Genomic DNA, 144179 nt, shown 5'->3' on the forward strand with positions numbered 1-144179 from the left:
GGAAACCTCTTCTTTACAGAAGAACTGTATCCAATAAATGTAAAAGAAATGACAAAATTAAGAACTCTCCTTATTATAAATATCAATAATAATAAATGGCAGAAAGATGATGAATGACTGCTGCCATTTCCTCAAAGTTTGTAGGTAAACAGGATATTCACGTAAGTCTCAAAATTATCACCCTATTAATTATAAAAGGGAAAAAGTACCTCTCCAATGGGGAAATCTGAAGATACCACTTTAACCAGAGATGGGAACACACCGACAATGTATCAATATGTCAATCCTGATGTGATACAATGGGAAACATTACCCATGTAGCCAAGCTTGTCAAGAATTTTAAATCTGAGGGGTGCATGGGTGGCTCAGTCGTCAAGCGTCTGCCTTCCGCTCAGGTCATGATCCCAGGGTCCTGGGATCGAGTCCCGTATCAGGCTCCCTGCTCGGCGGGAAGCCTGCTTCTCCCTCTCCCACTCCCCCTGCTTGTGTTCCTGCTCTCGCTATCTCTCTCTCTCTCTCTGTCAAATAAATAAATAAAATCTTAAAAAAAAAAAAGGAATTTTAAATCTGAATCTAATAATGAGAAAATAGACAAATCCAGATTGTGAGGCAAACTATTAACAATTGCCATGGAGTCTTCAAAAATGTTACTGTCATGTAACATCAAAAAAGAAAAGAAAGCCGAGAAATTGTCTGTTTGAAGGAAGTCAAGAGACATGACCACAAAATGTAATGCTTGATCTTTGATTAGATCCTAAGAGTTAAAAAAATATTATTGATGAGCTACTGGGAAAATTTTATTACTTCATTTTTATTAGGAAAGCTTACTACCTATTATTACTGCATCATGTTAAATTTCTTGAGCAAAATATGTGTATACACACACACATACACACACACACAAGTATAGTGATTATACAGGAAAATGTCCTAGATCTTAGGAATTACACGCTAACATATTAAAAGGTAAAGTGCCATGATCTGTGCAACTTACTGTGAAATGGTTCAGAATTTTTTTAAAAGTATATTCTAAATGCAGGGGCGCCTGGGTGGCTCATCGTTAAGCGTCTGCCTTTGGCTCAGGTCATGATCTCAGGGTCCTGGGATCGAGCCCCACGTCAGGCTCCCTGCTCAGCGGGAAGCCTGCTTCTCCCTCTCCCACTCCCCCCGTTTGTGTTCCCTTTCTTGCTGTGTGTGTCTCTCTCTGTCAAATAAATAAAAATCTTAAAAAAAAAGTATATTCTAAATGCAAAATGGTATCCTGGATTGGATCCTGTAATAGTAAAATGACATCAGTGCAAAAACTGGTGAAATCCAAATAAAGCCTATAATTTAGTTAATAGTAAAATACCAACGTTAACTGTTTAGTTCTGACAACTGAACCAAGGCTATATAAAATGTCTGTTAACATGAGGGGGAACTGTGAAGGGTATACAAGAACTATTGTACACAATAGATGCAACTTCTATATAAATCTAGAAGTACTCCAAAATAAAAAGTTTATTTAAAAAAAATGTGTAGAGAGAGAGAAAGCAAAGGTGGCAAAATGTTAGCAATTGGTAAATCTAGGTGATAGGTATATGGATGCTTATTGGCCAATTCTTTTAACTTTTCTGTAGGTTTAAAATTTGTCAAAATAAAATGTTAAAGCTACAGAAGGTTAAAAGTAAATGGATAAAGATATTCCACATGAATACTAACCAAAAGAAAACTGATATTATATTAATATCATAGCCTTTAGGCAAAAAAAATTTCTAAAAATAGAGGAACACTTCCCAACTAGAAAAAGTTCAATTTACCAGGAAGATAAGAGAATTTAAATTTATATGCACCGAATAAAACAGCATCAAAATATATACAACAAAACGCTGTCTGAACTATAAGAAGAAATAGGTAAATCCATGATCTTGGGAGATTTTAGTACACCTCTCAAAAACAAAGCAAGAAAACAAAACAGTAGCATACAGATATGAACAGTTCAATCTACAACTATGACCTAAAGGACATATACAGAACATTATGATTGCAGAATAAACATTCTTTTCAGATTCACACAGAACACAGAACATGTATAAAAACAGTTAGCTAAAGAAAAAAAAAAGATCTGACAGTATATGCTAATTAAATTGAATTTAAATTAAAAAAATTTTTTAAAGATGTCAGTTAAAAAAAACATATATAAAAACTGATTCATACTAACTGGGACACAAGCATGTCTTTATGGGAGGAGGCACAAGTAGGTTTCTGAGGTGCTGGTGTTGTACTGTTCTTTGACTGAATGGTGATTACATAGGTTTTGCTCTGTTGATAAATTGTTTTGTTGCTGTATTTTTGTTAATTTAATTGTTTATATTTTTTATATTTTGAGTGTATATTATATATTTCTTGTTACTCACTTTTTGTGTGTGTGCATATCTCACAACTTAAGAAGAATTAAAATCCTTTAGGAAGATACCAATCTCCTATCAATACAGTAAGTCCAATGCAGCTTGTTTTTCCTAAAGCAATTCAATTAACTGCTGTTTCTTCAGTTGAGCACCAGATGAAGCAATGGGCTTATGCTTACAGGCTTCCTTGTACAAAACTTACGTATCTTTAAACACAAGAAGTATATTCAGCCCAGCCAGATGCTCATTCTAAGACACCAAGGAATTGAACCTGCAAGAACAAAGGATCTATGAATCCCAACTCACATTAAATCTAAGGCAGCATAGCTTCATCAGCTCATCTAATAAAATAGGTAATCATCCACAATACTAAAATTATTTTCCATCCTTCTTGTTTGCTTTCTGTTTTTGTTTTTTGCCACACACATATAGGTTAATCTACCTAAGTTAAACATAAGTGAGTTTGTATTTAGGCACCAGGAAAGATTACTTGATTTAGGGAATAACTAAGGCTATACAGATTGAGGGAGCAGCAAAAGAATCTAGAGGGCAAGCAACAAAACAGTGGCCCCATAGAAACCAACACAAAGGACATGATTATAGCCTATAATAATCTCAAGCCAATACATCCTGGATTTATTATTATTATTACCATTAATATTATTAATCAGTAACACCTACTGAAGGCTTACCATGTGCCAGGTACTATGTTATATATATGGTTTGCCTAGAATGTTTCACCTAAACATCTCATGCTAAGTCTAGAAAGTAGATAGATACATTATTACTTCCATTTTACAGACGAAGAAACTGAGGCTGAGTAATTGGCCAAAATCACCCAAGTAGCAAATGGAAGAAGTGGAAATCTAACCTAGCTAGTCTGACTTCAGAGCATGTAACTTTACCTGCTATGCTATGCTGCCAGCCCTTACCAGATAAAGGATGACTTGCACTTGACCTCTAAGGGATCTTTCAGTTCTAACATGAAATGACTTACTTCAGTCAATCTATGATAAAGCATTCAGTGTGGCCCAGTAATGTCAAACTGTTGCAAAATAAAGAAACTCAGTATCGGGGCGCCTGGGTGGCTCAGTCCTTAGGCATCTGACTTCGGCTCAGGTCATGATCCCAGGTTCCTGGGATCGAGACCCACTTAGGGCTCCCTGCTCAGCAGGAAGCCTGCTTCTCCCTCTCCCGCTCCCCCGGCTTGTGTTCCTGCTCTCGCTATCTCTCTGTCAAATGAAAAAATAAAATCTTTAAAAAAAAAAAAAAAGCAGCAGCAGCTCAGTATAATCTCTTGACTTAACCTGAAAAGTAGAACTCAGGTTCCTTACAGTCATCAGAATTGGTCTTTGCCCATACTGTCTTTTTTTTTTTTTTTTAAGATTAATTTGCTTGAGAGAGAGTGCGCGTGCATGTGAGTGGGGGAGGGATAGAGGGAGAGAATCTCAAGCAGACTCCCCGGTGAGCACAGGCGGCAATGCAGTCTCGATCTCACTACCCTGAGATCATGACCTGAGCCAAAATCAAGAGTCAGATGCTTAAGCGACTGAGCCACCCAGTCTTTGCCCATATTGAACCCCTAAAGAAATGAAAATATTTTTCTCTAGTGTCAGTCAATGCCTAATATTCTTCCACATATGAAGCAGAATAGCACAGATAACATCAAAAGACATTCCACAGGAGTAAAACAATAAATCTGCAATACAGTAGACATGATCTTTAAACACAACTGGACTTCAGACAAATCTAACAAATGGCAGATTTCTGGGGGGGAAAATCCTCTCCTATACCTCAAAAGGAAACATACTGACATTTTTGTGTTAATCTGAAAGACTAGAAGCTTCTGGGAAATAGCAATAGTTTGTTGTTTTTTTTTTTGAAGTTATTTTTTTCAAGATGTTATTTATTTATTTGACACAGAGAGAGAGAAAGAGAGAGAGAGAGAAACACAAGTAGGGGGAGTGGGAGAGGGAGAAGCAGGCTTCCCGCGGAGCAGGGAGCCCGATGCAGGGCTCGATCCCAGGACCCTGGGATCATGACCTGAGCCGAAGGCAGACGCTTAACGACTGAGCCACCCAGGTGCCCCGTGTTTTTTTTTTTTTTAAGATTTTTTTTATAGCAAGTTTGTTAGAAAGAAAAAAAAAGTGTGGTACAAACTACTTCTCTCAGAGGTCCCAAGAAAGAAAAAAAAAATTTACTAGGTTCAGGAATCCAAGATGACTTGGTGTAACTATGATTACAGAATTTGATGGTTAGAAATGAAGTCTACTAAGGTCCAGCCTAAGGTCCTTATACCCAATCTGTAGACACAGAATAGTCACATCCCCAGAAACCAGGATATATCTCCAATCTGCATGAGTTTAATGAACCAGATAGATAATTGTATCACCAATATCTGCCCCTAGCCCATTTTCAGTGAGATGAATTTTCTTGCTCATGAGGTCCACGTGGAAAACAGCATGCTCAGAAATGGGGGTCTTCCCAGTGTGCTCTTTTCCCAGGACAGGAACTCGCCGAGGCCCCAACAGTGGATCATCAAATCTCATCAGCTTCACTTTAGAAAGGTCTATAGCAAAAAAGATGATCAATATGAGCATTTAATTAGAGTCACTGCCTCAAACCCATGCCTGAGCCTGACAATTCAAACTTTAAACACACTGGTTGTTTATCTAAAAGATATTTTCATGAAATTATTAAATAAGACTCAATCTCAGAAAGCAGAGCTAAATCTAACAAATCCTCCTGTTAGCTTCTACCCAGATCAAAGATTCAGAGGCAGAGATTCTATGTAACACCTCACCTTGAATTATAAACCACAAGGAAGGATTGAGTATATTTTTGAGCATTATCCTATATGGTTTCTCAAATCACTTTTTATATGCTTCAATTAACCAATTTTCAAAACATCTGTAAGTCTAAAACTTCTTTCTCTTTCTTGTCTTGGTTCCTGGGATACATTAGAACTGCGAGAGTTGTAGCTTTTTTCAAAAGATACTTCTAGAGAAAGAATTACTGCTCTAAGAAACAGCATTCCAGTTCCTTGGTTTGCTCCAAGGATGAAACGTGTTTGTATTACCAAGCTGATGAGAGACAAGGAGAGACAGAAAAGGACAGGGGAAAGGGCACAGCTTTCTGAGTTTTGAGCTTCTGGATGCACTCCAACCCTGCCCTGCTTGAGATTTTCCTGATCTGCTCTTGTGCGAGCTGATAAGATGGCTCCTGGCAAAGAAAGCACTTGGCCCTTGAACAAATTTATGATCCAACAATCCTGCCAACAACTGAGCCTGAAAAAAAATTTATTTATTTCAGCAATTCTGAGGCATCCCAACATCAAATGCTTTTATTTTATATGGTAGAAAAACAACATAAGTGACTACAAATGCTGATTCTGGGTTTATATCTCACTCTACGTGTAGCATGGTTAGTTATACTTAACTCAATCCGCAGAAATAGAAGGTATTTTCTGAATTAGTTTGCACCCCTTTCTAAAGCAGATTGCTAGGTGGTCCATGAGCTACGCTCCCTCATGCTGCCTTGAGAGTATGAAGCTTAGCATGGGAGGGATAAGAGATAAAAGCAGACATTAACGCAGCTGGTGGCTATGCCAGGAGTACAAGTTATCCAGGCATTATATTCTCTTTGGGAAACAAAGACTGAAAGACTGTACGTTTAGTGTAGGGATATTGAAGCTTACAGAATAATTACCCAAGACTACCATGAAGGAAAACCTGGCCGGAGAGTCTTATTTGGGGGAAAAAATATAATTTATTTTAACAGCTATTACATTTCAACATGCACGCTGGTGATACTAAATATTTTGCTATGGAAGCAGTGTGAAGTTCTGCCAGTAGATTTTATGCGTGAGGCCTTTACTGCAGATCTGTACCCCCCACTCCCACCCCCGCTCTCCTCTATCCTTCTCTCTCTCTCTCCCCCTTCCTCTCTAAAACAGAACTCCCTCATCATTCCCAGCAATTCTGAATCAAATTATTCAAAGAAGCCTTAATACTCAATCAGGCATCTAAATGACAAAACATATTTGATGTTTCACCATGTTGCTCATTACTGCCAATAATTCTTGGAGCTTTCTTAGTGGTTTTACTCTCTTTTCTTATTGCAGACCTCTCTTATCATTGAAAATGCAGAAATTTAAGTCTGCAACTACACAAGAATTAAGGCACTTAGAGAAAAGATGAGACTAACTGACAGTCCCTAGGGATTGATAATGTGAAATGCAGCCTTTCAACCCCATGTTATCAGTTCATACGCGGCATGGGCTAGGAGTGATTTAAAGTCATTATCATCAAATAGTTGCTCAGTGGCCTTTGTGGAGAGAAATGATGGTTACACTCCAGTTCCTCCTGGACCTAGATCATAATCACCCTCAATGCAATTGGCACTAATTGGACGACTTACTGGCTATTGCAGCAAACAGACTGAGAAATATGTTACTGAATTTCACTCCCTTCCCATCTCATACACTCAATATACTTAGCCCCCTTATATATCGAAGCATCCGGAGGGCTTTTGGAGAAGTCTCAAGGTTAGAGCTCTTCTGCAGATACTTGAAGGAGTATCAATTTCAAATTCCACCCTAACATTTCTATCCATTTTCGAAAATTCACAGCAGCTACGAACATCAAACTTAAGTACTTTATAATATTATTCACAGCTAGTATGACAAAGAATGTAAGAATTATACCGTAGGCTTAGTGAGAAAAGACGAGATACAGAAAACACATTTCAGTACAATTCTGAAGAACCTCGTCAGTCCTGTATCTGAGCATATTTAAAAGGGAGGCAGTTGTAACATTACAAAATACAATTTCCAATATAGGAAAACATATTACATGCTACAACTTCATCATAATCCTACCCAGTGGGTCCACAGAACTATCTATTTTTTTTTAAAGATTTTATTTATTTATTTGAGAGAGAGAATGAGAGATAGAGAGCACGAGAGGGATGAGGGTCAGAGGGAGAAGCAGACTCCCCGCTGAGCAGGGAGCCCGATGTGGGACTCAATCCCGGGACTCCAGGATCATGACCTGAGCCGAAGGCAGTCGCTTAACCAACTGAGCCACCCAGGCGCCCAGAACTATCTATTTTCTTTAAAAGCCACCACAATGTTCTTCAAAGGTAAGAGTTCTTCCTATTACAAAATCTTCTCATGACCGAGTATATGCAATACAGAAAAACCAAATGGAAGGCCACAAGATGGCTTCCTTGTACGTTCATATTTCAAAGTTTTCAAATTCTGCTTTCTGTGGCCTGAAAGTTCTAAGGATGGCACTACCCGGTTTACCAAGAGAACATGATATATGTCTATAACAACATGGATGAACCTTGACATTTTGCTAAGCAATATAAGCCACTTATTCACTGTTTCATGATTCCACTTATACAAGGTATCTAGAATAGTCGAATACAAAGAGACAGAAAGTAGAACAGTGGTTACCAGGGACTAGAGGGAGGGACAATGGGGAGGTGTTATTAAATGGGCACAGGGTTTCAGCATGGGATGATGAAAAAGTTCTGGAGGTGAATAATGTGATGGTTGCACAACAACGTAAACGTACTTGATACCACTGAACTGTACACTTAAGAAGGACTAAAATGGTTAATTTCATGTTATATGTATTTTACAATTTAAAAAAATGTTTACAAATGAAAAATCCCTAGCCCTAATATGCTGCTTCTACACAGCAAAACATGAGAGCATCCCTCCCGCTGGCATGCCCTTCCCCCTTCCCCCTCCCAGGTATAACTTCCAAGGTCGCATCCAAACAGTTATTTTCTCTGTGATTCATTCCTGATCACCATAGCGGGAAATAATCTCACCTTCTTCTGTGTTATCAACTTTATCTATATCTCCCTTACTGTACACAGCAGCTCCTCCTTAGATTGTGATCATGTACTTGAATAGCTCAGGGCCCTACTCCTTCACTAAATGCAGCCTCCTAATGAACAGTACTTTGTGGCGTCCCTGAAGCCTTAGTACATAGACAGGAGTCTCTACAATTATACTACATATGCTATATTGAGAGTCTCTCAAGAAATGTCCACAGAAGATGCATGAATGACCTCAAGAGAACAAAAAAATACCTGTAGAATGAATTCCAAAGGACTATTTTAAGTCTTCTATGTTAATGTAATATTGCTGACCTGAATATAGTTCCATAAATTAGGTCACTGTCTTGGATTTCTAAATCTTTTCAGAAAATTTCTATACTGATAGAATGTGACCCAATCAACTCTTGATTGCCATCAAGAAAAGAGAGAGAATGCAAAACAGGGAATCTCAAGATTAATTTGTCTTTATAATTTGGAAGAAAAATAATAAAGAGATACACTAACTCCCTTCACACCCCCATCAACCTCAGACCTGGCTGAGTGATTAAAAAAAAAGAAGCTATAAATTATTATATTAAATCTAATCATGGAAGATCTAGACTAAATCTTGATAAGAAATTAAGATTATTTACATATTTTAGCTGGAAGCACATTGTTTAGAAGAAAGAACACAAGCTTTGGAGTCAAAAAGACCTGAATTTGAATTCCAGCTCCAGGATACCTGAATGAAATCTCCCTAGTCATTTAGCCTTTCTGAGCTCCATGTCATCATCTGTAAAAGGGAATGAAAATACCCTCTCCATTTTTAGGAAGTTAAAGGATCAAATGGCTAATAAATGACAGACACTCAACAAGTTTTACTGTTTCTCTTTTCCTTCCCCAGGAACACACCTAGTAGGAAGGTTAGTTTAAAATATTAAGTACATGTGTGCCTTCAATCTAAAAACCTCTAAGAGATAGAAATTGCTTGTTACAATTTGAAAGCTAGATGGAGACTTAGAAAAATATCTAATCCACTATCCTCATTTTACTGAGAGATCAGTTTAGAGTTTAAGTGACATGGCTAAGTCACCAAGCTACACAGCCACAATGTCCCAAAGAGAAAACAGGTTTCCTGATTCGGAGTCTAATACTCTTTGCACAACATGACACTGCTGTCCCTAAGCAGGCCAGTTACTCTTCTTTCTCCCCTCTGCTTAGAACTCATCCTATCCAACCAACTACTGCCAAATGTGCATTTCAGGGAAACCACCTACCTTTGATTCCTCGGTCCATTTTCATTAAACGCCTGATTACAGAATCACGGTTATCTCCTTGCCTGATTTCAATTTTGGTTGAGAAGTGGCCGTTGGATGGCTGGGGATTCACTAGGGAAACTGCCACACCAGGCTAGGAAAATAAAGAGAAAATGACTGTTATATGAAATTAAACTTGAATACTGCTGAGGAAGAGAAAATCTCTGCTCAATTTTTAATGCCCAATGAAAAATTTAATTCTGGTATTCTAAAATCAAGACCAAGGGATACTCAAATATAAAAGAAAAAATGTACAAAAGCTCATGCTTACAACCAAATGCCTAGATAAAAATGACTCTGAGTACATATATCAATACTGATGATGGATAATAACAGTAATTATATTTTCTCTTCTTCAACTCCCATCATTTATTGAATTTCCAGTGTGTACCAGGCACTGTACTAAGCAATTTATAGACATTATTCCTATATCCTGAAAGGTAGGTCTTTAAAACCCCTTTTCATAGATGAGAAGCTGAGAACCAGAAACATTAAAAAAAGTACTTCAAGGTCACATAGCCAATAAGAGGCAGAGCCAGAATTAAACTCAGTCATATACTATACTATGTCCTACATTGTATAAGCTATATAGTCAAAGACCCTGCTCATTATTAAGTGGAAAAAGTCAACTAAGTCTTATAAAAGACTTAAAGACATAGTAGCTTAATAGAACGTTTTAAAGTAGCTTGAAAGGAACTTATCAGTGGGGCACCTCGGTGGCTCACTTGGTTAAGCACCCACTCTTGATTTCGGCTCAGACTGTGATCTCGGGGTCGTGGGATGGAGACACTGGTCAGGCTCTGTGCTCAGCGGGGAGTCCGCTTCTCTCTCTCTCCCTCTGTCCCTATCCCATTTGTACACGCATGTGTGTGCGTACTCTCTCTGTCTCTAAAATAAACAAATCTTAAAAAGAAAAGAAACATTTGTATAGGGAGCTCTATTTCATGTATCTACCATGAGCTGAAGGCCTGCACTTTAAAAAGCCACCGTATTTTAATGTAATGAGAGTATTCATAATACGATGATAAATTCAGCAGATATTCATGACCATGATTACCTCATTCTTTCAAAATAAGCCTTTCCTCTTTGTTGCATTTTCAATTAAATGTGGTAAAAGTAATAGGATACTTATATATAAGTCCTCCGCTTCTCAAGAAAAGTAGGGCATTTTATGGGTTCTCACAATTGCACTCCACTGGGCAATGGATTTTTTTGAGACTAAATAAAGACAATCTCCCAAAACTCCAAAATCTGCTTTTCTTCACCAATACTGGCCAAAAAATAAGGGGGGAAAAAAAAGCAATTCTAGTATAGTGTAAGATGATTCATCAATCTGGTTTATGCCAGAAGTCAAAAAGTCTTGAATAACATTATCAAACCAAGACTCATCTAAAGTATGAAAGCTCCTCTTCACTGTTTCAGAAAAACATTACATTTCAATTTCCAGTCTATCTTTTAATAAAAGTCGGGTTTTGACACAAAAATAAACTCAAAACGGATTATGAACCTAAATGTGAGACCTGAAACTATAAAAATCCTTGAAGAGAGCAGAGCAGTAATTTCTATGACATCAGCTGTAACAATATTTTTCTAGATATGTCTCCTGAGGCAAGCGAAACAAAAGCGAAAATAAGCTACTGGGACTACACCAAAATAAAAAGCTTCTGTACAGCAAAGGAAACAACCAACAAAACTAAAAGACAACCTACTGACTGTCATTTGCAAATGACATATTTGATAAAGAGTTAGTACCCAAAATATATAAAGAACTAATACAACTCAATACCAATAATAACCACAATTAGAAACACAAATAATCCAATTAAAAATGGGCAGAAGACATGAATACATATGTTTCCAGAGAAAACATCCACATGGCCAACAGATACGTGAAAAGATGCTCATCACTCATCATCAGGGAAATGCAAATCAAAACCACAAAAAGATACTACCTCACACCTGTCAGAATGGCTAAAATCAACAACACAAGAAACAACAAGTATTGGTGAGGATGTGGAGAAAAAGGAACCCTTGTGCACTGTTGGTGGGAATGCAAACTGTTGCAGCGATTCTAGAAAACAGTACAGAAGTTCCTCAAAAAGTTTAAAATCAAACTAACATATGACGCAGTGATTCCACTATTGGGTATTTACCCAAAGGAAATGAAAACACTAATTCCAAAGGATATATACACTCCTATGTTCATTGCAGCATTATTTACAACAGCCAAATTATGGAAGCAGCCCGTGTCCATCAACCGATGAATGGATAAAGAGGATGTGTTATATACAGAATGGAATATTACTCAGCCATAAAAAAGACTGTCATCTTGTTATTTCCAACAACATGGATGGATCTAGAGAGTATAATATTAAGTGAAATACGTCAGAGAAAGACAAATATCGTATGATTTCACTCGTGTGGAATTTAAGAAACAAATGAACCAAGAAAAAAGAGACAAACCAAAAAAACAAACTTTTAACTATAGAGAACTAACTGATGATTGCCGGAGGGGAGATGGTGAGGGGACGGGCAGAAGAGGTAAAAGGTCGTAAGAGTACATTTATCATGATGAGCCCTGAGTAATGTATAGCATTGCTGAATCACTATATTGGATATCTGAAACTAATACAACGCTATATGCTAACTATACTGGAATTAAAATTTTTTTAAAAAATTCAGGTTTTAAAAAATCATATTTTGATTTTAAACCCATAATAACATCCGATGCCACCCACAAGAGCAAAGGAAAGTGAGCACAGTGCCAACCAGGGAATTAGAAGAGCTCAAACCCAGCTTCATTCTAACAAACCATGTGATCTAGACCAAAGCAATCACTTCGTGTCTCTGCACCTCACTTTCTTCCATCTTTAAATGATGGGCTTGGATGTAATATCTAAGGTCTCTTCTAGCTCTAAAATGCAATGATTCAGTGAGATTCTTTCAACTTACTTCTGTTCTAAAAACATTAAGTGGTTTCCCAGGACAGCAGTCTTCCCTGACTTTATCTTCTGCTTCGGAGGCAAACTTGACTTCTATGTGTTCTAGCTAAATAGGAGGGAAAATGAAAGTCATTAGTATCACTTACTATGATTGAAATTTATCATCACCTCATTTCCCCAAAGAGCAAAAACTAGGTTCTCCACTTAACATGAAATGATCTGTGCATTCTTCAGAAAACCAGCCAAGCACAGGACAGGACTGAGAGAGCACTCTGAAACTCAGCATCAAATGCTCCCATGGCATAACGTTGTTTGAAGAGCAAGAGACTAAATCATTTACATGTCCATCAAAAACAAAAACTCTTTAATTAAAAGTTTTAAGAAAACAGTGCGCAATTTTATTTTCCATACAAACATTAAATGAAATCTATAATCAATTATTTAACATTGTCTCATAGTATTATTATTTACATAGTCATGTTCACCACTTTCTATAATGAAATCTGGCATCTATCAGCTGTATAAGAGAAAATGAGATCAGCTAAAAGGCTTCCGCTTGAATAAATAAAAGTTCAGAAATTTAGCATTTGAGAATAAAAGACTTCCGCTTAATTTTATTTTTTTTATAAAAGACTTTCACTTAAATAAATGAAAAAACTCAGAAATGTAGCATATTGTATGTGCCTAAATATAAGATGACCCTCAATATAAGGGTCCCCATTGTCCCAGTGAAAAAATTCGAAAATTTTTTGGACCTCCAGGAATACGTATGAACATTTAGAAATATAAACAAAATAAATATCTACCAATATTTAGTAGTTTATTTAACTCATTTATAATTATATGACATAAAATGCTTATTTAGAAATAACTTTCTTCCACTAATTACCGTGTTTCATGGAACAATTTTTTTTTTTAAAGATTTTATTTGTTTATTTGAGAGACAGCACACAAGCAGGGGTGGGGGCAGAGGGAGAGGGAGAAGCAGGTTCCCCGCTGAGCAGGGAGCCTGATGCGGGACTCGATCCCAAGACCCTAGGATCATGACCCGAGCCGAAGGCAGACACTTAATCACTAAGCCACCCAAGCACCCCTTTCATGGAACAATTTCATTCAAAATCTAAACCTGCATTTTTTAAGTGAAGTGTCTTCACTATAACAAGAACCACTTTTTTGAGTCCTCTAACAGTTTCCTAGAGCAAATTATCTTTCCTTCTGCCTAAGTTATCTGAGAGACAGCATTTTTTAGAATCTATATAGTGACTGGGGCAGAAAAATGGAATGGGGAGAAATTCCCCAGAAAAGTCAAAGCTATCGGTAATGTTTTAGTTCTTGAGTTGAGTAGTAGATTCATGGGTGTTCATTCATTACTAACTTTAAAACAAAACAAAACAGGGTCAGGCATGGATCTATGATAATACCTCATGAACAAAGGATTCTAATTAAGTCAATTCTGTAAATCTGAGGTATAAACGAGAAGGGGGAAATAAAAGAAGCAATTCTTCCATAATATGAGAGATTTTATGTATAAAATAACCGATAAATGGAATAAGATCACACTATTTTTTTCTTCCTGAAACTTCTATACCCACCCAATCTCTTTCCCTCCAAAAATATTTTTGACAAGCATATTTGGCAAAGATACTAAACATAGAAGATGTTCACAAAAAGCTTTATTATAAAACAAAAGAACTGGATTATATTTACTATAGTTAACTAAATCCTTGGCCCATCTTACCTCAAGGGAATTGGTCAGGTAGACTATATTCTCCATCAGGACTGCCTGTTCATCAAATTCTAACTGTAAATCCAGAACACGAGGTCCCATCTTCTCCAGATTTTCCTAATAGCCAAAACAGTTTTGAAAAATAAAAATCATATTAAGGATATGTTGAAAAGAAAGCACTTCCTCCAAAGCAATCATTCTTCTCTCAACTGATAAAATCTTCAAATTTGAACAGCTAAAGGAAAGGGCTTGGACTCATGGTTTCCCTTATCTATGTTTGCTTGTTAATGAAATTATTGGCTCAGAATATTTATCACTTGAAGTATGATAAGATGAAGGCAACACTGAAAAGACCAGAAGGACAAGGTTTTCATTTATAAAAGAAATATGATTTTATCATTGTTTATTTAGAATGAATTAATATGCAAACCCAAAGAATTCACTTTGACAAGGAATCAAATGTGCGGAAATAATCTCTTTAGGTAACCAAAAAGAAAAAAAATTTTTTTTAATTTTCTAAGATAACACATCTTTAAAGCTAGTTCAGAGAAGAGTGAATTAATAATAAACACAAAATTTCTACAAATCAAAAAAAAACTTTTAAGTCATATGGGTACTGAAATAATCCTGTGCCATATGAAAAACAATTTATTCTTAATTTTCTTGAACATGAAACAAAGTATTTGCCAAACAAGATGTGACCTTCGAGATCCAAGTTCATATGCACGGTATAGCTAACTGCCTAGAATGCACTGCACTTACGTGAAAGTTACCTGACATGATTCCTAATATTCACTCTTCTCATTTACTGTCCAAGTTGTTTCTTTTCCTCTGAAAAAGTACTAGAAGCCATTTTCCTATTCTCAGATTTACAAAACACTTTGCAAAGTTTCAAACTACTAATATGCCTAGCACATCCCCAATATTACTGAAAAAAATATATTACTACTGAACCAGACTAACACTGGTTTTCTAAAAGCCAACTCAATTTTTTTTTTTAAGATTTTATTTATTAACTTGACAGAGAGAGCACAAGTAGGCAGAACAGCAGGCAGAGGGAGAGGGAGCAGCAGGCTCCCCGCTGAGCCAGGAGCCCGACATGGGGCTCGATCCCAGGACCCTTGGATCATGACCTGAGCTGAAAGCAGTCGCTTAACCAACTGAGCCACCCAGGCGCCCCTAAAAGCCAACTCTTGAATCTAGTACCATTTAACTACAGAACTTTTCAAATCAGTTTCACTGGAATCTGTAAAGTACATCATCAAACTTAATTGCCTTTGCAATCAACAATGAAATATTCTGGGACAGCTGGATGGCTCAGTGGGTTAAACATCTGCCAGCTCAGCTCAGGTCATGATCTCAGGGTCCTGGGATCAAGTCCTGCATTGGGCTCCTTGCTCAGCAGGGAGCCTGCTTCTCCCTCTCCCACTCCCCCTGCTCATGCTCTTGCGTGCGTGCTTTCTCTCTCCCTGACAAATAAATAAATAAAATCTTGAAAAAAAAACCCACAATAAGATATTCTGTTGAATCCACAAATTGACAATGAATCTGGCATTCTGACCAATGGCACTAGCTAAAGTAGGGAACCAATGAATTACGAGCATATCAGCAGATATATTATAACTTGATTGGTGTAAGTCAATCCAAGATTCTAAATTATTTCTGAAACTTCAAAGACCATAAGTCTCAGAGAGTTGATTCTAGTCTAGGAGAGCAAAAAGGTTTTCCTAAGAATATAATCTACTCCATACAGGACAAGCTAAAAGTTTTGGTCACCAGCAGGCATCTATAGCTTAAAAGATTCAAGAATGAATCTAAACTACAAGAATAACCACTATGTTCCTAGCAGCCTGAAAGACCCACTAATTTACATTTTAAAAAAACATTCACTGAGCCTACTTTTTGAGAGAAAGTATTAAAGTGTGTTAAATATATTATTTCATTTACTCCTCACAGCACTCCTAAAATGTAGGTTCTATTAATTTCCTCATTTTATAGATGAAAAACCATGTGACCCAGAGAATTTAAGTGATTTGTCAAAGGTCTAAAAACTAAGAAGTGACAGACAAAAAGGATTTGGACCAAGATCTGTCTGACCCCCAGAGCCTGAGATCTTAAGCAACACACAGCCTTCTTTCTGTTTCTCTAAGAAATCAAATAAACCTGTTATTTCTGTGAAGAAAGCTGAGTCTAATGCAATGATTCTCAATGGGAGAGGTAGGGGGTGGGAGCAGATTATGTCCCCAGAGACACTTAGCAATGACTAGAGAATTTTTGGCTGTCACAACTTGAGGGGGTAAGGAGGACGTTCTACTGGCATCTAGTGGGTAGAAGACAAAGACACTGCTAAACATCCTATAATGCACAGGGCAGCCTCCCACCAGAGAACTATCCGCCTACAATATCAATAGAACCACTGTTGAGAAACTCTGGTCTTACGATAAACAATGTTTATCCTGTTAAGCTAAACCTATACAAATGTAGTATCTTTGTTCCAGTAACAGGATCTAATAAAGACACCCTAATGTAAGCCAAAAGAACACGCCTCCCTGCTGAACAGAAAAGGAGGTAGAACATGAAGAGAATCTTTTAGTGAGCAATCCCAAATCAGTTTTTCTTCCATAATGCATATTTCTAAATACTCAGCAATTTTACAGATAAGCCCCCAAAATGATCACTCATTTCTCACAACTACTGATCAAAAAGTACTATTTTTAGCAGATTTCCTGGAAGAGACTATACCCAAAGTTTTCCCCTTCCTTCCACTATCCTATTACTCACAGAGTCCTAGCTACATGAAGTCCACAGCTTACCTTAATCATTGCAACAAACGGCATCACTTTCTTCATGTATTTCTTCAACTCTGGCAAATTGCCCAGTTCACTAGCAATGACTTTGTTATCGGGCAATTTTCCACTGTTGGCCTAAAAAAAACATTGGGGAAGAATGTGGAGAAAAATATTTTAAAGATAACACATAATAATAGATGTGCCTGTACGTAGGAAGTTAGCCAGACACAGAATGGGTGGCCTTGACCAGTCTGCTGGAAAACAGCAGAAAAGGGAGCAACCCCACACATCCTGGGGAAGAGAAAGGTGAACATGTAATATAGAAGGGAGTCTCCCATTCCCTCTAAAGTTAAAAGATACATGTTTTTTAGGGTAAAGGAGAAAACAGGTGCATCCTGCTGAATATTTAATTTTTCCTTACACTAAGAACACCTCCAGGATTGTAACATTAGATCTTACTGGGTGAGAAAACAAAAACAGTCTTATAAAGATCTTGTTTGTCTCCAAACTTGTAAAAACACTTCACTAGTCATATCAAAATGAAAACTGCACTATTATACAAGATTTATAGAATATCTGCTTTTGAATACTCTTCCTTATAAACTGTTAACCACAAATGTGGGGAAAAAAAAGTCTCTGGCTATCCACCTGCTAAAAATAGTATCATTTCTATCTAGCCACAAATAAATGCCTGTATCATGTATCAATATGCACAAAGTCCCAAATGTGCTGCCTGAATTTAAATTCATTTCTGCAAACACAACTGTCCCCTTCTACAGAGTGAGAAATGAAGCAAGTGGCTGTTTCAGAATTTTGGGTGACTTATTTTCTCCTTACTGTAAAAGCATGGCATCAGAGCCAAAGGTTGGGAATGAATCTAAATGAAAAGTAGTGTATAGTTAAGACTTCCAATAATACATTTACTTTTAATTCTAACCTTTACTGAAGTACTGGGGGAAAATATTTCCTCCACTCATCAATGTGCTGCTTTGAAATACATATGAAAGAGAAAAGAGGGCAGGAAACACTGCTTTTCCTTATACCACCAAAAAGGTGCCACATACAACATAAGAATATCTTCCTTGATCATAAACTAACATTCTTTCAGTTCTTTTGGATGAAAACAAACAAAAATTTAAAAGAAAGCTTATCATTCCAAATAATGCCAGAAGATGATGTTGCTTTGAAACCATATATCTAGCCAACAATTACTAAATAAAACTGTAACTTCTAAAAGAATAGTAGTTTTTAATAAAAGATGCATTTTTAAATATCTGGGACATTACATTCTATATTTAGTTCTGACCACTTCTTTGAAAATGCTGTTATGAATATGTAACCCACTAAGGCCTGGTATCATTTTTCTACCTACCAAAGTGGCTTTTACTTTTTTACTTGCCATATGTCAAAATCTGCAAGCAATTCTAAAGACTAAATCCTATTTCTTTTTTTTTTAAGATTTTATTTATTTATTTATTTGAGAGAGAGAGAGAGAAAGAGCATGAGAAGGGGGAGCTGCAGAGGGAGAGGGAGGGAGAAGCAGGCTCCCACTGAGCAAGAAGCCTGATCCGGGGCTTGATCCCAGGACCCTGGGATCATGACCTGAGTTGAAGGCAGACACTTAAGCGACTGAGCACCCAGGTGCCCCTAAATTCTATTTCTATTATACACAATCAAATGAAGTAGCTTTCCATAAAAATAAGCTCACGAGGAATACAAAAACAATCTCTTTCCATCAAATTTCCAAATGTAAAAGTTTTTCTGAGTTTTTTTTAATTAACTATGAAAATTTCTGAAACAAAATCTCAATTAAGTTCTCAAAAATCAAAGCTAAGGATTTTCCTTCAGTTATCACTTTATGCTTTGCCCATAATCACTGTATTTTCTCTCTCTCCTTCTCTTCTTTCAGTGTACCTTAACAACTTGTGTCTATGGATACCTCTTCTTATAACATGAGCAAAAATTCCACAACATATACTTTGTTTCCATATTTTGAATGTGAAATAAAAAAGGTAGATGGACTTTTTTCTTCAGGAAAACTTAGAACTATGCTTAAATATTGAGTTTCCTTTAAACACAACAATCATATTTAACAGCTATTTACCTGACAGAGCCAAAAACATTGAGTTCTCCATTTCTATGAGGTAATTATTAAATTGACCATTTTGTTTTAAATCACTCAAAAGCCAAGCTTCAAATTTTTTGAAACATAATGAGGTGAAGGCTTCATGAATCCCAGTGTTCAAGTCAGAACAAACCCAAATGGCGAACTCGGTCCTTTTGCTTCACAATTTTAACCACATATGAGAAAGTCCCACACCTTTTAATTACATATGACTAGATCCACTATATTTTTGTATGAAACTTTCAGAAATTATCAAAAAGATGGCAACTTTTCCCTCAGCAAACACTTAAGAGCCAGTACGGCTAACAAAAAACACTCCATGCGTAAGGGTAGTTACACGAAGTTGCCTGTCTTCCTTCTTTCAGACACTGCCAACATCCTACAACAACAACAGCACAGGCAGGACACAACAACGCCGGGGGAACGTCTGCTGAGAGCATCACCTCGAAGTGATTATGCAGCAATGAAAGGGTGGTATGTTGCCAAGAAGGATAGTTCTTCGCCACGTAGATGGTGCAATGTGAAGGTTTCTGAGGTGGCTGCTTGTCAGTCTTCTACAGGGCAAAAGAAAGGGAAGAAACATTTGATCATTCTTGTATACACCAAAAATGAAAGATCCCTCTCCCGGTATATACCACTATTGCCTTTAACATTAAGAAGCATACACATCCTCCAAAACTGCATTAGCAGTAAAGAGAGCCGGACACATTTGAATGGTAGTGGTCTTAATTTTCATTACTAGTTAAATGTTACCTGACGAATCACTTTAAAACAACAACCTTAAAAAAAAAAAAAAAAAGCCTTCACCTTCCCCTTAGCTGGCATCATATAGTTCTTGAGTCGCAATCTAAGGTCATGTGCTACTTCCATGAGATACTGTGAGGAACGTATCAAGGCTTCATCCACGGGACCTGCCAGAGGCCATGAAGCACTCATAATGGAGTCAGGCTTTAAGGAGGAAAAAAAAAGTTCAGTGGGATTAAAGCCACACAACTATTTTATGGTTCTTGATTACAGTTCCATACCAAGGCTACCATCTGTAATTGCGCGCTCGGAGTTCAAACCCGACTACCCATAACACACTTCCACAATCCCTGATCTAATGTTCCCTAGAATTCAAGCTGTGAAGTCTGACTCTACATTCTTAATTAGCATCCATTTGTACAAGTGTATTAATACCCACACACATATGCTCACTTTCAAAGAAAATTATGTAATGCTAATTTGCCTAAATTTAATCATTATTACATAAATTATATACACTCTCAGTTTTTATCCTATTTATACATACAATATTGAAAGTATAGCTATTTGGCATATGCATCACGAGCACATTTTTACACTGTTCATGCATTAAAAAATACAAAAAAGCCTGACTAATAAAGATGAAAAGAAATTATTAAACCAGCCAATCTGTTTATCTGCAAGCCTAGGAGAAATAATTGCATTTATTCTCACAGTAAGGAGGCTAATACAATATCCCTGAATATGCAGCCCTACATATGCCAGAAATTTTATATAAAACAAAAATATTTATGCAAATATACACTTCCATCTTTGTTTATAAGCTGCTCATAACAGTCGTTTATATCATTCTCAATATTTTCACCTTTTTAACAGTTGGAAAAACAGTATTAGTTATACATGTATTCAAATTAAATGTATTTTTTAAATATATTCAAATGTATTTTAACATTTCCTAACAAGAATTAGGAGCTAAACAAAATGCAGTCACATGTTTTTAAAATACATCCACTGTGTGTATATAAAATAAAGGCACACACATGATGTATCTGTCTAAAGAGGAGGTAGCTTCAGTTTAACCTGTTGTAATAATTACGAGATGATGAATCCAACATTATTCCTAAAATATTTTTTTCAGTCTTTTCCTCTTAAGTAACATCATTACTGTATTTATTTAATAAGGCCAAATCAAAACAGCCCACAGCATCTTAACCACATACAGGTACCTTTCCCAACAGTGTCCAGATGTGCTCACACAAATGTGGACAGAACGGAGCCAAGAGAAGTGTCTGAACTTCAATAAAGCGGAACACAAGGTCTCTGTGCATCCCTTCTATGGCCAATTCACGGTATTTATCTTTCGCAGCCTGTAAGATGTGAAATTATTTGCCATTTTTCTCCCCGTACTTCTTTAAAATAAAATTAAAAGAAAAATATCCAGTGCCTCTACTTTAATGCATTTTTAAGCTTTTAGTCTTTCAAAATTCCATAATGAATTCTCATAAAGGTTTACTTCATTTTTTTTTTTAAGTAATCTCTACACCCAACGTGGGGCTCGAACCCACAACCTCGAGATCAAGTGTCAAAAGCTCTACCGACTGAGCCAGCCAGGTGCCCCGGTTTTACATTTTTAACAACTTGCAATTAAATGTTCATCAATCCTTGTCAAAGGATATTATGGCTTTATATTAATGATTCTCAAGAAAAATTTTTTAAAAAGACATTTTGTAACAGACATAGAAGTTGCGCGGGTATTAAGGGCTGATGATACTCGGAACAGCCTGTAAGAAAGATATTAAGTATCAAAAAGGCTATAAATAGGACACATTGCTATGTTCAGCACTTATCCTTATTTAACCACATCTATGAAAACCAAGTTACATAAATCCCAATGTGATATTTTACAAAACTGATTGAGGAAACCTACATTTTTACTTTAAGCCCTTGAACTGCCAAACTTGAGGAAACACTGACACCTTGTGGAAAACATCAGAAAATGCTTGATTTCAAACTAAGGGCAATTAGTTATAATTTTGCTTTTGTTTTATCAATTTAAAAATGTTCTCCTGGGGGCACCTGGGTGGCTCAGTCCGTTAAGTGTCTACCTTCGGCTCAGGTCATCATGATCCAGGGATCCTTGGATCGAGCCCCATGTCTGGCTCCCTGCTCAGGCGGGGAGCCTGCTTCTCCCTCCCCCTCTCCCTGTCAAATGAATGGATAAAATCTTTGAAAAATAAAAAATAAAAAAATAAAAATGAAAATGCTCTCCTGGAGGGGTGCCTGGGTGGCTCAGTTGGTTGGGCGATTGCCTTCGGCTCAGGTCACGATCCCGGAGTCCTGGGATCAAGCCCCGCATTGGGCTCCCTGCTCTGCAGGAAGCCTGCTTCTCCCTCTGACCCACTCCCCTCTCATGCTATTTCTCTCTCTCTCTCGTTCTCTGATAAATAAACAAAATCTTTAAAAAAAAAAAAAAAGAAAAAGAAAATGCTCTCCTGGAAAATGTGGCTGATTTGTAGATTTAACCTCTTTTATTAACTCATAGCTCAACTAGAAACAGAAATACTTATATTAAATAAACACAACAGAGGGATCAAAGATAATTATTTAAAACCACAATTCACTGAAAATTTAAAAATTGCTTGGCAATATTTTCAGTCTCCACTTTAGATGAGTTACTACATTATAGTAGGAGGGAAAAAGGGTGAAATACATCATATCCACACTAACACATTTTATAACTACTAAAAGAATAGCCTACCTGAAACTCAAAAAACCCTGTTTTCAAAGCTTCTTTAAACATCATCTTTTCATAATTTTGATCTGTTTTTATAATTCCTGCATTCATCTCACTATAGAATAGGGAAAAAAAGATGACTGAGTTTAAATGCAAGTACACAAAGATATAAAAAACTGCCCCATAAACTAGTGAACAGTAAAAGAGGAACAATGCCTGAAACATTTAAGACCACTCAACCACAAAACCACTTAACTGCAACACAGTTAACGATGTCCTTGTCTAAAAATTTCTGGATGGAAACTTTATTAGGAAGCCCAAAATGCTAGCTTAACAAAGGTGGTCAGGTTTACCTGCTGCATTTTAAACAAGTGACATTGGATATTCAAAAAAATTTTCTCATGCTACCAAAGGCCTTTCATAATTTAGCCTAATCTAGCCCCAATGTGTCTATCTCCTACTCTACCCTCCATATACTGTACCTCAAATAAATATCACTCTTTCCATGGCTTTCTCCTCTCCCTGTAAAAATCCATTTATTTTTCAAGAAACCCAGAATGCACATGCCATCTCCTATGAATTCCCTCTATCCCTATAACTATACTTGTAATGGGTTCAATGAGTGTTTTCTTCTCCTGCTAAACTAGAGTAAAGGATCAAGTCCCATTCACCTTTGTAACTATCAGTTCTTAAGGTGGTTCCTGATACAAAGATGATAATAAATGTTTTTTAAAAGAAAAAATGGACATTTCTCTTTTTCTTCTAATCTACTTTTCATTTAACCATGCTGCCCTTCTCTAATGCAAGACAGGATGGTTAAATGGTTATGAGAAAGAAGCAAATTCATAACCTCCAACTGAAATCACTAGCTTTGAAGCATTTAATAAAATACTGAATTTTTCTAAGCTTCAATTTCTTTAACTATAAAATAGAGCAAATAATATCTTTATCATATAAGCTGTGAAGCTAAAATCAGACAATGGATGCAAAGCACTTAGCAGAGTACCTAGAATAAGTAAGCTTGCAATGAATAGTAGCCATTATTAACATCTAATTTATTTTAGGAGGGGGAAAAAAAAAAGAAAACTTAAAAATGCAGGAGGACTAGGCAACTCTAAAGTACCACAGGCTGGAGTCGACAGATCACCTGGCAAAAACTCTATCATTGAAGGTGCTGGCAGGCCCGCTTCTCAGACTGTCCCAGTTGGCCACCATTTCTTTCACCCACTCCAACCAGGTGTACAGACGGAGGATTCCTGCATCGGCCATGGCTTCCACAAAGTTAGCATCTTCAACGGTGTCACCAGCATCTGCCAGAGCCAAACGCATTCCTGGAGGAGGAGGACGACGACAATGAAGAGGAAGAAGAAATGTGGTTAGTGACTATCAACGATGGGTATACTTTGCAGTTGGGTATACTGCAAAACCTACATCGAAATTAAGAAATAGCAGATGCTTTAAATGACTGCCATGGATCAACAACAAGAATAAGAACCACCAAAAGTAGGATCCACAATGTTGTTCCAAATATGTGAATCACCGGGTATTGATTTGCATACACTTAGCATCAATATGTGTTTCTTCCCAGGCACGTTGGCTGAGTTAATGAGGTAAAGTGGTCTTGAATGAAGGAGAGGAAGAAAATGATAAACTGGAAATACAGACCCCTATCAACATCTCAGCCTAATTTAGAGGCAGCAAAATATTATATTTTAATGCATGAGAGAACACACTGGTGCCTTACATATACAAAAATACATTTAATTTCTTCTTTCTAAAAGCAGATGCTCCCAAGTTTTCTAACAAAATTTTACTTTTCAACCAAAATCTTCCATTCTAAAATATTGAAAAAAAACATTAAAAAGACCCTGATTAAATTACAAGACATCCTTCCAATGCAACACTATATTGCTGCACAAGAGTGTGGAAAACTCTTTATGTATCAATACAGAGTGATCTCAAATAGGAAGTGATAAGTGAAAAAGGAAAAGTTCAGAAGAGTATGTATTGTTTTCTACCATTTGTGCCTAAAAGGGGGGAGATGAGAACATGTAACATTAAGTTATGGATGCATTAAATATGCTTTCCAATATACAAGAAGCTCGAAACATTTCTTTTTATTTGAAATAATTTTATGCTTACGGAAAAGGTGCAGAAACAGCAAGAGAATAGACATAAACCATTTGATGGGCTTCCCTAATGTTAACAACTTACATAACCATGGTTTCAAAACCAGAAGCTAACATTAGTACAATACTACTAACTAAACTATAGACCTTATTCAAATTTCACCAGTTTTTCTTCTAATATCCTATTTCTGTTGCAGGATCCAATCCAGAAAACAACATTGCATTTAATCATTTTATCTTCTTGGTCTCCTCAAATCTGGGACAGTTCCTCAGTCTTGGTCTTTCATGACCTTGACATTTTTGATGAGTACTAGTCAGTTATTTAAGAGAATTTCTCCAAACTTGGTTTGTCTGATTTTTCTCATGATTAGACTGAGCTTATGAACCTATGGCAAGAATATCCCAAAAGTGATGCTGTGTGTCTTCTCAGGGCATCACTACCAGGGAAGTACATGATATTGATGCGACTTATTACTGGTGTTGCAAGCTTTCATCACTGAGGTAGTGTCTGTCAAGTTTTCTCGACTGTAAACTGTTTTTCTTTTTGTGATTAAAAAAATATCTTGGCAGAAATACTGAGAATATACAAACATCTTGTTTCTTCCAGAAACGTACACCCATTGATTTTGGCAACCATTGGCAGATCTTGCCTATAACAATTATTACTGTGATTTTTGCCTAATGGTGATTTCGTATTTCACTCAATCTTTATACATTTATTAATATGAATTTTTCAGAAAGAAAGAGCTGCCCCTACTCCCCCACTTACTCATTTATTCAACTATTATTTAGATCCATATGGACTCACAAATATTCAACCTATTCACTGGGTTACAATCCAACACTATCAATTTATTTCTTAAATTGTTCTAGCTTGGATAATTGAGAGCTCCTTCCAGTTGGCTCCTGTACCTTTTTTTTTTTTTTTTACTTTAATCACCCAGGGCTCATCACGATAAGCATATTCCTTAATCCACATCATCATATTTTGCCCATCTCCCCACCCCCCTCCCCGCTGGTAACCATCAGTTTGTTCTCTATCGTTAAGAGTCTCTTATGGCTTCTTTCCCTCTCTCTCTCCCTTTTTCTACCGCCCCCTCCCCTACCATATATTCATCTGTTTTGTTTCTTAAATTCCACATGAATGAAATCATATGTTATTTGTCTTTCTCTGACTTACTACACTTAGTATTATACTCTCTAGCTCCATCCATGTGGTTGCAAATGGCAAATTTCATTCCTTTTTTTTTTATTTTTTTATTGTTATGTTAATCACCATATATTACATAATTTGTTTTGGTGTAGTGTTCCATGATTCATTGTTTGTTCATAACACCCAGTGCTCCATGCAGAATGTGCCCTCCTCAATACCCATCACCAGGCTAACCCATCCCCCCACCCTCCTCCCCTCCAGAAACCTTAGTTTGTTTTTCAGAGTCCATCATCTCTCCTGGTTCGTCTCCCCCTCTGACTTCTTTTTATGGCTGAATAATATTCCAGCATGCATGAGTGTGTGTATGTGTGTATGTGTGTGTGTGTGTGTGTGTGTGTGTGTGTGTGTGTGTGTGTGTGTGTGTGTGTGTACATACCACATCTTCTTTATTCATCAGTCGATGGACACTTGAACTGTTACCATATCTTGGCTATTTTAAACAATGCTGCTATAAACATAGGGGTGCATGTATCTCTTCGAATTTAGTGTTTTTGTGTTTTTTGGGTAAAAGCCCAGTAATGTAATTACTGGATCATATGGTAGTTCAATTTTTAACTTGTTGAGAAACCTCCATAGTATTTTCCACAGTGGCTGCACCACTTTCCATTCCCACCAACAGTGCACAAGCCTTCCTTTTTCTCCACATCCTCACCAACACCTGCTGTTCCTTAGTGTTGTTGATTTTAGCCATTTCTTTGGGTAGCAGAGATATTCTAAAAATATTTGTTCTTCCAGGGCGCCTGGGTGGCTCAGTCGTTAAGCATCTGCCTTCGGCTCAGGTCATGATCCCAGGGTCCCGAGATCAAGCCCCACATCGGGTTTCCTACTCTGCGGGAAGCCTGCTTCTCCCTCTCCCACTCCCCCTGCTTGTGTTCCCTCTCTCGCTGTGTCTCTGTCAAATAAATAAAATTTAAAAAAAAATTGTTCTTCCAATCCATGAGCATGGGATATCTTTCCATTTCCTTTTGAGATCTTCAATTTCCTTCATCAGTGTTTTATAGTTTTCAGAGTACAGGTCTTCCACCTCTTTGGTTAGGTTTATTCCTAGGTTTCTTATTATTTTGGGTGCAATTGTAAATGAGATTGTTTTCTTAACTTCTCTTTCTGCTGGTTCATTACTGGTATATAGAAACACAACAGACTTCTGTAGATATATTTTATATCCTGAGACTTTACTTAATTCGTGTATCAGTTCTAGCAGTTTCTTGGTGGAGTCTTTCAGGTTTTCTATATACAGTACCATGTCATCTGTAAGTTGTCTGACTGCTGTGGATAGGACTTCCAGTACTATATTGAATAAAAGTGGTGAGAGTGGACATCCTTGTATTGATTCTGACCTTATGGGGAAAGGCTCTCGGCTTTTCACCATTAAGGATGATGTTAGCTGTGGATTTTTCATTTAAGGCCTTTATTATGTTGAGGTATGTTCCCTCTAAACCTACTTTAAGGTTTTTATCATGAATGGATGTTGTACTTTGTCAGATGCTTTTTCTGCATCTGCTGAAACAATCATATGGTTCTTATCCTTTCTCTTACTGATATGATGTATCATGTTGATTGATTTGTGAATACTGAACCACTCTTGCAACCCAGGAATAAATCCCACTTGATCGTGGTGAACGATTTTTTTTTTTAATATATTGTTGGAGTCAGTTTGCTAATATTTTGTTGAGGATTTCTGCATCTCTATTCATCAGAGATACTGGCCTTTCTTGTTCTCTTTTTTGTGGTGTCTTTATCTGGTTTTGGTATCAGGCTAATGTTGGCCTTATAGAATAAATTTGGAAGATTTTCTGCCTTTTCTGTTTTTCAGAATAGTATAGGAAGAGGGACGCCTGGGTGGCTCAGTCAGTTAAGCGGCTGCCTTCAGTTCACATCATAATCCCAAGGTCCTGGAATCCAGCCCCACACCAGGCTCCCTGCTCAGCAGGAAGCCTGCTTCTCCCTCTCCCACTCCCCCTGCTTGTGTTCCCTCTCTCACTGTCTCTCTCTCCATCAAATAAATAAATAAAATCTTTTTTTAAAAAAAATAGTATAAGAAGAATAGGTATTAACTCTTCTTTAAATGTTTGGTGGGAGGGGCGCCTGGCTGGCTCAGTCAGTGGAGCATGAGCCTCTTGATCTCAGGATTGTGAGTCTGAGCTCCACATTCAGTATAGAGATCGCTTAAAAAGAAAATCAACCAATCAATCAATCTTTGGTAGAATTCACCCATGAAGACATCTGGTCCTGGACTTATGTTTGTTGGGAGTTTTTTGATTACTGATTCAATTTCTTGGCTGGTAATCAGTCTATTCAAATTTTCTATTTCTTCCTGTTTCAGTTCTGGGAGGTTATATGTTTGTTGGAATTTATCCATTTCTTTTAGGTTGTCCAATTTGTTGGCATAGAGTTTTTCATAATATTCTAATTTTTTGTGGTGTTTGTTGTTATTTCTCCTCTCTCATTTGTGATTTTATTTATGTGGGCCTTTTCTCTTTTTTTCTTGATGAATCTGACTAGAGGTTTATCAATTTTATTGATTTTTTCAAGTAACTCACTCCTGGTTTCATTGATCTGTTCTATTGTTTTTTTAGTTTCCCTATCATTTATTTCTACTCTAATCTTTATTATTTCCTTCTTTCTACTGGTTTTAGGGTTAGTTTGTTGTTCTTTTTCTGGCTCCTTTAGGTATAAGGTCAAGTTGTTTATGTGAGATTTTTCTTGCTTCTTGAGGTAGGCCTGTATTGCTATAAATTTCCCTCTTAGAACCGCTTTTGCTTTGTCCCAAAGGTTTTGAACCATTGTTTTCATTTTCATTTGTTTCCATGTACTTTTTTATTTCTTCTTTTATTTCCTAGTTGACACACTCATTATTTAGTAGCATGTTATTTAACCTCCATGTATCTGTGGTCTTTCCAGGTTTTTTTCTTGTAATTGACTTCTAGTTTCATAGCATTATGGTCAGAAAAGATGCATGGTATGACTTCAATCTTTTTAAATTTGTTGAGGCTTTTTTTGCGGCCTAATATGTGATCTATTCTGGAGAATGTTCCACGTGTATTTGAAAAGAAAGTGTATTGTGCTGCTTTAGGACAGAATGTTCTGAATATATCTGTTAAATCCATCCATTCCAGTGTGTCATTCAAAGCCATTCTTTCCTTGATTTTCTGTTTAGATGATCTGTCCATTGATGCAAGTGGGTGTGAAAGTCCTCTACTATTATAGCATTATTATCAATTAGTTCCTTTATGTTTGTTATTAGCTGTTTTATGTATTTGGGTGCATATTTACAATTCTTACATTTTCTTGTTGGACTGTCCCCTTTATTATTATATGGTATCCTTCTTTAACTCTTGTTACAGTCTTTGTTTTAAAATCTATTTTGTCCAATATAAGAATTGCTACTCTGGCTTTCCTTTGACATCCATTTCCATGACATATGTTTCTCCATCCCCTCACTTTCAATCTGCAGGTGTCTTTAGGTCTAAAATGAGTGTCTTGTAAGAGCACCTGGCTGGCTCCGTTGGTGGAGCATGCAACTCTTGATCTCAGGGTTGTGAGTTTGAGCCCCATGCTGGGCGTCAAGATTATTTAAGAATACAAATGTTGTTACGTTTGATGGAGTCACTGAGTTTCCTAAATCTATTCTCATTTTGCATAATTCTTTTTTCCTATTTTGTTCAGTTTGATTACTTTCCATTACTCTTGTCTTCTAGGTCATTAATTCATTCTTCTGCTTCTTCTAGCCTGCTGTTCATTCCATCAAGCATCTTTCTCATTTTGTCTATTGAGCCTTTTTCTCTGTTATGTTATTCCTTATCTGTTAACGGTCTCAGGGATGTCCTCCACTCTTTTCTCAAGTCCAATGAGTATCCTTATCACTGCTTCAAATTCTGTATCAGGCATGTGACTTATATCTGTTTCACTTAGATCTCCAGCCATGGCTTTGTCCTGTTCTTTCATTCGGGACAAATTTCTCTGTCTTCTCATTCTGTCTAAATCTCTGTGCCTATTTCTGTGTGTTAAGAAAGTCAGCTACGCCTCCTGTTCTTGAGGGTGATGGCCTTATGAAGATGTTCTGGAGTGCCCTACTGTGTAGTATCCCCTGCTCCCCAGGGCCTGGTGCTCCCAGGAGTGTCTCCAGGGTGCTCCATGCGCTGTTTTGCCCTGGCCACCTTATCCGGCAGGCCAGGGGTCTGCAAAGGCTCTCTTCACTTGTTGTGGGCAGTGTTTGGTCCCTGGCCTGAAAGTGGTGGCATTTTAAATAGGTGTGCTCTGATCTGCTTGTGAAATGAGATCTGTCGCTGCCAGAACCAAGGACACATCAAACTCTTAGGTTGAGAAACACAGTGTGGGCAGGGGTTTGAGCTGGTCTTCTGGGGTAGGGAGGCTGCCAGGCTGGCTTGACTAAGGCAAGCATGACTGGGAGGAGTAGTTTTACCAGAGCATGGAGGAGTGGGGCTTGGTGTAAGCAAGTTAGGTGGCAAGTGTCAGCAATGTGCTGCTCCCCGCAGGTGGCCCTATGCATATGCTAAGGGGTGGGGAAGGGAATTGGCACCTGCCAATTCCTTTGTTCCTGGAAGGGCTTCTCTGTGAACACTGCCTCTCTGTGACATGCAACTAACCTCCCCACTGTGTGCCCCAGGCACTCTTCAGATCATTTTTCCATTCTCTATGTCTACACCATGTTTGCTAGTTTTCTCTCCAAGAGCAGCCCCAATGTCCTCTGAGCTCTCCCAGAGCGAAGCACAGTGACCTTTAAAACTCCAGGCTTTAAGCTCCATTGGTTTCAAGAACTCATGAAATTTTGGCCCTCTCACTTTCCAAGCCAATTGCTATGGGGATTTGTTTTCCCCGTGCACTTCCCTGTGTACTAGTTTGTCTCTTGCCCTTCTCTGTGACTATGCCTACCTACCCCCGCACCCCGCCATGAGTGGCCATGACCTATTTCTCTCCCAAACCACATCTCTGCACTTCCTACCTTCTTCAGTATACCCTCTCCTCTGTCTTTAGTTGTGGGGTTTGTTCTGCTAGTCTTCAGACAGATTTCTGGAGTATTTAGGATGATCTGATAATTATCTACTTGTATGCATGGGACGAGGCAAGCCTACGGTCCTCCTCCTACTCTGCCACAATCTTCTGTCTTAAATAAATCTGTGTCCTTGCAAATGTCCTCATCCTTATTGAAACATTTCCTTATTTTCTGGCACCCTAAGATGCTTCATGCTCATCTTGTATTTTTCCTACTCCAGCCCACCAATCAATCACTTCTCCCAGGCACCCGAGTTCCATTTATTGGAGAAAGGTATTTAGAAACCAAGATCTAAATGACAGGTGTGTCCCTGCTACTAGTGTGTCACTGCTCATGAGCCCTCTCAGCAGACAGGGCGAGGGAAATGTATCCACGTATACTAACCTACCATATACAGCTACGTTTTTTTTTTTTATCCTCTGAGCCATGTCAAGATTGTTGTTATCACCAACACAATAGTCATTTAATAGAAAAACTGAAAAGTCTGCAGCATTTCTTCTTGCTCCTTTCAATGAGTGTTATTCTTTTCGGTCCCCCTGCCCCCTACAATGGCCCCAGCCACAGTACTTTTTGTTATTTCTCATTACACCTTGTAACTAATTATTGTTATATAATATCTTTTTATTACTCTGTCTTTATTTTATTTTATTTTTTAGATTTTATTTATTTATCTGACAGAGAGAGCAAGAGAGCACAAGCAGGGGGAAAAGTAGAGGGAGAGGGAGAAGCAGGCTCCCCACCAAGCAGGTAGCCCGATGCGGGGCTTGAAACCCCGACCCTGGGATCATGACCTGAGCTAAAGGCAGACGCTTAACCATCTGAGCCACCCAGGTGCCCCTACATCTACGTTATTTTTACATCATTCTGTCCGTATATAAAATTAAAACCATTGGAAATTGCCAATTCCAATCCAACACCACAGGGTACATTCTAGCATTCCCCCTTTATCTTTTTTAACAGTGAGCTTTCATCCACAATAAATTTATTTTTTCAATCCCAGTACACACATAAAATTAGTTTCAGAATTGCTAACCTACACCTCATGTAAGAAATAGTTTTACTAATTACAGTATTTGTGTGCAGTTCTTTTTGGCTTACAGCGTCCAGTCAAAACACTGTTTCTCAAAGTTAGTTAGGTTAGTTCTTTCCTAATCCCTTCAGCATGGCCTCAAACTGTGCTAAGCCAAGATCAGTGGAAAGACATGCCATGAGGACCAAAGCAATGAAGGATTCCTTCAGGTCAGACAGTGCAGTTCTTCCCTGGACAAAGTAACGATGAAATCAGGACTGAGGCCAAGGAGAAAATATTTCTTGAAAAAAACGAATGGTCCCAGGTTCAAGTCACCTATATTTATATCAAGTATGAAGGAAATTGGAAAACCTTCATAGTCAACATCTCTACAAACCAACTCTTTAATCTTAGAAGTAGTAAGAAATTAGAAACAAGCCAGATAGCAATTACAGTGAGTTTCTTTTTAAAAAAGACTCTAATAATCTTAGCTTGAATTTGTTTCTAAACAGCAATTCTTACGTTGTTTATACACAAAAGAAAATGTATTTTCAAGTACTGGAAAAAGCAAAGAAAAAAGCAGTAAAACTGAAACAATAATTTTAACTTGCCTTCTATAATCTGAAAAGAATGAGACCCTATATAATAGCAATAATACTCACCATCGGCTGAAAATTTGTCAATCGCTTGGGTCAAAGTGAGGAAGTTGCCTGTGGACTTCGACATCTGAAACAGAAAGTCAATGATCAGGCATTATGAAGAATATATATAAATAAAATAAACCAAATCAGCCAAATCAAAGTAAGTTAGCCACAATCAGATAAAGACAAAAAAAAAATTAGAGGGGGAAAGCAAAAGATATCTTGCACTAATTTTACAGAGGTGGAAACTGAAATCCAGTTAATAGGGTGACTTATCTGGGTCTCTCAGCTAGGCAGGGACGGAGCTAGGACAGGGTCTCAAGTCTGATACTCAATGCACTAATCTTTCCAGTAGACCATACTGCCCCCTAGGAATCAGTTTAGACATGTATGATTCCACAATATCTCTGGAACATTACAGCTGGTCATAAAGAAGAGCTTTGGAGCAATTAGAATCATTCAGAAATGAATGGACTAGCATATGACATCAGAGTTAGGGTTTTAGGGAACTTCACTGGCTTCACAACAAGTGGTTGTTTCAAGCTGTGCTCTACCTAAGGGCACCACATTTAAGGATGCACTGTGCATGGCCTGCCAATCTTTACTATTTAAGGATTTGTTGTCTTTGGGGCGCCTGGGTGGCTCAGTTGGGTAAGGGTCTGCCTTCAGTTCAGGTCATGATCCCAGGGACCTGGGACCGAATCCCACATTGGGCTCCCTGCTCAGCAGGGAATCTGCTTCTCCTTCTCCCTCTGCCTCTCCCCCTGCATGTGCTCTCATGCTCTCTCTCGCTTGCTCTCCTGGTCTGTCTCTCAAATAAATAAATAAAATCTTTAAAAAGAAAAAAATTTGTTGTCTTTATCAGAACTTTGCTGATACCAAAGAGAGGTGATAATCCAGTCTTCTACTACATGGCAATAAAGTATCTAGTTTTTTTTTTTTTTAAGATTTTATTTATTTATTAGAGAGAATGAGATAGAGAGAGAGAATGAGGGGAGGAGGGTCAGAAGGAGAAGCAGACTCCCTGCTGAGCAGGGAGCCCGATGCGGGACTGGATCCGGGGACTCCAGGATCATGACCTGAGCCGAAGGCAGTCGCTTAACCAACTGAGCCACCCAGGCGCCCTAAAGTATCTAGTTCTAATAAAATCAGTACAATGTATAGTACGACAACGTTGAGACCAAGGAAAATGCCACGTTATAACACAATTTATATTTATATACACACATACACATATATACAAACATGAAAATGTATATATATAGTGCCACTTTGCCTTACAAAGTAAAAAATGAGTTTGATAACCAAAAGTCCTTGTTGATCTAACAAAATCCATAAAATAGCCCATGTTTCTAATCAACTGTTTTTCAGTCTAATATAGAGATTATTTTAAATGGGGGCGCCTGGGTGGCTCAGTTGTTAAGTGTCTGCCTTCAGCTCAGGTCATGATCCCAGGGTCCTGGGATCGAGCCCCACATCGGGCCCCCTGCTCAGCGGGAAGCCTGCTTCTCCCTCTCCCACTCCCCCTGCTTGTGTTCCCTCTTGCTGTGTCTCTCTCTGTCAAATAAATAAATAAAATCTTAAAAAAAAAAAAAGAGGTTATTTTAAATGAACTTTGTATTCCTTTTCAGTATTAGGGCACCAGTTAAAAATGATATTTCATTTTGCAATTCATACCATCTGCTATTTGTTTAAATCTACACCTATTTTCATTATGACAGATATTTATAGCAAAGAATACTCTTTTCCAATTAATATTCCATCAGTTGTAGCAAAATTCACTGATTGTAACAAAATCAACTGGCTACAAATATTATCACTAAGAAATAAATAACAAAGCAATTTTCAGTTTAGGTGAGGAGGGGTACCCTTTTCAAATGTGTACAAAAGCATCATCAGGTAAGCAAGGGCTTTGTCATGAGGTTTGAAGGCATTAATGAGATAAAGTCTTACATAGCCTATGAAAAATCATATATATTAATAGTTTTAACAATACCGGAAGCAGTAGTAGTATAGAGAGATATATAGTATACTGCCTGGGAAGAAGCATTAAATAACAGTTAAGAATCCTACAAATTCCAAAGTTCTATTATTTTAATTCAGTGGCTGATCACAGTATAGAACAAATCCCACCAAATTATTTTCTCAACTTAATGAGAAAGATATTCTAGGGTCACAATGCTAGGATTTTTATATTTCTTATCTCTCTCCCTCTCTCTCTCCTCCAGTCACAATCATTCTAAATATAAATGTTAAAATAGGTAAGTTTTCCCAGTCCCTCCCCTCAGTTAATACTATTTACTCCAATCACTCCCTAATTTATGCTGGTAGTCTTAAACATTTTAAATGGAAGATTAACACTGATTTTTATACTCTTTATTTCTTTAAAAAGTACAACTTCTGGGGCGCCTGGGTGGCTCAGTTGGTTAGGCGACTGCCTTCGGCTCAGGTCACAATCCTGGAGTCCCAGGATCAAGTCCCACATCGGGCTCCCTGCTCATCAGGGAGTCTGCTTCTCCCTCTGACTCTCCCCCATCTCATGCTCTCGCTCTCTCATTCTCTCTCAAATAAATAAATAAAATCTTTAAAAAAAAAAAAAGTACAACTTCCTACATCTGAAAAATTTTCTGCAGAATTTTAAACTTTCTTACCTTCTCAGAGTTGAGGAGGAGATGTCCATTTGCTCTCACAGCAGCAGGCCATTTGTCACTTTATAGATAAATGTTTAAAGACAGAAAATAAAACTTTAAGGTTCAAGTTTAAGCTTAAAAAGTTGAGGTAAATGCTGAAAGACTTGTAACAGTCTGCTAAGACAAATGTACAAATGTATTGAGTCCTGCTCAAAACAGGAAACAAATGAAAACAAGAAGTGTCCATTAGTAAAGGACTGGTTACATAAGCTATGGCACAGGCATACACTGAAATACTATGTAATAAATATGTAAAAAATACAGGCAGGGCTAGATGTGTGAATATAAATAGATCTTAGAAACATCATTATATGGGGAAAAAAAGTGTCTACAATGTGGCATCTTTGTATAATTAAAAAATAAATAAGCATGGGGTGCCTGGCTGGCTCAGTCAGAAGAGCGTGACTCTTGCTCTTGGGGTCGTGAGTTTGAGGCTCACGATGGGTGTAGAGATTACTTAAATAAATAAATAATCTGATGCTGGTTTATTCAGAAACATGTCATCCAGAAGAAATCATAAGAAAGCAGTAGCAGGGATTACCTATGGGAAGTAGAGTGATGTGGGGGCAAGGTTCCTTTTTTACTTTTTTCTTTTACGACCTGCTCGAATTTTTGAACTATGTAGGTACCACTCATTCATTCTAGCAATGAGATTATGCGAGGATAGTGGTTGGGAACAAGAGTCCTGAGCCAGACTGCATCCTTATTCTGCCATTGCTGGGTAACTCAGGGTGAATTATTTGAGCTCTCTATGCTTCAGTAAGGTTCCTTGTCTGTAAAACGAGGATATTATAGACCTTCCTCGAAAAGTTGTAATAAAAATTCAATGGGTTGTAAGTGATTAGAACAGTGCCTGGTGTTACTGATAATTATGACTTACAAGTACCTGATGTTATTACTTACCTATAATTTGTAAAATCTAATACATGTCAAAAACCTGATGCAAAGGGATGAAGACTCAACCATATTACCAACAAGTACTTCTGAGATATCCAATTTCTCCGAAAATACATTTTAAACAATAACGACAAAAGAATAGGATAACGAACCACATCAGATTTATTTTATTCCTCTACTTTGAAATCTTCCTTTTATTCTTGAGAAAGGAAATGTAATCTCATTCTAAACACAGGAAGTCACATGAGATTGTTTTGGTGATAGGAAATAAAATTTGAACAGAGGGGGGGTCTATTTCATAGTGTACTTGAGAGACTGGAAGGAAAGGCACAGAGACATATCTGGGTCAAGAGAGAAGATGATAGAAGGATTACTTTTGAGCACACAGGATTAAAAATGCTGCTTAGATTCAGACTCTAGTCAAAATACCACTACCAGGGACACCTGGGTGGCTCAGTCGATTAGGTGTCCAACTCTTGGTTTTGGCTCAGGTCATGATCTCAGGGATCTCAAAGGATCAAACGCCATGTCAGGCTCCATGCTGGATGTGGAGCCTGTTTAACATTCTTTCAGGTCCTCTCCCTCTGCCCCTCCCCTCCATGCTCTCGCTCTCAAAAAAAAAAAAAAAAAAGAAAAGAAAAGAAAGAAAAAAAAAAGAATACCGCTACCAACTAATGCTACAACCTTGGGGCTCTCAGCTCTAAAGGGGTGTTTCCTTCCAATTCTAATGTTCTAGGCTATGTCTTAAATCACCTTTATTTCTGTACCTAAGAGGTCAAAGAGTCACCAAAGAGGTCAAATAAAGTACTGAAAGGCTGTCAAGGTATGAAATGTGACGTGCTTTGGTGAGCCCAAAGTAAGTATGAGGATTTCTAGATGTAACAGATAGGAGAAGGTGTGCTTTCTGCTTCAGTATACATTTAACAGAAGAAAAAGAAGGCAACTGGCAAACCTCACTATACCCTGCACAGTAACTTCTTAAATATTTGAAGCCACAAGGCATAAATTTAGTCTACAGCCTTTTTAGCACTCACCTTTGTTCTGGCCACACAGCCACATGATTATAAAGGTAATATGAAAGATGATTTGGAACAAGATCCTTGCCAGACACTCGGAGATCCACAGGATACCAGAACTCAAATTCCTGCTTTAACTGATCTAATTTTTCCTTTGGGATCTGAGTCTTAGGAAATGGAGCCTCTCTGAAGAAAACATAATCCCAAACCTCCTTGGTCATCTGTTGCGGTCTGTATTAAAAATAAAACAAACAACAACAAAATATATAGATAATTTCTTTGAAAGAATATTTTCATCTAATCATGAAGTAGGAATCTCTCTCTTAATATAGTTACACTTACAAATGATGACAATAGACTCAGATAAGAATGAAGAATGGTAACAACAACAGAGGGACTATTTATTACTTTTTCTCAGTGTAGCAGCAAAAAAACGAAAACATTGTAACAAAATTCTGCTAAATGAATTCTTATGAAAACTAAATAATAAAAAAAAGAACTTTCAGTGTGTAAATCAAAAGATCATTTTCTCTTGCTAACAAACTATACTCCTTTGCCTCATCCATTTACCAACCTGATGCCCAGTGGAGACTCTGTCTGTCCACGCAAGTTCCCCCCCTGCAGCAGGTGTGCAACTGTGTAAAATGCCATGTAAATAGTGGAATCAGAGAGTGATTCAATCAGCCACTGCTCATCCCAGGGCAGACGAGTACCTGCAAGATAAAAAGAAAAAAATTAATGCATGAGGAACTCAAGAGACACTTCACCTAGAGAATCCATGTTTTCAAAGCATATAGCATTTACAAAGCTCCTTATTTTAAGAAGGTCTTAAATGTGCTTGAATAATTAATAAAATAAACTGGTAAATAAAAAACAAAATGGCTAAAGCACTTGAAACTTTCTATTAAAAAAAAAATCCATAAAGTTATGTGGGTCATACTTCTATGACCAGGTAGGGTATCACCTCCTAGTTCCCTTCACCCTCTAACTGAAGCCTCTCACTTCCAATTCAGAAAAATAATACAAAAGAGGGAGAAAAGGTAAAAGTGCTAATTTGCCATGTAATTGGCAAAGTCATTCAAACAGAAGAATTTGAAGTATGCATTACCTAAACCGTAAGTTCTCGAGCAAGCATGCTCTTGTAGCCAACCTAAGGTAGCTTCAAAATTCCTCCTGGTCTCCTCACAGAATCTGGAAAGAGTAAAAGATAAAGTGTCTTCCTTCATATTCAGTATCTTCCGCACTTCTCATCTCCTCTCCCTTCCCTCATCACTTTTTCCCTTCTTACGTTTCCAGTCCCTTCAAGCACTGGGATGTCTGTTTTTTCCAGTTCTCTTCTCCATAATCCAAGTACCTTGGGAGCGGAAAGATTGATTAAAAAAAAAAAAAAAGTCAAAAGGATAAGTAAAGTGACTGAAGGAAATTTCTTTCTATAAGAGATACTAACCACTGATCACACAGGGCCACGACACATTCATCTGAAGATCTGGATATAACTTGTTTCTCTGGTTCCATGTAAATAAATGCATCTCCCTAAACAAAACAAACAAAAATATACCAGATATTAAGTCAATCTCTATTCCTCAGGGATAATAAAAACAACTTAAAAAAATGTTGGGGTGCCTGGGTGGCTCAGATGGTTAGGCGTCTGCCTTCGGCTCAGGTCATGATCCCAGGGTCCCGGGATCGAGCCCCACATCGGGCTCCCTGCTCAGTGGGGGGGCCTGCTTCTCCCCATCCCTCTGCTTCTCCCCCTGCTCGTGTTCTCTCTCCCTCCGTATCTGTGTCTCAAATGAAGAAATTTAAAAAAATCTTAAAAAAAAAATGATACACCACCAATAACCCAAACCCCACATGTTCGTTATGTCTTCCCTCTTCCCAGTAGAAGTTATCTGCCTTTCTTTCTATACATTTACTTTTGAGAAGGTGAGCATCTTTGTCAACAGATCATCTTTCCTATATTAGATTATTCCTTTTCAGTAGAATGTAAATGATGTTCAATAGTTTCTAATTCTGTGGTCTGAAGGTCAGACTGCCTATGGAAGCCTTTTATCCTTGTTAGAAGAAAAATATAAAAAATTATGAAATTAAATGCATGAAACCACTGCTTTTAAAAAAAACAGATGCACAAAAATTAAACATGGAAAATACTGTTGCTAAAGATTTATAGTGTCATGAAAAATGCCCACTAGAAAACTAACCATGAATTTAATTATTTATCAACTATAAATATCTCTTAACATGTTATGGTCCCAAACGTATCAGGCTATTTTTAAAAATAAATCCAACATTATTATTCATAAAATGATTCCTTTTTCTGTGTTTTTAATGTAATTCTTCAAACTGTTAAATAGCTAGGACTTCGGTTTAAAGATGGTAAATTAAAAACAGACATTTAACTCTACTGCCTCTCAAAATTTCAACAAAATGACAACAAAGAGGCTTTTTCTTTTTTCTGACAGCATGAACTTACAGAGACAAAACAATGGAAGAAAAAAAATATCAATCAAATTTTCAAAACTAAGATACAGGATATTTAGCAGGCTGAGGAAAGCTAGCTGAATCCTAAACCAGCAGCAGAGATGAAAAGCCATCCCATTTGCATTACAGAACCTCCAAAAACTCAACAATTTGTGGTACAAGATAGTTCTGGAAACGGAGGCAATATGAGGCTGAAAGTAAGAGGACTAACTGAAGTTTTTAAAGAAGAGGTTAGAACCCCAGACACCCTAATCCCAAACTATACAGATTTGCAACTGCCCCTCCCTATGCCAGCAGAACAATGAAGCTGTATTTTTTTTGGAGAGGATGAGAGAATAACTCAACCAACAAAGTTGAGGGTATGGGTATCACAGTGGGAATAAATGAATTAACTGGAAAGTCAGCACACTGAGGATTGGTATTTCCCCCTAGCAATCTTTTCAACTCCCAGAATGCTCAGTTAGCTTAGGTCTTTTAAGCCAGAAAATGGAAGAATCTTTTGGGAGGAATCTAACAAATCCAAGAAGCTCTAACTAACATCAAGGCTAACATAGACTTCCCCAAGAGAACCCTCTTACACTGTTGGTGGGAATGCAAGTTGGTACAGCCACTTTGGAAAACACTGTGGAGGTGCCTCAAAATATTAAAAATAGAGCTACCCTATGACCCAGCAACTGCACTACTGGGTATTTACCCCAAATATACAGATGTAGTGAAAAGAAGGGGCACATGCACACCAATGTTCATAGCAGCAATATCCACAATAGCCAAACTGTGGAAAGAGCCAAGACGCCCTTCAACAGATGAATGGATAAAGAAGATGTGGTCCATATATACAATGGAATACTACTCAGCCATCAAAAAGGATGAATACCCAAATTTTACATCAACATGGATGGGACTGGAGGAGATCATGCTAAGTGAAATAAGTCAAGCAGAGAAAGTCAATTATCATATGGTTTCACTTATTTGTAGAACATAAGCAATAGCATGGAGGACATTAGAAGGAAGGGAAAAATGAAGGGGGGTAGATCGGAGGGGGAGATGAACCATGAGAGACTATTGACTCTGAGAAACAAACTGAGGGTTTTAGAGGGGAGTGGGGTGGGGGGATGGGTTAGCCCGGTGATGGGTATTAAGGAGGGCACGTATTGCATGGAGCACTGGGTATTATAAGCAACCAATGAATCATGGAACACTACATCAAAAACTAACGATGTACTGTATGGTGACTAACATAATAAAAAGAAAAAGAAACTAAAAAAAAAAAAAAAAAGACTTCCCCAACACCCAAACAGCCCTTCTATTTTTTTCCCCAAACAGCTCTTCTAGATCTCCCCCAGTGAAGCCCTACTCACATGCAAAAAGATCCTGATCACCGTTTTGTACCCACTCTTAAATATCAACAACCTTTCTCAGAGAAATTAAGAGATTAAGATTTCACACCCATGAAACAGGAATAGCATCCCATAAAAAAGGATCAATCAGATAGCAAGAATAAGCTCTTAAACTGGCCCTGAGTTGGTAATTTCAAAGGTGGATAATAGGTATATAGGAATTCGTCATACTACTCTCTCCACTTTTTATAAATCTGAAATTTTCCATACCAAGAAAAAAACTTTTCCACATGCTCACAAATAGCAGATATAAAAAACACACAGTTAACAAACAAAACCTTATAGGGAGAAAAAGTTGAGGAATTCTCCCAGAAAGAAAAAGACTTCCAGAATCAAGAGAACCAATATCTGAATAACAAGAATTCAGAAAAAGAAAATAAAGAACAGAAAGAGATAAACAATCAAAGAAAGAGTCAAGAAATTTTCCCAAAATTAAAGCAAATTAAGTCTCTAAAATGAAGGAATCCACCAAGCACCCACAAAAATTAATAAAAATTGACTACACCAAGGTAAATCATGAAATTTCAGAATACTGGGAAGAAAAAGAAGATTCTAGAAGCTTCCAGAGGAAGGGAAAAAACAGGCCATTCCCAAAAAATCAGTTATTACCAAAATGGTTTTGGACTTCTCAGCAACATTACTGAAACAGAACACCAGGGGTAATGTCCATTAAATTCAACGGCAAAATTACTTTCAATCTAGAATTCTGTCCCCAACCTATCAAGTATGAAGACAGACTAAAGATATTTCAGACATGGAAGCTCACAAAAATTTACCTTCCAGGTACCCTTTTTCAGGAAAGCCACTAGAAGCAGAGCTTCACCAAAATGAGAGAGTAAATAATAAAGCAGCAGCAATGGGATCAAGGAAACAACAGCTCCAACTCAAGAGAAACAAAGGAAATTCTTAGTAATTAATAGTGGAGAAAGATCCCAGATGACATTTGTGTACCAGGACAGTAAGCAACTAGTCCAGACTAAAACAGGACAGAAGGCTCTGGGAGAACTTTCTCCAAGAGGGAACCAATAGCATATTGATATGTGAAAGTATTAAGAGAAGAAATAAACAGGGCAGAGTTTGGAGATGGAGTACTGATATATTTTAAAGGAAGAAAAAAAAAGACAATTACTAACTCCAGGGGAAAATGAAAGCTGGAAGAAAAGTTCTCATTGTACACCTCATTCTGGATCAGTGATGCCTCAAAGATGTACATTTTTGTAGTACTGCTCTCACAAAAGTTATAATACACCTATGCTAGGAAGACAGGAAGTAGAAAAGTATACACAAATGGTGAGGTTAGAAAGAAAGACACAAGTTATAAGGAAGAGTTAAATCTTGATTTTCTACAGTAGGAAGTCAACAGCTAATGCCTAAAACTGAAAAACAAAATTCAAAAATTGTACTAGCATTTAGATTATAGATCTGTAAGAGAGATAGAGGTTAATATTAAAAGAAGCAACTGAAACAGTTAAAAGTAAGCCTGTTCAAGGAAGAGAAACTTAAGACAATGTGGAAGGATGGAGAGGAAACTGATGTTTTTTATTTTAATAAGCTTTACAGACCACTGTCTCTCTGTACTAAGGCCATATACAACTGTCAGAAATCAAAATTTAATTTAAAAACTAATTAAGCAGCTCAACAGAAAAAAAGTTTCAACAAAAATGAAGACGGGGGGGAAGAAAAACAATGAAGTAAAGAGTAAAGCACTACACAAAGAGAACTGTAACTACCAGTATCTCAAATGGCCACTGCCAGGAAGCATCATTAAAGTTCTCTGTTTGTGCTTTGCACATGCCAACTTTATAGCACTACACTCATCAACATTACAGGTGGGATGTTCAAGTAAAATGAATTGCTAAATAAGTCTCCTATTTTCTGCCACAAAATTATTTATCTTTAATTCAGCTCCGGGTTTTATTACAGAACTCGCTACTAATTAACACTGTGAAGTCTATTAACTAAAAGGTTTTCTCCCAGGGGCACCTAGGTGGCTTAGCCATTAAGCGTCTGCCTTCGGCTCAGGTCATGATCCCAGGGTCCTGGGATTGAGCCCCGTATCGGGCTCCCTGCTAGGAGAGGGGCCTGCTTCTCCCTCACCCTCTGCCCCTGCTTGTGTCCCTCTCTCACTGCGTCTCTCTCTGTCAAATAAATAAATAAAATCTTTAAAAAAAAAAAAGATACAAGAAGGTTTTCTCCTAAACCAGCCTTCAGAGGATAGCCTATCACATACAGTGTCAATCATCTTTTTCTGAATAGTCTTCTTTACATCTTGGACCTTCTGTCCCTTAAATCCATCCACCAACATTACCTAAAAGGATGGGAAGTGGGGGGAAAAAAACAGACAAAACAATTAAAATTTGCTTTGTGTTCCCTCCAAACTTTTTCCTAACTGAATTTACTACATCTGCAACCAAGATATTTTTAGTTTAAAATTTATCACATTTATAATCTTAAGTTTTTATTTTGCCATAGCTTAGACAACTAATATTTACAACACACTTGTTTTTCTTTTGGTGTAACTAGGATAGCTACCATGAACATGATTAGGAAGGAACTCTCACTTCCCACTTCTCAGATTTCCATGTGGAGAGAATTTCAATATGCTCACTCACCTCATTCCTGAAGGCTTTGGAAAAATGAACTGAGTGCATGCCGCTCATTCCCATTTAGACTTCTGTTTCCAACTCTACCTGTTGCCAGCGAGCATTTTCCTTTGCTTGGCCATGTGATAAACCTAGCCCTTACAGGAAGGCCTGTTTTACAACTCTGCCTTTTATGTAGTGAGGAAATTTAATTCTAGGGCTAAGTATTAGCTTGCCCATTGTTGTCACAGATCTAAGCCACACAATCCCTTCTAGCTGACGTTCTGATCTTCAGCTATGTGACTCCTGTTTCTCTCTGAAATAGCTTCTGTCTTAAATGGAAAAGACACAAGTTCTTTTTTGACCCTCCAAACCCTCCAACATGCCAAAATGCTTTATATCTATTTAATTCATCATTATGAAATTATACTTAGTGATCATCAAAGTACAGTGGTTAAGAGCACAAATCCTAGGGGCACCTGGGTGGCTCAGTCGGTTGAGTGTTTGATTCTTGATTTCGGCTCAGGTCCTGATCTCAGGGTTGTGAGACTGAGCCCCACGTCAGGCTCTGTGTTGCGCATGGAGCCTGCTTAAGATTCTCTCTCTCCCTCTCACTCTGCTCCTGCCCCCACCCCACTTGCACACGCCCGCACTCATTCTCTCTCAAATAAATAAATAAATAAATAAATAAGCAGGCAGGCACAAATCCTAGAGCCAAGCTGCCCAGTGTGAGTACCAGTCCTGCCACTGGCTACCTATCTGGCTGATCTTAGGTAAATTACTTAATATCTTAGTACTTCTATTTCCTCATCTATAAAATGGAATACTGCCTACTTCACAAGGTTATTTTGAGATTTAAATAAGTTAACATGTAAGTGCTATATAAGTGGTGGCTTTTATTATCACCCAAAATGTGTAAGTCACTTAAAAAAAGATACATAACCAATTGTTGATTATCTAGAAAAATGAAAGTGAAGGTAAAAATAAAGAATTCTCATTCATGGCCTTAAAAAAATCTTCATTTCAACCTCAAGTCATAGCAGCTTGGCTGGATTTTTACTTTCTCTAGCTTAAGTCTTCTTTCCATGGAAATGTAAGCCACATTAACATATGCATAACTAAGGAGAAAAGAGGTTTAAAACATGTTTTTGTGCCCACCTGACATTTAGTATGCATTAATAAGTAAACTAATGAACTGAATAAAATTGCTAATTTGAAATATGAATTCCTCAATTAAAAGAGCAAAAGAAGGAACCAGGTATTGTCCATGCAATAAATCTATGGAATTTACTGTAAAATAACATGAACTTTAAATAATCTTCTCAGTAAACTCATTTCTTAGAGATTCCTAGAGGGCACAAAAATATAAATTCTGTAAATGCTATCATTTAAAAAATAGATTAAAAAAAGAAATCTGGAAGGGTACCTGGGTGGCTCAGTCGTTACGTGTCTGCCTTTGGCCCAGGTCATGATCATGGGGTCCTGGGATGGAGCCCCAAGTTGGGCTCCCTGCTCAGAGGGGGCCTGCTTCTCCCTCTCCCTCTGCCCCTCCCCCTGCTTATGCTCTGTCTCTCCTCTCTCTCTCTCTCAATTAAATAAAGATCTTTAAAATAAATAAATAATAAAAAAAGAAATCTGGAAACAGAAGAACACAGTCTCATATTAAATCAGTATACAATTGAAACTATATTGAATTTTTCTATTTTTTTCTAAATCGCTGAAAAAATTACAGAGCAACTAAAAAATCATTACTTACACCATCATAAAACCCTTTTAGATATAACTTCTCCTTTGCTTCTGCAAGTTTTTCTCGGTCATTCTGGCTTTGAACTTTCAAATCATCACAAATGGTTACAGCAGAAAGATTTCCAAAACCTGGGATTTCAATGATTGGCACCTGCAAAGAACAGCAATGTTGGGAACTTATTCACACTGAATGAACATAAAAACAGCCCCATGGGGCATAATCCTATCGCCTTTACTGTCCAGTGAAGCCATTTCAGATTTTATATATCATTACAGAAGCACCACACATCAGGCAATCACAGTGACTAACATCCAGATGTGAATTTGTCTTCCTCTTCTCCTCCACAGGAACTATCCAAATTCTTTGCACCAACCCCCAAATTGTCCCTCCCTCACTACAGAACACACCTTCTCTAGCTCACAACCCCACACTGGCATATAACTAACTAAATAATAAATTGTGAAACTAGGAAAATGATGTAAACAAATTTATGGATGGTCTTATTTCTGGTTTATGATAAGTCTTCTAGATTCTTCATGAAAGGTATCTGCTAGTGATTAAAATATTTTTCTTCTCCAGGCATTAATATGAAAACATAACCATTCATGACTTATATGGCAAAATTTTGTCTTTAGAAGCTTGGAAACAGGCCAGCCATAGTAGCAAAATAAGCATCTATAAAATTGGTGATGCTAAGAAAGTCATTTGTTCCAGAATTACAGGTGCCGGGCGCTAAGAAAATGCTTATTGTTGGTCTTTTCTCTCACTCTTAACAGCCAGCACATACCAAATTAAAGTAAGTAAACTCTTATGCAAACTCCCTCTCATTTTTATATTCACCAATTATTTAATTTTGTTACAAGGAAAATGTTAGCTCTTTTTTTTCACTGATAAAGAGATGGGTATGAATATTCTGAGTCACCTATGTACTCACCGGCTCAAATGGCAAGACCATGTCATCTCTAATTCCATACTTTGCTCGTAAGGCCTGCAAAAATATTTTGTAAATTAACACTCATGATTAGCACTTTACCGGCATAATCACTGAGAGAACCAACACCAAAACTTTTTTAAATTCTTTGTTCTCCTCTCCAGAGATTTTTTTTTAAATTTCACTAAATATCTCAAGAAGGGACCTATGACTTTTAAAAACTCAACTGTTTAAGTTAGAGTGAATGGCTTAAATGATGAAAAATAGTATGCCAAAAGCAAAAATTCACACACACACACACACACACACACACACACACACACACACACCCCAATGAAAATGAGGTTCATATCCTAGGTTGCAATGAAAATGTGAATATCAGAAAACTTTTTTTAAAGTTTTATGAAACCCATCAAAACAGATTTAAAAAGATCCTATCAACAGATGCAAGAAAAGCATGTGACAAAAATCCAACACCCATTCATGATAAAAACTCCTAATAAACAGGAATACATGCAGGCCTTCTAAACTTGATAAAGACTATCTGCAAAAAATCTACAACTACCATCATACTTAATGATGAGAAACTCAAAGCTTTCCCATTAAGATCAGGTAGGAGGCAAGGATGTCCCCTCTTACTGCTTTTCAATATCGTTCTGAATGTCCTTGCTAAAGCAATAAGGGAAGAAAACAAAATAAGAGGTATACAGATTGGGAAGGGAGACATAAAGCTGTCTTTGTTCACAAATGGAAGGAACATCTATATAGAAAATCCAAAAGAATCAAGGAAAAAAACTCCTGGAACTAATAAACAATTATAGCAAGGTTGCAAGATATACAGTTAACTATACAAAAGTTAACTGCATTCCAATGTACTAAGAATGAACAAGTGGAATTCAAAATTAAAAACAAAGTACCATTTATATTAGCACCGCCCAAAATCAAATACTTAGGTACAAAAGTAACAATACGTACATAAGATCTATACCAGAAAAACAAAAAACCCTGTGAACAGAATCAGAAAACTAAATAAGGGGTGCCTGGTTGGTTCAGTCATTAAGCATCTGCCTTCGGCTCAGGTCATGATCCCAGGGTCCTGGGATCGAGCCTTGTAACAGACTCCCTGCTCAGCAAGGGGCCTGCTTCTCCCTCTCCCACTCCCCCTGCTTCTATTCCCTCTCTCGCTGCCTCTCTCTCTCTGTCAAATAAATAAATAAAATCTTAAAAAAAAAAAAACAACCTAAATAAATGAACAGATACTTCATGTTCATGGACTGGAAGAGTCAGTATTGTCAAGACGTCAGGGGCGCCTGGGTGGCTCCGTTGGTTAAGCGACTGCCTTCGGCTCAGGTCATGATCCCAGGGCCCTGGGATCGAGCCCCGCATCCGGCTCCCTGCTCGGCGGGAAGCCTGCTTCTCCCTCTCCCACTCCCCCTGCTTGTTGTGTTCCCTCTCTCGCTGTCTCTCTCTGTGTCAAATAAATAAATAAAATCTTTAAAAAAAAAAAAAAAAAAGACGTCAATTCTTCCCAACTTACCTACAGATTTAATGCAATGTCAACTGAAATCCCATCAAGTTATTTTATGAATATCAACAAACTGATTGCAAAGTTTATACAGAGAGGCAAAACACCCAAAATAGTCAACTCAATATTGAAGAACAAAATTGGCTTCTGGCTTCAAGACTTCCTATAAAGTTACAGTAATCAACACAGTGTGGTACTAAGAAAGGAAGAGACAAATAGTTCAGCGGAACAACACAGAGAGGCCAGAAATAGACCCCCAAAATATAGTCAACTGATCTTTGATAAAGGAGCGAAGGCAATACAGTAATTCAAAGACAGTCTTTTCAACAAATGTTATTGGAACAACTGGACATTCACATGCAAAAAAAAAAAATGAATCTAGACACAGACCTTATATTGTCATAAAAAATAACTCAAAATGGATCACAGAGATGTAAAACACAAAACTATGAAATTCCTAGAAGAAAATGTAGGTGAAAACTTAAATGACCACGGGTACGGGGGTGCCTTTTTAGATACAACATCAAAGACACAATCCATGAAAGAAATAATAAACTGAACATCATTAAAATTAAAAACTGCTCTACAAAAGACAGGATCAGGAATTAAAATAAAAGACAAGCCAAAGATCAGGAAAAAATATTTGCAAAAGACACATCTGATAAAGGATTATTATCCAAAATACACACGGAATTCTCAAAACTGAATCTTAAGAAAACAAACAATCCAGGTCGCCTAGGTGGCTCAGTTGATTAAGTGTCTGCCTTTGGCTCAGGTCATGATCTCAGGGTCCTGGGATTGAGCCCCACATCAGGCTCCCTGCTCAGTGGAAAATCTGCTTCTCCCTCACCCTCTGCCCCTCCCCCCACACACACTCGTGTGTGCACGCACTCATGCACTTTCTCTAAGAAATAAATAAAATCTTAAAAAAAAAGGAAACAATCTGATTTTTTAATGTGCCAAAGACTTTAACAGACACACCTCAACAAAAGAAGATACATAGCTGGCAAATAAGCATATGAAAAGACCACATCATATCATCAGGAAAATGCAAATTAAAACAACAAAGAGATATCACTACACACCCATTACAATGGACAAAATCTGGTACAATGACAACACCAGATGCTAGTGAGGATGTAGAGCAACAAGAACTCTTATACACTGCTGGTGGGAATGCAAAACAGTACAGCCACTTTGGAACACAGCTGGGGGGCTAAATATATTCTTACCATAGGACCCAGCAATCACACAACTTCGTATTTACCCAAAGGAGCTGAAAACTTATGTCTACACAAAAACCTGCAAATGGATGTATATAGCAGCTTTATTCATAATTACCAGTGCTTATTAGCAACCAAGAGGTCCTTCAGGAAGTGAATGGATAAACTATGGTACATCCAGGTAGAAAGAAAATGAGCAATCAAGCTATGAAAAGACACAGAGAAACCTTAGATGCATATGAGTAGTTGAAAGAAGCCAATCTGAGAAAGCTACACACGGTATGATTCCAACCACATGTCATTCCAGAAAAGGTAAAACTGTGGAGACCATAATAAGATCAGTGAATGCCGGGGTCACAGGGGAGAGAGATGACAGAAAGACCACACGGGATTCTTAGGGCAATGAAAATACTCTATGATATTACAACGATGAAACTGTGTCACTATACAGTTGTCCAAACCCAAAGAATATACACCACCAAGAGTGAACCCTAAAGTAAACTACGGACTTTGGTGGATTATGATGTGTCAATGCAGGTTCATCATGGTAACAAATGCACCCCTCTGGTGGGATTTTGATAATAAGAAGGCTGTGCACATGTGGGGGCAGGGAGTAAATGGGAAATCTCTATACCTTCCTCTCAATTTTACTATAAACCTAAAACTGCTCTGAAAGTCTTTTTAAAAAAGATTCTGTGAAATATTATACTTAAAATACAAAACAAAAGAAAATACATAAACATCAAGAAAGAAGGCAGAGATAATAGTTCAAAGATACATGATACCTTTTTAGCCTAATCTCATAGTTCAGCAGTACCTAATTAGATGATTAAGAAGAAATAAGAACATGAAACTGAGACACTAACTTGCTTTTTCTTCAGATCTCTGAGGGCAGCAAAATCATCGGGGGAGTCAGAAGGAACACTTGTGACCACACCAGTGCCTTATAAAAGAAAGTGTGGAATTAATTAATACAACCAGAATGCAATTACCAAAGTATTTCTAGAAAGAAAGAAAGAAAGAAACTCTACCTTTTTCCTCCTTAATGGTGAGCATTGGAAGAACATAGATGACCTTATTAGATGTTAAAGGAGCAGAAAGTGATGCACCAAGAATTTCCTGTGCAACAAAAAGATCAGCATAAAGGTGAAAAAACTTATTTTAACCATTAAAATTTAAAACAGTGTTAATATTTTTAAGCCCTGAGAAGATAGTATTTAAAAATAAATGAAGTAAAACAAAATACATTTTTTATACGTACCAGACTACAAATAGTTGTGAATAATTATGATACCCAAATGTAATGTGGTAAGGTTGTGAGGCAATTAGTACACTAATACATTGCTTGTGACAGTGTACTCCTTGAGGAAAACAATATAGGAACCATAGCAAGAGACACAAAAATGTTCACACAACCTGGACCCAGCAATCCAATCCTAGGAAATTAACCTCAAAGGAAAAAGTAACTTTTTTTCTTTGAGAAGTCTACCCAATGCTGTGTTAACTACAACAGCAAAACCTGGAGACAGCTAAAACTTTACAGAATAGAAAATCATTTAACAAAATGAGATATCAACAAAATAAAATACTGTATATCCATTTAAATTAAAACAATGATTACGAAGACAAACTGAACGAAAAGGATATAACCAGTTTCTCTTAAAAACAACAAAATCCGAAGATTCAACAATATTGAACCCATACCCTTAGAATGGGAACAAAAGCGCTTGCAGCTGCTTTTTGAGCCAAGGAATGCACATTTCAATTCCACACAGTTCCCACCCATCCACTTTACTCATGAAGAAGCTACTTATAGTGACATGGGTGAAGGCTAAATATCATGACAGTCTTAATAAGGGCTGCAAGCTATTTTTTTATTTATATTTTATTTATATCACACACTCCAGAATCTGCTCAAATGGAAAGAAACTGCATTAGGAACAGAAAATATTTGTGTTATTCACACAATTCCTAAAAACGTCTCAGAACTCAGACATCAGGAACTAATGAGATGCGGCAGCACTGCTTATCACAGAAAAAGACAAACTATTCCAATATCCATTATAGAGAATGGTTAAATAAGCTGTGGTAGAGCCAAACAATGGAATACTATATGGCTGTAAAACAGAAGATACAAGGAAGCTCTGTGCTGATAAGGCACATACCAAGTCATAATTAAGTAAAAAAGAAAGCAAGACCGAGAACAATGTGATTAAGTATACTGCCACTGGTATATTAAAAAGAGGGAGGGGCGCCTGAGTGGCTCAATTGGTTAAGCATCTGACTCTTGATTTTGGCTCAGATCATGATGTCAGCGTAGTGAGATTGAGCCCCGAGTCAGGCTCTGCACTCAGTGGGGTATCTGCCTGAGATTCTCTCTCCCTCTGCCTCTGCCCCTGCTTATACATGCGTGCTCTTTCTCTCTCAAGTGAATAAATAATATCTTTTAAAAAAGTAGATAAATAATAATAAGAGGGAGAAAGTATACACAGGCATTTGCTTATAGATACATGAAATACTTCTGGAAGGATATTTAAAACAGTGATTTTAGTGAATGCCTATGGAAGGGGAAACTGAGTGACTAGGGACAAATTTTCTTTTTGTCTTTCAAATTTTGAGTTCTACTAATGTGTAACAATCTAGTCCAAAAGTAAGTTTCCAAAATAAGCAAGAAATAAAAGCTCAATTCAAAAAAACTGAGATAGTATTCTACTCATCTTTTTCTTTTAAAATGTTACTTATTGGGGCGCCTGGGTGGCTCAGTTGGTTAAGCGTCTGACTCTTGGTTTTGGTTCAGGTCATGGTCGCAGGGTTATGAGATCGAGTCCCGCATCAGGCTCTGCTCAGCACAGAGTATGCTTGATATTCTCTCTCTTCTTTTCCCTCTGCCTCTCCTGCTCATGCTCTCTCTCTCTCTCTCTCTCAAATAAATAATATCTTTTTTAAAAATAAATAAATAAATAAATGTTATTTATTAAGATACCTAAGATCAGCATTTACCAAAGGGAGTAAAATATACTCTGAAATACTGATAAGTAAATAAAATGTAAGGATAAAAGCTACATAATCATCCAGATTTAGTTACCATTATTTAGTTACCATCATCCAAGATTCTTCAGGGAAAAAAATGGCTGCAATTCTATACCAGGAATGCTGGTAATCATCTACTGCAGCTATTAAATCTCTTAGGGAGGACTGTCTATATTTTTTGACCAGATACTTACCGAACTGAAACAAGACTCAAAAATGCTATGGTACACAATGAATTCTCCACAGCAATAAGAAAGAACAAAACCACTCCTACACACAACATGTATGAATCTCAAAGACATAATTTGAGCAAAAGAAGCCAGACACAAAAAAGTACAGATTATATAATTCTGAATGAAAAGTTCAAGAACAGCAACTAATCTTCGGTGACTTAAATCAGAGCAGTGGTTACCTTTGCAGAAGAGGAGTAAGTACTGACTGCAAGATGGACAAGACAGCACTTTCTGGACTACTGGAACTGTTCTATATTTTGATTTAGGTGGTGCTTGCCTGAGTGTACACGCATATAAAAATGCACCAAAATACAAAATTTAGGATTTACACATTGCATTATATGGATACCTCAATTAAAAAGATTTTTTCAATGTTCTTTCCTCAAGTGTCATCGTTGAAATTCTCCTCTAAATTTAAGCATTAAAATAAGAAATCTGCTACCCAACTCACCTCTCCCATTAATTCCTTAACAACAGGCACCACTCCATTGTGTTTGGTAAAGCCCTGGTATGACATATTCCTGGCAGCTCTTTGGGTGCAGATGAATATATCACCATTCACCGTCTCAAACCCAATGTACTTCATATCAGGGCGAACCCAACAGTTGGTCTGTCCAAACATGGTCTCAGGTCTGAGAGTAGCAGCTACCAAGAAGATATTTTTACCTTTCAGGCCACTAAGAAGAAAAAAATATATGTTCATGCAAAAAAAATGTTGTGGATTCTATCACATCTATTATTTCGAAAAGATAAAGCAATAACTCTTTGGCAACCCACCTTAATTTGGATGGGTATGGCTCAAGTACTTTCAACTTGATTAAAGTATATTCCTGAGGTCCCACGCCCTAAACAAATAAACAAAACAAAAATTTGAGAGGATAAAAAAGCTTGGATTAAACCCACCATCTATGTGAGAGATCTGAGTCAAATTTTTTAGATGGATTCTTGCATTGTTAGAATAATTTTCTTCCAATGAGGAGACGGCAAGTAAGGAGATGACTACATTCACATAAAAGTCTAATGTGAGGGCACCTGGGTGGTTCAGATGGTTAAGCATCTGCCTTCGCCTCAGGTCATGATCTCCGGGTCCTGGGACTGAGCCCCATATCAGGCTCCCAGCTCAGTGGGGACTCTCCCTCACCCTCTGCCTCTCCCCCTTGCTTGTGGCTCTCTCTCTCTCTCTCTCTCAAATGAATAAATAAAATCTTTAAAAAATAAATTAAAAAAAAATAAAGGTCTAATGTGTAAGAAGTGACTTGAAAGGGGTGCCTAGGTGGCTCAGCCAGTTAAGCGACTGCCTTCAGCTCACGTCATGATCCCTTTGCTTCTCCCTCTCACTCTGCACTGCACACCCCCTCCAGCTCGTGCTCTCTTCCTCTCTCTCTCTCAAATAAATAAATAAAATCTTTGGGGGAAAAAAAAAAGAAGAGTGACTTGAAAGGCCACCTTCCCACCCCACACCAGATCAGAACCCATAAAAGAAGCCCAGACACTACTAAGTAAAAACGGTTGACTAAGAGCTCACTTGAGAGTGGAGGACACGAGGTAAAAATTAGAATAATCACCCAAAACGGTGTTTACCAAAATGGGAGTCAGAATATGTAATCGAAAAATCCCACAGAGCAGGCATCAAAGAAATACTCTGGACCTGGGGTCAAATGATGTGCATTCAAAACCTAGCCGAGCCCATTACTAATGGCTTGACCCAAGGTAGTCACAGTCTCTTTGAGCCTTCATTTCTTCATCTGTAAAATAACTGTACTGTGACTCACATGGGATTGTCCTGCGGAGCAGGTAAGACAATGAACAAGAAAATGCTTTGAAAAACTATGACATACTATGGAATTTAGGATATTGCTGTGGTGTTGACTACATTAAAACTTAACAGTCAGTAAATTCAGTCTTCCAAATTCAAATTTTTGATCAACTCTCACTTCTATTAGATAAGTTACATCATAATTGAAAGCTGACTTTGAAAAGTAATCACTAAACTACAAATGCATTCAGAGATGGTAACAAAGGAAGATACAACACAGGGAATCCTAAGGTCAGATTCTGTCATTGTTACTGATTGACTGTGCTATGGCTTTAGGCAAATCACCTTGGCTTCACTCAAGTATTATAAGGAATAATGCTACTAATGTGTCTTACAGGAATGTAGAGTGAACTGATGTCATGCATGGCTAGAAGCACTTTGGAAATAAGCAAGTAGGCACATGATCAAAACAAGTATAAATGGAATCTGTGTACATCAGTTAGCCACATATCTCATCACCTTGCCCCATGCTTTTTAGAACAGTGTATTCTCCAAGCAGTGCTTCTCAAACATTAGCCTACATGTGAATCCTATCAAGAGCTTATTAGAGACAGATTTCTGGGCTCTACCCCCAGAGCTTCTGATTCAGCAATTCTGGGCTAAGGCCCAAGAATGTGCTTTTGTGGGCGCCTGGCTGGGTCAGTCGTTAGGCGTCCGCCTTCAGCTCCGGTCATGGTCCCAGGGTCCTGGGATCGAGCCCTGCATCAGGCTCCCTGCTCGGCAGGAAGCCTGCTTCTCCCTCTCCCACTCCCCCTGCTTGTGTTCCCTCTCTCGTTGTGTCTCTGTCCAAAAAAAAAAAAAAAAAAGAATGTGCTTTTGTATCACATGCATATGCAGCTGGTCCTAGCACCACTCTTGGAGTAACAAGGTCCTAGACAAGACACAGACACCTACAGTGCCACTGTGCCTTCCTCTTCAGAGTCACCGGAATATACCTCAGCACTGGAATAAAATTATTTTTAGGTTTTTGATATATTCTGTAAACTCTATCGCCATATTATGAAATATTATAATAGCTACTCTATGTCACAAATAATTACCTCTCCAGTTTGCCTGTCATGATCCATGCAGGGCTGTCCGTCTTTTGGAGAATAAATGGTATACCTAAAAAATAAACAATAAGTGACAAATATTATTGTAATATACAAGTTTCATCCTAACATATTTGCTTCTGTTGCTAGTATCTAACAATATTTCTTCTAACTAAAACTTCTAACTGAACAAATGTCTACATCAATTATTTATGCTTTTATGAGTAGTTGTCAGCCTAGTTATTTAATGAAACCTTTCTGCCTTCATCAAAGGTAATACCCTGAAAAATATGCACTGATCTTGGCTTTGTGGTATGAAACAAAAGATTATGAAGTATAATTTCAGTTATGAAATACAAGTAGCTTTTAATTAATCCACAGAATCAAGGAAGAATCTTAAACAATTTATAGAAAAAAAGGATAAACTAACACATAAATAAAATTTTTTTGTGCTTGGCTGGAAATACTAAACAGAATCTTTAGGGAGATCATAAAAGCCAACACTCCAAGAGGGAGACAAACCATAAGAGACTCTTAATCATAGGAAACAAATTGAGGGTTGCAGGAGGGGAGGGGCGTGTGTGGATGGGGTAACTGGGTGATAGACATTAAGGAAGGCATGTGATGTAATGAGCACTGGGTATTATATTTAAAAAAAAAAAAGCCAACACCTCTAGTCTCCCTGTTTTTATTTGTCATGAACACTAAGCAGCTCAGAGGCATTAAAATACTGTTAAGACTAAAAAGGGAAACAAATGAGACATGAGAACAAAAAGAAAAAATTTACAAAATGAGAAAGGATAATGGGAAAAAGAAGGCTATCTATCAAGCAGTGAATTACAATGCAAGAATTATGATTCTTGCTTTATTATACTGAAGGACAACAAACTCACCGCTTCCCAAATTTTATTTTGCTTCTTTCTCTTAATGTTAAAAACTGCCACCTAACAAATGAATCATAGTAAGGATTAACATCAGTGGTGATGAAGGAACGACGCCAGTCTACCTATAGAAGAGAAAAGAAAAAGGTAATTTTTGAGAAATCTGTAGAGTCTCTATGAATAAGAGTTCCCACGAATCAATTACTCACTCTCTACTCTTTATTTTCCAACCTATAATTATATCAAACATTAAAAGAAAACATTTTTAGGTTCTATCTATTAAATATATTAATTATATTAACTTGTGTTTAATTGGTCAATTTTGAAACACGCATATTCATATAACAAGCATATAGGAATTATAATAAATTAAGAAAGAACACTTAAATAATACCTTTAAGTATTCCTAAATATATAAGCTAAACTTTGGCTTCTTCATATTCTTTGACAGAATTCCCTTCTACTAATTGCTATTAAAACATATTCCAGGGGCGCCTGGGTGGCTCAGATGGTTAAGCATCTGCGTTCGGCTCAGGTCATGATCACAGGGTCCTGGGATCGAGCCCCGCATTGGGCTCCCTGCTTGGTGGGGAGCCTGCCTCTCCCTCTCCCTCTGCTGTACCCCCTGCTTGTGCTCTCTCGCTCTCTGTCAAATATATAAATAAAATCTTAAAAAAAAAATATTCCAATACAACAAATATTAAAGTACTTCACTGCTTATATCAAGACCCATAACAATAACAGTACTAATTCATTAATGCAATACAGGTGGAATATATTCTAAATTAAGAGTGGTCCAAATATCATATAATCATAAACACAATGTGTTCTTCATATTTTCTTAAACTATGGGAGTGATGGACATACCTTCAAACCCATTCTCTTCAGATCCTGAATAGCCAGTGGTGGGAAATAATCAAGCCAATATTCTGCTTCAGAAAATTTGACTATCTCTTCATCAGAGAGACCAAGGGATTTCATAATGCCCCACTGATATTTAGAAGATCCAGCTTTAGCAGCAGCTTTACTCTAAAAAAAACAATAAGAACAAACTCCATCAAGGACCAACCAACAAATGGTTAGCAAATTCCAGGACAGCAATAATTTTAAGTGAATAATTCGATTTGATAATTTTTTTATATTCCAAAACATGCTGTTGGTATGTCAGAATACTAATGGATTTTGACATACTATTTTGTCTGCCAAATTTTACAGTCCAATACTAAGACTCTGATACGAGAAATAACTAAATCATTGGAACCATAAAGAATTATCATTAAAGATAGGATGTCAGCACCAATCTCTAGTCCCTTTTTTCTAATACCACATGTATCTTTTTTTAGTTATGAATAAGCTATTAACAAGAGTTTTGTCTTTTTCTAATATTTACCAATATCAAAAAGGCAACCAAATGTCAGGGGTTGGAGGTGGGTAAAGAAGTTAAACTATAAAAACTATAAAAAAATGATCAAACTATAAAAATGGGTGTCTCAGTCGGTTAAGCAACCGACTCTTGGTTTTGGCTCGGGTAGTGATCTTGGGGTCATGTGATCAAGCTCCACGTCTGGCTTCACATTCAGCGCAGACTCTGCTTGTCCCTCTCCCTCTACTCCTCCCCCTGCTCACTCGCTCGCTTTCTCTAAAACAAACAGATAAATCGTAAAAAAAAAAAAAAAAAAAAAGGGAGGGGCGCCTGGGGGCCCAGTCAGTTAAGCGTCAGACTCTTGATTTCAGCTCAGGTCATGGTCTCAGAGTCATGGGATCAAGCCCTGCATCAGGCTCCATGCTCAGCAGGGAGTCTGCTTAAGATTCCCCCTCCCTCTCCCTCTGCCCCTCCACCTCAACTTATACGTGCATGAGTGTGCACATACGTGCTCTCTCTCCCTCTCTCTCTCTAAAATAAATACATCTTAAAAAAAAAAAGAACTAAAAAGGCAGGGCAAGGAGTTTTGGAGGTGACAGAACTGCTCTGTATGGTACTATGGTGTCAGGAACATAACTCCACGTATTTGTCAAGCCAACAAAACTATCTACTACAAAGAGTGAATTTTACTGTATATATATTTGTTTAAAAAATCCACCAGGATGTTGGAGGAATGGAAGATGAAATGTAGACTATGACAAATGTACCTAACAGTATTATAAATACATGATACAACCACACTTTGAAGTGGGTTAAAAAGAAAGGAACTTTAGAAGTAACTCCGGGGGTGCCTGGCTGGCTTAGTTGGTAGAACATGCAACTCTTGATCTCAGAGACCATGACTTTGGGCCACACGTTGGGTGTAGAGCTTACTCAAAAAAAAAAAAAAAAGTAACTTTGGAAAAGAATGTGTTGACTAGATTCTAAGGACAAAAAGTAGACAAAAAGCATATACAAACACTGTACTTTCATTGGTAAAACTGTTTCTCCCAGGGGTATGGGTTAGCAATTCTTGAACTACTAGTAGACCAGGACTGAAAAAATTATATACTATAAATAATGAGAGCCAGGTTTCTCACTGTTTGGAAAAAGAAGTCACAAATAAGTAAAGGGAGAATGCTAGAATGAGGCCCGTGGTTATAACATGGAGCCAGCAGTATCACTATGAACTTTTTTTTTAAAGTAAACTCTACCCCAAATGTGGGGCTCATATTCATGACCCCAACATCAAGAGTCGCATGTCCTACCAAATGAGCCAGCCAGGTGCCCCGTAGGATGAACTTTTTGAATGTATACAGAGATAGGTAAAGAACCTGTAGACAGGTACATATATGTGGGTTACCGGGGTTATTATATATATTTCCTTGCTCTTTCTACTGAGAAGGGCTATAAACAATGAGTGTACCTAGCATTCAGAACTTAAGTTTCTAAATACAGTTTCTCAATAAAAGGAAACAGGATTCCTGAGAGAAGTGGTTGATTCCAGGCTGCAACAGGGAAAAGATGAACCTGGAGTATGTTGGGCACTAGAAAATAATAAAGTGCTTAAAAAAGAAAAAAAAGGTGGAGGCACATCAGACAGACATAGGAGCCAACCGAAAAGACTCTCAATGGCCAAAACCAGAGCAAGTTGAACAATAACAGTAACAACCACCCCAAAACACCAGATAGTACTGAAGTATAACTCAAAGAATAAAATAAATATGCATGAACCCACACAGATATTAAAAAAAAAAAAAGCCTGAATAAATAAGTAAATGGGGGAGAAAGGACAACTATTCCTTTTCAGAAGAATTCCAGGTAATAAATGTAGAAGGAATGAAGGAAATGGAAAATCACCATTAGAGCAATACAGTTACAACTGTTGCAGGCAAGATCCACTGCCAAATGCTAAAATTAGTGAGAAAATATTTTAAAAAAAGATTTTATCTCCAGGGCACCTGGCTGGCTCAGTCACTTAAATGTCTGACTCTTGATTTTGGCTCAGGTCATGATCTCAGGGTCATGAGATTGAGCCCCACATTGGGCTCTGTGCTCAGCAGGGAGTCTGCTTGGGATTCTCTCTCTCCCTTTCCCTCTGCTCCTTATCCCCCACTGACCCCCACCCTTGCTCAATCATTCTCTGTCTAAAATAAATAAAGTATTTTTTAAAAAGGAGATATTATTTCCATAGCCCCAAAGTATCTCTCTCAAAATATTTATGAATCAAAGGGAAAAAAGGAATCCTTACAGTAGAAAAACGTGGCGGACACCACCAAAGCCAAATGATCAAGGTTAACATCAACCGTAGTAAGATATCAACATCATATACTCACTGATATGATGCACTGAGGAGGACACATCCCTCTCATTCTACTCATGAGAAAGCATTAAACAAACCCAAATTGAGGGACATTCTATAAATGATCTGACCAGTACTCTCCAAAAGTGTCAAAGTCATGGAAGACAAAGATGGAAGAGACTAAGGAGACATACGAAGGAGACATGACAAGTAAATGCAATGTGGGATCTTGGATTGGACCTGCAAACAGAATAATGATGTCAACGAGAAAACCAATGAAGGTCAAATGAAGTTTGTAGTTTAGTGAATAGTATTGTTCAAATGTTAATTTCTTAGTTTTGAGGACTGTACATAGTTATATAAGGGGAACTGGGTGAAGATTATAAGGGAACTCTGCTCTACCTTGCAATCCTTCTCTATATCTAAATTATTTCAAAATAAAGTAAAAAGGGGAAAAAGGCCATCAAAAAGTCAGAAAGATAATTTTTGGCTTTGTTACTTTTTCAAAATTACTGAGTACTTTTTATGTGCCAGGTACTGGGAATACAAATATAAACTAGACAAAAATACAAAATTTCAACCAAAATAAATAGTATTAACCCCAAACCTTTTTTCCTTTAGCTTTATCCTTAATTATTACATCTTCTGTTTTAACACTGGTATCTTCCTCTTCCTCTTCTTCATCTGGAAAATCAGGGGGGCAACCATAAAGCTCTATTTCTCTTTTCAACTTATCAGCACATGCCTATAACAAATACAACATTAGAGTGAAGTTCAAAATTCAAGTCAGAAACAATCTGAATTTTTTTGGTATTTCTATGGCCAACTAAAATTGAGATTTTCTACAATACATCTATACACATGTGAATCATTATAGAAAATCCATATAATTCATGTACGTCAAAATTCACTAATTTATAAATTAGTATTTTACTTCATTTATTCAGCAAGCATTTATTCAACATTCAAAATACTCAATGTAGTCTACTATATGTTAGGTATTAGAAGTACCAAGATACCTAAGATATAGTGTTATCATTTTGAATAACAACACGAATAGTAGTATCTCTCAATTTAAAGATTACTGTCTTATATCTTCTATCGTCATCTCAAGCCTGCAAGGTAGACAGAACAGGCATTAAATTAGAAAACACATGGAATGCCTGGGTGGATCAGTTGGTTAAGCCTCTACCTTTGGCTCAGGTCATGATTCCAGGGAGCTGGGATCAAGCCCCGCATCAGGCTCCCTGCTCAGAAGGGAGCCTGCTTCTCCCTCTCCCTCTGCCCTTCCCCCTGCTAATGTTCCCTTTCTCTCTCTCTCACTGACAAATAAAATCTTTTAAAAAATAAAAAAAATAATAAATTATAAAACACACACTAGAGATGAAGGGGTTTATCTGAGGTTATACAAACTACCAATATACGCCTTTTGATATGATACAGCGGGAGGTTTACCTCACCAATATAGTATTCTTGTCAGAATATTTCACTCAAATCTAATCATGAAGAAACAATCAGAAAACTCAGATGATGAGGCATTCTACAAAATAACTGGCCTAAACTCTCAAATGACATTCAATGTCATGACAAACTAAAAGAAACCAAGAAGAACTGATAACAAAATCCAATGTGTGATCCACAGCACACAGAGTAAAAAACTGCCAGAAAGGACATTTTGGAACAACTAGAAACATCTGACTAGAGATTAGATGAAGATAATATTACATCAATGTTAAACTTCTTGGCGGGGACAATGAGACTGTGATGATGCAGAATGCCCTTGTTCTCAAAAAATACACACTAAAGTACTTGGAGGTGGCACAACATGATGGGTGCAACTTACTTTCCATGAGTTCATAGAAAAAGAGAGAAAAAAGTGTGCATGTATTACATGTGTGTGAACTAAAACAGTTATGGCAAATGTTAATACTTGGTAACTATATGTGAAAGGTATATGGGTGTTCGTTCTCCTAACCTTTTACCTTTTCTGCAGGTTTGACATTTTTCAAAATAAAAGGTTGGAGAAGCAAAAGAAATGAGAATTAAATTTCCCAACCCTCTTGCATTTAGGAAATCCTTTCAACTCTAATTGTCTGGCCCCTTCTTTACTTAGAATTATTTCTAATACACATTTATGATGAAGACCTTTGCAAACATGATGAAAATATAATACAACTAAAAAAAAAAGAGCTGATACACATAAAAAAACTTTATTACTTGATGCTGACTTCCTATACCTCATGGGTACACAAAATATCATGCTATTTTACTTGTTAATAGTTATAATCTAAGTTGAAATATCAATATGTAAGGTCACCAACAGAGATATCAAAATTAGAGATCACTTAGACCTTAATGTGTGCCCTTTATGCACTTCTTCAAGTATCTTCTAAAAATTAATTTTCACAATAAATTCAACTCATTTCAAAAAACACTGCAATATAATATATAAGTATCTGAAAATCCTATTTCAAGCTCTTAAATTGGACATTACATTTGTTTTAAGCTAAAGAGTAGAAACCAATCCCCAAAGCAATCTTACCTTGATGGGCATTCCAGTACAGTGTAAACCAAAGGGAAACAGACAAGTTTTTCCTTTCAGTCTCTGGTATCCTACTGCAAACTACAGAAAGCAAACTAAATTTAAATTACAAATTCAAATGCTAGACAAATACAAAATATTGACTTTTCACAAAGATTATCAATTTAGTTTTCCTTTTCCTCTCTTCCTTTAGAAGGAAATCATTCCAAAATTCTGTCCACTATTCCTTTGTTCTGTCTTTTCACCATCCTAGGAATTACTTATTACATACCACATATGCAAGTTAAATATAAGAATATTTAATAGAAGTAAAATATTAAAATTATGTTTAAAATTAAGGAATTCTAAGTTCCCTTAACAGGAAATAAATTCGATATATGCCATTTTCTTCAAAATAGTATTTATCAAAGACCATCCACCCCATTTTATTATACACAGAGGAAACTTTACCTCACATTTGGATAAAGAAAATGTGTGTCCCAAATGAAGGCGCCCATTCATATACGGATATGGGAAGGTTACAAAGTACTTGCCCTTGCTGCAAAACAATCATGTAAAAAACAAAGTACAGAGAAGAAAATGTTAAGTTCCTTTTACAATGAGGGGATGGGGTGAAGGGAATGTGAACTACAAACAACTTGTTTAAACTTTATTATTTAAGAGGCACCTGGGTGGCTCAGTCAGTTATACATCTGCCTTCGGCTCTGGTCATGACCCTAGGGTCCTGGGATCCAGCCCCTCATGGGGTCCCCTGCTCAGTGGGGAGTCTGGTTCTCCCTCTCCCTTGTGCTCGCTTCGGCAGCACATATACTAAAATTGGTTCTCCCTCTCCCTCTGCCCCTCCCCCCTGCTTGTGCTCTCTCTTTCTCTCTCTCTCTCAAATAAATACAATCTTTAAAAATAAATTAAAAGTTCAATTAAGTTAAATTTATAAGTCTGGAAATTAAAAGCCCTCTGAAATTGAAACTTACTTTTGATTTAGAAAGAATAAGATATTTATAGGTAGATATTAAAGAAATAAATATCCTTGTAGCAAATACTGGAGGTTTAACTTAAGCTAAAATGCTGAGTAAAGACAATTTACTAAAGATAATTTTAATACTCTTAGGAAACTGGATTAATTTAATGCTTTAGTAACTAAACCAGATTTGCCTTCATTAGATATATATAAAGCAATTCAAAGTCTGTCAGGTAAACTAAAATGTCTTCAGTACTACAAAATACATGGTAAATTAAGTTAAAAAGCACCTTTTTAAAGCTGCTTAATTTATTATGTTATATCCTCTTCTCATGAATCAAATGTATAACATACATACATGTTACAAAGCACAATAAAATGAATACCTGTAGGCACACTATCCAACTGATGAGTCCACTATAGCTATACTGTGTGCTCCTCACCCCTCTCCCACCAGATATAACCACTATCTTGAAAGTGACTTTTGTCATTTCCTTGATTTTGAAAAACTTATATATATGTCTGTGCCCTTAAACAATGTATCATTTAGTTTTGCTCACTTGTGAGCTTCATTAAAAAATTATATACTGGGGTGCCTGGCTGGCTCGGTCAGTAGAGCAAGCAACTCTTGATCCTAGGGTCATGATTATGAGCCCCACAATGGGTGTAGAAATTACTTAGAAACAAAAAATTCTCACTCAATGTTACATTTCTAAGGTTTCTTCAGTTCGTTTTCTTTCACTAAATAATGCAGCTTTTTCAGTTCATTCTCGATAACTTAAAATTACCTAACATTGCCCAAAATTCTAAAACCAACAAAACCTTCAAACAATAGTTTAAATAACATCAGAGATTTTACATTACAACAACACTCTTAATTTCTTAAAAAAAAAAAAGAAAAAGAAAAAATCCATTAGACTGTTGCTGAGTAGCAAGGAGGATACACTTTAAAATCAGAAAGTCCTAAAAAGTAGTCCAGACCCTGATAATGCCTAGCTATGCAACCTTGAACTGGTTACTTAGGCTCCCTGTACCTCAATCTCCTTATCTATAACATAGGGATAAAAGTACTGCTAATCTTAAAGGGTTAAGAAGATTAAATGATAATATGCACATTAAAAATGGCGTATTTCCTAATTCCTTTGCATACTGAACAATAATTTTTCAAGATTAGCTACTCCTAAATTGTTGTCAATGTATTTCCTCATTATAAGAGGACATTTTTCTATATTTCAACATATCTGAAATTGAGATGCATCTTATAATAGATGCATACATTTATTACAGTACTGTTTTGGGGCAGTTATTTTGTTTTTGTTTTTCCCAATATCATAATCATTATCTGTGGACTGTCTTACAACTCATGCTTAATATCAAGGCAATACAGTATTTATGAAATAAGACCTTCAAATACAGAAACCTTTAAAATTTATACTTTGTGTCTCTGGAGATAATTATCACTAATTAGGAATCTCTAATAGAATGATTTCATCAGTCAGCAAAGACAAAACTTCAAAACATTCTCCTTTGTCTAAATATGAAAAATATTATTAAAAAAAAAACTTTATGTAGAAAAAGTCCTTTAAGAATTCTATAGGAGGGGCACCTGGCTGGCTCAGTTGGTAGAGCATGTAACTCAAGCCCCACAATGGGCATAGAGCTCACTTTATTTTTATTTTTTTCCCTAAAGATTTTATTTATTTATTTGAGAGAGAGCGATAGCACAAGCACAGAGGGAGGAGCAGGAGGAAAGGGAAAGGGAGAATCTCAAGCCGACTCTGGGCTGAGAATAGAGACCAATGTGCGGCACATGCTCACAACCCCGAGATCATGGCCTGAATCAAAATCAAGAGTTGGACACTTAACCAACTGAGCCACCGAGGCACCCCATGCTCACTTAAAAAAAAAAAAAAAAAAAAAAAGAATTCCAAAGGAAAGAGGATCCTAATTTCAAATGCAGAAAGTAGAAGTTACCTCCTTCAGCCTGTTTTAGACATTATAAATACACTCTGCCTTATCCTTTCCACAAACTGGTTTCTGTAGCCAGTGGTTTTAGAAACACAAGGTATAGAACTTCACAAGGTATTACTCACCGAGTCTGGTTCTCTACATTAGATGCATCGACCTCAAACACTTTTTCAGTATCCCATTTCTGTTGGATTTCTTTTTCGATCTTCTTCAAAAAGTCTACTTTGGCTGTTCCTTTTCTTTCCTATTGGACACAAAAGAGATAGAATAATCCACTCTGTACTCTGACAGTCTTGCTTTAAAAAAAGTGGGTTCACACAGAACTAAGCTGTTTACTGAGAGGCAATTTTTCCATGGTTATCTTGAATTTGAAAAACGATTAAAAATTATGATGATCACGATCTGTCCACTTTAAACCTCAAAGGGATGGTTAATGAATTACTTAAATATATAAAAGGTCTGAAACACTTTTTTTTTAATCAGACACTAAAACAGATACTGTTGTCAAATAGATACTGTTCCTATTTAGTTAAAATGTATAAATACTTAGAAAAGTACAGGATGGAGTAGTACCTGCTGGCCAAGCTGCAATTATGCCCACCAAAGAACGATGCTGAGACCTAGTGGGAAGCCGCTGAGGGAAGATTAGTCAACTGTTGTTTTTTTTTTTTTTCATGGAAACTGATGAAGAACTTCTCTTCAAATGGTTAACAGACTATTAATATGAAGTTAAAAGGAAACAGAGAACAGCAAGCATGTCTCTAGTAATATCAGATCTACATGGCAACATTGCCATCATCATCCTGGTTTTGGCTGAAACCGAAAGCAAAGTACACACATCATCATCCTATTTCTGAAAAAAAGAAAGGTTAGAGCTTCTTTCTCAGTTTCTGATTCCGTGGGGGAAAAAAAAAATTAGCTGCTAAAAGCAGGTGTGCTGAAGCTGGAGTGGAATGAACACTTACAGAAAAGTGTGAAAGCTGGATACCAATGGACCATCCACAAATCTAATTCTGTTTTGAAACTTACTTTTAGTTTCTAAAATTTTATTCTCTGGTATAAAGTTATCTGAATTGAAATTAGATTTTCTTCCCCTTCTTATATGCTAACATTTCCAGATTCTGCAGCATTTTCAAATGCTGAAAATATCTGGGTTCTACTCATACTTTTTTTTAAGATTTTTTTTTTTTTTTAAGAAATCTGTATACCCAACATGGAGCTCAAACTCACAACCCCGAGATATGAGTCCCATGCTCCACTCACTGGGCCAGCCAGGCACCCCCGGGCTCTACTCACACTTTTACAACCTACTAAACAGGTGACCTTGCCAAGTCACCTAACACCTGCAACTCAGTCTCCTTTAATCATGCCTCCCTCTCTCCTTTCAACCAACAATTTAAAAAATGCTTCCCAGTTGGGCACCTGGCCGGCTCAATCAGTAGAGCATGCAACTCTTGATCTTGGAGTTGTGAGTTCAAGCCCCACAGTGGACACAATGCTTACTTAAATATATTATTTATATATATATTTTATATTACTTAAAAAAAAGGTGGGGCGTCTGGCTGGCTCAGTCAGTAGAGCATGTGACTCTTGATCTCAGGGTTGTGAGTTCAAGCCCCACACTGGACATAGTTTACTTAAAAAACAAAATGCTTTCTAGTCGTATCACAGATATACTGGATTCTTAACTGTTTTTTAAATGGTTACACAAATTTGAGCACTTTGCAAAGAGGAATTCTGTGCAGTCAAAAGAACCCCAACCTTAACACTATTTCTCCAATAACTATCTTAAATATACTTTGTGTATTATGTAATAAAAATAACTAACAGTATTAAAATTAAGATTTAGTACAAGGGATGCCTGGGTGGCTCCGCTGGTTAAGCGACTGCCTTTGGCTCAGGTCATATCCCAGGGTCCTGGGATCGAGCCCCGCATTGGGCTCCACCTGCTCTGAGGGGAGCCTGCTTCTCCCTCTCCCTCTCCCTCTGCCTGCCGCCTCCCCTGCTTGTGCTCTCTGTCAAATAAATAAATTTAAAAAAAAAGATTTAGTACAAATCTACTATAAAGTTGTCAGCTCTGTTTTATTATTTTCAGTTCCATACATTTTTTTTAAGCTATTGAATTTTTTTTTAATATTTTACTTATTTATTTGACAGAGAGAAAGAGAGCTCACGCACAAGCAGGGGGAGCAGCAGAGGGAGAGGGAGAAGCAGGCTCCACGCTGAGCAGGACCCTGGAATCATGACCTGAGCCAAAGGCAGATACTTAACCACCCAGGCGCCCCAGTTCCCTGCATTTTAACCCAAAGAATGGTTTACTACTTTTTAAGTATGTTTAAGATAGAAGACAAGTCAGCTTACAAGGAGGAGGTGAAGCATGTTTAAGAAAGAAGACAAGAACAAGTCAGCTTATGAGGAGGTGAAATACTGGATTAAAGGAAGAACCCTGCTACAAAGGCAGAGAGGAAATGAGAAAGAATTCCATAATTTGAAAAGTCATGGGGACGCCTGTCTGGCTCAGTCAGTGGAGCATGCAACTCTTGATCTTGGGGTTGTGATTTCAAGCCCTCCGTTGGGTGTAAAGATTACTTAAAAAAAAAAAAATCAGGGACATAACAAGTTTCTCCAGTAACCAAAGGAAAATGAAAGTGACAAGGAAATTTTTTGTTTCTATAAACCCTGACCAGATCATAACTGCTGTGAGTGGAAATGGTATCAAAACACAAATCTGATCAAGTCAATTCCCTTTCAGATATTCTCTGTAGCTGTCAGGATAAAGTCTATTCTGTAAAACCTGGCACTCCAGGCCCTTCTTGTCTAATTTCTGCCAGATCCCTCTCTCCTCCCCTTTCTTTCATTCCCCCACTACAGGCCCATCAAGGCATCTGCATTTTCCCAAATGTGCCAAGCTCCCTCTCTCACCTGAGCCGCTGTTCCAAGTACTTTCTCTGCCCTCATGCCTCATCAATCTCTTTGCCTTGCTCTCTCATCCTTCAGGTCTCAGCTAATCACCTGCATTGGTCACCAAGAGGTTATGATACGCCATTCTTAATATGTTCCTACCTACCAATATTTCCCCCATGCCAGCACTTATCACACAGTGGTATCGGTATACATCTGTCTTCCTCACAGGACTACTGAAGCCTGTTCAGGGTGGGGACTGGTAACTTGTATCTCATTATAACCTCAAGGTCTAGCTTATAGCAGGTTCTCAACAAATAACTGTTCAATATTTAAAGATTTTAAAAGAGAAGTGAACATGGGGCGCCTGGGTGGCTCAGTTGTTAAACATCTGCCTTCGGCTCAGGTCATGATCCCAGGGTCCTGGGATCGAGCCCCGCATTGGGCTCCCTGCTCCGCGGGAAGCCTGCTTCTCCCTCTCCCACTCCCCCTGCTTGTGTTCCCTCTCTTGCTGTGTCTCTCTCTGTCAAATAAATAAATACAATCTTTAAAAAAAAAAGAGAGAGAGAGAGAGAGAAGTGAACTATGCATTGCCCGCCTTTGCATATTGTGGCCATAAAAAAAATAACAGACTAGGAACTAGGTGCATATGTGCATCAAGGTACTAAGCAATTTGGACTCCTTCCCAAGAATTTCCATAAAAGTAAGTGTGGTTGCATAAGGTTATTTCCTTTTCCAGGAAAGAATAAGGGCCTTCATCTATTCACTCCCTTCCATTTATGCTGCTAACCACCTTCTTTCAGACCCTCAGCTCCTTTGCTCCTTCTTACTACAAAACCTTCCTCCTAACAAGTAACCTATAAGTTACAAGTCTCTCTATTTCTATACATGCAAACCGGTTTTCAGTAGTAATATACAAAGACTATCATTTGAAAATAAGCTATGGCAGGGACAGCAAATCACCTACCCAATACCTGTTCCTTCTCTTTCTTCAACAACAAAAGCCCAGTCTTATTTAAGGCAGTGCATTAGAGGTGGTTAAATGTACTCTTCTATGTTTCCAGATGAATTCCCAGTTAGACTGGATCTATGTTCCAGCAAAGGAGTTTTGGGCAGAAGATTCCACCTAGCCCTTACAACAGCCTGCACAACTCCAGGGTGGCGGGCTGGCTCAGCCGTTAGAGCATGTGACTCTTGATCTCAGGGTTGGGAGTTCAAGCCCTATACTGGGTGTAGAGATTACTTAAAAATAAAATCTTAAAATAAAAAATAAATAAAAAACAGCCTGTACAACTCCTAACAGCTGACTTAACCTGTAAATAGAATAGGCAAAGTGCCTAGGTTGCCTACAGAAGCCTAGGTTGCCTATAGAACCCTTTGTCTATAGGCTTCCTATAGAACCCTAGACCAATTCCTTGAACTCTCTAACCTATAGGGGCTCACAAAAATATTTTAATTTATTTTAAAATCAGAAATAAAGAACAAACTTTAAGGTTGAAGAGAAAAACTAATACATTTAATATTAGTTAATATTAATTTTATCATTTCAGATTAATATGTTAATACCATTAACATATTAATAAAACTTTAATATATTTAATATATGTATTTAGCAACACATATAATATTATAAATATAATATTAATACTTGTCTTTATACCAACAGCCTAGCTCGTGAAGCCTAGTTGGACCTCCTACCCTAGGGTCATGAGTGATATGAAATCCCACTGTATCATTACTAAATTCCTCTTTAACCAACTTGAGTTGGCTTCCATTGCATGCAACCAAATGATCCCTAAGACATTTACCCAGTTGACCTGTGAACTCCTGGCAGACAGCAACTTTCAGAACTTTTATAGTCACCTCAGCACCAAGTACAATGCCATAGACAAAGAAGTTACAGGACAAATATTTTTTTGCTTAAAAATGACCATGTCAACCATTTAAAGAAGAACATGAAAGCAATAGTCTTCACAAATTACTTAGAACTATGTATTTCTTTTCGTTGTTACTGAGCACACTAAATACACAAAAACTCTTCTTTGAGGTTTCTGCTTCTCAGAAAAAATTTGCTTCTCAAAACATCGAAGTCAATTGTAATGAAATCTGACTTTGGCCCCAGCACCAATTTGTTATATAACCTTGGAAAGTCACTCCATCAATCTGAGTCTTAATTTCTTCACTGGTTATTTAACTAGACAATTGGTTATAATAATTAGTTAGAAGGTTATTTGCTAAGATCAGAGTTTCTAAACTTTGGCACTATTGACAGCTTAGGCTAAATACTTTTTTTTTTAAAGATTTTATTTATTTATTTGACAGAGAGAGAGTGAGAGCAGGAACACAAGCAGGGGGAGTGGGAGAGGGAGAAGCAGGCGTCTTGCCGAGCAGGGAGCCTGATATGGGACTTGATCCCAGGACCCTGGGATCATGACCTGAGCCGAAGGCAGACGCTTAATGACTGAGCCACCCAGGCGCCCTAGGCTAAATAATTTTTTGTGTTTTTGTCCTGTGCATTGTAAGATGCTTAGAAGCATTCCTGGTTTCTAGCCACTAGATGCCAGCAGCACACCCCCCAGGTGTGACAATCCAGTCTCCAGACCAAATGTTCTCAGGGGGACAAAATCATCCCCAGTAAAGAATCTCTAAATAGGTAACAACTCTTTCATATATTCATAGTATCTTGCAGCTTAAAGCTTTTATGAACATTAACTTTTTTGATCTTAACAACAACCCTAAGAACTGGGCAGACTAACAGCTATCATTTCTCAAAGATGATAAATCTGAAGCTCAGAGATCGTCGTGTCAGCAATTGATCGAGTTGGACAAAAACCCTCATCTTCTGACTTCTATTTCTGCTTTCTCTTGGGACTCTGGCCATCTCCTGGCTCCACCACTTACTAGCTGTAGAACCCTAGGCAAATTCCTTAAACTCTCTAAGCCTCCATTTTTCTACCTATCTATAAAATGAGAATAAAAACTATGCCTACATTGTAGTGTTAGTATGAGGATTAAAAAACTTAATATGCATGAAGAACTTAGCATAGTACTGGACCCAGGGTAAATGCACAATGTCAACCAATACCACAGACATCTAGATATCATGTGATTTTTATTAGGTATGAAAATGGCATTGGGGTTATGTTTTAAGAGAAGTTATCATTACATTAAAAAAACTTACTAAACTAGGGTGCCTGGGTGGCTCAGTTGGTTAAGCGACTGCCTTCGGCTCAGGTCATGATCCTGGAGTCCCGGGATCGAGTCCCACATCGGGCTCCCTGCTCAGCAGGGAGTCTGCTTCTCCCTCTGACCCTCTTCCCTCTCGTGCTCTCTGTCTCTCATTCTCTGTCTCTCAAACAAATAAATAAAATCTTTAAAAAAATAAAAATAAAAATAACTTACTAAACTATGTACTGATGTAAAAACCTTATACTAAAATATGTCAAACATGTACATACGATGCCTGGAACTCGCCTAAAATGAATCCGGAGGGGCAGGGTCCCAGGGAGGGATATATGAAACAAGATGGCCCTGAACTGCCAATTATTGAAGTTGGGTGATGGGTATATGGAAGTGCCTAATACTATTATTATCTCTGTTTTGTTCAGTATTTAAATTTTCCAAGTGAAAATTTAAAAACAGTATTTTTTTAAGTTGGCTATTATGTTTATATCATCACACCCCCAGATCCCCTCTAAAAGTCCGATACATAATTAGAAGAGATTACTAACTGTCAAAAGCTCCAAAAAATAAATACTACTCTGATATGAAGAAAATTATAGTTTGGTATTTACATATTCAATTATAAAATAAAAACTAATATGCTACCCATGCTATCACATGTTCATTGTCTTACACTTCGTATTGATAAGATTTCCTCTGGAAAGAGAAAATTTTCCTCAGGGGAGGTGTTTGCAAAAGAAATTTCCTAATTAACTTACAACTGGGGGTAGCATGATGATTAAGAGAATGGGCTCCAGAATGGGACCAAATGAATTCTAATTCCTCCTCTGAGTAGATTTGATGCCTTATTTTCCACATCAGTAAAATGGGGATAAAAATAGCACCACTTTTACAGGGTTGTTTTGATGAAAAAATATGTAAAACACTAATACATGGCACAGAATAAGCAATCAGTACTTTTTATTATTTTTATTGTTACTTATTCTTCATAAGGGAGTTCTTACTGGATTCTTCCAATAAAACGAACTTTAACGTCAGCCCAGTATCATGACAGTGTAAAACATGAATATTTTCAGAGGCCAAGAAGTGAATAGAGTAAAACAATCATATGTACCAGGAATGTTGCCAGTTTCCTTATATAAAACTTAAAAAGAAGAAAAGAATGTATTAAAGTCTTTCAAACTGAAAAGCCCATTCCCATTAACACCAAAAAAAGAGAAAGACCTGCAAATTCCACATTAGCTAAGGATATCACCGTAGGGGAGTGGGGTTAGTGGGGAGTCATCGAGCAACCTGGAACAGAAGAAAAACCCCTGAACCAGGACTCAGAAGGCATGTGTTTTCCTGGAAAGCAGGATGACATAGTGACTGAGAAATGAGTCAACCTCTTCGAGTTCTAATCCACTTTCATCATGTCCTAGTTATGAGAAGTTGGACCTGTTAGTTAAGCAATCTAAGCCTGGGTTTCTTCGTTTGTAAACTGCAAATAAGAGTGCCTAACTCAAATAGATTAGTGTGAAGACTCAATGAGACAATTCAAATAAAATGCTAAACACAAAGCATGACACATAAGAACTGTTAGTTACTGATATTATTGGTCTTAACGCTACTAGAATTCCAACTCCAATAATTCTTCAACCCCAACAGGATCTATTGATCATGACCTTTTTTCACTAATCCTTAGGGCCCTCCCACCACAAGTCCTTATTGCCATCCCTTAAATCCATCTATATAATCACTCCTTCACTATTCTCTTTACCATTCTTGCCTGGCAAAACTCCAACCCTCCCATGCACCCGGCTCTGTTCCCTCAGCCAGACAGCTTGAAAGTGGCAGGAGATAAGAATTCAACCATGCTGACTGGCCTCAATTTAAAATCATGTCCACTAACGTCAAGTGATGCCCAGCAATACTACTAATTTCTGAAATCCACTTAGTTACTTACTCCTTCTAGACTAGTGCTTCTCAAACTTTAATGTGTATACTGTCCAGTACAGTAGCCACTAGCCACATGTAACCTTTTAATTTTAAAATTATATTAAAATTCAGTCCTTCCATTGCACCAGCCACATTTCAAGTGCTCAATAGCCACATGTGGCTAGTGGCTACCAAATTAGTGCAAATATAGAACATTTTCATCACAGAAAGTTCTAATGACAGCAATGTCCTAAACAAGCCTCTCTCCTCAAGCCTCCAGCATTTCCTCTCCTATCCTTCTTTTTAGATGGTAATCTTGGCTCTTAATTCAATGAGAAAACAGAAATGAGCAAAAAATGTTCAGTCTTCCTCATCACATCTGCTTACCCACATGCATGTGTACCCATACAATCTGTCTTCTTTCCTATTATATGGATGAGTGTGGTCCCACTTAAGCCCTCTACTGATGACCTGATCTCATCCCCTTTACTCTATTCAGGAACAGCACATTAATTTTTCCTATCTACAGGGTAATTCCCATAAGCACACAAGCATTGGGTAATTTCTTCTACCTTTAAAAAAAGAAAAAAAAAAAGTCCTCCTTTGACCTTCACCTATTATCCCAATCCTCTGCTCTCCTTTATAAAATTCCTCATGAGTTGTCCATACTCGGGGTGCCTAGGTGGCTCAGTCCGTTAAGCTTTTCACTCACACTGTTGCTTCTGCCTACAAATCTTTTCCTCCATATAGCTGCCTGGCTTGCTCCCTTACCTCCTTTCTGCCACAATGCCACCTTCTTAGCAAAGCCATTCTTGATCACCCTTTTAAAACTGCAGCCCTACCCCACCTCACACTCAATGGTCTCCCCTTCCTGCTCTATTTTTTTTTTTCTGTAGCACTTACCGGCACCTGACATATTTTATCGTGTATCTTAGTACGAAACTCTCACACACACGTAAACACCATGAATGTAGAGATCTGTGACTGTTTTACGGGGAAGTGCTCAATAATTTTTTGTTAAAAGGAGGAACGAGGTTACCTACTCCTCTCTCTCCAAATAGGTTTCAGACACTTCGGTGAAATTAACACATAACATTAAGTAGGGTGTAAAGTTGAAGATATCAGCTTCTGGCTCAACAGCTAGCAAGAAAAGGCACATCCTCACAACATCCACATCTTTAGCGTGGGGGTCAAGGCATTCCCTTTCTCTAGAGAAGGATTTTTCCCTTCAGGACAACTACCACATGGAGCCCCTAGCTTCTGGCAAAAGCCGACAGATCAGCCACGTTCTAGGGCCGGGCTGAAGCGGACTCTCTTCCCGCCAGAACTCACCGCCATGGCACCGCCCAGCTAACTCTGCAAACCCACGACAGTGACCTCGGTGATCCTCTCAAAGCAGTGATTACCACCTTTCCCTTCCGTCTGGGGGGCAGACAGACCTCCCACGACACTGAAGCACACACTTTACACCTGATGAGGCAATCGCCCGCCCACTGCGAACTACTGCGTTGCGCATTTCCGAGCCCGCCGGGAATTGTAGTTTCCAAACCACTAGACCCCAAGTCCAGTAAGCGCCTATTGACTACAATTCCCAGAGAGGAACAGGCTACCGGAAATTGACCCAGGGGTCACGCTGTGGTGACACACAGGTAGTGATGTCACTGGCATGTTGAACTACAAAGTCCATGAGGCTGTTCGGGATCGCAGGCTGCCGGGAGTGCACCCGGGCTAAGGTGGAGTTCCCCGACCTTCAACCTTTTCACCCTGCGGCGCTGGGCTGGGTGTCTGTCAGGATGCCAGGAGGCAAGGTTTATTAGTCTTCAGTTACTGAGGTGCTAATTATGGCTTGCCACTGTGCACAGATATTTACTACTGTCGATGGCATTCAACAGCCCGGAATCCAGACATTTTATAACCATTTATTAACAATCTCTCTTTTTAAACGTGGAGGCTTGAAACCTACCGGGCTCCAGTGCCAAGCTCACACTATTGAACTGTACTAAGGCTGAGCTGTCCGTTCCGGTAGTCACGAGTCACATGTGGCTCGATGGTCCGCGTGTCTAGTGGTTAAGGTATCATCGGACAGCGCAGATGTAGAACATTTACATCATAAGAAGAAAGATGTATTGACAAGCAACGATCCAAGGTTTTTACTCTCTGAGGTCAGATTAGGTACTCTCACCTGCATTTATTTATTAATTCAGTAAACATTTATAAAGCACCTACAAAGCACTTTCGGGGGGGGGGGGTGTAGATGCCCAGCCCAGAAGTGTGCCTTCCTAAAGGACTAAGGGGAAGAAACAAATTTTATTTTATTTATTTTATTTATTTATTTTTATTTTTAAATAATCCCCTATTTAATAAATCTATCCCCATCCCCTATCCCCTATTAACCCATTTCTTATGTAAATGAGTAATATTCTTTTTTTTTAAGGATCATTTGGATTCCATTCATTCAACAAAAATTTATGTAGCTTCTACTATGTACAAGGCACTATGATAGGTGCTGGAGATGCACCACTTTTTTTAAAGTTTATTAAGTAATCTCTACACCCAACATGGGGCTTGAACCCACTACCCTGAAATCAGGAGTTGCTTGCTCCTCCGAATGCGCCAGTCAGGCACCCCTGGAGATACAACACTTGAACTAGGCAGTCGCCTCCTTCATAGCGATTGCAGTCTAGTGGAAGAGGCAAACACTGAAGCAAATGGAGAGATGGAAACCCATGAAAGTGATTTAAGCGAGGAAGGGGCATAGCCCTATTTGTGTATTATAAAGTTCATCCTGAAGAAGGATTGGAAGAAAGCAAAAGTGGAAGAAGGAGGCTACTGCAATTGTTCAGGTAAGAGGTGAGGATATTTTAGATGACGGTGATGGCAATCAAGGTAGAGAAAGGTACACAGATTCAAGAGATATTTAGAGAATGAAATTTATTACACCTTAGTAATATGAATTTTTAGTTGAGAATTGTCAGTTCTTTACTATGCCGTATGGAATACCCTTTCTAGATAAATGAAATTAGAAAGGTAGCATAGTGGATAAGAATTCAGGCTCTGAATCAGACAGACCGAGTTCATCATTTTACTAGCTGGGTGACCTCAGGCAATTCAATTAACCACTTTGTAAAATAAGGGTCATAAAAATAAGTACCTCATAGGATCCCTATGAGGATTAAAGAAATAATATGTATACATATAATAATATGTGTATAAACCATATACACATATATATGTATACACCTGGCATATAGTAAGAACTTTAAGATGTCAGCTATTTTATTATTATTTTAGGAAAATTGGTCTATAAACACTAGTCTGATTAAAAAATAGAAGTTTACCTGTGCCCCACATTAATCTCTTTCCTAACCTAACTGAGCTATTTATCACCATATAATTGTATGATACACCTTCTCCAACTGTCAGACCATACTGCTCATTCTTCAAAACTCCACAACAGAACTCACTTCCTCTTGGTTTTTTGGTTTGGGTTTTTTTTTGGTCCAAACTCACCCCACCAGTCACTCTACTAACTTCTACTGAATCACCACATCTCAATTTAGATCCATAAAGCTATGATTAGCTTTAGTTCGTCTCTGAGTCTCTTTGTGTTTGTTTTTCATGCATATTTACCTAACTTCCCTATCTTTAGATGACAGAGTCAGAGGAAGGAATTGTGGGCACTTCTTTTAATACTTCTGTTCCACAGGTATGCAGCACTCTATGAATACTGTTACTTCCCTACACAGTTAGACATCTTTTGTTTTTAAATTGTTTTTGGAGGGGCGCACCTGGGTGGCTCAGTCGTTAAGCATCTGCCTTCGGCTCAGGTCATGATCCCAGGGTCCTGGGATCGAGCCCCGCATCGGGCTCCCCGCTCCGCGGGAAGCCTGCTTCTCCCTCTCCCACTCCCCCCTGCTTGTGTTCCCTCTCTTGCTGTGTCTCTCTCTGTCAAATAAATAAATAAATAATCTTTAAAAAAAAATAGTTTTTTTTTCCTACATTAGTATTCTATCTCTTACACTTTCTGAATGGTGAATGGATTTTTTTTTTTTTGTAATGATACAAGGAATGAGTATGAAGAGAAGAAGGAAGAATCCTTCTAGGACTTCTGGGCTTAGCTGATCCTGGAGTTGCTCTGTGTGCAGCCTTTGACAATGAATTGGCAGCTGAGGAAGAGTGTGTGGTGGTTGTGCTCAAAGGCTTTGGAGTAAGATGCCTGGGTCTAAACTGACGCTCTGTCCCATGCTAACTCTGTTCCTTCAACCTTGGGACTCTGGATCCTCATGTGTAAAATGTGGATAATGATAATACCCATCTCTTGAGCTTGCTGTGAGAATAAAATGAGCTACACGAAGCAAGGCAATTGCCCAATGCCTGGTTCATAGTAAGTGAATGTTCAAGAAATATTAAGCTAAAGAGAAGGAAGGAAGGAAGAAAGAGAAGTGGAGACTACTGGAAGCCAGTTTGATTAGTGCCATGGTCTGAATGTTTGTGTCAAAATTTATATGTTGAGGGCGCCTGGGTGGCTCAGTTGGTTAAGCGGCTGCCTTCAGCTCAGGTCATGATCCTGGAGTCCCAGGATCGAGTCCCGCATTGGGCTCCCTGCTCAGCAGGGAGTCTGCTTCTCCCTCTGACCCTCTTCCCTCTCGTGCTCTCTCTCTCTCATGCTCTCTCTCTCAAATAAATAAAATCTTTAAAAAAAATGTATATGTTGAAATCCCAATGCCCAGTCTGAAGTTATTAAGAGGTGGAGAATTTGGAAAGTGCTTAGGTCGGGAGGATGGAGCCCTTATGAATGGGATTTGTGCTCTTATAAAAGAGAATCCAGGGGCACCTGGCTGGCTCAATTGGTTGAGCATCCGACTCATGGTTTTGGCTCAGGTCATGGTGTCGGGGTTCTAGGATCAAGCCCTGCATTGGGCTCCGAGCTCAGCAGGGGATCTGCTTGAGATTCCCTCTCCCTCTTTCTCTGCCCCTCTCCCCACTCTCTGTCTAAAATAAATAAATAAATTCTTTATTAAAAAAAGAACCCAGGGCACCTGGGTGGCTCAGATGGTTAAGCGTCTGCCTTTGGCTCGGGTCATGATCCCAGAGTCCTGGGATCGAGTCCCGCATCGGGCCCCCTGCTCCTTGGGAGCCTGCTTCTCCCTCTGCCTCTCTCTCTCTCTCTGTCTCTCATGAATAAATAAATAAAATCTTTAAAAAAAACAAATAAAAAAATAAAAAAAATAAAAAAAAATAAAAAAAGAACCCAAACAAAATAAAACAAACAAAAAGAGAACCCACAAGCTCAGCACCCCCTTCCACTTTGTGAGTAAACAAACAAAAATGTGGGACCCTGAAGAGGGCCCTCACCCAGCCACGCTGGCACCCTAATCTCACACCTCTAGTTTCCAAAACTATGAGAAATAAACTTCTATTGTTTATAAGACACCCAGCCCGTGGTATTTTGTTATAGCAGCCCAAAAGGAAATAATAAATGGAAATTCTAAATCTGACTGACATGAGTTAGGAACAAGTAGCCATGCTAATTGAGAAGACTTAGATATTAAGAAAAATGTAACCAAATTAGAGAAGTTGCACTTCATAGGTACTAAAATTTTGAGAAACCTCTGTTGCCTAGATTTCTCCTAAAGTAGTGATACTTGTAATTCTCAGGAATTAGCAATCACTCACTCATGCTATGACACTCCAGACTCAGGAACCACAAGCTTCAGCCTGCCATCTTGTCAACATTCCACAAATCATTGCCAGCCATGTCATGGGCTCATATGGGAAACGTGACACCTGAGTCATCAAAACACTGCTTGTTATTCCTAAATAGCCTACCTATCCAAATTGTCACCACCATTACCATCACCATCGTGGAGCAGAGTCCTAGGGCTCCCCAGGGAATGAAAGGAAGGAAGGAGGAAAGGAATAAAGAAAGGGAGGAGAAAAAGCAAAGGATCAGCTAAAGACAAACAATTATTTATTAATGAGATTCCAATTTTGAAGACCATATATATTTATATATATATACATATATTTTTTTTTTGAAGAGAGCAAGAGAGCACATGAGTGAGTTGGGGGAGGGGAGAGGGGCAGAGGGAGACAGGGAGAGAATCTCAAGCAGGCTCTCTGCCCAGCAGTAGGCTGATGTGGGGCTTCATCTCATGACCGGGAGATCATGAACCACATGGAAATCCAGAGTCAGATGGTTAACCGACTGAGCCACCCAGGTGCCCCTCAAGGACTTTATTTTTAAAATCTATTTTGTACATTTATGACATTTAAGATTCCTATTTTTACAGTATCAATGAAATACTGCTCTAAAATATCTAAATTGGGGGCACAACCATAGGCCTGCTTTTTTTCTTTTTTTTTTTTTTTTTTGGTCACGCTCTCAACATCTTAGCAGCCAGAAGTCAGTATCTTTTTCTAGATGTTCTTCCATATAGTGTCTGAAAATGCAGACTCTAGTGTTTGATTGCCTGGCTTTGAATCATGGTTACCCTCCACCCCCTCTCTTGCAAACTTGTTGTGTGACCCTGGGCAAATCACTTGACCCCTCTAGGACAGTAACATGGTGATAATAGTACCTGGTACTTATTTGGTAATAGTGCTGTAATGTTATATTAGTCATCCATTAATATTTACTGAGGATCGGGACACCTGGGTGGCTCATTTGGTTAAGCGTCTGCCTTTGGTTCAGGTCACGATCCCAGGGTCCTGAGATTGAGTCCCGCATCAGGCTCCTTGCTCAGTGGGGAGCCTGCTTCTCCCTCTGCCTGCTGCTCCCTGTGCTTGTGCATGCTCTCTCTCTCTGACAAGTAAATTTTAGAAATCTTTAAACAAATATTTACTGACCATCTATTATCTACCAGGTTTTGTTGTTTCAGTGCTAAGGAAAAAGGAGGACAAAATTCTTGACTCCATGAAAATTTATATTCTAGTTAGGATGAGGTAGAGAAAACAAATAAATAAAAAATTTCAGACCATGAAAAATGCTCTGAGGAAGATAAAACAGAATTATGTGATAGAAAATAACCAGAGGAGGGAAGTGGGATGCGATGGTCTGGGAAGGCCTTCCTAAGGAGGTGGTATTTGAGCTGACAAGAAAAAGTTAACCATGCAAATATATATGGAAAAGAGTTCCAGGCAAAAAGACCAGAAAGGCCCTGAGGTGGGAGGACCTTGAAATGGTTGAGAAACCAAAGATGCTTTGTCCTCACTCCTCTCTCCCCAAACATCCAGCATACCCTCCTCACACTCAACTGATGATTTCTTCTTGATTCACCAAAAACAGAGAAGCAATCGGTAAAGTAACATGCCTTACCTCTATCAACAGGTGCTCTTTTCTCTACATATCATGAACAATCAGAACTCCAATTAAGACCTACACAACATTTGTACACTAAATCCCATTCTTTGTTCCTACTAATGATTTTATTGTTGCAGTTGCTCATCCTGCCACTCACATCATCAGATTTCCTTTCTTCATTACATCATACTCATCTGAATCCAAACATATCATCTCACCTAATGCAAGCAAGCAGACAAAGAAGTGAAAGAAAAACAGAACAAAAATGCAAGCTAACCCTATCTTTCTATCCCACAGTGCCTTCTAGCACCGTCATTGCTCTATTCCCTTTTATGGTAAACGTCTTCACAAGAACTGTCTTCCTATCTCTAATTCCTCTCCTGAACCTGTTCCAGTCTGGGGTTCATTCCTTCCACTCCATGGAACTATCCAGGTCATTAGTGATTTCCACGCTGCCAAAATCAGTGGTCAATTCCTTATCTTCATTTTACTTGATCCAAGAACTATATATATGACACAGTTGAAAACTCCATCTTTCCTAAGACATATTTCTTTTCTTTCTGTCCTGCTGCCTCATGGCCATGCCTTCTCAGCTTACTTTCCAAATAGGGGAATGCCCTAATGGCCTTTCTAGATATAGTCACTTCCTAGATGATCTTATCCAGGCCTATGGTTTTAAACACAATTTACATGCTGATGAATCCTCAATTTTTAACACCAGGTCCAATCTTTCTTATGAACTCCAGACTCACAGATCAAACTGTCTACTTGACATCTCCACTTGGATTTTTATATTATTTATCAATTATGCCTAACAAACTACCCCCAAACTTAGTGGCCTCAAACAATAACCATTTATTATCCCTCACAGTTTCTGTGGGTCAGATGTTTGGGAACAACTTGACCAGGTGGTTCTGGCTTGAGGGGTCATGAGATTACAGTCAAATGTTGGCCAGGGCTGCAGTCATCCAAAGGTTTGACTGGGGCTGGAAGATCTACTTTTAACATGGCTTACTCACAAGGCTAGAAAGTTAGTTGTGGCTATTGGTAAGAGGTCTCAGTTCCTCAAGGTTTGGGCTTGTTCACGGGATTGATTGTCATGCAACATGGCAACTGACTTTCCCTAGAACAGGAGATCCACAGTAGAAGCTACAATGCTCTTTATAAGCTAGACTTGGAAGTCAATGGCTGTTCCTTCTAGACCATTCTGTTGTTTACACAGATAAGCCCTGATCCAATGTGGGAAGAATGTACACATGGCTGTGAAGACTAGAAGGTGATGATCATTGGGGGCCATCTTGGAGGCTGGCTACCACAATGTGTAATGCCTAGGAAAATATGTAATGTCTACTTTATGTCCAATACTGAATCCATGATCTACCAACCATTCTCTAAATAGGCATCCCATTTGTTTTCCCCACCTCAGGCCAGTTACTCAGGCCAAACCCTTTGGTGTCATCCTTGATTCCTTTTTGTGTTTCATACCAACAATTAATCTCTCAGTAAAACTCATTGACTCTACTTTCAAAATATATCCAGAATCCAACTTCTTACCATCTCTTTCACTGCTATTCTAGTCCAAACCACCATCATCCTATGCTTGGATTATTATTTCCTAACTGGTTTCCCTACCTCCACTTTTATCCCTTCCAGCCTGATTACCATAAGGGAGCCATTGTGATCCTGTTTTAAAAAATTAAAAACTAGATCAGATAATTTTATTCATCTGCTTAAAACCTTCAGTGTCTTCCAGTCTCATTCAGAGTAAAAACCCAAAGTCGTTACCATGACCAACAGAGTCCCTTATGACCTGGTCTCTAACGACTTCTGTAACCTCTTTTACCATCACTTTCTTCCTGCCTCACTCCACTCCAGCCCCATTGCTCCCTACTTTCCTCAAATGTGCCAAACTGGTTCCTGCCTCATGGTCTTTGCATGTCTCTGGAAAGCTCTTCTCCCAGATATCCATGTGATTAACACTCTTCCTGCTTCCCGACCACTGCTCAGAGAGTGCTTTTAAGTTCTCCATCACTCTCTATCCCCACACTTACTTTTTTTTCCTTATAGAATGTATCTCACCTGACATATTATATGGCTGTTCATTTGGCATCATTCTCCTCCTGCTAAAATAGATCTCCAAGAGAACACCTATTTTCTTCACTGCTATATCCCCAAGGCTTATAACGGTGCTTTGCATATTATAGGTTTTCAATAAGTATTTTTTTAAGTAGGCTTCATGCCCAAACGTGCTTGAACTCCCCATCCTGAGATCAAGAGTCGCATGGTCTACCAACTGAGCCAGCTAGGTACCCCCAGTATTTGTTGAAAGAAAGGCTAGGGTTGCCTGGCTGGCTCAGTTGGGAAAAGCATGTACCTCTTGATCCTGGGGTTGTGAGTTTAAGCCCCATGATTGGTATAAAGATAACTACAAACTAAGTAAATAAACTTAAAAAAAGAAAAGAAAAGAAAGGCTAAATGCAAGAACTGAGGGCACCTGGATGGCTCAGTTGGTTAAGCATCCAACTCTTGATTTTGGCTCGGGTCCTGATCTCAGGGTTGTGAGATTGAGCCCCGACTCAAGCTCTGCGTTATGCACGGAGCCTGCTTGAGATTTTCTCTCTCCCTCTCCCTCTGCCCCTCCCCCCTTAAATAAATAAATAAGTAAATAAATTTAAAAATGCAGGAACCGAAAGAAGCTAATCCATGAAAAGTTGCTTGGCAGAGTCCCCAGCACAAGAGTATAAGGTATTATTATTTGATGTGTCCAAATCCCAAGAGGCTTATTTTATCTAAAGAGGAGAGAGCAGTTCACTTCTAATATCAGAGGAATAGCCAGAGGGAACCAAAGTCCAGTCAGTTCATTGTTGCTGTTTCCTGCTTTAAAAAAAAAAAAAAAAAGTCACTATGGCAGTAGCGCTTTGAACAGCTCTTCTAGATAGCCTTCTAATCTGCAAGGATGTTAGACCGGGGTCCTTAACACAGGTCCAGTGGGAACCCATGAAGCAGTCAGAGAATGGGGCAAAAACTATTTCTGGTACGTGTATACCCAGATATGCTACTTTCAACTTTTTCTCGTTTTGACACTGGTTTCGGTGTGGGAAGTAACTTTTTTTAATCGAGATACTTGTAGAGTCACGTGTAACTGTAAGAAATAATGCAGGGAGAACTTTTGCACACTTCTCAGTTTTCCCCAGTAGTAATATTTACAAAACCATAGTATAATATCACAGTCAGAATATTGACATCAATGAGTTTAGTTTTATACTTATTCATTATACATGTTTGCATGTGTGTGTATACATGTATAAATTAGATTCTTTTTTTTTATTTTTTTTTTAATTTATTTATTCATGAGAGACAGAAAGAGAGAGGCAGAGGGAGAAGCAGGCTTCCCGCTGAGCAGGCAGCCCGATGCGGGACTCGATCCCAGGACCCTGGGATCATGACCAGAGCTGAAGGCAGACGCCCAACCATCTGAGCCACCCAGGCGCCCAATTCTTTTTTTTTTTTTAAAGATTTCATTTTATTTATTTGACAGAGAGAGAGAGAGCACAAGTAAGCAGAGAGGCAGGCAGAGAGGGAGAAGCAGGCTCTCCGCCGAGCAGGGAGCCCGATGCGGGGCTCGATCCCAGGACCCCAGGATCATGACCCGAGCCGAAGGCAGCCGCTTAACTGACTGAGCCACCCAGGCGCCCCTATAAATTAGATTCTATACAATGTTATCATCTCTGTAGTTCCTGTGTCTACCCCCATGGTCAAGATACAGAACACTTCCAGGGCACCTGGGTGGCTCAGTTGGTTAAGGTCTGCCTCCAGCTCAGGTCATGATCCTAGGGTCCTGAGATGGAGCACTGTGTTGGCTCCCTGCTCAGGGGGCAGTCTGCTTCTTCCTCTCCCTCTACCCCTCCCCACCACTCATGCTTGCTTACTCTCTCTATCTCTCTCTCAAATAAATAAATAAAATCTAAAAAAAAAAAAGAACACTTCCAATACTACAGGGATCCCTCATGCTGCCATTAATAACCACACCAACTTTCCCTCCACACCCCCACTTCTGTCCTCTATTCCTAAAATTGTGTCATTTTCAAAATTTTATGTAAATAGAACCATACAATATGTAACCTTTGAGGATATTGGCTTCTTTCCTCACTCAGACTAATTCATCCAAGTTTTCGCATGTATCACTAGTTTCTTCCTTTCTGTTGCTGAGTAGCATTCCACCATATGATGGTATCTATGTCTCACACTTTGTTTAACCACTCACGTGTTTAAGGTCATCTGGGCTGATTCCAGTTTGGGGCTATTTTAAACAAAGCTGCTATAAATACTTGTATGCAGGTTTTCGCCCATGAACATGTTTTCATTTCTCTGGGATAAATTCTCAGGAGTGTAATTGTTGGTTCATATGGTAGCTGCATTCGTTTTTAGAGAAATATCAAAATGCATTTCAGAGTGGCTGCACCATTTTACCATTTATATTAGCCATTCTTATAGTTATGTAGTGTGACAGAACCTTTTAAAAAAAACCCTTATAATGGGGGCACCTGGATGGCTCAGTCATTAAGCGTCTGCCTTAGGCTCAAATCATGAGGGATGGAGCTGGCATCATGCTCCCTGCTCAGTGGGAAGCCTGCTTCTCCCCCTCCCATTCCCCCTGCTTCTGTTCCCTCTTTCGCTGTCCCTCTCTCTCTATCAAATAAATACATAAAACCTTTAAAAAAAAACCCTTGTAACATAGTTCTCCTAGAAAACAAATCTACATTTCCATAATGAAGAGAGACAATTCCAATTGACTTGCTATTTGTCTGCTAACTCACCTTGCCTTTGCATAGCCAAGATTCAAGTGACTTTTATTTATTTTTTATTTTTTTTAAGTAAGCTCTACGCCCAATGTGGGAACCGAACTCATGACCGCAAGATCAAGAGTCTCATGCTGCACTGACTGAGCCAGCTGGTGCCCCCAAGTGACTTTTCTCTGAGTCAGAAGGGCTGCTACTGGTGATCCAGACTCAGCAGAGACTGATACTTTGATGGATGTGTGTTTATTTATTTATTTTTTTAAAAGAGTTTATTTATTTATTTGACAGAGAGAGACACAGCGCAAGAGGGAACCCAAGCAGGGGGAGTGGGAGAGGGAGAAGCAGGCTTCCCGCGGAGCAGGGAGCCCGACACAGGGCTTGATCCCGACCTGAGCTGAAGGCAGTCACTTAACGACTGAGCCACCCAGGCGCCCCTGGATGTGTGTTTAATTAAATGATCATCTATAAACGTAGAGGCATGAGAGGGTCTGTTTGTAGCTATGAATTTCCTGGTTTGAAATTCTACCAAAGCTTTGTCTAACTGCATTTCAGGGAGACAGATTGTGATTGTAAATTACACAGAAATTTAAATCTGAAAAATTACTCTTAACCTCCCTTATCATACATCTGGGACAGCTCTTGGCCACAGGTTAGAGAACAGGACAAAAAAAAAAAAATTTGTGGGCAAAAAAAAAATTTGTGGGCAAATCCACTCTGATTATGGAACGCCTATCCATTTCTATCAACGTGTGTGAAATTGCACAGTTAACAGTTCTTCCTGGTTAAGGCCCAGTTACCCTGAAGCCAAGAAAAGGAACGTGGTTTGAGTAAGGATGGTTTAGATGTATATTCTTCTTGTAGTCACTCTCTCTTTCCAGTGCCTTATATCAATAACCTCTCTTAGATAAATTGACATCTCTTTCTCCTCCTGCGAAGATAAAACTGAGAGAAAAGCCAATCTTTGTGAAGTATCCATTTTAACATCCACCTTAACTAAGGTTAACTATTTAATATTATTAGCCTTATTCTCTACTATCCCAAGAACAGTATCTAATAGATGGTAATGGGCTCAATACATATTTGTTGGATGAATTTTGAATGAACCACATGGTTAATATTTCAGTGTTTGCTAGCGAGATATTTAAGTGAAGGTTATAGTTGTGGACTTCGTGGTCAAACACACACGCATCAAGGCTGGGCCTTTCCACTCATTAGTTTCATGATCTCTCTGGGATGCAATTTTCTCATCTGTGAATATTGTTTACTATACAGGGGGACTGTGATGATGAGAAGCAACAATACATTGAAATATTTAGCACAGGGCCAGCACAGAGTATGTACTCAACAACTGTGGCTAGGATTATTATTTACAATGCCTGACTCTTAGGCTCCCGGAATCTGAACTCCCAAAAGGCTGGATCGATATAAATGGATATAACTTTTCAAACTTTTGTGATAAAAGCAATTCCTGTTCCATTTCTATCACACTATTATTAACTTCTTTCCTAGCCTTAGGCCTAATCACATCACTTACATTTCTCTTTTTTTAATTTGTCATTTTTGGGTAACACCTCATCTATGTAGTAGGAAGAAGTGAAGGAAACGTGGATAAGCATAAAGAAAGGGAGGAGGAGAGAAGGAAGAGGCAACAGTTGGATATGGGAAAGCTCTGGGCTTGCTAAGATTGCAAATTGCAAATTCTGCTCCATCTGCAGATATGTGTGATTCTGGGTAAACCACTCAGTCTCTGGCCTTTTTCCCTCATTTGCAATGTTGGGGAGAAGGTGTCAGTGAAGGGAGTTCATTAGATGATTTCTAAGTGCATTTTGCTTTTATTACTCCGTGTAAGGGGTCCACAAACTGCAGCCGGCAAGCCAACCCTGGTTGGCACCTGCTTCTGTTTCTCCGCAAGGTAACAATGGCTTTTGCACTTTTAAATGATTTTTTAGAAAATCAAGAAAATATGTTGTGAGATTTGAAAAGTATCTAAAATTGAAAATCTTATGTAAGTTTTATGCACAGTCTTAATCATTTGTTTACATATTACCTATGGCCAGTTTCATGCCAAGAAGGCAGAGTTGGATGAGTGCCAGGGACCTCCCAGCCCACAAAACCAAAGATATTTACTATTTAGCCCTTTTAAGAAAACGTTTGCTTTTTCCTGCTCTATGTGTAGATAGCATACCTGCTTATTTTAGGCTGACCCATCTCTATTATAGGAGGGGTGTGCTCATCAGGTATTTTTAAAAATGTTATTATTGTAAAGCATAATCCCATAAACTGTTCAGCTTTCTAAGAGGAGAGACTGTTTTGCTCACCTTTGGAATCCAAGTGCTAGTGCCTTACATAGTGCTGGCATATAGCAGGTGCTCAGTGTTGAATAAGCATTGTAAGACCAGTGCCAAGCTAGTAATTTCAAAACTTCAAAAGGAATTTCGCATGCAGTACAAACTAAGTTGCCTATTTTGGTAATTCCTATGAAAAAACTTATTTTTTAAAAACTTTTTTTGCTGACCAAAATTCTTCCTGAAAAACAAAAACAAAACCCTGCTGAATTTTAGATATCTAGTGAAAAGAGAATTTTAAAAAAAATACTAGAATCGTTCTTCTTCCTAAATAAAGCATATATTAAAAATATTGCTAAAACCGGAATGGCCTCAGCCTTCTACAACTGTGCGCCACGTTTTAAAAATGACGATTATTGGAGTCCAAGGCATGGTTGTCAGAAACATTCTACGTAACTTAAGCATAGCGGCAAGAAATACAAGCATGTGTGCTGAGCAAAATGATTGTGTAAGGAAAAAAAGTAAAATTTTGCATTCTGTGTAATGTGTCGAACGTGAACGTATTGCACGTTGTGTTGCAGATTTACTACAGCTGAGTCATTTCGGGACACAAGTGTGTTTCCAAGAAAAAAACGAGGGCAAGGAACCAGGATGAGGGGCTCGCCGGGTTCCCCCAGGCACTCCCAGCAGCAGACACCGGTACTCCGCGGCGGGCGGCGGCGTGGTCAAAAAAGGAGCCGCGGCCCCTTTAAGAGGCACAGCACCTTCTCCAAGATACCATCTTGCACCAGGAGTTCACGTAAGCTCTCCACCTACCTTGCTATATCCCTCCTCCTTAACTGGGTACGGCCGGCCGGCGGGGCGAGCGAGCCTTTTCATTGGCTTTGCGCGCACGGCCCTCTTACTTCTACTGGTTCTTGCGCCCGCCACTCGGTGCTATCTCCCGCCCACCTGAGCCGTCGGGCTAGGTTGAGTGAGGGCTCTTGGGTTAGTTCCTGTTAGGCCCCGGCCGGGGGAGTAGGTTGAAGTCTCCTAAGATGCCCGGTGGGCTGGGGCACCGGGAGCTGTGAAGAGGTCGTGAGGAGGCGGCGAGGGGAGATCCGCGGCAGGCCTGAACAGGAGCGGCGGCCGAGCCCGCCTTCCCTGCACCATGCTCATAGAGGATGTGGATGCCCTCAAGTCCTGGCTGGCCAAGTTACTAGAGCCGATGTGAGTGAGCCAGGCTGGGCCAGGGCCGGCGAACGTGGGCGTTGGGGGCCCGCGGGGGCGTGGGGGGAGGGGAGGCAGCCTGGGGGAGGGCGGAGCGGAGGGGCCGCGGTCGGGAGGTCCCGGCGCCGTCTTCTCTGTAGTACTATCACCATTGTGGGGGGGGCGGTGGCGGGGGGGAGCGAGAGCCAGGGGCGTAGAGGCGGTGTGGCTGTGGGACCGGAGTGGGGGGTGGGGGGCGGCAAGGACAGCGAGGGCTTTTTAAATATAAATATTGGGGTGCTGGAAGGGGTAGTAGGAATAGTGAGGGAATTTAAAATTTTGGTATTTGAGAACTGCGAGAGATCGCAAGGCTATCGAGGGATTTTTAAATGTGAATATTGGGATCTCGAAGGGTGTAGCAGGATGTCGAGGGCTTTATTAACCAATATTAGTACGGGACTAAAAGATCCAGAAGCGGAGTATCGAGGGCCTTTTAAAAACGTGAGGGCAGAAAAGAATAGTTGGGACATTGAGGGCTTTATAGCGATTATTGATGAGCTCTAAGGGTTCAAGAATTTTGAAGGATTTGAGAAACATGGGGTAGTTGAAAGGGATATGTGGGCATTGAAGTGTTTTTGGGAATTACTGGAAAGCTGTTAAATATGATAAGGATATGAAGGGATTTTAAAATATTATCCAGGAGTTAGTGCTAGGAGGACTAATAACTTCTAAATACCATTAAGGGTTGGAAAAAATAGGGGTTTAAAATTTTAAGGGTTGAAAGGGCTACCCTGGTATTTAGTATTATTGGAGGGTATTTGAAAGGGTTGTATAACTGAAGCATGTAAGCATTTTTAGTTATAGCTGTTGAAAGAATAAAAGGGTAGCAGAAAGAATAAGAGTTTTGTAAATATTGTTGAAGGATTGTGAGGGCAACTGAGGATATTGAGGTGTAGGATTTTTGTTGAGCTAAAAAAAGAATGAGAAGGGCTTGTTTTTTAAAAATATTTCGGTAGTATTAGCTGTAGAAATATTGGGATGCTTCAAAGGGATAGCAGAGGTACCAGCTTTGTTTGCTTGTTTTATAACCATTTTAAGAGGGTAGGATTGTTTTGTGTTTATTTGGGATACTGGGGTATGTAGTTTCTGAGATCTCCCATACAGGGAAGAGAGGGAATGGTGAAGGCAGGATTGGGAGAGAGATGATATCTAACTCTCCTGGGAAAGAAGGCATGGAAAGGGAAGGGAAGGGATCATTTCCTGCCCTCTCCTCATTTCTACTGCTTAGTTATTCTATTAGAGGTGAGGACTTACTGACTGAAGGAAACGGGGTAGAAGAGGAAGAGGTGGGCAGGCTATGCTTCATTAGATTAGATCGTTTTAGTGAAAAAAACTGAGTTTTTCAGAGGTGGAAATAAGGGATAGTTTGGAAGGCATGGAGGTATGGTAAAGTTGGGGCTCTTGGGAGACAGGTACTTCCCCGATTATCTATTTCCTGGTTCTCCTGAGAAATCTTGTTAACTAAGTCTTTTTGTTGTTGTTCTGCTACTTGATTTCTTGGATGTTAACACCTAGGAAGAGAGTCACCTGTAGTCCGATGTGTTAGCCTTTTGAAGGTAGGCCGGTTAAAGGAGACAGCATTAGGGGAGTTTTGATGTCTGAAGTGCTATTTACATTCTGAGGATGAGGAGTATGTGAGTAGAATACAGGTATGAATGAAGGTACACTAGGACTTTTCGTTTTATATTGATGATCTACTTGAAAGTTTTGTAGAAGAGTATGGGTCTCTTGAGTGTGCATCATACTTTTTCTACAGTATAGTTTTGGAACACAGCAATGGAGATGGATTGTGACAAAAGTGGGAAATAAAAGAAATAGATTTAGTGAAAATGATCGTATATAGAACAGGCTAAAAAAAAGAAAAAGGTCAATGTTTAAAAATTCTTTACCTTCATGTTATTTAACATAAACCCTTATGTGTGTGTGCGCAACAATTTTGCATACAGGCTCTGAGTTTGTTTATTGGTAGAGATCCTTCTAAAAGAGTTAAATATGTGTGTCTTTGATAGAAGGTGACAAGTTGTAACCTTATAGTTAATTGCCCTTCTTTTGTAAGCTCCCTAAAATGTTTTATTCTGGGTAGTGGTTTTTGTTTTTTTCTTTGCTTCTTAAAGATTTTATTTATTTATTTGACAGAGAGATACAGTGAGAGAGAGAACACAAGCAAGGGGAGTGAGAGAAGGAGAAGCAGGCTTCCCACTGAGCAGAGAGCCCCATGCAGGGCTTGATCCCAGGACCCTGGGAGGCAGACGCTTAATGACTGAGCCACCCAGGCGCCCCTTTTCTTTTTTCTTTTTTTTTTTAAGATTTTATTTATTTGAGAGAGAGCGTGCGCACTAGTGAGGTGAGGGACAGAGGGTGAGGGAGAAGGAGACTCCCCGCTGAGCAGGGAGCCTGATTACAGGCTCTGTCCCTGGACCCTGGGATCATGACCTGAGCTGAAGGGAGCTGCTAACCGGCTGAGCCACCCAGGCACCGCTGGTTTTTTTCTTAATGTGGAAATTTAGTTTGGGTAGGAACTTACTAAACCTCCCAATAGTGTTTTCTCTTGGCTTTTTTTGGCTATTTATACTGATAAGTTTGTAGATATTCTGTAATTTTCATGGGTAAAAAGTATCTTTAAAGTGATTGAATTTGGTTTCCCCATTTGTTTTGAGTTACATGTTCAACTGAAAGCACACATCATGCTTTAAAAAAAAATTCGTTACCTTTTTAGGGTTAAAAAGAGCAAAAAAAATCACTTTAAACTTTAATAATATAGGTGGCTTTCCTAGAAGTACAAAATAAAAGTACTAATTTTCAACTCATATAACTAATGGTTTTGGATGGAAGTGGTAATAAGAAGTAACAAATGCAAAAAAAAGGAAAATAGCAAATGCCAATATCATACATATTTTCATTCTTTTTTTTTTTTAAGATTTTATTTATTATTTGAGAGAGAGAGCAAGATTGAGAGAATGAGTAGAAGGAGGGGCAGAGGGAGAAGCAGACTCCCTGCTCAGCGGTGTGGGACTCGATCCCAGGATCCTGGGATCAGGACCCGAGCTGAAGGCAGACGTTTAACTGACTGAGCCACCCAGGCGCCCACATATTTTCATTCTTAGTATGTTGTCATGGGAGATTATTTTTTGTTTGTTTAGATACCCTAAAATGTAATAGATGATATACTAAAATGGATTGTATTTGTAAATTTACTTTTTGCATATTCGAGATTGAAGAAAATTTTCATGGCAGATTGGCATGTTGTTACAACATAGCATTTCAGAGCAGTTGTTAGGTTTTCAGATAATGGAGTTGCAGTGGATATGTTGGATTCATCCTATCCCTGCGTGTGATCCACTGATGCGTGTTTTATTTAGCTTAATTTACAGTTAACTAAATTTATAAAAGATTTTTAAGCATGTTGCATCTTGTCAGTGGTGAAACAAAGGCATGCGGGGTTATTTCTGAACCAAGCCAGTTTACATGTAATTACTCCCTGTAGACAAATTAGAAATATATGCTGGTAGAGCTTATCTGTTACTTTCCATTCCACTTCTTTTGTAGATGTGGGACCTATCATTTTTACTAGAGGAAAGACAGAAGGAGGGTTCCTGGAGGAAATGACTCCTTTAACTGGTTGGGAAAAACCTAGTACCATTTTTGTTGGCAGTGCAGTTAAGGGAGAGAAACTGTCGTAGTCAAGAAGTTTATATCTCTTTTCTTACTGCTACATGAACAGACTGAACTCACAAGTCTTGTTTGAGGTCTTTATCTTCCTTCACTTCCAAAATATCCTAGATATCTTAGTCATAGAAACTATGTAGGGATTATGCGCAATTGGGAGATGTCATGGTTTCTTTCTATCAGAAATAACTTCTCATTTTTCAGTATGTGAGCCCTTTAAGAGTAAAGTCTAAGTAAATCTAGGGGATATATTTATCACTGAAGAAATTAAAAGTTTAGAAAAAGTTCAGGCAAGCACTTTTCAATAACAAACATGCATTTCTACCCAAAAACGTTCTTTAATGGGAAATGTTTTAAGTTATTTATACTAGATATATTAAATATATATAAACATATATAATTCAAGGCTGCTCGTTTGGTTTACTATAAAAATTTGTCTTGGCATATGTTTTAAAAAGAGTGATGGGTTTGTAATACTTTTTGGACACTTGCATCTGTCTATTGTAGTAAAACATCATTATGTGAATCGGGCATTTAGTTTCCAGTTTTGTCTCTATGTCTGATTTGCTGTGTGACTTCGGAGAAATTCTCTAAATTTTCTCTGAACAGTTAATCATATTAGCCTTCTACCTACCTCACAGATATGAATATTAATGTGCAGACTATAAAAAGGGCCTGTGTACCTTAGAATCATTAAATATAAATGAAATTTTATGGTTTTTGAAATATGAAAATGTATTAAACTGTTTTTGCAAAAAATTTTACTTACTAATGTTAAGCTCTACTGTCACTTACAAAATAATAATCTAATGCATGCCAGAGCTAGAGTCTCACTGCTGGCCCTGTAGGTAGGACTGGGAATTGCTAGGGAAAGCCATGGCCATTATGTGCACTTCTATGAATTCAGTCCATATCAAAGTCTTTTTAAGTGCACTAGGAGATTGAATATGTTTTTATCTCTGAGTATGATGGATAAGGCAGCAATAAGCTTCACAGACTGAGATCATTTTATTGACTCAGTTGGTGGTGGAGGGGTTATACTTAGGTTGAACTCTAGAGTTTACATGCTACCATAGCTTTGCAATCCTTATCACATTAAATTCTGATTAGTAATGTCTGGGGCTGCTCAAATGGGAGGAAAAGTTGTCACCTAGCAGCTATGAGACCTGACCTCTCAGATAAATAAACTACAAAGGTGAAATGAGTATTTTGGAGGTGTGTTCTTAAGACTGAGAAGTTCTGATAATGTGGTTAGTGGCTTCAAAGACTTAGTATGCCTCTAAACTGCTGTGGGACTTGTTTAAGGAGACTGTTAACTGTTTCACAGAAAGGACTTATTTTGACCAGAAGACTTCTTGGCAAGTTTTAGTATACTAAGTTAAGGACATATTTGTTCTTATGTCCTTGGGTCTACCTCCTAAATACATCTGACTTCATTCTTCCTGGCCCAACTGCTATAGGCTAGAAGCCAGAAGTTGCTTTTATAGCTCTATGTTTCCTATCACTGCTTTGTCTGATCTTCTCACGGGGTTATTACTTACTTTGTTGTTAAATTTTTTTTAACCATTTGTTATTTTGTACTATAATTATTTGTTTTCATTTTCATCCCTTGGCCACTAGACTGCAGGGCAAGGTCTGTTTTGCTCAGAGTAATTCCATTACCAAGCAAGATGCTTGGCATTTAGTGAACAGCCAGTAAACGTTTAAATGAATCAGTGTCCTTATATGTATATGTAGGTTGGTTGACAATTTGAAACGTAAGTTTTTTTTTAAGACTTTATTTATTTGACAGAGAGAGAGCAGGAGCAGGGGGAGCGGCAGGCAGTGGGAGAAGCAGGCTTCCTGCTGAGCAGGGGGCCCGCTGCAGGCTAGATCCCATCAGGACTTGGGCTGAAGGCAGACGCTTAACCGACTGAGCCACCCAGGCACCCCTAGATTTTTCTTTTTTACTAGTCTGATTTTTAGGTTATACTTAGGTGGTGACTACTGCTCTGTGAGCCATAGTCCAAGTGTCAAAATGGTGTTTGCATATGATAGATGTATGTGTGTATATGTTTTTTACTCCAAATAAATCTAGGAGTATTTTCATCTGTTCATGAAAGCCTCTAATTAAGGGGAAGATGAAAGCTTTTGTTTGAAAAGTAGAAGTGCCATTATTTCTCTTTCTTTAATATCTGTTAACAGGTTCTTAGAACTTAGTAGTTATTCACATTAACAATTTGAAAACGTCAACTCCAATATTACTTATTTTTCTTTTATTTCTTTTTTTTTTTTTAAGATTTTGTTTTAAGTAATGCCAACACCCAACGTGGGGCTTCAACTTAAAACTCCGAGATCGAGAGTTGCTCTACCAACTGAGCCAGCTGGGCACCCCCCACCTCCCTTTACTTGTTTTTCCAATATTGTTTTATCAAAGGAATAATCTGAACCCAGATCTCAGAGGCAGACTTTTTGTTTTTATATTTACTTTTTGTCTTATAAAGTAAAAATAAAAGTACTATTACAGAAAATGCAGAAAGAAAAAATAAAATTACTTGTGTTTGTTTATTTCTAGTTTCTCTTGTGTATATGAACTTCCATGTAGCTATAATCAGAATCAGATTTAAATTTTTTATCTGTAATTCTCCATTTGACCTTACATCAGAAACATTTTTCATATTTATGTATTGTTTTTATAACCATCACTTTGGGTGCCTAATATTTCATAAACATTTAACAATGAGAATGGTTATGTTGACTTTTTTTTCTTTTCTGCTAAAAATAATGCTGTTTTCAGGGGTGCCTGGGTGGCTAGTCAGTTAAGTGTCTGCCTTCTGCTCAGGTCATGATCCCCAGGGTCCTGGGATTGAGCCCTACCGGCTCCTTGCTCAGCGGGGAGTCTGCTTCTCCCTCTGCCCCTCCCCCCACTCAGGCGCATGCTGTCTCTCTCACTTTCTCTCAAGTAAGTAAAATCTTTTTTAAGATTTTATTTATTTATTTGACAGAGAGAGACACAGTGAGAGAGGGAACACATTACACCAAGGTAGAACTTAAAATTGAGCCCATATTCAAGAACATGTAGATTTTTCTGAAAGTGGAAAAGGTTTAAGTAGTGTTGGTTTTTTTCTAAAACAAGTAGACTTTGATAATTTTTAAGTAGTGTTTCTTGGCTTGGGGCCTAAGGTAAGGAAAGACCTTTATTTACTGTTTGGTCTTGGGATTGGGTATATGTCTGAAATCTGTAAAGCTGATATAGCAGCATAGCAGATGTGTCATATACCTGCAGTGGAGATTTCATTAAGGAGGAAAAAGACAAATTTGAGGTTTTACAGATAAGACATTTTTAAGGCAATATTTCTATTAACGTCCCCTGATGAAAATTCATTCTAGTTGATTTTTATTTTTTAAATAAAATATAGATAATTGAAAGATGTTCTTAGGACATTATTATGCAAGATGTGAATTTTAAGGAGTCCTCATATTTCTAATTTCCATTAAACTTATGGAAATTTCTTTTGTTTGTTCTTTCTTTTCATTGGAAGGTAACTACTGGTTGAGCCATGGAATGCATTGTCATGTGGATTTACAGTAGGAAAGTGTATGTGGTATAAAATAGATTTTACTCTGTGGAATTGTAGCTGAGTTTTAATTCTACAGGTGTGCTTTCTGCCTGATCTTGAGTGGATCACTTCATTTGTCTTTACATATTTACAAATTTAGTTATCTATAAAATGAATAATAACTCACTGATTGTGCTGTTAAGGCCTTTTAAAGACTATATGAGAATAGTAATTTTAGATGACTATTACTATGTTTTCTAATCTTTTTGTTATAATAGAAGCCCCTTTCTGTCTAGAAATGTGTGTATTTACCGTAGCCGTGGATCCAAAATCTTAAAATCTTTTTCATTCCCAAATACTCTTATTCCTACAGTTATGTAAGATGAATTTCCATAAGCTTTGGTCACAAATAAATAGCTAAAAGACTTTAAATACTCTGGGGTAAGAGAAGTAAGAAGTGGTCCTGTATTTGTCTTGTAAATTATCAAGGATCTTACTCACGCTCAGTTTTTTGGGACACACTTCTGGAAGTTTGGTTGGGCTACTGTTCGCATTGGTGCCATAGCTATTGCAGTATTAGAATTGTCAGTTTTTAAAGATTATATAGTAGGGGGTGATGAAAGAATAAATAAGAACAATCATAAAGGTATAGAAAATTACAGCATAAAACTCCCCAGTGTATTTAAGTTTCACCATTCAATTGGTGTGACTTATTATTTCAGACTGGCAGTTTCCTTCATAGTGTGCTTAAATGTAAATGGTCCCATTCCTTTGGCTGTAAACATGCTTTTTGTATTTGGTACAGAATTCTAAATATCAGTTATTAACAATCAGTTCACTCATACTGCACAAATTTTTTAAAATCTGTGACCACTCTTTTTTCTTGGTGTCTAGTTTTTTTTTTGCTCTTTTACCTTCTTGTAACTATTCATCATGAGGCTTAACACATCACATCAAAATATGTTTCGTCAGGAGCAACCTTACTCTGCATTTGTTTTTCAGAGTCTGAACACTAAGTACATGTATAAGGTAGCTGGGTTTGTTTAACTCCCCTCATTTATCCAGTAATCTGAATGTTGTGCTTCCTTCACACAAGAAACCTCATATTACCCAGCTTTCTACCTATTGGGTCATGAGACTCCTTAAAGGTTCTCCTAACAGCAGAAAAAATGAGATTGCCTCTTTCTACCATTCTTATTTATTTTTATTTTTAAAGATGTTATTCATTTATTAGAGCATGAGAGAGAGAGTGCGAGTGAGCATCAGTGGGGGAAAGGGCAAAGAGAGGAAGAAGCAGGTTCCCCACTGAGCAGGGAGCCCAATGAGGGGCCCATTCCCAGGACCAGGGGATCATGTGACCTGAGCCAAAGGCAGATGCTTAACCAACTCAGCCACCCAGGCACCCCTGCCATTCTTTTTTTTTTAAAATCCTTTTCTTTCTCTGTTTAAAATATCTTCCTTGGGGCGCCTGGGTGGCTCAGTTGCTTAAGCGACTGCCTTCGGCTCAGGTCATGATCCTGGAGTCCCGGGATGGAGTCCCGCATCGGGCTCCCTGCTCAGCGGGGGGTCTGCTTCTCCCTCTGACCCTCTTCCCTCTCGTGCTCTCTCTCTCTCATTCTCTCTCTCTCTCAAATAAAATCTTTAAAAAAAATAAAATTAAAAAAATATATATCTTCCTTATCCAGGATCTGAACTTTTCTACATAAAGATAGAAATGTGATAGATTTTTTTTTTTACCCTCTTCCATTTGAATGTTACATCCATTAGAACTATACTGATTAAATACCTTACTGTTTTCAGGAGTGAGATTAAATCTCTGTACACATTTCTGTTTTAAGGGATTTATGGATTAGCCAAAGTGGGCATGGCCTGTGTAACATTTTTGAACCTACTATATATATTCATTTTATTACTTATTATTAGTATTTTTTAGATTGAGTAGTTGACATACAGTGTTAGTTTCACATATACAACAGTGATTTGATTTATACATTGTATGGTGGTCACCACAATAAGTCAAATTACAATCTGTCACCATACAAAGTTATTAGAATATTATTGACTGTATTCCCTATGCTATACATTACATCCCCATGTCTTGCCTATTTTATAACTGGAAGATTGTATCTCTTAATTCCCCTCACGTATTTCATCCATCCCCCCCCAACTCCCTTTCCTTCTGGCAGCCATCAGTTTGCTTTCTGTATCTATGAGCATTTCTGTTTTGTTTTGTTTTTTAGATTCTACATTTAAGTGAAATCATATGGTATTTGTCTTTCCCTGATTTAGCACACTTAGCATATACCTTATAGGTCCATCCATGCTGCTGTAAATGGCAAGATTTCATTCTTTTTTATGGCTGAGTAATAATACATTATATATATCATGTCGTCTTTATCTTCTTAATTCCTTTATCTATCAGTGGATTTTTTGGTTGCTTCCATATCTTGGCTATTGTAAATTATGCTATGATGAACATAGGGTGCATATGTTTTTCTGAATTAGTGTTTTCATTTTCTTCAGGTAAATACCTAGAAGTGGAATTACTGTATCATGTGATAGTTCTATTTTTTAATTTTTTGAAGAACCTCTATACTGTTCTCCATAGCAGTGCATGAGGGTTCCCTTTTCCCTACATCCTCCCCAACAGTTGTTATTTCTTGTCTTTTTTTTTTTTTGAGATTTTATTTTTAAGTAATTTCTACACCCAACATGGGGCTTGAACTCAAAATCCCGAGATTAAGAGTCACATGCTGTACCCACTGAGCCCACCAGGTGCCCCTCTTGTCTTTTTGAGAATAGCCATTTGACAGGTATGAGGTGATATCTCATTGTGTTTTTGATTTGCATTTTCCTGGTGGCTAGTGATGTCAATCGTCTTTTTAAATGCCTGTTGGCCAAAAATATCTATTCAGGTCCTCTGCCAATTTTTTCTTTTTTTCTTCTTTTTAAATTTTTTCTTTGTTTAATTGAAGTATAGTTGACAGGTTTTGTTTTTTAGGCCCTCTACTCATTTTTTGGTCAGATTGCTTTTCTTATATTGATCTGTATATCCATTTTAAAATTTAGCAATTGGGTTTACCAAGGTTATCTGTTCGAAAATGTAATTTACATTTTTTTTACCTAAGAAAAATCCTGGCTTTCTTTTGAATTGCATGTTTTTATTAATATGTAGTTCCTCATCTTGCCGACTTACACTCTTTCCTAGTGCACTTTGACCCTAACTTAAGTACAACTTATTTTATTAGCTCTTGAGTTTTGTTTTGTTTTGTTTTTAAATGTTTTGTTTATTTATTTGACAGACACAGCAAGAGAGGGAACACAAGCAGGGGGAGCGGGAGAGGGAGAAGCAGGCTTCCTGCTGAGCAGGACTTCTCGGTGCGGGACTCGATCCCAGAACCCTGGGATCATGACCTGAGCTGAAGGCAGACGCTTAACGACTGAGCCACCCAGGCGCCCTATTAGCTCTGAGTTTTGTAAGATTGACAGTCATTGAAATTTGCTCCCTTGGATTTGGTGCATAAATGTGCATTGATGTTCAAAGAATTAGCCTTTCCCACAGCAATATTGGCAATAAAAAAATTATATTTTATTGAATTATAAACTTTAAAAATATAGACTAGAAGGAAGTAAAGGTGCTGATGCTTCATTTTTTTTTATAAAATTTGCTTTATTTACTTAAAAAATATATTTTTCCCATATATATATGTATGTATATTTAGTGTACAAAAGCTTTCTGTTTCTTATAGTGTAGATAAAATATTGGGCCTGAAGATTGCTGCATGTCAGGAGTTGACATGTGCTGCCCTGGCATAGCTGATTTTGAATGTCGAAAGACAGGTGACTGGGGCGCTTGGGTGGTCTGCCTTTGGCTCAGTCTATGATCCCGGAGTCCTGGGATCGAGCCCCACATTGGGCTCCCTGCTCAGCGAGGAGCCTGCTTCTATCTCTCCCTCTGCTGCTGCTCCTGCATGTGCTTCTTCGCTCTTGTTCACTCTCAGATAAATAAATAAATAAATAAAATCTTAAAAAACAACCACCACCACCAAAAGACAGGTTACTACTGACTAGAAAGAAAAGAGAAGTAGATAGAGGTTGTCCCTGCTGCCCTTCTGCCACTTGTCTTCTTTCTCTTGTAGGTGCCAGATTTTTTCTTTCCTGCTTATAACTGCTAGAGTGTTTGTTAGTAATATTTAAGGTGTCAACCTTCTTGTGTTCTTATTTTTTAAAGAGATCCTTAAGATACTGAGAAGGTTATCAGTGAACTTGATCGCTATTTTTAGATGCTGGTGCCTGGGGTTATAAGGTATGGGGGAAAGGTGTCCCACTTGCCCTGGTTCTTCATCGTTGGTCACATGGAACAACAGATAGTTCCTGAGGATATCAACGGTGCTTCTACAGCCCTGCAACTCAGGGGTCAATTGCCACCCTTTCCCTGTTACCATTGAGAGAACAAATAAATGTACATATGGTCCAAAATCCTGGGTATAATTAGAACATGGGACATAGACAAATAATTTTATAAAAATAAGCAGAAAAGGACAGTCTTGCTTGTACTATGTATATGCTGTTATACAAGTCACCTTTGTTCGCAGTCACTTTATTTTAAAGACCTTTATCTTTCTAAAATAGGGATGACTTTATTAATGACATTGCTATTTGAAAAAAAGTTTGAAAATTTTTGTTTTCTCTTTGTCTAACTAGATGTGATGCTGACCCTTCAGCCTTAGCCAACTATGTTGTAGCACTGGTCAAGAAGGACAAACCTGAGAAAGAATTGAAAGCCTTTTGTGCTGATCAACTTGACGTCTTTTTACAAAAAGGTAATTATTATGTGCCTTCAGCCACATAGTTAAGATTTTAAATTTAAAACTCTGTATAAAATCTTGGAAATAAAAGTTTGGAAGGAAAGAAATCAGTCAGCATCCTTTAACATTTGAATATATCCATTCCTATTAATTATTTATCATGTATTTGGGAAGACTTTTTTTCCCCTTTCCTTTTCTTCTCTGCTTCTTTCCTTTGTTGAAGCATTTGTAAATTTAATGCTTTTTAGGGGAATGGGTCCTCTGTAGCTTGTGGCAAAATCTAATTGATGGTTGGGGGGTGACAACTTGTGGATAATGTAGCTGCTAATGCTTACTGCAATATTAGGACTGAAGCTACTTTCTTTTTTTTTTCCCTCTTGGCTGGAGCTTCTTGCTGTCCAGGAAGAGATGGGCATGATCCTCTTCTCTTTGTGCCTTTAACTTCCCATCTGCTTACCAAAGTCCTTTCCATACCTGCAGAGCTTCCTGAGGGCCTCCCCGGCTAATTCTCTGACCTCATCTCCTACCACTTCCCCTCACTTGTTCCATTCTAGCCACCTTGTCCCCCTTGCCTTTTTTTCAGCATGGCGAACATGTTCCCAGCTCAGGGCTTTTGAACTCATTTTACTCTTGCTTGAAACGGTTTCTTCTCTTATGTTTTCTGGTCACTTCTCAAATGTTACCTTCTCAGAGTAGTTTCCCCTGAGTGCTTCATGCCCCTAATCATCCTCTTCTCTTCCCAGTCTTGGTTCATTTTGTTTTTCATGGCACTTGTCACTTCCTGCCATGTTATATGTTTATTTGCCTTTCTATCTTTGTGTATCGCTCCCCTCTCCCCCTCCTGTTTGTCTTTCCTTTGTTGAGAGTGGTGACTTGGAACTTACGGTGCTTGGCACATAAAATGTATTCAGTAAATATTGTTGAATAGATGAAAGGAATGTGGATAATGCACACTTACTGGTTGGTCTAACAGTTGGTATGAGAAGATATCCTTTAATTCAAATATCTCCTGAGAAAGGAAAGATAGTAAATATGGCTTCTTACTTGAAAAGATAAGATTACATAGTTTTTGGTGAATTATAAGGCTTTTTTTTTTTTACACATAAAAAATCTGATATTTTCTCCAATCTCCAAAATATTAGATGAATATTTTCTTTCCGAACGTATTAATTCCTACTATTTAGTTTACAGTAGTTTCAAAACCCAAGAATGGGATTCTTCCTCATAAGGGTTAGACTCATTTTTAGTTCCGCCACCAGTATTTGAGATGTCCTGTTCTCCTCAGCTTTGCCGTAGAGTGTTTTCAAACATCTGTTTTTGTTTGTGCAACACTTAAATACTATTTCTTCTCCTTAGAAACTTCAGGTTTTGTGGATAAACTGTTCGAAAGTCTCTATACTAAGAACTACCTTCCACCTCTGGAACCGGTTAAGCCTGAGCCAAAACCACCAGTCCAAGAAAAAGAGGAAATTAAAGAAGAGGTAATGCAAAGTTTTCTTTTGCTTTTGGGGGCTTCTTAGATTCTATTTTTGCTAGTATCATTTTCAGTTGGAAGTTGACCTCTTTAAAAGTAATTATCTGTTGATTGAAGCTTCTGTGTTTGGTACATGATACAGATTCTTTATCAGGGCTTCTAATTTCTTTGGACTTGAAATGTTGGAAGAATTTCAGATAGCTTGTTTAGTGTTCCAAGAAAAATTTTAGAATATTGAGGAATTCAGAGAAATCTTATTCAGGGACTTTAGAAAAAGAAAACTTGGTTAAATGTAGAGATTTGACTGAAAGTAAAGTATTGATGAAACCTTAAGAGACATTTTTAAGTAACACATTTCCATATAATAGACAAATCATTTTCTCTTTTTTTACCGGAGAGTATTTTTTATAGTTAATGTAGTTATAAATATCACTGTGAATGAGTGAAGAAAAAAAAAATGTTTTTTACAATGTTGAAGTACAAAAACATGATTATTTATGGTAATCTAATTGTTTGAACCAAGGGGAAAATTTTAGAGTTCATTTGTAATCCTTTTTATGTATAGACAAAACAGTGTTGTATGATAAGAATATGGGTTCTAAAATCAGGCTGCGTGAATTAAAATTGTTGCTGTAAAGTAAGTTACTTATTTGCTTCATTTTCATATCGGGAAAAATGATGATCATAGTAGTACTTACTTCATTGAGGTTTAAATGAGATTTTATATACATACATATCCTAATCAGCTGCCTGGCACATAAAAGTTGGTTATTATACAGAAATATTTATTAACTTTTATTTTTATTTATTATGATTAATAAGATTTTTATTTGGGAATAAATTTAAGCTTACATAAAAATGACAGGAATCCTACCTAAAACTTCATGCACTATCTTTATTCACCTATTGAAAATTTGCCCCATTTGCTTTCTCTATATATTCACACCCAAGACTGTCATCATGTTCTGAATCTAGAAGTTAGATACATCATGATCTTATGATACTCTGCATATCATAAGAATAAGGATGTTTTATTACTTTTTTTTTTTTTAACTAGGCTCCACACCCAGTGTGGATTCCATTGTGGGGTTTGAACTCACTAGTGTGAGATCAAGACCTGAGCTGAGATCAAGAATCAGATGCTTAACCGACTGAGCCACACAGGCACCCCAAGGATGTTCTCTTAGATAGCTATAGTATCATTATTAGTTTCAATAAATTTAATTTTAATAAAATAATTTAATCTATCTGTATTTCAGTTTTATCACTTGACCTAACAATGTCCTGGGATTGAGTCCCGCATCGGACTCCCTGCTCGGCAGGAGGCCTGCTTCTCCCTCTCCCACTCCCTGTGCTTGTGTTCCCTCTCTCACTGTGTCTCTGTCAAATAAATAAATAAAATCTTAAAAAAAAAAAAGAAAGTATTTGAAAGAAGCCAGAATAATAAAATGAGCCTTGATATACCAATCATTCACCTTCAATACTTACAGATCAATGAGCAGTGGTCTTTTGCTATACTTCAGCCAGTTTTCATCCTCTTAAATTATTTCGAAACAAGTCCCAGATATATCATTTTATCTATAAATACTTAATATGCATCTCTAAAAGGTTATATTTTAAAAGTAATCTTTTAAAATATTTTATCTTAAATAAAAATAGCAGTAACTCCTTAAAATATTAACAGATACCTAGTGTTTAAATTTCTATTCATAAATGTCCATTTTTCCCCATATGTTTTAATCAAGATCTAAATAACCAGGTTGGTTGAAATTTCCTTTTTTAAAGATTTTGTTAGAGCGAGAACGCGCGCGTGCGTACACACAAATGCAGGAGGGGGGAGGAGCACAAAGGGAAGGAGAGGGACAAGCTGACTCTGCACTGAGTGCAGAGCCTGCGTCAGGCTCCATCCCAGGACTCTGGGTTCTTGTCCTGAGCCAAAACCAAGAGTCAGATGCTTAACTGCTTAATCGGCTGAGGTGCCCCTGAAAAAAAATTTTTTTTTTAATTTCCTTCTCCTTATTCCTTCTCATTTCCCTCTTTCCAGGGTAACCACTATTCTTTCCTCTAATGCCATGTACTAGTTTTTTCTGTTTTTTCCATTTTATGTAAAAGGAATCATACAGTTTTTGCCTTTTTTAGTTCTTTTTTTTTTTTTTAAAGATTTTATTTATTTGACAGAGAGACACAGCAAGAGAGGGAACACGAGCAAGGGGGAGAGGGAGAGGGAGAAGCAGACTCCCTGCTGAGCAGGGAGCCTGATGCAGGGCTCCATCCCAGGACCCTGGGATCATGACCTGAGCTGAAGGCAGACGCTTAACGGCTGAGCCGCCCAGGCGCCCCTTAGTTCTTTTTTTTTTTTTAAGATTTTATTTTTAAGTAATCTCTACACCCAACGTGGGGCTCGAACTTCTTACAACCCCGAGATCAAGAGTAGCCTGCTCCACCAATTGAGCTGGTCACATATCCCATTATCTTATTATGTGAGGTTCATCCATATTGTGCATGCCCTCTGACTCTTTAATAGCATTATTGAAATACTACTCCCCTTCCATACCATTCCCCTATTTACAGTGTACAAATGTGGTGGTTTTTTATTGTATTCAGAGTTGTGCAACCATCACTATGATCCATTTTAGATCATTTTCATCATCCAAAAAAGAAACAGTGTACCCATTAATCTATCACCTTCCAACCCTTCTCCTCCAGCCCCCTAACCCTCTCTTAGGCAACCACTAATCTACTTTATTTCCTTATGGATTTGCCTATTCTGAATATTTCATGTAAATAGAGTGATACCATTTGTAGTCTTTTGTGACTGGTTTCTTTCTTTCACTTAGCATAATGCTTTCAAGGTTCATTTGGTTGTATCATGTATTCATTTTTTTAATGGCTGAATAATATTCCATTTTGTGGATATATCACATTTTCTTTATTAGGTCATCAGTTGATGCATATTTGGGTTGATAGGCAGGTGATTAATTCTTTTTTTGCTTTTAGAAATAATGCTGCTGTGAACATTTATGCCCAAGTTTTTATTTTTTTATTATTAATTAATTTATTTATTTGAGAGAGAGACAGAGATAGCAAGAGAGAGCACATGAGTGGAGAGGAGAGGGAGAAGCAGGCTCCCCAGTGAGCAGGGAGCCCGATGTGGGCCTCAATCCCAGGACCCTGGGATCATGACCTGAGCTGAAGGCAGACGCTTAACCAGCTGAGTCGCCCAGATGCCCCTATGCCCAAGTTTTTAGATGATGTTATGTTTTTATTTCTCTTCAATCCTTTAACTTTTTTTTTTTTTGAAGATTTTATTTATTTATTTTGGAGAGAGAGAAAGAGAGCATGAGCCGGGGGAGGAGCAGAGGGAAAGGGACAAGCAGAGTCCGTGCCGAGCACAGAGCCCGATGCAGGTCTTGATCCCATGACCCTGAGATCATGACCTGAACTGAAATCGAGAGTCGGACACTCAACCGAGTCACCCTGGCTCCCTGGCTCCTTTAACTTTTTAAGAAAAGTTTTTCTCCATTAGAGGTTAATACATGTCCATCAAAAAAATCCTTGCAAAATATAGAAAAGGAAAATGATTTCCAACTTGATGTCTTTTAAGTTTCTCTTAATCTTTATTTTTATTTATTTATTTTTTTAAAGATTTTATTTATTTGAGAGAGAGAGAATGAGAGAGAGAGAGCACGAGAGGGAAGAGGGTCAGAGGGAGAAGCAGACTCCCTGCTGAGCAGGGAGCCCGACGCGGGACTCAATCCCGGCACTCCAGGATCATGACCTGAGCCGAAGGCAGTCGCTTAACCAACTGAACCACCCAGGCGCCCTCTCTTAATCTTTAAATCCCCTTATAAATCTGCCAATATTTTTCTCTCTTCTTTTCCTCACCCCCCTTTTTTTTCCTTAAATTTTATTTTGTTGAAGGAACTCAGTCTTTTGTCCTGTAGTTTTTACTGTCTGTATTTGCAGATCACATCCAAGGGGAATAATATGTACTCTGTATTTCCTGTAAATGGGTAGAATGATTTTTAAATATAGTCTAAACAAATGAATCCTGTTTTAACCAGTGCCATATGGTTGCCATATTGTGGCTACCATTTTATGTTGCCTGAGTTTTACTAAATTGTTATCATCTGTTCCATTCACTGACTTCTGTTTGTTAAGTGAGCTTCTCCATTAGGTGGGCATTTGTTTAGCTCTTGCAAATGACTTTATTTCACCTTTCTCTAGTAGAGGCTATATATTTGTTTTGAAATTAACTTTTTTAAAAAAATAATAAAATCACAGATTATTTCCAGTCAGTCTTAACTGTTAGGCTTTAAATGAAGACAGTATTTCCATGAATTCCAATACCATTTTCTGTAAATCTTGTAAAATGTGTAGTTTTGTGGCACTTATTAACTTCACCATTTATTCTTTTTTTTTTTTTTTTTAAAGATTTTATTTATTTGAGAGAGAGAGAGAATGAGAGATAGAGAGCACGAGAGGGAAGAGGGTCAGAGGGACAAGCAGACTCCCTGCTGAGCAGGGAGCCCGATGCGGGACTCGATCCCAGGACTCCAGGATCATGACCTGAGCCGAAGGCAGTCGCTTAACCAACTGAGCCACCCAGGCGCCCCTTCACCATTTATTCTTGAAACCTTTTCTATGAAATAAATCTACAGTTCTCAAATTATGAGTATATTTTATAATTAGGAAAACATAAACCCATTTTACTATATGATACTTGGAGATGAAGACTTGCTCTTTCTATGATTTCATTATAAGGGATGAATTGCTGTTTTCCTCCTATACTGCTCTTCTTACCTTAAGTTAACATTTGGGGTGCCTGGGTGGCGCAGTCCGTTGAGGGTCCAACTCTTGGTTTTGGCTCAGTCGTGATCTCAGGGTCGTGAGGTGGAGTCCTGTGTCAGGCTTCATGCTCAGCCCTGGAGTCTACTTGAGATTCTCTCCCTCTGCACCTCCTGCTCTTATGTTCTCTCTCTCTCTCCGTCAAATAAATAAATCTTAAAGAGAAATTAACATTTAAAATTTAGTGTATTACTGTTAAAGTAATTTCAGCATCTTTTTTACTCCTCTCTCTTGTCTAACTTTTTTGGATATAATTTGACTTCAGTATTTCATTGTATTCGTGCCCTCTCTTACACTAGAAAGATTATCGGATAGATGTGTTTGTAATTAGTAGAAGGACTGATCTTGTTCCCATTGAATGCTTTCATATAGGTATTTCAGGAGCCAGCAGAGGAAGAACGAGATGGTAGAAAAAAGAAGTATCCTAGCCCCCAGAAGACGCGCTCAGAATCTAGTGAACGAAGGTGTGTGTTTATATGTAGTTAGGGAGACACTGATAACTCTCTTTTTAGTTACCATAAGGGCATTAATGGGATTTTTAACATATGTACCGACGCCTTTCTCTAAACTGATAGAGAGGTTATCTTCCTTCCCTCCATTCTGTATTTTTTTGTCTTTGTCGTACTTTCTCTTCCTTTTATAAACAGTCATCATTATGTGCTTTCCCCAAGAGCACAGGGGTGGGAGTAGTCTCCTTAGAGGATGTTAATGAAGGAAATGTTCCATTTGGTTAGGGGTGCTCGCTATTAAAATCATCCATAGTATTTTATACTATAAATAGTTTATATGTTGATTCATCAGCCTGTCATTAAAAAATTCGTCTTTTGTTTAGGAAAACTTTGTTTCTGCCTTTTTTTCTTTTCTAGTTTTGAATTTCCATTTTTCCCCTGCCCCTCCCCATACTTTGGTTTCATCTCTTTTTTTCATTTCTCCCCACCCAGTGTAATTGAGGGAATGTTTTTTCCTTTTATATAATGGATCAGAGGAATTATGTTGTGGTTTTATGGCTTTCTGAAAAAGCACAGAGATTATGAATTTTGATGAATCAAGGAGGGTATTTCGTACTCCTGATTTGTTGGCATACTTGGTTCCTATAGTATACATATGGCTTTTATATCTGTGTATTACAGGACACGTGAGAAAAAAAGAGAAGATGGCAAATGGAGAGACTATGACCGGTACTATGAGCGGAATGAACTGTACCGTGAGAAATACGACTGGAGAAGAGGCAGGAGTAAGAGTCGGAGTAAGAGCCGAGGCCTGAGTCGAAGTCGAAGCCGAAGTAGAGGGCGCAGCAAAGATCGGGATCCAAACAGGAATGTTGGTGAGTAGAGGAGGCCTCCTCCTAAAAAGTCTGTATTGCCTATCTTCCTCTGTCATAAGGGTATTAGAGCTCCCCTTAAACTCACATGTACCTTTAACATGTCTGAGCAACGTAAGATCTAGAATTGTCTCAGAAACCTAATGCTAATTTTGTGACAAAGATAGGGCTCTCTTGTAAGGACAGACTGACAGGAGTTGGACTAAAAAGCTGTTGTAAGGATATCATAGCACATGTCTGGACTTAAAGTCATTTTGTATAATTGCAAGTGATGTCTTTATTTTATTTTATTATGTTCATCACCACACAGTACATCATTAGTTCTTGATGTAGTGCTTCACGATTCATTGTTTGTGCATAACACCCAGTGCTCCACGCAGAACGTGCCCTCCTTAACACCCATCCCCGGGCTGACCCATCCCCCACCCCCGTCTTTTAATCAACAAAGCTATCATTGAAGGACGAGGACTACCTGCTCTGTCCCTCACCCCGTCACTAAAAACAATTGTTTTGCTTTAAGGTTGTCTAGAGTTTATAAAATTAAAAAGAAAAAAAGGTAAGTAGATAACTGGGATCCCAACCACTGATCTCTCGGGATATCAGTTTGGAAGTCAGTTCTTGGATACCTTTCTTATTAAATATCAGGCTTTCTTCATTATGTATTGATGTTGGTGTTATAAAAGATGACTTTACACAAATTACTGGTCAAGATATGTCACGTTTTTGATGTTCCTGGTTTTAGGATATGTTAATGAGAGCACTTTGAAATATGGACAGCTCAGTGAGTTTACTGCAATATTCTCTTCTTCCCTGTTCTGTGAGAAAATAAACATCGTGAAGAACATAAATGTCTAATCTTGTTTCTTGTTTTTATTTTGTCTCTGAAGCAGAGCACAGGGAAAGATCAAAGTTTAAGAGTGAAAGGAATGACTTGGAGAGTTCCTATGTGCCTGTGTCTGCACCACCTCCGAGCTCTTCTGAGCAGTACTCCTCTGGGGCACAGTCTATTCCCAGCACTGTTACTGTGATTGCACCTGCGCACCACTCTGAAAACACAACGGAGAGTTGGTCTAATTACTATAACAATCATAGCTCTTCCAATTCTTTTGGTCGAAACCCACCACCAAAGAGGCGGTGCAGAGATTATGATGGTAAAAATTCTCTTTTATATTGTACTCAAAAGTACTAGTAAAGCAGATATTGCTAATATTGCTAGCGTATGCAGAACTTAGGATGGCAAAAATTCTTTTACCTTGTACCCAAAAGTACTAGTAAAGCAAATGTTGTTAATATTGCTTATCTTTTCATTATAGTCCAGATTTTGTTAAAAGGGATGAATGAGGAGGAAAGCCTCTTTTGGCATATGCTTATTTACTTTCTTGATTTAATAGTTTGGCTCTGGTTAAGAGAATGTTCAGATTTGACCCATTCGTTTGTTTTTTGTTGTTCTTGTTACTTCAAACACTAAGTATACCACAAAATTTGGTAGACATTAGGAGTCACAATTTTTTTTGTGTAGTGTTTGGTGCTGGGAATTTGTTAAGCATTATAACCTACTTAAAATTTTAATTTGCTTACTTTCCACTTGAGTGAACCTGTGTGTATGTGTGTATTTTAATTTTTCATTATGGAAATATTTAAATATTAATAAAAGTTGACAAAACAATGTAATTAACCCTAGTGTATCCATGATCTCACATCACTAGTTAGGAGGTCATGGGCAAATTTGTTTTCATCGATACTTCTCTCCTGCTTTTCCCAGACCTGTATCATTTGAAGCAAATCGCAGACATTGTAATGTGTTTTTCTATAGATATAGAATATGTATTTTTACATTTTATTTTTAAGTAGGAAATACAATCAAATCATAACTCAAGCATTATCTCGTTCTCACCCTGGTCTCCTGGCCACAGAATTCTCATTCCCAAGGCCAATTTAATGTTATTAATTTCTTGTCTCTCTTTCCAAACATAGTCTGTGTATATGTACATAAACAGATATGTATAGTCTCCCCTATTTTCTCTTCTACATAAACGGTAATACACTCTTCATACTCTTCTGCATGTTTTTTTCACTTAGTGGTATTTTATGGCAGTTATCCCGTATTAATACATTAGGGCTTCCTTAATACCTTTTTTAGGTTTCTTAAGTATTCTATATGTAGAAAAGTATGTTTAACTTAATTGTTTCTTAATGTGCTTTTGGGGTGTTTCTAATATTTTGTTGTTATAAACAGTGCTGCTGTGAATCACCTAGTAAATAATGCCCACTTGAATATTTTCTTTTTTTTTTTTTTGAATTTTATTTTTAAGTAATCTCTATACCCAATTTGGGGCTTAAACTTAAAACCCTGAGAGTTGGCGGTACCCATTCCACCAACTGAGCCAGCCAGGTGCCCTTTCCCACTTGAATGTTTTGTTTTATTTTATTTATTTTTTAAGGGGGGAGGGGCAGAGGGAGATGGGCATAGAGCCCGACCTGGGGCTCAATATCACAACCCTGAGATCATGACTGGAGCCGAAATCAAGAGTTGGATGCTTGGGACGCCTGAGTAGTGCAGTCGGTTAAGTGCTCGACTCTTGGTTTCGTGGTCTCAGGGTTGTGGGATCGAGCCTTGGCGTCAGGCTTCATGCTCAGTGTGGAGTCTGCTTTGGATTCTCTCTCCCTCTCCCTCTGTCCCTTGCCCCTGCTCATGCTCTCTCTCTCAAATAAATAAATAAAAAAGTTGGATGCTTAATCCACAGAGCCAACCAGCTGAACCCCCACTTAAATATTTTAAAGTTTCAAATTGCAGATATAGCAAGAATGTAGAATTTAGAATACTACCATGAAAACAGATAATTGAAATTAGATTGTCCAGTTAAGTCCCTTACCCCCATACCCTGCCTTTGCTAAAATGAATCTGAATTTTTTTGTTTTTTTAATTTCCTTAAAGTAATCTCTACGACCAGTGTAGGGCTTGAACTCATGACCCCAAGATCAAGGGTCGCATGTTCTACTGACTGAGCCAGCCAGGCACCCTGAATCTGAATTTTTATTAGGAAACTGTAATGGCAAATCGGTTAATCTAAAGTGGCTAGTAGCCTGTTTTGGACCCTGTTACTTGCTACCTCAACAAAGCATAGTCTCATAGGAAGTAGAGAGTACATCTGTCTGGCCTTACCTCAGGGATATGTGATGATTAACAGAGTAACACTAAGGCTTTTAAATTCCTTGGAGAAAAATTACTTTGTAAATAAGATTGGTAGGCTTTTCAGGGTCTTGTTTTATTTGTTTTCTGAACTCTAAGATCATAATAAGATTCTTCTTATATTCTTACAGAAAGAGGATTTTGCGTACTTGGTGACCTTTGTCAGTTTGATCACGGAAATGATCCCCTGGTTGTTGATGAAGTTGCTCTGCCAAGCATGATTCCTTTCCCTCCACCTCCTCCTGGGCTTCCTCCTCCACCACCTCCTGGAATGTTAATGCCTCCAATGCCAGGCCCAGGCCCAGGCCCAGGCCCAGGCCCTGGCCCAGGCCCAGGCCCAGGTCCAGGTCCTGGCCACAGTATGAGACTTCCTGTCCCCCAGGGACATGGCCAGCCTCCACCTTCTGTTGTGCTTCCCATACCAAGTAAGTACATGTTCATTAAATATTTTGTCCTTTAGCAAAGAATTGTATTTAGAAGAACCTATCTCTTCACTAACGATACTAGATTTAAAGTTTTTGAAAGGTAAATTAATAGAATTTGGAATATATTCCTATAATTAAAATGTTATTCTTTATTCTATCCATTGTTGTGTTAGATTATAGTACCTTCAAAAAATCTTGGGTGTCAAAATCTTGCTAGTTGACAATATCTTAAGAAATCCAGTTTTGAAGATGTCAGAAAAAAGAACATGCCAGTAGTTTAATGAAATTTCCTAGTTTTTAAAGAAAATCTCTTTTGGGGCTCCTGGATGGCTCACTCAGTTAAGCCTCCGACTCTTGATTTCGGCTCAGGTCATGATCTCAGGGTCATGAAATTGAGCCCTGCAGTGGGCTCCAAACTCAGCGGGGAATCTGCTTGAAATTCTCTCTCTTTGCTCCTTCCCCCACTCATGTGCCACTCTCCCTCTTTCTCTCTCTCTCAAATAAATAAATTTTATGACAGGACATATGTTACACATATTATTCTACTTCTGTGTGTATTTGAAAATTTCCAAAAAGACTTTAAAAATTATTTTAATATTCTTGAAGAACTTATAAAAAGATTTATTTATTTGAGAGAGAGGAGAGCAGTTGCCCCTAAACTTTTTATTTTTGAAATTATTGTAGACTCATAAGAAGTTGGCAAAAATAGTTTAGCACGAACCCATGTACCTATCTATCACCTAGCATTCCTGCATTAATGTTCTTTATAGAATACATTAAAGTTGATAAAGGTTTGGAGACATTGGATGCATTAGATTCTTTTTTTATTTTTTATTTTTTTTATTTATTTGAGAGAGAGAGTGAGCGCGCGCACAAGCCACGGGGACAGGCAGAGGGACAAGCAGACTCCCCTCTGGGCAGGGAGCCCGATGCGGGGCTTGATCCCAGGACCCTCAGATCATGACCTGAGCCGAAGGCAGATGCTTAACCGACTGAGCCACTCAGGCACCTGATACATATATTTAATATTGTCATGTAAATGACATAATTGTGAAGCTCAACTTGAGATTTTATTCCCCAGATAAAAAAGCATCTTCTTATATAGAAATTCTCACAATTAAAGATGTGATAGGTGGGAATATTTCTGTTTAAAAGTGAAACCCAAGAATGTCATTTCCCCCCAACATTTTGCTATGAAAAATTTCAAGCAAACTGAAAAGTTGAAATAATTGTACACTGAACACCCATATACTCATCATCTAGGTTCTGTGATTAATATTTTACTATATTTCTATTATCACGTATCTTTCTATCTCTCCCATTATTATTTTTGATGCATTTCCTAGTATGTTGCAGACATCAGTACATTTAAACATGTTCCTAATGTTGTAGAACTTAAGAGTTCTACCATTATCCCAGGGGCGCCTGGGTGGCTCAATCTTAAGCGTCTGACTCTTGATTTTGGGTCAGGTCATGATCTCAGGGTGCTGGGATGGAGCGCTGCATTGGGCTCTATGCTCAGTGCGGAGTCTGCTTGATGATTCTTTTTTCCACTCCCTCTGCCCCTCCCCCTGCTCAAGTTTTCTCTCTCTCTCAAATAAATCAATAAATATTTTTAAAATTTTTTTTTAATTTTTATTTATTTTTTTAAAGATTTTATTTATTTATTTGACAGAGACACAGCGAGAGAGGGAACACAAGCAGTGGGAGAGGGAGAAGCAGGCTTCCTGCTGAGCAGGGCGCCCGATGTGGGGCTTGATCCCAGGACCCTGGGATCATGACCTGAGCCGAAGGCAGACGCTTAACGACTGAGCCACCCAGGCACCCCAATAAATCTTTTTTTATTTTTATTTTTATTTATTTATTTATTTTTAAAGATTTTATTTATTTGAGAGAGAGAGAATGAGAGATAGAGAGCATGAGAGGGAAGAGGGTCAGAGGGAGAAGCAGACTCCCTGCTGAGCAGGGAGCCCGTTGTGGGACTCGATCCCGAGACTCCAGGATCATGACCTGAGCCGAAGGCAGCTGTCCAACCAACTGAGCCACCCAGGCGCCCCAATAAATCTTTTTTTAAAAAAAGGAGCTTACCTTTATCCCAGAAAGATTGTTCAAGTGCTTTCTCAGCCATTTTTCACTCCCACTCCCCGGAGGTAACTGTCCTTTTTTCCACCCTGGAATTGTTTTGTCTGTTCTAGAGCTAAAACGTCATCTTAATTAATTATGCAACTTAGAGTGCTGAAGCCTGCATTTATCAAATTCCTTAGTTCTGTTCTGTGCGAAAGTAGGTACTTTAATTACGACTATCCAAATTAGTTTTAGTATAGTATTTTTATTAGTTAGGAAACATTAATGCTCTACCTTTCTTCTTCTTTTCTTTTTTTTTTTAAATTCTTAGGACCACCCATAACACAGTCAAGCTTGATAAACAACCGTGACCAGCCTGGGACAAGTGCAGTGCCCAATCTTGCACCAGTGGGAGCAAGACTACCTCCTCCTTTACCCCAGAACCTCCTTTATACAGTATCAGAACGTGAGTAAATATTGCTTGACTTAAAATTGCTAGGGTATAGAAAAGCTAAGTTTCAGTGTCATACTTCTAAAGAAGAATAGTTTTTCTTCTTATGGACTGTACCATATAAAAATTATATTTGTATTCACAAGGCAATCTACTGTGTGATTATACTGTATGGCTGTATTTTATCTTGTGTGCTAATGGAAGAACAGGGCAAGGCCTTCTGCTATAAAGGAAGTAGCAACATTTAGTATCTTCTGAAGGACATGTATTTTGAAGCTTTAGTCTCTTCTAAAGGAAATTTATTTTGAAGCTTCTGTTGAAAAATTGTTCCTCTGATTGAATTTCAAAAACATAAGGCTTATCTTTTGAGAGTTATACAAAAGGCCGGATAAAATACGCCAAATAATTATTTAACTTGTATGTTGGAGTGACGATAGAGAGCATCATTTAAACTGTAATATTTAGTGGCAATGCTATTTATAATATTTATGTTTATAATAATTCTTAAATCTTGGTTCTCTCTGATTTCTTAGGTTGTTTTTGTCATTATTTTTAGTTTATTTAAAGCTTTTTAAAATATTCCTTTCTCCAGAAACATAAAAATAAGGTAATTGGTTGTTAAAAATGTCAAATTGTGAGATTTTTTTTTTTTTTTTTAAGATTTTATTTGAGAAAGTGAGAGAGAATGAGGGGAAGAAGGGTCAGAGGGAGAAGCAGACTCCCCGTTGAGCAGGGAGCCCAATGTGGGCTTGAGTCTGGGATCATGACCTGAGCTGAAAGCAGACATTTAACCCACTGAGCCACTCAGGCGCCCCGAGATTTTTTTTTTTTTTACACAGCTATGTAGCTTTATGAATAAATTCATCTTTTGTGCAGTGTATTTATCATAAACATTTCTTCATCTTTATCATGTCATGGTAAGGTAATTCAGCAATATAATGAATCCCAGGTTTAAATCCTGGTTCCATTACTTAACTGTCATTGTGATCGTAGGCAAGTAACTTCACTGAATCTCAGTTTTCTCTTCTGTAAAATGGGAATAATAATAACGTTACTCACCTCAAAAGCATGTTTCAGGAATAAATGCATTATTACATCTATCTGGAATAGAACTTGGCATCTAGTAAGCTAAATATAAAGATTAGGTTTTATAATACTATGGTTACTATTGTCTCCTTAAATTGCAACTTTGCTGAAATCAAACATAATTATCTTCTCTTGAAGTGTCTACCTCCACTATCCCTGTGTGTCTTTATAAATTGAAATAACACCATCTAATCACCTAGAATTGAAACCTTGACATGATTGACTCACTGCTTTGCTTTATTTATATCTAGTTAATCAAAAAATCCTTTCTCTTTTTCTTTGAAATATCTCCTTCTATTCCTGCTGTGGCTTCTGCCTTCATTCACACTTGAATCACCTCACATTTGGGTTATTGCTATAATCTTGACTCCATTATATTTCAGTCCTCCTCAGTCACACCATGTAATGTTGCTAAGCTAATTTTCCTGAGAAAATGAATCAGAACAGTACCTCATGAGAACTCTGCAGTGGCCACAATTTCCCCCTAAATTACACATATATTTTTTTATAAGTAGTCTCCATGCCCAGCGTGGAGCCCAACACAGGACTTGAACTCAAGACCATGAGATCCAGACCTGGGCTGAGGTCAAGAGTCTGAAGCTCAGCCACAGAGCTACCCAGGTGCCCCTCTTCCCAGACTACCGATGAACCCCTCCCTATAGTTTCTCTTTCTATAATCTACCCCGCCCTTCTTGGTAATCTCTTTTTTTCACTATACTCCCACATGTATCTTCTCTGGTTAGGCCAGTTATACCTAGTCTGTGCCTCCGTTGTGACTCAACTTTCTTTCTTTCTTTCTTTTTTTTAAAGATTTTATTTATTTGACAGAGAGAGAGACCACGAGAGAGGGAACACAAGCAGGGGGAGTGGGAGAGGGAGAAGCAGGCTTCCCGCCAAGCAGGGAGCCCGATGCGGGGCTCAATCCCAGGACCCTGGGATCATGACCAGAGCCGAAGGCAGACTCTTAACCAACTGAGCCACCCAGGTGCCCCGTGACTCAACTTTCTTTTCCTGTCTTCACTCCTAGTAATCTGCTCTCTTCTCTTCTTTCAAGGCCTAAATCTTCTAAGTACATGGGGAACATTATTGCTCTGTTGTAAACTCCTACAGGACTGAAAAGCATTTATTACATAATGACATATAATTGTACACAGGCCCACTGTTAGATTTCTTTCATGTATGTTAATTTTATGTTCAGCTGAGCCTCAGAACAGAAACCACATCTTAGTATCTCACAGTCTTCTAACTACTATAGTGTCTTTTTATAGCGCATGTTTGTTTTACTGCTTCTCTCATTTTTTAGAGAAATTTTAAACGTAAAGATAGTATAATGTGTTCTCATATACTTATTACTCAGCTTCAAGATTTATCAGTCCTGTATCATTTATTCTCCCCAGTTCATCTCTTAATATTATTTCTTAATGCCTTTGGACTTGTAAGTACAAAAAATGGATTATTTATCTGAGAGTTTGTTGCAGATGGCACATTTTCTTACTGTTAAATTTAGCATTGTGACTCACGATAAAAATTCTGTTTTGTTTTGAATTTTTTAAAAAGTCTGGCAATTACCATTTATTTTAATATTGTTAAATTTAACATCGTGACTCACCCTGTAAAAATTCTGTTTTGATTTTAATTTATAAAAATCTGGCAGTTACCATTATGACTTAGCTTCATATTCATTAATGGAGCAAGTATTTATTGAATGCCTTCTATGTGCCAGGCATTGTGCTACATGCTTGAGAGCCATCATGAAAAAAGGTAAACTTCATGTTACTTGAACACCATTTTTCTCTTTTTAAAAGCAAAAATATTTGTGTAAAGGCCTTTTAAAACATATAAGTTCCAAACTTCTGTTTCAGATGCTGGTAACATTTTTAAGAAAATTTGGGGGAGCAGTGCAGTTAGCAACTTTTTATTTGCCACGTTGTAGAATTGTATGTGACAATATCTAGGGTCATTTCAATTTAAAAAATAAATTTTTACATTAAAATACAGGCTAAAAGACTATCCTTTTACATTTGGTTTTCTTAAATACTAATTACATTTTTTCCCTCTTTTTTGTCTCAGACCAGTAAAAGGTGGTAACATCCTTTTGGCATTTGTGAATTACTGACTTAGAGGAGGATAGTCTCATATATTGCATCAGCGGTTTAAAGAGATTTAGTTGGTTGTCAACTGAATATTTTGAAAGTTACAGAATTATTTGTATCAGACAATTTAAAACTTTGTACTATGCAAACTACTCTCTTCCTTATTTATTTATTTTAAAGATTTACTTATTTTAGAGCGAGAGAGCTCACACACGTGAGTGGGAGGAGGGGCAAAGGGAGAGGGAAAGAATCTCAAGCAGACTCCCCACTGAGCTTGAAGCCTGATATAGGGCTTGATCTCATGACACATGAAATCAGTACCTGAGCTGAAATCAAGAGTCAGATGCTTAACCAACTGAGCCACCCAGGAGCCCCTCTCTTCCTTTTTTAAAAGTTAAATTTTGATTCTAAAATTTATAGAGAAATTTGAAAATGTAGGAGATAGTTTCTGATCTCAGTGTAAACAGTACAACATTTTATTTTTGGTGTTAATGTAGTTTGTTATACTTTTTTTGTATCTTTCTATTCACTTGACTTAAGTTTTTTTTTTTTAATTTCATTCTAGGCAGGTAAGTTGAATCTTTCAAATTGTTCAGGTATGCTTTCTTCAATAGTATAATCAGTAATTTCCAAAAAAATTAGAACTTCACTTCAAATGAAGTAAAAAACTATGTTTACAATGTTAGCTCTCAAAGTTTAGTAAGTTGGGAAAGTTTAAATTACGGATATTTTGTTGTCAAAATTATTTTTAAATTTCATTACATAGATTGTTTATAAGTGGGATAGAGTGTATCAGATGGTATTTAGTTATGAAAATTATGTCAGTAGAGATCTGGAATATACAGAGAAAAATGAAATCTGGATTTTTAGAGGTAAAAATAGGAGTCTACTCAATGCTAGGTACTGGGAATATACAGATGAGTTAAGAAATGATTCTTCTAAGAAGCAAAAAACTTAATAGTGGAAAAGAAATATGTTTTAAAAAAACAAGTACAGTGTATTTTGCTGTTAGGACTGGATGAGCAGAGTGGCTCAGAAATAGAGGTGACAAAGGAACTAACTGTCAAAAATAAAACTGTCATTTTGGCTGTGGTTATTACTTGTTTTGGAAAAGGCAATTGAATGTTAACAGAAGAAAAGAAATTATCCACATCGTATAACTGGGTAGGATATCGGTGGCTCATAGTAATGGTATTTAAAACGTGATGTCAAATGGATATAGTTTGGAAAAAACTCTGAAATTTTGTTGTTTCTTGAATTAAAAATGTCACAGATACTCTGAAAAGGACTTAAATAATAGATGTAATTGAAATTTTATGGAAAGAGAGCAATATCGTAACACCTATTAAAATCAACTATTTCCTCTGAAGTACTTAAAATATTTTACACAAATTTGAAATAACCAACTCACTATATACGTTTTTGGTTTTCACAGTACCATTTTCAAGTATATTCCCTTTTTTTCCCTTAAATTCAACCTGTTTAAGTTTATTTGAAGAAGACACGGTAGGACTATTTTATGATTGCTAAGCTCACTCTAATGAGTGTGTGAAAAAGTAATAGAATATAATATTCTGTATTCTACCAATTGATTTTTAGGTTGAAGGAAGTTGTAGTCTTCAAATGAATTTATGTAAATTATCTTTATCTTTCTGAAGATATATCTCCTGTTATCAACTATGTAAAATTAGTGAAACACTATACTCCTATTAAACTTGAGATTCCTCGTTTAATCCTGTGGAACATTTCTCAGTGCAGAATCATGGATTTTGATGTCTAGAGAAGCATATTGATATCCTGTAGAGTCACTGAATATTGTTGGGTTTCTCTCCCTTTGTGTTTTACTTTGGTTTGTCTTACATTCAATATCTTACTGCCCATTTCAACATACAGAGTTCCATCCAAAATACTTGTCATTGGGATACTTTTAATAAATAAGCTTTCATCTTTTAGTTAAGTGACTCTTTATTGAGTTCCTACTATGCACCAGGCACCATTTAGGCCCTGGAGCTTCGGATGGTGTGCCAGGTACCTTGGATTCTAATACAGAAGATACATGATAAATATGGCCAATAATTGGAAGGTGTAGCTTTTTTTTTTTTTAGATTTTTTTTTTTTTAATTTATTTGAGAGAGAGAGAATGAGAGACAGAGAGCATGAGAGGGAAGAGGGTCAGAGGGAGAAGCAGACTCCCTGCTGAGCAGGGAGCCCGATGTGGGACTCGATCCCGGGACTCCAGGATCATGACCTGAGCCGAAGGCAGTTGCTTAACCAACTGAGCCACCCAGGCGCCCTTAGGTGTAGCTTTTTTGTTTCCTAATTGAGCTTTTAGTTTAAAACTTAAGATTTTTTTCCTGGGAATACTCTTAATGACAAAATCAGGAAATTACAGAGTAGCTAAAATTTCAGTTTGCATAAAGACTGTCTTCACCTGACTAGAGTTAACATTAAGAATGTGAAAATTTTGCTCTCAGGCATGTAAGAAATATGAAAAACAAGAGAGGAGCGTGAACTTGGGATGTTTGTAGTTTGGAATTATCTAGTCACTCTTTATGCCCATCAGAACTAAACTGAATGAATTAAATTGTGACCAGCTCACCTTCACCATTATTGTAACCTATTTGATTTAAAAAAAACTTATTTTGGAAAATTTCAGATATACACAGAAGGAAAACAAATACTGCAGGAATCTTCAGGTACTCAGAGGCTTCAACACTCCTCAACATATATGGTTAATCTTGCTTCATCTGTAACTCACCTCTGACTTGATTATTTTAGAGCCACCCCCAAACATAACATTTCATCAGTAAGAACTTAAATATATATCTTTAAAAGATAAGGATTAAACACACTATCACAATACTTTATCACACTCCCAAAATATTTACTGTTGTCAAATATCCAATCAGTGTTCATATTTCCAAATTGTATCATAGGTGTCCTTTCACAGCTGGTTCTTTGAAGCTGCATCCAACCAAGGTTATATATTACATTTAGAAGAGACCTTTCTTAAGTCTTTAAATCTATAACGATTTCCCTTACCTCTTTTTTGGTTTTTCCTTGGTTTTTGGTTTTTCCTTGACATTTATTTAAGAAACAGATCATTGTCCTGAAGAATTTTTTCACATTCTGAACTGGCATATTACTTCCACTTGTGTCATTTAACACATTCTTCAGTCCTCTATATTTCCTGTAAATTAGGGGCTAAATTTGGAGACTTTAGATTCAGGTTCGTGTGGTTGTTTTTTTGTTTTTTTGTTTTTTTTGGTCATGAATATTTTATTGATGTACTTCCTACTGCAATATTTCATGATGTACATAATGTTGGGTTTTTTCCTTTGTTGTAAACATTTATCAGTGTGTACAGTTGTTTTCATTCTGATTCATCCATTTTAAAAGTTGCTCATGGTTTCAGCAGCCATTTGTGATCACTGCTTAGATCTGTTGTTTCATTAGGGGTTATAATAGTGTGATTCTAATTCTGTAATTTCTTCTACGTTTATTGACAGGCATTCTACAAAGTGAAACTCAGTAGTGTTAACCATTTGGTTAACTTGAAATGCAGTTTTTATAAAAGACAGGATAAATACTTGTTTCCTTTCATTTGTCAGTTTTCAGAATAATGAATTACTGCTTTCCTTGTGTCTTCCAAAGGGGATCATTATGAACTCATGGATTTTTAACATGTTTGATACGTTTCACCCCATTACATCCTTTTTGGTGTTCACATTGTTTCATCTTTGACCATGGGAGCCTCTTCGTGTTGGCTCCTGCAGATTGTTTTGTTTTTGATACACCTAATGTTCCATAGTTGTCTTGCTTCTGGAAACACAAGTTGTGTGTGTGTGTGTGTGTGTGTGTGTGTGTGTGTGTGTGTGTGTGTGTGTGTGTGACGGTATACCAGGTTCATCTTAATTTTCTGCCATAGTTGTCTTGCTTCTGGAAACACAAGTTGTGTGTGTGTGTGTGTGTGTGTGTGTGTGTGTGTGTGACGGTATACCAGGTTCATCTTAATTTTCTGCCCAGACCTAGAATCAGCCTTTTGTCTAAGGAAGCTTTTTGTTTTTAAATAATACTGAGAGAGTAGGTGTTGTTGAAGAACATCAGGCTTCATTTGAATAAATTAAATGCATGTTCTTTGTCACTCATGTTGAAGGGACATTGTGCAAATTAGCCTTTAACTTTCCAGTTCACTTTGAGACAGTTATTAGTTAAATATACTGGGTACATCAAAAACTTAAACCAGTCATATGGACTGAGAATGCACTACCCCATTTTTCTCTTTAGTACACTCCTTCATTCTGCAGGAAATTCTGCACAGTAGGTCATTCTTACAACTATTTTTAGATTGTTGATATGTTAGATTGTTTTTGTAATATAATGGTTGAAAGAGACTTTTTAAATGTAAATATTGAAAGAATTGGTGCTAAGCGCACAGTTTTGTGGTCTGCTGTACAGTATGATTTGTCACTTGTCTCTTTGCTTCATACATAGGAAGAGAAAGATAGTAAAATTTAGTACATCTGTTTCCCTTCTGTATTTCCTATGAAATCAGGTGGTTGCTTTATGGCTTGTTCTGTTAAAGTGTATTAAAAATCTTTTGGAAATTTATAACTTTTAAGGACATTCATTGGGTATAAAAAAAAATTCTAAATTCACTTTATCTTGAGCCACATAGTGAATGTCTGACTTTAGGTATAAAGTATTGAGTAAATATTATAAATAGGTCTCATGGGGGTAGTCAGTAAAACAGATACTAGTAAGTGACCAGTGAAAGAAAAAAACTGCTCCTTGATACTTCTTTTTAAATCCTGTTCTACCAAATTTGACTTCATTGTGTCAGACATTCTTCCATTAGTAAATGTGAGCACTAAATGTCCTTTCTTTCAAAAAGTGGTTCCTAATATCTGAGGTAATTTCATATGTACTGTGGTTGGTCTGTGTATCTGGGGTTTTGTCCTTTTTTTCTTTGTTTGTACTTGTTATCCACCTGCTAAGGGGTAGCAAGTTTTCACTATCTTGTTTAGTTTTTTTCTTTTGAACGTTTCTTATTCTCTGTGAGGGTATCCTTGTGGGTGTGGGGGTGTGTGTGTGTGTATGTGTGTGTTTTTTTTTTTTAATTTCTTCTTTTTTCTGCCCTCAGATATGGGAGTATGTTTTGTGTGAACCTGAAATTGTGTGAGTTTTAGGAGAAGAATTTTTGTTTTTAATGGGTATGACAGTCTTGAAAACTGCATGTTTTATTGGATACAAGTTTCTACACGAATAATAGCTTAGGGCACCTTTGTCTGATAGTGTGATATGGTTGACTGTTCAGTTTTGTGTACAGTTAACTCATAGTTATTCACTTCAGATTATGAAAGATGGAGATTATACAGGTCATACTACCTAATTCTTACTCTTTCTTTATACCTCAGTGCATCCTAACTAGTTGTATGTCTGTTTCTGGAGTTAGGAAGAATCTCAGTAATACCTTTCTCGACTGCCATTCCCATTGGTATACTTTTCTCTGTTCTTGGCTGAAGTCTCAGGAAGTAAGGCATTACCTGAGAAGCTTGTGACTCTCATTCCCAGCTGCCCTCCTATTCTTTCCTCTGTAGGACAGCCCATGTACTCTCGTGAACATGGTGCTGCTGCATCTGAGCGACTTCAGTTGGGGACACCGCCTCCTCTGTTGGCAGCTCGTTTGGTGCCACCTCGAAACCTCATGGGATCCTCCATTGGGTACCATACCTCAGTCTCCAGCCCCACCCCTCTGGTCCCAGGTAAGCTTTGCTACAAATGGCCATCCATCTCTCTGATCTTTTGTACCACAGCTTGCCAGCCTAAGTGGTGACTGGCATCCTGATCTGCTGTCACAAATTCCCATTAAACCTCTTAGGTAGTTTTCTTCCCTGTTTCTCTGCTTCTTTGATTTGTCCCTACTGATTGATAGATGATGAGGCCTCCTGTGTGTCTGTTATCTCTGGTGTCCTCTATTTTGAGTTTTAATGCCTCAGAAACAAGTCATGCTAGTTCTTTGATTTCTAATCCAATAAATAGGAAGAGGATATCTACTTGAATGTTTTCTAATCAGTTACACATTTCAAGAAAAACTAGAGTATAATTTTTTAAAAAACAAAACAAAACCATCTGATTTCTTGCTGATCAAGGATGAACATGTCTTTTTTTTCTTCCCTCTGCCCTGTGTGTTGACTGGCTGTGTATAATGTAGTGATTTCTTGAAAACTCTTCCCTCCTACCTGCGTGTACATGTTGAAGACCTGTGTGGAATGCTTTGTGGGTGTCTCATGAGGTTTTTAACATTTCTCACTTTGCCTTTGGATCTCAGTTCATCATAATTGACTTAAGGACTTTTAAGTTTCTAGGCGTTCTTTGTATTCTCAGGAATAAGGTCATTTGATTATGTAACTTCTTTAAAACTTTCTACAGCTATAAGAGATTTAACTATAGGAGCTCTTCTGTCAAGACTACCAAGTAGTAACTGAAAACATTTTTTTATAATAATTTGCTGATCTTCTACTTAGAATCATAGAACTGATTGGCCATTATTAAGGATCTGAATGTCTCTTACCTTGTAGCTGAAACTTCCTATGAACGCCATAGAGAATTTTTCCACTAAGAAAATAAAAAAGAGATGCAAGGACTTCTAAAGCGCAGTGGGGAAAACCAGTGTCTTCACTTAATCTTTACCATTCTTTGATTTTATGTAGGATGAAGAGGATATTTACTATTTAGAGATGAATCCTCAATTTCTTTAACACTAACAAGATAGTTATTTAGCAATAGAATTTTAAAAATTAAGTATTTTTAGAGAAAACAAAGGGAACATGATAAAAGTGACATTGATGAGGTTGTTGGTAGTAAGATCATGATTATGTTTAGACATATAAAATTTGTCTTATTTAGCTGTTTGAAAGAAAGCATTTGAAATGTTTTATGTATGAAACCAGCTATTATATCTCCCTTTTAAAGTGTAGATAACCAAATTAGTAGATTGATTTTCCTCCTAATTAAAAGGGCACCTGGAAATTGGTGAGACATGATAACTGAGGAAACTCAACCAGTCCTTTATATATTATATTCATATATGTGCATGTTTCTCTTAAAATGTTCATTGATGTTAGGATTAGGTGATTAATATAGAGGATAAAAATGGCTAGGTAAATAAATCTGGAAATATCTCTGTAATCAAGAATGGATCTGTGTATCTGTGTTTTGGGACAGGAGCATTTTCATTTCTTTCACTGCTAATAGGTATGTCTATATACTGTAATTCAGATATATATGTATAGGTTGATATATTTGTTGAAGAAAAAATTCATTTTTTGCAGTTTATTTTATTAATGAGAAATTAACTTCTCTCTGATTTGTTAATGTGTTTTGTTGTTTTGTTTTCCCCCAGATACGTATGAACCAGATGGTTATAATCCAGAAGCTCCTAGTATTACCAGTTCTGGTAGATCTCAGTACAGACAGTTCTTTTCAAGAACTCAGACACAGCGCCCAAACTTGATTGGCCTAACATCTGGAGATATGGATGCAAATCCAAGAGGTGAGACTGCCTCATACTTTCTTTGATGCTGTTATACAGGAATTCAGTATAGCATTTCAGACCTCACCAAAGTCCAGAATTACTTATACATTGTCTTTTTGAAGAGTGCTATGTAATCATATCAAGTAAATTTGTTTGAGTAACTGTATCTCCAAATTTTATTTTAAAGCTATAATTAGAACATATTTATTTTAAAATAAAAATAATACTTATATTTTTTAATTGCTATTTTTGTAGACCTTTAGGCTGTTTTAGCTATTTATTGGGCACAGTGTTAGATATTAGGTAAAGAAAGATGAAATGACATGGTCGCTTGCCCTCAGAGAAACTGATCACTTAAGGGCCTACTTTGTATCATAAGAGCTATGCTTCATACTAATAACTGAGAATCTGAAACACTATAATAAAATCACTTGATCTTTTTTAGTATTTATGATTATAACCATATGTTAGGACCTTTGCAAAGCGTAGTCACAAACCTTTAAAGACTAAATGTAAAAAAATAAAATAGACTAAATGCAAGCATTTACCTTTAATATGGGTTGATGTCCTTCTTTTTCCTCCCCTCTAAAAGGTTGGGCTAGAAAGTTTGATGACATTGCAATTCTTCTTACTTATGTAGTTTGATCTGTAATATTTAATTTGAATTTGAATGACTGGCCATGGGCCATCCTGATTTAATTATATGGTGTCCATTTTCCTGTTCTTACCTTCTTTCCTATCTTGCTTTTATTAACTTTTCTTTACTGCCGTTAATATCAGTGTTACCACTACAGACTAACAGTTTTGTGTCAAGATGAAACCAAATGCTTTCATATGTATTATTATCTCTTGTATTCCTTTCCTACAACTCCTTGAAAGTGGTACTATATTTATTCTCTTTTTACAGATAAAGATACTGAGGGTTAGAGAGGTTAAAGATCTTGCCCAAGGTCACACAGCTATTAATGACAGAACTGGAACTTGAACCCAGGTGTATCTAATTCTGAAGAATATGCTTTTACCTTCTGTGCTATAATGCATAAATTATTACCAGATTACTTGAAATTAGTGGGAAGATCATATTCTCAGAAATTCATGTTTTCCCTTTGCCACTAGTCTGGTCTTTGTATGCATTCATGTATAGTAATTCATGGCTAAACTCACTGAGGTAGAAGTCATGTGGTTTTTGTATAGCAGGCTTGGTTTGTCATGTTGGCAAGTCATTGAAGTTCTAGCTATACTTTCCTTTTATTATAAAACACTTCAATAAAGAAAAGCACGAGGCAATGTTAAGAGGTAATCATAACTGTTCTGGGGAAGATATAATGGCATCTCAAATTCTAGAATGCTTAATGCCATCACAATTGCTATCTCCTCCATTAGTCTTCTGAAAACAAAGGCCATAACAGGGCAGAGATCATAGTTACTTTATTCACTAATTCATACATAAGGTCTAATATAATTGTTGGAGCTATAGCAGCTGCTGAAGAAATATATGTTATATGAGTGAACTTGCCTCACAATTTCCCTGTCACACAGTGAAATGGTATATACTACCTCCACCCCTCATCCCTGACCTAACAACTAGCTCTACATGTTATTCTTTGCTGCTAGTTTTACTTTTACAACACACCTCTTCCCACCCACAGATAAGCCATTGTAAGGTCAGTTTCTTTTAAGTATTTTAGTCTTAAATGTTGTGAATGAAATATACCAGTTTATAGTATTGGCTTTGGATTTTCCTCCCAACTTTTGAGTTTGAAAAATTTTAAACCTACAAAAAATCAAAAGAAGTACGATGAACATCTGAATACCTTCACTTTGGTTTGTCATCTGTTACCGTTTTATCACCTTCAGGTGGGAGTACTTGCTTGTATACATGTACATTCTTCTCTTTCTCCTTTCTTCCCTTCTCCCTTCACATTTCTTTTTCTTGAACTACTTGAAAGTGTATTGTAGAGATTATGCAGTTTAGATCCTTTATTTTACATCCAAGAATAAGGTGTAGTCCTATATAAGCACAGTATCTTTGCTACACATAGGAAAATCATAATTTCATAATAGTATCCTGTCTGGGTGAACTTTTTGTTGAATCACATCAGAATACAAATAATTTCACTATATTTATGGTGCTAAGTTTGATTGCTTGCCTGAGATGATAATTGTTAGATCTCTCCTTTGTAGTGTAATCATTTGTGAGTGGTACTTTGGCACCATATAAGTATCTTGTTCTCAGGGCACCTGGGTGGTTCAGTTGGTTAAGCATCTGCCTTTAGCTCAGGTCGTGATCCCAGAGTCCCGGGATTTAACCCCCCATTGGGCTCCCTGCTCACCCAGGCAGCTGGGAGCCTACTTCTCCCTCTCATCTATCCCTCCCCACTTGCTTGTGTGCCCCCCCCATGAACACTTTCTTTCTCTCAAATAGTCTTAAAAAAAAAAGAAATTTCTAAAAAAAAAAATCTTGTTCTCTAACAGTCTTTCACTGCTTTTTTTTTCTTTTGTTGCATCCATTGAGGATCCTTGCCTGAATCAGTTATTACATTGGAGTTGCCTATGACTTTTTAAACTCGGATATTGTATTTTGGATATTGTATTTTTAACAAAGGAGAAAAAGGCAGTTGATAATTTTTTCTTGCTGTTAAGCATTTCTGAAAAGGAAATGGTAGTTGGGTGCTGTTCACTGTGCTTTTTTAGCTTTTAGGCTAAATATTTTAATCACTTGAAATTCCCCAAATACCATGCATTGTTAGTAATGTTAATTTTTGTTTCCAACAGCTGCTAACATTGTCATCCAGACTGAACCACCAGTTCCTGTTTCAATTAATAGCAACATAACCAGAGTAGTTCTTGAGCCAGATAGCCGGAAAAGAGCTATAAGTGGTTTGGAAGGGCCACTCACAAAGAAACCTTGGCTGGGAAAGTAAGATAATTTGCTACTTAGTAACATCTAATTGGTGTTTTTGTTATTTTTGTGTGCATTAGTAAATTTGAAAAATTAAGAGTTGTCATTAATCAATGATTTTCAAACTATGTGTCTCAAAGTTAGGGTTCCCAGAGGCATCATTGGAACATCTTAAAATGGAAGAGCTAACAATATTAATAATAGATATTAGTAATTTGTATTTATTATATATAGGCCTAGCCCAGTATTAAGAATTATTGAGACACTGGAAATGAATAGAAAAGAAGAAAAACTTACGTACTTTTGCAGAAGTTGAAAAATACTCCATAAAAAAAATGTTCTTTCCTTGCTTTAAAGTTAGACTCCTTGGTAATTGTCGTGGATCTCTTTAGGATTTGATTTTTATTCTTATTTGGGCCTCTTTCATTTTGTGATCTTTTGCTCTTTTTAATCTTTTTTCTTTCTCTCCACCTGTTCTGTTCCCATGTAAAAGGAAAATGTGAAAATTATTTAGTAATTTCTGAAGAATGTTAAGTACTTTCTCAAGAATGTAAGAATGTCTTACAGATGACACTTCAATACATATAAACTTAAATTATTTGTTGGCCTTTCTCGTGGCTAGGCATAAGGTGGAATTAATCAAGATCTATTAATATTCTTTTCAGGCAAGGGAATAACAGTCAGAGTAAACCAGGATTCTTGAGAAAGAATCAGTATACAAACACCAAATTAGAAGTCAAGAAAATCCCTCAGGAATTGAACAACATTACCAAGCTCAACGAACACTTCAGCAAATTTGGAACTATTGTAAACATCCAGGTAAATGTGCCTAGGTTGGTGACAGAATTAATGTGGTTTTATGCATCTTTGAAATTATTCTTACCAGTTCACTTTGCTTAAATGAGCCAGTAATTAGTCTGATTGTCTTTGCTAAGTGTTTTAAGCTCCACTATATAGCTCTATGCCCAACTTTATGATGAAACTGTTAAGTTGAATTTGTTTTTTTATGCATTTGTTTATCCACAACTTCTTCCTGAAAGACACAGAGGCTAGTTAGCCTATTTTTGTTCATAGTGCTATCTCTGGACAAATGACTTTTTAATCTGCTTTAGTGTTCTCATTAGGTAGGTGAGATTTTTGGTGATTTCTAAGATTGCAGTTTTTTCTACTGAATGACTCATATTGTAGTGAAATAGTAATTGTTTAAGGATGGTTCTAATCTTGAGAATTTTAGTCAGTGTGTAACATGTTATTTAATATCTCATAAATTGTAGCTTTTGTATTCTGTCTCCAATTTATGAATTTGTGGTTAAGTGTTACGCTGTGATTGAGAGTACTTGAAGGTCTCATTAATTTGCAGTTTCAGTTAGTCACCCCTGATGGTTAATGTTGTCATCAAACCAAAATGTGATTTATATAACTGAGCTAAGAAAGTAGTATTAGGAAATTTGATATTTCAAAGAACTCAAAGAAATCTTTTTGAAAGATTTTTTTTTGAGAGATTTTTAAGCAGGTTTTGTCCCTGAATGTAGTACATGTTTAATTTTATAGATGATTGGAAATACATTAAACAAAAGTGAAAAAAACAAATCACCTAAATAGCACTACTTTGCAATAACAGTTATTAATATTTCAATGAAAAGACATACTATATTTGTTTATGTGGGAAAACACACATATGCATACTTACACGTGTTCTCTTTTTATTTTTATTTATTTATTTTTAAAGATTTTATTTATTTGACAGAGAAAGCACAAGCAGGGGGAGCGGCAAGCGTAGGGAGAGGGAGAAGCAGGCTCCCCGCTGAGCAGGGAGCCCGATGCAGGGCTCGATCCCAAGACCCTGGGATCTTGACCTGAGCCGAAGGCAGACGCTTAACCAACTGAGCCACCCAGGCACCCCACATGTTCTCTTTTTAAAAATACTTTACACACTTCAAGAATACAAAGTCATACCAAATGTTTCTGACTACTTTTTTTCTCTTACGTGTTTCCTGGGTCATTATTATTTATGGCATTTAGAAAAATAAGATGGCTTAATGTAGTTTGGTAGCTGAGTCTCGTCTGGTTTCCATAAAACATACCATAGACTGGGTGGCTTAAACAACAAAAACTTATTTGGGGGGAAGTCCAAAGTTAAGGTGCTGGCCAGTTTGGTTCCTGACAAGGATTCTCTTTCTGCTTTGCAGATGGCCACTTTCTTGCTGTGTCCTCGAATTGTGGAAGAGGAGAGAGATCTCTTCCTCTTTCTATGAGGCTTCCAGTACCATCTGATTAGGACCCCACTGTTATGACCTCATTTAACTTTGTTTCCTAAAAGCTCTAACTCCAAATGTAGTCACACTGGGGGGTGAAGATTTCAACATAAGAATTTGGGAAGGGGTTATAAATCAGTCCCTAGCTATAGGCCATCATTTATTTACTATTCTTTGTTTTTGGGAATTTCTGTTGTTTCTATTCCTTTATATAAAAACAATGCTATGGTGAGCCACCTTGTCGCTGAACCTTCATTATTTTTTTATGATGCATTACTGAATTAAAGGGAATTTTAAGACTTTTTATTTGAGCTGCCAAATGGTTCTCCAAAAGGGTTGTGCCAATTGGTACTCCTAAATGCACTGTATGAAGCCTCATCAACACTGTAATATGGATCCATTAAAATTTTTTTAGCCAGTTTCATAAGTGAAAAATTATACTTGTTTTAACTTCTTAAAAATAGGTTTCTAATTTATATAGATCTTTTGTAGGGTTTTTTTGGATATGCCTATTGTCTTTGCCCATTCTTTATGAAGGTATTTACAGTAGTGCTTTTCTAAGCCACTGCTTGTCATATAAAAAATACTTTTTCCATTCATCATTCAGTTTAGGGCCTATGCGGATTGACAGATTTTAAAATTTTATGTGATAGAATCTACTGTTCTTTGTCTTTATGCATCCGACTTTGATATGTATGCATAAAAAGATTTTCCAGACACTCAGATTATACAGATATCCACCTTTTTTCCTTTGTGTTTTTATCAGGTTTTTTGGGGTATTGTAAAATAGTTTCTTTTTCTGGAGTTTATTTGAATGTAAGGTATCTGGGAGGGATCTAACAACTTTTCCCCAAGTGGTTAGGTAACATTACTAGGATTATTTGTTGAATAAGATAATATTCTTTACTGTATAATTTTGGAAAATATGCATATTATCCTTTAGAGGGATGGAGAACTTTACAAAGTATTCAGAATGGATTTCAGCAGGCTGTTCTCTGCTTTTGAATTCTTTATCAATAATTTACTTGAATTTAACTATTTGTTAATTTCCCTGGGGTGCTTTGCTTGATGCTTTTGTTTTTTCTTACAGGTTGCTTTTAAGGGAGATCCAGAAGCAGCCCTCATCCAGTATCTTACTAATGAGGAGGCCAGGAAGGCCATTTCCAGTACTGAAGCAGTTCTAAACAACCGATTCATTCGGGTTCTGTGGCATAGAGAAAATAACGAGCAGCCAGCACTACAGTCTCCAACACAGCTACTCCTGCAGCAACAACAAACACTTAGTCACCTGTCACAGCAGCACCATCATCTGCCACAGCACCTTCATCAGCAGCAGGTGCTGGTGGCCCAGTCTCCTCCCTCAACGGTACATGGGGGTATCCAGAAGGTAATCCACTGGTTCACAGAGAATGAGAGGTCCTCTGGTCCCACCCTCTATCTAGATCGTTGTTTCTCAGTTTGGGTCCTTAGGTCTTCTACATTAAAGCCACTCAGTTTTATCTACAGACCGCAGCATCTCATCTCCTGAGAACTTATTAGACATGCAGTTTCTTGGACGTCACCCCTATTTACTCAGTTGGAATCACTATGGTTGGGGCCTAAGCAAGATCTCCAGATGATTCTTAGGAACCGTAAAGTTTGACAAGTGCTGTTCTTCTACTGGAATTGATTACCTGGGTACAAATTCCTGGGCCTTATCTCCCCAAACTTATAGTCAGTCTCTAGATATGAGGCACATAAATCTACATGTTAAAGAAGTACCCTTAGTGATTCTTCTCAACACTAAAATACAGTAACTGTCCACTACCAGACAACTCTGAATCTAGAACTTTTGCTTTGTTTTGTGTTAGAATCTGTTATCCTTGTACCCACTCTTCTGTCTTAATTTTTCCATGTAGAAAACTCTTCTAAAAAGCTCTTAAAACTTTTAAAACTGAAATGTAAGCTCCAAGAAAGTGGGGATTTTGTCTCTTCATTCTGTCTTCCGTGCCTAAAACAAGGCCTGGCTCACAATACACTTGAATGAATAGATGAAGGAAGGAAAGAACAAACTACTATGCACTAGAGCCATTCCATTATTGATGATAATGATAACCTTTTTCTAGTGTTCTCTTGTTTCAGTTAAATGCATTCAGATTTTTAAAAAGGATTTCTTACCGTACATAGTTTTCTTTTTTTTTTTTTTAAAGATTTTATTTTATTTATTTGACAGTGTGAGAGGGAACACAAGCAGGGGGAGTGGGAGAGGGAGAAGCAGGCTTCCCGCGGAGCAGGGAGCCCAATGCAGGGCTTGATCCCAGGACCCTGGGATCGTGACCTGAGCCAAAGGCAGACGCTTAATGATAACAGACGCCCCCCCCCCCTTTTTTTTTTAAAGATTTTTACGATACGTAGTCTTAACTCCGGTCATCATCCTTTTTATTTGCACCTAAGCCAGGATTTCTTTTGTCTGTTCCACTTCATGTTAGAGCCCAAAGGCAAATGCTTTCCCCAGATGTTGGCCAAATGGTGTATAAAAGTGATACTGTCAGCTGTATGATCTCTTAGACCCTGTTCTGTTATTGTTATAAGCTACCATCAATTAAAACCCCCAAATCCCTTAAAGGGAACATTTAAAAAATTATTAGAAATTTTTATCTGTGTGAGCATATATACATATATGCATGCGTTTTTATCCAAATGAGCATATATGCATATATGCATGCACCGAATTACTGTTATTGATAGGAACTACCATCAGTTAAAACCCCCAGATTCCTTAAAGGGAACATTTAAAAAACTATTAGAAATGTTTATCTATATGAGCATATATACATATATGCATGCATTTTGTTATGACATTTTTCAGACATCCATAGAAGTATGGATAATAGCAATCGTTTGTATATCTACCACTTTAAAAAATAAAACCTTACAGATAATTGAAGCACCCTCGCTTCTCATTTCTTTATTTTCTTCCCCATGGTAATCACCACCCTGAATTTGTATCATTCCTGGGCGTTTTAAAAACTTTTACCCACATATGTGTTTATTTTGTGTGTGCAGATAATGAGTAAACCACAGACATCAGGGGCCTATGTTCTTAACAAAGTTCCTGTTAAACATCGTCTTGGACATGCAAGTGGTAACCAGAGTGATGCATCACACTTACTGAATCAGTCAGGTGGTGCTGGAGAGGATTGCCAGGTATGTATTTCTGCGATCCTCAGATATATTTAAGGCTGTTCAGCAACACAGAGAAATTAAGAAATTGACTTTCATCAATATTTGTAGTGTCTTGTTTCTTCAGTCAAGGTAAATGTGAGAGCTAACCTAAGTGTGGCAGGTATACTTCTCTAATTTCCATGATTCTGCCAAAAATTGGCTAAATTTTTTTTCCTATTCAAAGCGAAGTAGGAATTTGAGAATTTAGCCATTTATTAATAGATGTCTTTCTTAGTGCATTCTTTTCCTCTTTAAGAACGTAATGAAGAAGATTCTGGTTGTAATCAGAAGTCAAACTTTGGAATGTATTTTAAGTAGTTTCTTTGCTTTTAGGACTATTATATCTGTACAGTGACTTTCCACAATGGTGATTATTTCAAAGAGGGTCTGAAAAATTCTGAAAAAGAACAAGGGACGGCTAGCCCTACTAGACATTAAAAAATACTACGAAGTCTGTATAACCCAAGTCAGCTGGCACATGGATAGACCAGCGGAACAGAATAAAAGACGAGAAATATACTTCTTGGCAAATAGGAATTTTTAGATGTCAAAACAGTATCTTAGGTCGTGAGGAAAATACAGAGTTTTTGATAAATGGTGTTTGGATAACTGGCTAGCCATATAGAAAAGATAAAATTAGATCCATTTTTAAAATTACATAATAAACTAGGATAATTTCTAAAAAGATCTTGAGATTTAGATGCCAGTGGAAATGCTAAGTGGTACAACCCCCATGAAAGCAAATTTGGCAGTGTCTGGCAAAATTATGTATGCATTTATTCTAAACCAGTAATCCTCCTCAAAATGTATGCTAAAAGTACATTTGTCAAACAAAAAATACATGTACAAGGCTAGTAATTGTAGACGCTTTATGATAGCAAAGGACTGCAAACAACCCAGATGCCCATCAATAGGGGACTAGTTACTTAAAATGTAGTAGTACATCCATAGAAGAGCGTATGTGCAACTTTACAGTTGAATGAGGAGGATGTTCATATGAACCATGAGGTGATCATCAGGCTATATTAGGTTAAAAAAAGTAAAATGGAACAAAACATATATAGTCAGCCCTGTTAGTGTAAATAAGTAGGTCCCATGAACACATATAAATATTTGCTTATTAACAGAAACAAAAATTCCTAAAATTAAAAAATTTTTTTTTAATTCCTAAAATTTAAATCTTGGTGGTTACAGCAAGAATAGAAGAAACTAGACAGCTTTGACTATGTCTTGTTTTGGAGATTTGTCTTGGAACCATGTAAATGGTGAATGCATATATATGCATAAAATGAAAAAGTCATCTCAAAATTAGAAAAATGAAACAAATTAACTAATGTTTGCATAAAAGGTACTTTAAAACAGTTACGTGACTATAGATTTGTAGTGAGATAAGCCCTGAGGACAAAAAGCAATTTTTAAAAAATACTTATTTGAGAGAGAAGGAGAGAGAGTGCGTGCATGAGCTTGAGCACTTGGGGGGGAGGGGCAGAGAAAGGGAGAGAGAAACCACCCAAGCAGACTGCACTGAGCTTGGAGCCTGACTTGGGGCTCAGTCCCACAACCCTAAGATCACGACCTGAGCTGAAACCAAGAGTTGGACACTTAACCAACTGTACCACCCAGGCGCCCCACAAAAAGCAATTTTAAAAAGTATTTTTCAGTAGTCTTGTTGGCAGTGTTGTTATTCTGAAACTGGTTTGTGAGCATTGTAGGATAAATCAAATGAATTGTATTGTTGTCACTGATAACTAAGATTTTTAGTGTGGTTGAAAAGTGTACAGTAGATGAGATTAAGTAAAAACACTGTAGTCCTGCTTTGAATTAAAAGTATGGTTGATCCTTGAGCAACATGGATTTGAATTGTGCTGGGTCCACCTGAACATGGATCTTTATTATTTATTTGTCTATTTATTTATTTATGATTTATTTGAATTCAGGTTAATATATAGTGTATTATTAATTTTGGGGTAGAATTCAGTGATTCATCAGTTGCATATAACCCTCAGTGCTCATTCCATCAAGTGTCCTCCTTAATGCCCGTCACCTAGTTATTCCACCCCAACCCACTTCCCTTCCAGCCGCCCTGTTTTCTATAGTTAAGGGTCTCTTATGATTTATCTCCCTCTTTGTTTTTATACTATTTTATTTTTCCTTCCATTCCCCTATGTTCATCTGTTTTGTTTCTTAAATTCCACATATGAGTAAAATCATATGGTATTTGTCTTTCTCTGACTTATTTTGCTTAGCATAACACATTCTAGTTCTGTCCACATTGTTTCAAATGGCAAGATTCCATTCTTTTTTTTTTTTTTAAAGAATTCTTTTGCTGGTACACAATTACGTCTTTAAACTTATTCAGACAAGTTTTTTTTTTTTTTTTTTAATTTTGTTTATTTCTTTGAGAGAGAGAGAGATAGTGAGAGAGAGCATGAGCAGGGAGGAGAGGGAGAAGCAGGCTCCCCACTGAGTAAGGAGCCCCATGTGGGGCTCAGTCTCAGCATCCTGAGATCATGACCTGAGCTGAAGGTAGACGCTTAACCGACTGAGCCACCAGGTGCCCTAAGATTTCATACTTTTTGATGGCTGAGTATATATATTTATAAATACCACATCTTTATCCATTAATCCATTGATGGACATCTGGGCTCTTTTAAACATGGATTTTTAAAATAATTACAGTAAAGACTGTAAATGTATTTTCTCTTATGATTTTCTGAACATTTTCTATAGCTTATTATAAGTACAGTATGTAACATACAGAGTATGTGTTAATTGACTGTTCATGTTATCAGTAAGGCTCTGGTCAACAGTAGGCTATTAAGTTTTGGGGGAGTCAAAAGTTAAATAAGTGGATTTTTGGCTGTGGGATGGGGGGTCAGCACCCCTTAATTCCTGAGTTTTTCAAGGAATTCAGATAGTTTTATCTTAGAAAACAAATAAGCAGTAAAAAACTCTAGAACATTTCTTTTTTTTTTTAAAGGTGCAGTTTTTTTTTTTTTTATGTTTTATTTATTCATGAGAGAGAGAGAGGCAGAGGGAGAAGCAGGCTCCCCACTGAGCAGGGAGCCCAATGAGGGGCTCGATCCCAGGACCCTGGGATCATGACCTGAGCTGAAGGCAGATGCTTAACCATCTGAGCCACTCAGGTGCCCTCTAGAACATTTCTTAAATCTCCTCACTGGAAAGATCAAGAAATAATAATCATTCCAAGGGTAATTACCCCCTGCACCCTCCCAAGCACTCAGTGGAGCCAGGGGTTCTTGAAGAAATGGCTCTCCCCAGATTTGGAGCTGACAGTGTTCCAGATGATCCTAGAATATTTTATCCAGCCAGAAAATGAAGTTGTCAGAGATTTCTAGAATCCTGTCAAAGAATGAGAAATTGTCATAAAGGCTCTAGATCTACTCACTAATTTAAAGGAAATTCGTAGGACAGCAGAACATGTTACCAGAATATCATATAATTCTGTGGTGAATATTGCAGGATGAGTGACGTGGTTTCTTCAACAATTTGCAAGGAAAAGAAAGAGATGGGAAATGAAACAGTATTAAAGGAGACTTAAAAGAGATATAACCAGTTGCAGTAGATGGACCTTAATAGATCCCAATCCAAATGGGGAAAAATGTTTAGAAAATTACAATACAATCTTAGGATGTGAATATCTAATCATATTAAGGAGTTATCTTTTCAGTGTGATGATGGTATTGTGGTTATGTTTATTTATTTATTTTAAAGATTTTATTTATTTGATGGGGAGAGACACAGCGAGAGAGGGCACACAAGCAGGGGGAGTGGGAGAGGGACAAGCAGGCTTCCCGCGGAGCAGGGAGTCCAATGCGGGGTTCGATCCCAGAACCCTGGGATCATGACCTGAGCTGAAAGCAGACACTTAATGACCGAGCCACCCAGGCACTCCATATTGTGGTTATGTTTAAAAAAGAGGTCCTTATCCTTTAAAGATACAACTGAAATATTTACAGACAGAACAACATGGTGTCTGGTATGAATGTGGAGTTGGGGACTTAAGTAAAACAAGATTATAGTGGTCTCCCCTTATCTGCAGGGTTCCAGGACCCCCAGTGGATGCCTGACACGATAGATAGTACCAAGCCCTATATATATACTATTTTTTTCCTGTATATCCCTATGCATAATAGAGTTTAATATATAAATTAGGCACAATGAAATGAATAACAATAATAAAATGGAACAGTTATAACAGTAGACTTTAATAAAAGAGAGGTCACTCAAAATATTGTACTGTACTCATCCTTATTCATGTGATGATGTGAGATGATAAAATGCCTACATGATGAGGTAAAGTGAGGTGAATGATACAGGCATTGTGACGTAGTGTTAGTCTACTGACGACCTTCTGATGAGTCAGAGGGTCATCTGTTTCCAGACCACAGTTGACCTCACGTGTAATTGAAACCATGGAAAGCCAAACTGTGGATAAGGGGGAACTAATGTATTTTATGTCCCGATAATTGTTGGTGCTTGGTGATGGATCAGATTGGTAATTATAACTCTTTTGTTTCAAAAATTCTATTATAAAAAGATACCAAAACAAAGACAGTTTTACCGATTTGGAAGTCAGACAGCCTCAACTGACTTGACCTGCCTCTTACTGGCTGTATTAGATAACTCGGGAACATTGGTTCCCTTTTCAGTGAGTTGCTGTGGGATTGAAAAATTTCGTGTTAGTAAAGCATGGAAGGGGAGTGTTGAATACGTACTAAGTGGTCAGTAAATTATAGGTGTTGCCATTTTTTTTTAAATAAAAACATGAATTTCAGCTATGTAGGGTTCCTACAGTACTTCAGAGACTTGTGTAGTTAAACTAGCTTAATTTTGAGGACAGTTAACTATTGTATGATTGAGAGAAGTTTTGTATTTGGTTACGAATATTTAATGATGTTATTTACACAATTGAGTTTTCTGTGAACTTCTCAATATTATATTCTGTGTCCCTTATATCATATTTAATTAAAAAATAAAAGAGGAGCATGTGTTAGGAAAGACTTGAACCAGAGAGATTGTACTGTACCATGTAGTTCTGCTATGCCTTAAGGGAAGACTAACTGGAGAGTGGTCTGTTCAGAGGGGAAAGGAATCTAAATACCAAAACCAGCACAGTAGAGATGACCACCACTTTGCTGAGATCTGTGATGAAACAACTTGTTTGATTATTACATTTGATTAAATATAATAAGATTATGATTACAAAGTACCTTAATCCTGTGTTAGGTGATTTGAAGGAGGGTTTAAGGAAACAGGAGTAATTCTGTGATCAGATGTCTTCATTAGTCTTAACCTAGAAGGAGGGAAAACTAGAATGAGGCTAAAGCTGTAATTGGTAAAGAAGCTGCAGTCATTCCTGTTAGGTTAGAGAGAGACTTAGTCGTTTTTACTGTTTAGATAGTATTCCTCTTTTTTGTGTCTGTTCAGTAATGACTGTGGAGTGATCTTGTTTTTGTCTTGACCTATCCTGGTCCCAAGAGTGGCCATGTTGGAGGTTGATATTCTGTGAAATTGTTTTTGTTTAACAGGACAGTAAGGCCTCACTCAGAGTAGTTGGTCAGCTTCTAGATATAAGGGGCTGCAGTTCTTTTTCTCTCAATTAAAAAAATATAAGGAGAAGGGGAATAATGTGATTGCATTATGAAACACATTATTGCTAAAATTAATTTTTGTTTTTATATTTGACAGTTGAATTTATGTATACATAAGAAACTCATTTTATATATGAAGTTTTTAAATGTAAAAAAAAAAGTTTAGCTCCTGAAAAGAACCAAATACATGCATTCTTTCTAAAAAAACTACTTGAAAGCTTTTCTAAAATTTAATTTAATTATATTTGTGTTTCATAGATATTTTCAGCTCCAGGCCATCCAAAAATGATTTACAGCTCCTCAAACTTAAAGACACCTTCAAAACTTTGTTCAGGGTCTAAATCTCATGATGTTCAAGAAGTTCTTAAAAAGAAGCAGGTAACAGGTTTTATTCTAATTTCCTTAAAGAGGAAACGACCCATTGAATTCTTAAGTGATTATGTTAACACATTTGAATAGTTCATGTTGTTAGGGAACTACATTAAAATATTTATTTAGTTGCTTCTTTATGTAGTGTACATTTGGGAAGAAAGATGAACAGACAAAAAAGTATTTTGCAATTGCCTTTCAGTGGCTACATCAAGCACAAGGAAAGAATTTTTTCCATATAAAAATAAATGACACTGAGTTGTCCTCTTTTGTTTTTTCCTTCAAGGTAAAGAAGCAGACAGTTTTATTTCATTATTTCCTCTTTTAATTCCTCTCTTGCTTTGTAAGTTAGACAATGTTTCACATAAAGTAAAACATTTATGTAGTTGTTATTCATATGACTCCTGAGTTTCATTATCTTTTTAAATTTAAACTCAAATAAGAGTTTTTCAAATAAAATAGGTATTTATATGTATTGTCTCAGTATAATTAGAGATTTGATTAACAGAGAGGAGTGAGAGGCAATATTTTCCTGGCAGAAATCCATAGAATTTGCTATGACTTCTGTCCTCTAGCTTCATCTCAGATTTTTTAAACTTTAAGCCTGAAAAATAAGGATTGGCTTATTACACGGGCAAATGAGAACAGCTCTTGTTTTTCTTCGTAAGTACATTCATGTCATGTCATTTTCTTCATAAATACATTCAAAAGTGATGTAAATGTCGTAGGTACAGTGTTTGGCATTTTAAATATTTTTTAAAGTACAGTTATAAATATAAACTCTTATACAGAAAATATATTTAAAGGTTTCATCTCTGGTTTCAGCTATTTTTTGATTAGGAGCAAAATTTTTCTTGTACAGCATAGGGATGACCCAGAAGAAATGAATTGGTATTTTATCAAATGTATGCAAACATTGGCAAATTTTGTTATCCATTACTAATTTTTTTAATGTATTCATATAGGAAGCATTGAAGCTACAACAAGACATGAGGAAAAAGAGGCAAGAAGTGCTAGAAAAACAAATAGAATGCCAGAAGGTAAGATAAGAGCTCATTATTTGCCTGCTGGAATTGATGGCTACAGTGGATTTTACAAAGATATCCCTCATAGTAAAGTTTACAAGGGTTATTTATATTAAAATTTACTAAGTGTAGTTTTACTTTTTTCTGTTTATTTTATAGATGCTAATATCTAAGCTAGAAAAGAACAAAAACATGAAACCAGAAGAGAGAGCAAACATAATGAAGACTTTGAAAGAGCTTGGTGAAAAGATCTCACAATTGAAAGATGAATTAAAAACATCTTCTGCAGTCTCCACACCATCTAAAGTAAAGACAAAAACAGAGGTATCTATTTGCATTTTCCATTCAGCATAGGATTGTTGAACATCTGTTATATGCTTGGCTCTTGAAAGTACACTGAAACCCTTAGGTAGCTAATAGTCTAATGGGGAGACAATTAGAGTAATAGTTTCTTAAAAATGTTTCTATATATTCTGTGTACTGTCTTTGAAAGAGGTGCTAATACCCTCTTTGAACAAAGATGTGTTTTTTGACTGGATTTTTGATTCCCTTTCCTGAAGATGAAATTGCTAGAGTGACGGCAAAAAAAAAAGTGTATTTTCCTGTTTCATGGATTGTTTCTCTAATATTATAGTACAGTGGAACTATCTCTTTTAATATTCAAAAGGTATCATTGGCTTTATATGGGTAAAAATGGGGCATTCTGTTGAAAAGATTAATCAGAAGTTCTAGATCCATTTATAGTCTAATTTTGTTAATTGCCATTTGTTTCCTTACCCTGGGAGAATACTTGCTGTACGCATTGGTTCCATTATACCACAGCTCTGAGTGGAGTTTTAGATTAATTTCTGGCTCTTTGAGAACTCAGAATAATAACTTTATCATATATATAGAATGCAAATTTTTATGTACAATATTATAATACAGTTGAAATTGTGGTTCTCTATATTACTGGAGGGAAATAAAGTATTTCATCAAGATTGCTTTGAAAAAATGTAGTAAAATATTTTTATTGAAATGTTCCCCAATTATAGAAGGAACATATACACATTTTAAGAGTTAGAAAGTAAAAGGGGGGCTTAGTTTTCTCACGGTCACACCATCTAAAGATGGATAGTTTGTCCCTCGCACCAAAAAAAGAATGGCAATAGTTGTAGGATTCAAATCTGAAAGCAATTATGTAGCTATTATTTATGTTTGTACCATTAACGAATATTTCCTATGTAATTTATTTTGCCCGGTTGTTTCGTTTATGACTGTTTATTATTAGAAAATTATTCTCAGCTCCCTCTTCTCAGTTGACTGTTTCCAAGGTCTGATTTTTAGGTCATCTTAAGCAGTAATACTGCTTATTACCTTTACTAATGTCAGTATACTGTCTGTGTTTTTGCGCAGTTAACCTTCCCTAAAACACTCAGGTTTATTGCATCCTCTTACTCTCATTTTGCCAAAAGAGATGTGTGTCATCCTGTTAGGATACTATTCTGAATAAGATCTTAGACGTTATCTAACAAATTCGTTTTTTTTTTAACAAATACATTTTTACTCTTAATTTTTCCAAAGGCTCAGAAAGAACTATTAGATACTGAACTGGACCTTCACAAGAGGCTATCCTCAGGAGAGGACACAACAGAGTTACGGAAAAAACTCAGTCAGTTACAGGTTGAGGTGAGATTTAAGAGGAGTTACCCACTACATTTAACACCTCAAGTAACACTGTTTTCTTCCTCTGTTTTCCAGGGTTCAGTCTGACAGTGTATATTATATTCTACCTTTTGTTGTTACTCAGGCTGCACGATTAGGTATTTTACCTGTGGGTCGAGGAAAGACCATGTCCTCTCAAGGTCGAGGAAGAGGCAGAGGCCGTGGAGGAAGAGGAAGGGGCTCACTGAATCACATGGTGGTGGACCACCGCCCCAAAGCACTATCAGTTGGGGGATTCATTGAGGAGGAGAAAGATGAATTACTTCAGCATTTCTCAGTAAGTTTTTAAAGTAGACAGATGCAGCTCTAAAAGCACTGTGTTCAGCATTTTCTTGCTGCATTCTGTATAAATGTCAAATGTTTTATAGATTAGAAAATCAAGTTGTAAAAAAGATGGGTATTAGCACATTCTTATTAATACATTTGAAGGTCAAGAAGCAGCTCGTGCTTTGTAATTCCATAATACTCCACCTAAATGCATTTGTAGTGACATGTTCTAAGCAAATATTTCATTTTTGGGGGGGTGTTATTACATGGTTTACTAGGTGTTTATAGTCAATAAGTGAAAATAATCTGGGATGAAGGCAGAATTCAAAGGAAGAATTTATTTGGGATAAGAGACATGTATCGTATTCTGTATACAGTGGCAAACACTTTCAGATAAACATGCAAATAGAGATTTGTTACAGGTAACTGTCTTTAATTTGCTCCTTAAACAGAGTATATTCTCTTTCCACTCATTCATTTAATAAATACTGAGTGTTACTTGTGCTAGAGTGTTTTCATACATGATCTCATTTAATCTTAAATAACTGTATAAAGTGCATGTGAAATTCCATGTATACAAATGAGAAAATGAAAGTTTAAAACTTAAGAGTAAACCAACCAAGATCATATAGTTAGCAAGTGGCAGAACCAAGATAAAAATACACACAGTTGGGCGCCTGTGTGGCTCAGATGGTTGAGCATCTGCCTTCGGCTCAGGTCATGATCCCAGGGTCCTGGGATCGAGTCCCGCATCGGGCTCCCTGCTCCTTGGGAGCCTGCTTCTCCCTCTGCTTCTCTCTCTCTCTCTCTCTCTGTCTCTCATGAATAAATGAATAAAATCTTAAAAAAATATTTTAGGAAAAAAAAAATACACACAGTTGACTGTTAACATCTGGGATCCCTATTCTTCAGACTGTTTTTTTGTTTAAAGATTTTATTTATTTGACGGCGAGAGGGAACACAAGCAGGGGGAGTGGGAGAAACAGGCTTCCCACAGAGCAGGAAGCCTGATGCGGGGCTCCATCCCAGGACCCTGGGATCATGACCTGAGCCAAAGGCAGACGCTTAATGACTGAGCCACCCAGGCGCCCCATCAGACTTTTTTGGGAGAAAACATTTCAGCCCTATTCATTTTTTTTTTTTATTATTTTTTTAGAGAGTGAGCAAGTGAGCATGAGTTGGGTGGAGGGGCAGAGGGAGAGAGAGAGAATCTCAAGCAGACTCCATGCCGGGTACACCGCCCCACGCAGGGCTCAGTCCCACGACCCTGAGATCATGACCTGAGCTGAAGTCAAGAGTTAGACACTTAACCGACTGAGGGCCACCATTTTCAGCCCTATTATGTGTTAAAGATGGTGAAGGAAATCTTAAAGAGCAAGACTTCACTCTGTTTCTTAATTAGTATGATGCCCCTTAATCCTTTTTCACCCTGATGTTTAAAGAA

The 144179-nt window shown here is 37.6% G+C and overlaps 2 protein-coding genes across 7 annotated transcripts in view; one reads left to right on the forward strand and one right to left on the reverse strand.

Moving 5' to 3' along the window:
• Positions 1 to 4730: 4730 nt before the first annotated feature.
• LARS1 (leucyl-tRNA synthetase 1) lies at positions 4731 to 74965 on the reverse strand. 3 transcript variants are annotated; one of them, XM_027606543.1, is made up of 32 exons: positions 74590 to 74965; positions 65382 to 65500; positions 62781 to 62868; positions 62331 to 62411; positions 60396 to 60533; positions 56952 to 57113; positions 56097 to 56209; positions 55213 to 55276; positions 53134 to 53201; positions 52808 to 53033; positions 50125 to 50212; positions 49960 to 50036; positions 46349 to 46402; positions 45424 to 45564; positions 43316 to 43393; positions 38655 to 38740; positions 38496 to 38561; positions 38316 to 38398; positions 37782 to 37920; positions 37226 to 37438; positions 35256 to 35313; positions 32626 to 32689; positions 23746 to 23929; positions 22623 to 22713; positions 21091 to 21231; positions 19928 to 20068; positions 19564 to 19674; positions 17020 to 17130; positions 14219 to 14323; positions 12491 to 12586; positions 9500 to 9632; positions 4731 to 4956 (listed from the first exon to the last, which is right to left on the reverse strand). In XM_027606543.1, exons 1-32 carry the CDS (start codon positions 74593 to 74595, stop codon positions 4751 to 4753), a joined length of 3531 nt encoding a protein of 1176 aa, XP_027462344.1. In that variant the 5' UTR covers positions 74596 to 74965; the 3' UTR covers positions 4731 to 4750. The 3 variants fall into 3 exon arrangements, with proteins under 3 accessions (XP_027462344.1, XP_027462345.1, XP_027462346.1); XM_027606544.1 differs by lacking the exon at positions 62781 to 62868 and having other exon boundaries at positions 74590 to 74740; XM_027606545.1 differs by lacking the exons at positions 62781 to 62868; positions 74590 to 74965 and having other exon boundaries at positions 60396 to 60472; positions 65382 to 65478.
• A 13646-nt stretch (positions 74966 to 88611) lies between these two features.
• The window catches only part of RBM27 (RNA binding motif protein 27), a 72256-nt gene continuing 16688 nt past the window's right edge, over positions 88612 to 144179 (forward strand). The window contains exons 1-19 of one of the 4 annotated variants that reach the window (XM_027605719.2): positions 88612 to 88853; positions 100802 to 100920; positions 102262 to 102386; positions 107600 to 107691; positions 108358 to 108551; positions 109436 to 109699; positions 111870 to 112163; positions 114559 to 114693; positions 123458 to 123622; positions 125263 to 125412; positions 128170 to 128314; positions 128962 to 129115; positions 131642 to 131938; positions 133597 to 133737; positions 139629 to 139748; positions 140705 to 140779; positions 140924 to 141088; positions 142328 to 142432; positions 142554 to 142745. In XM_027605719.2, the coding sequence (XP_027461520.1) occupies positions 88795 to 88853; positions 100802 to 100920; positions 102262 to 102386; positions 107600 to 107691; positions 108358 to 108551; positions 109436 to 109699; positions 111870 to 112163; positions 114559 to 114693; positions 123458 to 123622; positions 125263 to 125412; positions 128170 to 128314; positions 128962 to 129115; positions 131642 to 131938; positions 133597 to 133737; positions 139629 to 139748; positions 140705 to 140779; positions 140924 to 141088; positions 142328 to 142432; positions 142554 to 142745 (2991 nt within the window). In that variant the 5' untranslated portion in view covers positions 88612 to 88794. The remainder of the gene's footprint in view (positions 88854 to 100801; positions 100921 to 102261; positions 102387 to 107599; positions 107692 to 108357; positions 108552 to 109435; positions 109700 to 111869; positions 112164 to 114558; positions 114694 to 123457; positions 123623 to 125262; positions 125413 to 128169; positions 128315 to 128961; positions 129116 to 131641; positions 131939 to 133596; positions 133738 to 139628; positions 139749 to 140704; positions 140780 to 140923; positions 141089 to 142327; positions 142433 to 142553; positions 142746 to 144179) is intronic. The other 3 variants (XM_027605720.2, XM_027605721.2, XM_027605723.2) reach the window with 3 other exon arrangements.

Source organism: Zalophus californianus, chromosome 5 (assembly GCF_009762305.2).
Source record: "Zalophus californianus isolate mZalCal1 chromosome 5, mZalCal1.pri.v2, whole genome shotgun sequence".
NCBI lineage: Eukaryota > Metazoa > Chordata > Mammalia > Carnivora > Otariidae > Zalophus > Zalophus californianus.

Excerpts from the sequence above, each read along its gene's own strand:
- LARS1 (XM_027606543.1), bottom strand. Across the intron at positions 56,210-56,951 it reads TGAAGAGAATGGGTTTGAAG|GTAGACTGGCGTCGTTCCTT; the intron begins GTATGTCCATCA and ends TCTCTTCTATAG. Across the intron at positions 4,957-9,499 it reads AATGGACCGAGGAATCAAAG|ACCTTTCTAAAGTGAAGCTG; the intron begins GTAGGTGGTTTC and ends TTTTTGCTATAG.